The sequence below is a fragment of the Eretmochelys imbricata genome, chromosome 20, assembly GCF_965152235.1.
Source record: "Eretmochelys imbricata isolate rEreImb1 chromosome 20, rEreImb1.hap1, whole genome shotgun sequence".
In the NCBI taxonomy this organism is placed as follows: domain Eukaryota; kingdom Metazoa; phylum Chordata; order Testudines; family Cheloniidae; genus Eretmochelys; species Eretmochelys imbricata.
The window spans coordinates 14,898,218-15,040,796 of NC_135591.1; the positions used below are offsets into that span (position 1 = coordinate 14,898,218).

Sequence of the window (142,579 nt, forward strand, 5' to 3'; positions counted from 1 at the left end):
CTCTCGCTGGAGCTAGACTAAGGCCACGTCTACAGTCAAAAGTTAAGTAGACCCAGCTGTGTGGCTCCAGGATGTGAAAAGTCTACCCTCCTGAGTGATGTAGCTAAGACAACTTAACCCTTAGTGTAGACAGCACTCGGTCAACAGAAGAATTGTTCCCCCAGTCTAGCACTGTCAACCTCTCCTTGCCAGAGGGTGTGTGAAGGCCAATACTATAACGGGGTTCAAAAGGGAGCTAGATAGATTCATGGAGGATAGGTCCAATGGCTATTAGCCAGGATGGGAAGGAATGGTGTCCCTAGCTTCTGTTTGCCAGAAGCTGGGATTGGGCGACAGGGCATGGCTCACTTGATGATAACCTGTCTGTTCGTTCCCTTTGGGGCACCTGCCATTGGCCACTGTCAGGACAGGATGCTGGGCTTAATGGACCTTTGGTCTGACCCAGTATGGCCGTTCTTATGTTTTTATGAGGAAGTGGATTAACTGTGGTGATGGGAGAACCCTTCCTGTGTCTGTAGTGAGTGTCTACACTGAAGCACTATAGACCTCTAGCGTTTCAAGTGTAAACAAGCTAACTCAAGTTAACCATGGAGGGAAGACACAACTGAAGGAAGGAAGTATTGTGCCCCATCTGGTGTCCTATCCCTTAGACTACAGCGCCTCTGTAAGGATATGTTTACCCTAAAATTGGGGTGTGACTACAGTATGTGTAGACATAACCGAGATAGCTGTGATATAGGTAGTGCAGGTACCAAAAGCCGTGAAGTCACCGTAGCTATGCCTGCAAAACTTCATAGAGTAGATGCAGCCTAAAGTGATGGAAGGCGTTTTTCTGTGGGCGTCGGAATGCCATGTACCTGAACGACAGTGGCTTCATTGACGAAAGGGTTTAGCTTCATCTATGTTGAGAGTTAGGTCTGCATAACTATGGTGCGAGGGGGGTCTTGATTTTTCACACCCCTAACCAATGTAGCTATGTCAGTCTAACTTTTAAGTGTAGGCCAGGCCTACATGTGGGATTTGCTGCTTTAACTAAATCAGTCTAGTTGAAACACACTGTTTTTCCTGGTGGGAGAAGTGGAGGGGACTCATTTACAGAGGGGTAGAGTTTGTCAGTGAAAGCAGCCAATGTGATGTGTGGGAATTAAGCTTTATTAAAAACTACCTGAACTGTTCTCGTTGCTGATTATTTGCATTGGGCAGCAGATCCCAATTGAGACCAGGGCCCCATTGCGCTAGGCGCTGCACAGACACATAAGCCTCATCCACATAGGATCTAAATTGGGATGTTAGTACATTTTAACTTAGCCCTGGTTTAGGCACAAGTTTTATACCGGTATGACTATGTTGGTTCAGGGTGTGATTTTGTTACTGATATAGTTAAACCAGTACAACCCTTAGTGGGGCCACATTTATACCAGTATAAAGGGGCCTTAAACTGGTGTAGCTTATTTTGCTTCCCACACCGGAATGAGCTACACATGAGCTATACGCATCTTATACCAATATAGTTAAAGCAGCTAACTTTCTAGTGTCAATGAGCCCTTTAAAATCAGCTGTCTCTTAACTGGATCGTTCTCTGATTTTAGGGTGTGTGTGGGCACGTGATGCCTTTAAGCCAGCTAAACTGGTTTTTAACTGGTTTTCTGCAAGGAGAATTTCCTTGGTTTTTGAAGCTGTATGTAGGTGTTAGGTGGAAAACAAGATACCTAAACTCTTCCTTGCCTTCCAGTTTTAATAGAATCCAGAAATGTAGATCTGCTTTTAAAAGCCTCCAATGTTGGGGATTCCACAACCTCCCTTGGAAGTCTGTTCCAGAGTTTAATTATCCTTATAGGTAGAAAGTGTTTCCTAGTATCTAACCTAAATCTCCCTCAATCCAGATTAAGCTGATTACTTCTTGTCCTAACATCAGTGGCCATCCAACAATTGAGTACCATCCTATAACAGCCCTAACGCATGTGAAAACTGTTATCAGGTCCCCTGTCAGTCTTCTCTTCTCAAGACAAAACATCTCCACAGTTTTTAATCTGTCCTCATACATTTTCTAAACCTTTGAGCATTTTTGTTGCTTTCCCCATCCACATCTTTTTTAAGATGTGTCACCCACAGTTGGACACAGTTCTCCAGCTGAGGCCTCACCAGTGCTAAGCAGAGTGGCACAATTACCTCCCATGTCTTAGATATGACCCTCCTGTTAATACACCCCAGAATATTAGCCTTTCTCGCAACTGCATCATATTGTTGACTCATATTCAATTTGTGATCCACTATAACCCCTAGATCCTTTTCAGCAGTACAGCCAGTCACTCCCCATTTTGTAGCTATGCATTTGATTTTTCCTTCCTAAGTGTTGTACTTTGCACTTGTCTTAAATAAATTTCGTTTTGTTGATTTCAGACCAGTTCTCCAATTTGTCAAGGCCATTTTGAATTCTAATTGTGCCCTCCAAAGTTGCTGGTAACCTCTCCTGCCTTGATGTCATCTGCAGATTTTGTAAGCCTACTCTCCGCTCCATTAGCCAAGGCATTAGTGAAAATACTGAATAGTGCTGAACCCAGGACAGACCCCTACATGATGACCCCTTTAGATATGTCCCTCCAGTTTAACAGTGAACCATTGATAACAATTCTTTGAGGGCACTCTTTCAACCAGTTTTGCACCTCCCTCCTTGTAATTTAATCTAGACCACACTCTCTAGTTTATTTATGAGACTATAATGTGAGACTGTGTCAAAAGCCTTCCTAAAATCAAGCTATATCATATCTACAGCTTCCCCACTACCCATTAGGCAAGTAGCTGTGTCAAGATAGGAAATTAGGCTGGTTTCACACGATTTTTTTCTTGCCAAATCCATGTTGGTTATTATATCATTATAATCTCCTCTAGGTGTTAAAAATTGATTTTTAATCATTGGTTCTAATATCTTTCCAGGCATCAGAGTCAGGCTGACTGGCCTGTAATTCCCCAGGTTCCCTTTGTTCTCATTTTTAAAGATAGGTACTGTGTTTACTCTTCTCCAGTTCTCTGGGGCATCACCTGTCCTCCACGGGTTCTCAAAGACAATCGTGAAAGGTTCTGAGGTTGCTTCAGCTGGCTCTTTAAATGTCCTAGGATGAATTTCATCAAGCCCTGCTCAATTAAATCAATTTAATTTATCTAAATATTCTTAGCTAGTGTACACTTGCCTGCATGTGCATTACCTTTGAAGACACAGAGACGTGGATAGAAGGTCAGATCAACAGTATTTTGTAATCTAAAGAGTAGACACTGTTTCATTATATTCTCTTGGGAGAATGGAAGAATGCCATGCAGAAGAAGAAAAGATCAGCCTCAGAAAGATTAAAAGTGTAGCCTCAGAAAGATTAAAAGTGTAGCTTTGAAAATGTGGGAAGAAAGAACTGAAAGGCAGTTCCATTCCATCATGCATTATTACAGCATAATTGTCAACATGCTAATTATTGTGTATCTTGTGGTTCATTTTTCTACTTATTTATTTCCATTTAAGATTTGTTTCTAACATTCTAATCAGTGTAAAATAGTGCTGTGCGGGAAGGTATTCACACTAACGCCTCACCATTAGGCCATCAGGAAGAAGCCCTGGAATGTGTTCACAGCTGCCATCAAGTGGGTCTTTGATCCACAGACAATCATAGATCTCATTAAAGCTAATGGGTGCTCTAACCGCTCTTCTTTCTGCCTAAACAGAAGGAGCACTTAAGCCCCTTTATGGAGCAAAGTAGCTGGAGATGATTGAAGCTACTGCCCAAGGCAATCAGCCTCAAGGCAAAGTCTGAGCAGGACTAAGTTGGTATTCCATCAGTTCCCCAACTAGCTGTAAATGAGCAATTCTGAGTGTGTGCTTTTTAAGATGGGTGGCAGTTTTATATAGCTGCAGCCTGCAATTCTTTTCCTCTTGCCTCTGGCCACGTATTTTTGCTTGGACTATAACCTGTGGCCAATGCAATGGTGTTTTGGTTCAAACTCCCCACAATGTGATGACATTTTGCCTCAAACCCCACCCAGCCTCATGATGCACAGATGCAAATTCCCTCCACTATTTTGAGGTGGTCCGGGTAGGTTTTTTGACCAATCAGGCTGGTTTGGGGCAGTTTCCTGGCAACAAACTGTTCCACTCAGAATTGCAAAGCCTAAGAGACAGATTTTTAAAGGTATTTAGGCACCTAGTGGGATTTTCAAAGGCACCCATATGGTGTTGGTGGCCTAGGTGCTTTTGAAAATCCCAGGACGCATCTGAATGCCTTTAAAGATCTGGCCTTACGTGACTTACATGGCCAAGTCCCATCTTCAGAAGAGTCTGAGGAGACTAAATCTCACTGAAAGATGAGGTATTTAGGTACCTAATTCCCCTGCCTGAACACCTTTAAGGCCAAAGGTCCTGTGTCACTTTGAAAAATGGGATTTAGCCACCCACGTCACTTAGGCCTTGGAATGCTGCGCAAAGCAATGCCTAAATCCCGAGCTCCTTGGGGCACAGGCCCAGCTGGAGCAGCAGGCTTGGAAGGAGCTGTGAGCAAGGAACCTGCCTGCTGCTGTTTGTTTCTATGGAGTCCAGGGGAAAAGAATGCCGTGTGCATTCTTTGTAAACAAGTAGGACTGCATCGAAGAATGGATCTGACTCAGACCTCCAAATGGAAAGGACCCAGTCAGGCCCCCAACTAGTAGCTAACTGCTCAGGCCAAAGGGACAAGGGAGTTCCTCTTTAACATGACATCAGCTCACCCATTCCCTACTGTGGGTACATCATGGCTTCCCAGAGCAGCTGGATTTATACAAAGCATCCAACTCCCCCACCCCCTTTCCACGTTACAGCTCACTCTAGTTTTTACAGGCCCGGCCTTGGGCTGTCCTTCGAGCTGTTAGTTGTTTTGTATTGCATTAACTCCTAGAAGCTGCAGCAGCAATCAGAGCCCCATCCTGCTAAGTGCTGTCCAGACACGGGGCTTGACACCATGGGGCAATTGACCAGCGTAGCTACAGCAGACTAATAATGAGGCTGATATAACTTCCCCGCGGTTGACACCACTCCAGAATATGAGAGAATGTCCACGTGAGGTGACACACAGTCCCTGCCTCAAAAGGCTTCCAATCTAAATAGACAAGGGCAACCCAGAAGGCAATAGGAAGCGTTATCATCTCTAGTTTATAGATAGGGAAGCTGAGACATCCAGAAATTTGCACAAAGTCACACAAGGAAGAACTAGAAATTGAAGCCAGATCTCCTCTGTTGCAGGCCAGTGTTGCAGCCACACGACCATCTCTCTTCTCCCCAACCATCTCCCCTCCGTGGTTAGGGTTCCTGCAAGCAGCCCTCTGCCATCATGTTCCATTAGTCAGCACTAAATTTTTACAGGCTGTGAGAAAGCCTGGCCCTTGCTTCTGCAGCTGGGCGGAAGGGCTTGCACCACCCCAACTCCCAGAACAGCTAGATGTACCTGCTAAAATAAATTAGCAGGGAAAGAGCAACTGTTGAGGGTGAAACTGGCACAATCGTTCATCAGTGTTAGCAGCCCAGTAAAAGTACAGGGGGCTGTTCACACCTGGCTTCTTTGGCTTGGGGCTCTGGTTTGACACCACAATCACTCCCTTGACTTCAGTGCAGTCACTCCCCATTTACACCAGTGGGGGCTGAGATCAGAAGCAGGGCCGACCTCACAGCACTTGAGGTTTGTCTCCCAATCTAGGTTTCTCCCATCTGGCCAAGCCCACTCTGGCTAGCTGCCCAGATTTCACAGGAGAAGCCAGGTTACTCAGCCGCTCAGAGAAGAGCCCAGCCATCACAAAAATCTTTATTATTAGTATCAGCAGCACCATGACAGTGTCTGTGACCTTAAACAAATCCTGTGTCACCTGGTCCTCAGGCCTGGCCTACACTGAGAAGTTAGATCTGAACCTTATAGTTAAGTTGACCTAAGCCCTGCTGTAGACACGGGTAGGTTGAAAGAGGAATGCTGTTATGGACCTAGCTACCGCCGCACAGGGAGGTGAGTAACCTCCGTCAATGGGAAACCCCCTTCCATCCACATAGGAAGCATCTACACTCTGGCCCTACAGCAGTGCAGTGCAGACGTGGCCTCAGGGGGGCCAATCCGCCACGTGCGCAGGCAGGGCTGGCCTCACCTCCCCCTGAGGCGAACTGAGGTGGCCACCTCAGGTGCCAGACACCAGGCCCCAGAGTTTCAAAGTTTTGGCCCAAGCGAGGGGGCATGGGGGTGTCGTTGGAGCTCTCCGCCTCAGGTGCCAAAAGGTTGTGAGCCAGCCCGGTGCGCGGGCATCTACCCCACCGGAGCATGCGAAACACCCTCAGTCTCACTTGGTGGCACAGCTTAAGCGACTGCGTGATGTGCCAGGATAAAACCCAGGTCTGCCGGGATCCAGCCCCGTGCTGAGCCGGAGGGGCGATGAGACGGACACAGGCAGGGAGATCGAGAACCCGTCTATACCAGGGATGCCGCAGGGGCACCGTGAAGTGCTGTAGCGTAGACGCTTCTTACATCCACCGAAAGGGTTTTCTAGGAAATCCACTTCCCCGAGCAGCGGAGAATTTTTCTGTCAACCTAGCTGCATCTAGCCTGGGGGTTAGGTCGGCTTAACTAGGGTGCTTGGGGTGTGAGTTTCCCCATGGCCTGGAGCGACACAGCTAGGTTGATCTAAATTTTAAGCATAGACCAGAGCACAGACAGAGGCAGCCAGAGACCAGTTTTGTTGTTTGTTTTTTATCTGGAGCAGGATTTAATACTTAGAGGCCTGCGCGGATACAAATTTATATCCGCAGATAAAAATCGGTATCCGCTGAACCACAGGGCCCTCCCGGGAACCGCAGCAGCAAAAGGAGCGAGCCATAGGGGTGCAGCTCCCAAGAACCTGCCGGCAGCTCAGCCCTGTCCTCTGACATGGCTGTACAGACCCCAGACAGGAGCAACAGTCATGGAGAGAGCTGCATGGCAGGGACAGGGGTGGTACAATTGTATGGGAGGAGCTGTCAGTGTGGGGCACTGGCTCCTGGGAGTGGCAGCCCCCACGGTTCACTCCTTTGGCTGCTGCGGTTCCTGGGAGGGCCTGTGCGGTTCAGTGGATACTGATTTCTATCTGTGTATTTAAATTTGTATTCACGCAGGGCTCTGTTAATATTCAGCAACACATGGGATCGATGAGGACCATTCACTGGCCATGCTGTACTTCAAGGCCTCCTGCAATCACTGTAAAAAGTCAAGAGATTTGCTTAACCCATGAGATTTCCAAAAGATTGGGGGGAGGGGGTGGTGGTGTTATTTGCCATCTAATTACTAAATCTCAGCCCATGGCTCTCAACCTTTCGAGACTACTGTACCCCTTTCAGGAGTTGGATTGGTCTTGCGTACCCCCAACATTCACCTCACTTAAAAAAGGACTTGCTTACAAAAATTAGGCATAAAAATATAAAAAAGTGTCCCAGTCACACCAGTACTGAAAAACTGCTTCCTTTCTCATTTTTACCATATAATTATAAAATAAAATCAATCAATTGGAATATAAACATTGTACTTACATTTCAGTGTATAGTATGTAGAGCAGTGGAAAAGTTATTGTCCGTATGAAATATTAATTTGTACTGACTTTGCTAGTGTTTTTGACGTAGCCTGTTGTAAAACTAGGCAGCTATCTAGAGGAGTTGCTGTACCCCCTGGCAGACCTCTGCGTACCCCCAGAGGTACGTGTACCCCTGGATTGAGAACCATTAGTCTAAGTCACTAGGACAGGGACCATCTTTTTGTTCTGCACCTAGCACAGTGGGGTCCTGGTCCAGGACCCTGGCTCACCACAACACAAAGAAAAATAGCAACAAGAAGTCATTTTTAAAGCTTTTAGTTTTCTCTGCGCCCCTGAAGGCTTTTAAAATGGAAGTTGAAATTCTCACCTAATCATGCCAAATTATTCAGAACCTGATTCCCTGTTGGAATAGATGACTTCTGGAGCTAGGGCTTTAAGAAAAAAACAAACAAACAAAAAAAAACCCAACACCCACACCAAACACTGGGAGATTTACCAACACTGGGAGGAGGGAGCAGATCCCAAACCAGAAGCTGCAGCCCATGGGAACATAGCATAAGCCCATAGAAGGGGGCGCAAGCCCTGAGGGCAGGCTGGGGTCTCACTCGCTTACAGCTCAGCCCAGAATAATAGCTTCAGCCTGGCACATTGACCAAGACTCGGGAAGCAACCAGAGACATGGTGGGAGGTGGCAGGAAGTTTAATCTGATGCTTGGGTGACGGTTGCCATATTGGCTAACGGTGGGGATTGAACTGGGGCTCTCCAGAGCTGAAAGCACAAGCAGCTACAGGTTGAACTAAAGAGTCAAGGCTCCTTAGGTAGGGCTGCAACCGTCCTTTGCAGATGGGGAACCTGGGAACACGCGCTGCCCAGCTGGTTAAATCTGCAATTAAAAGCAGGTGCCCCCCTGTGGGGAAGGGTGCAGCAGATTCTGGGAAGCCACCAGCACCTTTGATACACTGACTGCAGTTCAGTATTAAAACCAAAAAACTTTATTGGAGAAGCGATGAGTGGATACAAGTACAGAGCAGGTAGAGGAGAGGCAACTTCCACAGCCAGAGGGATTAAAATAAAGTATGCACAGGAGCACCATGCCACAAGCCGTCATGGTTAGTCCAGATCTGTCTTGGTCCCCTCTGTGCCCATGTGCAGAGCTCGGGCTCCAAAACCATCTCAAAGATAGCCCTGAGCCATGGTCACACAGCTCCACCTTGCAGCGCTGAGTCACCTTCTTCAGCATGAAGCGGCAGCCTGCAGATACTACAGATCCCAGCAGCCCATGCTCCAGCCCAGCAATTGGGATCAGTGGGGAGCAGAGCATGCTGGGACTTGTTGTCTTCTAAGGCTATACGTTCGGGTTAGCAAGGAGATATGGCTGCATTCTGTTCTGTTTTATAAAGTGTCAGCCAGGCTATATTTGGGTAGCCCCTACACCTCCCACCAAGGGGAGCTCTTGGAATACTGGCCCCGACTTCCAACCCTTTCTTTCCAAGACCCTTGTCAAGGAGGAGGGGGAAGGGAAGAAAACTCACACTAAAATCAAGTTTAAAACTCTTATAAAGTTATCCCTGATCGTGTACATTCATTTATGACATGAGACATTCAGAATTTTAATTCAGAGCTATTATTTCAAGCACTTCTGTGATTGGTTTTTAAATAGACTATGTAGACTTTTTGTGATTAGTTTCTATATAGACTACCTCCTCCCTCAGCCCCAAAAGGAACATCCCACCAGAAAATGGACAACTGGGGCATCTAAATGACTTTGGAGAAATCTACCCCAACTTCCTTATGCCTTTGAAAACAAACCTGCCTCCCAGCCAGTCAGCAACATCCCCAGATTTCTGCAGGCCAGAACAAGCCAGGAGATCAAGGATTGAAGGGAGCGGCTGGAGCAGATGCCTTGATTTGCAAGGGCTTATTCTGCCATTGCATCATGAACAGGGCACAGGCTGAGAGTTGGGAGACTCCAGTTTTTAAGTCCAGAAGGGACTTCTCATGAAAGGTAAGAAAGCTCAGAGTCCCACCTGCAATATTGCTCCAGGCCTCCTGCATTTTAACACCTGGCCCCCAATGTACGGGCTTTTAATGATAAGGTTACACCTCAGATTACATCAGTGCCCTCCATCACCGGATCAGTGACATCTAGATTAGCGTATGGCTCACTGGGGCTCTCTGGTCTGTGCCACTGTCTTTCCTGGGGATTTTAGCCTCTGTCCCTAGCCCTGTTATACAGGCTGTTAGGGAGGTGGCTGGCACCAGTCCACTCAGCCAGTGGCTTGGTTGTAGCAGGGGAAGATCACGGTCTGGTCGACAGGAAGCATGCGTGGCTGGAAGGTGGAGGGAAGCCTCAGTCAGTCGCTGCTGCTGGAGGATGAGGAGGAGGAGGACGACGAGGAATGCTGCAGGAAAGGGGAGAGAAATCATGAGGCTTAGACCTCAGCCCAGGGAGTTGACATGCTGTTGGCAGGTGGATGGCTGGGAGTAGAAAAGAAGAGGGCACCCTGCTAACAGAGTCCTGAGCTGCTGCCCATGGAAGCAGGGCTCAGCGCACACAGGGGACCCCCTACCCATCCCACCAACCACTGCCACCTCCCCCATGTCACAGGATTTGTGCAGTTGGCGGGGCGGGGGGGGGTCTTGGGTCTACTGCCAACCCTGTGCACCGACACCCACCCCTGCCACACACTCGTAGCACAGGGGCTCCCCTGCCATGCCCAGAGGAGTTCCCCTAATTGCATTGCCCCCTCCCCACACTGTAAAGTGGGGGGTTGTCTTAACCCTGGAGACTAGGAACTAAACCAAGATCCTCCAGGCTAGGGTGACCAGATGTCCCATTTTTAAAGGGACAGTCCCATTTTGGGGGACTTTTTCTTATATAGGCGCCTATTACCCCCCACCCCATCCCGCTTTTTCAGTTGCTATCTGGTCACCCTACTCCAGACTCATGCACTCAAACCACCATCCAGGAGGGGGAAGCGTCCCCGTCCCAAGCCCTGAGCGAGCCAGCTGCCCTCCCTGGCATGGTTCAGTGACAGCACTAATTGCTGAACAGATGGAGGGCAGGGGAGACCCATGCACAGGTGCTGAGAAAAACCCCAACACACAAGCCTTCTCCTTTCCCTCCCCCAACCCAGCATGTACCTCTTGTTGTGATCTGTATGCTATGTATAACTTGTTACTCAAAAGGTCTGTCTCCCCCCCCCCCCCCACCATTTTGTCTCCTCTCCCTCTTTGAATACCTTTCCCCCACCCCGCCCTCCTGGAATGCTTGTGGGATGAATGGGCTGCTCAGACAGCTGGAAGATCAGAAGAGCTCCCAGGTAGACAAGGTGTCTGGGACTCTGATTAGGCAGGGATCATACACCCAATGCATGGACACTGCCCGAGGCGGAGTGTGACCAACCAGATGGGGCCAAGTCATCTCTAGTCGCAGGCCATGAGGAGCTGGTCCTTAAAAGGGGAAGGGGCCAGTGCTCGGGAGTGCACTCACAAGATTGTACCTCCCGGGAAGTCCCTTCCCGGGGACTGCCTGGCCAGTGGGCCGCTGCGTTGCATTCCATCGTGCCTCGGGAAGACTGACCTTCATTGCACCATCCATGGCTGCGCTGTGGGACACTTCCCTTGAAGGATCCTGACCTCTCCAGCGCTGTGCCTGTCCTGGGAGCGTGAGTATGCGAGGCTCTTTTGAGCTTAGCTATCTGTATAATAAACGTACTGCTTTCTGCCAAACTCTGGTGGGTCATTAGTCCTCCCTAGGCTTCCTAGCTGGCCCAACTTTGGATAACACCTCTGACCACCGTGCCAGAATGCGCCCCCGCCCACCTCGCACCCACTGACCTTTCCATGCTTGTGCACCTTGTGTGGCTTGTGCACCTTGTGAGCCTTCTTCATCTTCTTCCTCATCTTCTTTGCTGCCTTCTTGTCCAGCACTTGGGTCCCAATGGCGACAGTCCCAGGCATCAGGGGGTTAATACCCATCCCCCCGGGCATGCCAGGAGCAGGTGGTGGATAGGGACCCAGAGGGCAGCCAGGCTGCTGGCTGGGGAAAGGGGGTTGAATGGGGTGGCCGGGGGGGTATGCGGGCTGCCCTGGAACCCCTGCTGGAGGGATGGGATAGGAGCCAGGGGGCACTGTGCCTGGGGGGAAGGCAGGGTTCTCAGCAGGAGGGTAGGCAGGATTGGAACCAGGTGGGTACATGGGGTTGGGAGGGAAGGCTGCTCCGGGGTAGGCACCAGGCTGTCCTGGAAGGAGAATAAACCAGTGTCACAGCCAGCAAGAGAAGAGAGACACCCTGTGGAGCAATATCCCCCCCTCTGCCCTGCTCCCAGCCCCACCCTGCAGTATCACTGGGGCTTCCCCACCTCACTGCCCCCCCCGCCCCCGGCCCCTCCTGTGACAGTGCAGGGGAGCCACACCAAGTGTTACAGGCTTGGCTGCTGCTCCCTAGCTTTGCCTCCCTGCTTTGGGGGTGGGGAGGGGGGGAGTCCCCTGGTTCCTGCAGGTGCAGTCGCCCCCTCTGGACTGCAGTGATGCCCCCCAGTGGGTTGCCAGCAGGGGTAATTGACCAGGTCCTGGGGATCTAAGAGCACCAGCTGCAATTGCTTGAGCTAAAGGAACAGCGCCATTGGCTTAGCTGACTCCAACCTCTGTACACATTTCCGCCACTAGTAGGGTACGGCCATAAGAACGGCCATAGTGGCTCAGACCACTGGTCCCGCTAGCCCAGTATCCTGTCGTCAGCGGCCAATCCCAGGTGCTCCAGAGGGAATGAACAGAACAGGGCAATTTAGCCAGTGATCTATCCCCGTCATCCAGTCCTAGCTTCTGGCAGTCAGAGGCTAGGGACACACAGATCATGGGGCGCGTCCCTGACCATCTTGGCTAATAGCCATCCATGGACCTATCCTCCATGAACGTTTCATTCTTTTTCGAACCCACTTATACTTTTGGCCTTCACAACATCCCCTGGCAATGAATTCCACAGGCTGACTGCGTGTTGTGTGAAGCAGTACTTTCTTTTGTTCGTTTTTAAACCTGCTGCCTAGTAATCTCATTGAGTGACCCCTGGTTCGTGTGTTATGGGACGGGATAAATAACACTTCCGTATTCACTTTCTCCACACCAGTCATGACTTTATAGCCCTCTATCATATCCCTCCTTAGTCATCTTAGTTTTTTGAATCTCTTCTCATATGGAAGCTGTTCCATCCCCCTAAACATTTTTGTTGCCCTTCTCTGTACTTTTTCGACGTCTGATGTATCGGTTTTGAGATGGGGTGACCAGAATTACACACAGTATTCCAGGAGTGGGTGTACCACGGGTTTATCATAATGCCAATATGATATTTTCTGTCTCATTATGTATCCCTTGCCTAATGGGTCCTAATATTCAACTGGCTTTTTTGGCTGCTGCTGCTGCACATTGAGCAGATGTTTTCAGAGAACTATCTGCAAGGACTTCCAGATCGCTTTCTTGAGTGGTAGCAGCTACTTTAAACCCCATCACTTTGCAGGTATAACTGGGGTTTTTTGTTTTCCAGCGTGCATTGCTTTGCATTTACCACCACTGAATTTCATGGGCCCAGTCACCCAGTTTCGTGAGATCCCTTTATAACTCTTTGCAGTCAGTTTTGAACTTACCTATTGTGAGTAATTTTGGATCGTCTGCAAATTTGCCACTTCACTATTTACCCCTTTTTCCAGATCATTTATGAATACGTTGAACAGCACTGGTCCCAGCACAGATCCTTGGGGGACCCTGCTATTTACCTCTCCCCACAGTAAAAACTGACCATTTATTCCTCCCCTTTCTTTCCTATCTTTTAACCAGTTACTGATCTATGAGAGGATCTGTCCCTTTATCCCATGACTGCCTACTTTGCTTAAGAGCCTTTGGTGAAGGACCTTGTCAAAGGCTTTCTGAAAGTCCAGGTACACTACAGCCACTGGATCACCCTTGGCCACATATTTGTTGATCCCCTCAAAGAATTCTAATAGATTGGTGAGGCATGATTTTTCTTGACAAAAGCCACTTTGACTCTTCCCCAACATATCATGATTATCTATGTGTCTAACAATTCTGTTCTTTTCTATAGTTCCAAACAATCTGCCTACTATGAAGTTAGGCTCACCAGCCTGTAATTACCAGGATTGCCTCTGGAGCCTTTTTAAAAAAATAGTTACATTAGTTACCCTCTAGTCACTTTGTACAGAGGCTGATTTAAGCAATAAGTTACATAGTACAACTGGTAGTTCTGCAATTTCATATTTGAGTTCCTTCAGAACTCTTGGGTGAATCCCAGCTGGTCCTGTTGATTTATTACTGTTTAATTCCATAACGTCCTCTGTTGACACCACTATATGGGACAGTTTCTCAGCTCTGTCACCAAAAAAGACTAGCTCAGGCATGGGAATCTCCCTCTCGTGCTCTGCAGTGGAAGACCGATGCAGAGTTAGCATGGGGCACATGCTGTGTCTGCGTCCCACAGAACCTGCCACCAAAACCTCCAGCTCATTTCACGTGGACCACCCAAGCTGGGCTAGATTTGAACCTGCCGCTTTAGAGGCAAGAGGGAGCCCCGTATCCCTTCTTTCCCCTGCTGAGGCAAAGAACAGGGAAGCACCAGAGGGAAAGCCAGAGGAGCAGCTGAGAAACCTGCTAGACTTGCCATCACTCCTGTTGTCCCTCACCTGCGTTGGGATTCCACATGGTTAGAGAGGAGAAGTGTCCTGTCACCTGGAGGGAAAGACACACTGTTAGACAAAGCGAGTAAGTTTCACAGGGGAAGCATGGAGAAGAGAACACCAGACGGGGACAGCTTGCTGTTTGCATCCCTAACAGAGATCAGGGCCTGCCCTAGAGAGCCTACCTAGAGAGTCTAACTAGACAAAGGATGGAAGAGGAGATCGGAGAGGGGCAGTGCTTTGCCCTAAGCCACCTTCGCAGAGCCAGGAGCAAAACCCAGGTCTCCTGGCTGCCAGCCCAATGCTCTAGCCACCAGGCCTCATGTCCTCATCAAGAGGCAGCTCAGGCTGGTGACTGATTTTCCATCCCTCCTGGGAGGAGAAGTCCCCAGCCCCCACCCTCCCAGTCTCCTCTCCTGCTGGTCCTGCAGCGTGTGTACCCAAGCAGATGAGCAGAGGAACAAAGAGGATCACAGGAGGAAGCAGCTGCCGTAACTATCTAGCCAAGCAGGTGTGGCTTGGAGCAACGCATGCAGCCCAAGCTCCGCCGACTCTGGTTCTGGGGACTCGGAGCCAATGTAACCCTCCCACCAGTGCACACCCCCTCACAGACAATGGCACTGAGACGCCTACACGGGAGAGGCCGCTGGGTTAATTCAGAGCTCCCCCGCCCTGAGCTGCTTGACAGGCACCCCCACATCTTCCTGCTTCCACTGCTTCAGCCCCATCACCTCCCCGGCTTCCTCTGCTGTCCCCCAACACTGCACCCCACATGCCCTCCAAGCTCCTCCACCGCCCTCTGCAAACTCCACTTAATCTCTGCTTCAGGCCATCAGCTCCCCTCCCCACCCCTTTGCGCTAGGTGCTGTCCACCCCCAGACAGCCCCCTGCCCCAAAGACCTTACAATCAAGGCCACAGCTCCAATAGTGTTAAACCAGCTCTGGGCAAGGAAAACCCGCCACATGCAGTATCTGAAACTCAAACCTCTGGTGTTCTTTTCCTCTCTCCCCAGACACTGCTCGGCAACAGTCACCGTGAAACAAGAATTTACAGCTGGATTGAGATGGGGGAAGGGGTCCCCTATGCAGACTCCTCAGTGTCAAACTAACTCCAGACTTCCTTTGGCACCACCGCCATTCCTTGGAGGAGCATGGGAAAGCAGATGCTCCAGCCACCCTTAGCCCTCCCACATGAGAGGGGCAATTATACGTCAGTCCTCAGCTCTGTATCTGCACCTGGTGCATTGTGTGTGTGCGTGTGTGCAGAGGGGGGATGGGGGTTTGGTGTAGAAGACACATTCAGGGGACAGTGCTTTGCTACAAGAAATGAGCCTAATGCAGCCCCAGCTCCCATTCCAACACCGTCCCTCTCGCCCCCGCAACACACAAATACACATACAGATCTGTACAGAAAGAACAACAACTCAGGCTCGTCAAATCGATTCAGAGCAAAGTGAAACCGACCCAGCCCATCCCAGTCCACCCTCCCAGGCAGAGCTGGGTCCAAGGCCAGGCAGCACAAAGTGACTCAGCTAGATTAAAAACTGATGAGATCTCAAGGGTGGAGCAAAGTTCAGGAGCAGGGAGCAGCTCAGGGACACCCCACCCCACGCCCTGCAGCACAGGACAGCCAGCCAGTGCTTAATTTGTGCTGACAGAGGTTCTGGGCTACAAACCGTCAAGCCATTTTTTTACATTCATAACTGATGCAGCAAACTCAGAGGTGCCAGGGCTACAAACTGCGAAGCCCAGAGATGCCAGGGCTCAGCCCTGGCACAAATTAAGCACTGGACACAGCTGTGTTGCCGCCCAGAAGGGACCAGCTCTCTCTCTCATGAAGGTTGGCAGCTCAGCCAAAGAGCTGATGGGGGAGGCAGAAGGTCAGTCACCCATACAGGCTGCAACATATTGAGGACCCACAGAGTTACGACACCCGAAGCCAAGCCTCACAACCGAAAATTCAGGGGGTAGTGGGAAAGCAGCCCCCAAGAGGTCTGTAGCCAGAGCAGAAGTAGTCTAGCTACCAACAACGGATGAGAATAAGATTTGCGGTATGCAAATTACAGGGACAAAAGAGGGGTGTGCATGGGATGGGGGGCAAACAGAGGGGTATGCATGGGGGTTGCGCAGCAGATCATGCGCCAGAGGTGGATAGACAGACAGAAGGGTGTGCAGGGTGGATGCAGAGGGGGATGGACTGACAGCTGTGTGTGGGGAGGATACACAAACAGAGGGACGGATAAACAGAGGGGTGTGCAGGGGGATATATAGAGGGGCATGCATGGGGGAAGGACAGACAGAGGGGTGTGCGGGGGGATGCACAGAGGGACGGAGAGACTGACAGCTGTGTGGGGGAGGACACAAGGAGGGGCACACATGGGGCAGGGATGGACAGGCAGAGGGGCATGCGGGGGGATACACGGCTGGGAGGAACAGACAGACTGACAGGGATGTACGGGGTGGGATACATAGGGAGAGACGGATGGACAGAGGGATGTGCACAGACAGGAGTGTGCAGGAGGGATGCACAGACAGAGGGACAGTGGGATGGACAGACAGACAGCTGTGCAGGGGGGGACATGCGAGGGGAGGGAGGGACAGACACACAGAGGGGTGTGCACAGGGGACGCACAGGGAAGAGGGACGGGGGTGTGTGTGTGGGGGATACACAGACAGGGAGAGGGACGGACAGACTGACAGCTGTGGGAGGGACGCGCGGGGGGAGGGAAGGACGGGGGGACGGACGGGGTGGACAGACAGAGGGGTGTGCAGGCGGATACACGGGGGAGAGGGAGGTACAGACAGAGGGACGGGGGGACAGAGGGGTGTGCAGGGGGGAGAGGGAGGGACAGACAGACAGACAGGGGTGTGCAAGAGGGATGCACAGACAGCGGGATGGGGGAGAGGAACAGGGGGACAGCGGTGTGCGAGGGAGGGAGGGAGGGACGGACAGACAGACAGACAGACAGACAAAGCCCCCCCGCCGCCATCACCTTGGCACCAGGCGGCTCCGCTCCCGAGCTCCCCAGCTGTGCCCCGCCGGCTTCCTGGAAGCGCTGGTGTCCCCGGCCCGCCGGGCCCCCATTGGCTGGCGCCGGCCCGGGGCGGCCCGCACTGGCTGGCCCCGCTGTCCGTCACCCCCGGGCCGCGCTGGCGGGAGGGGGGCGCTGGCCCCGCTTACAAGGGGCCGCGGCCGCCTCCGCCCCGGGCGTGGGGGGAGGGGCAGGTTCGTACCTGGCCCCGCCGGGAGCAGGGACCCGCTACACGTGGGGGCGGGGACTCCGGACTCCTGGGTTCTCTCCCCAGGTCCGGGAGGGCGGTGGGGTCTGCTGGGTTAAAGCGGGGGGGGCTGTGACTCCGGACTCCTGGGTTCTCTCCCCAGCTCCGGGAGGGGGGTGGGGTCTGCTGGGTTAAAGCGGGGGGGCTGTGACTCCGGACTCCTGGGTTCTCTCCCCAGCTCCGGGAGGGGGGTGGGGTCTCGTGGGTTAAAGCGAGGGGGGCTGTGACTCCGGACTCCTGGGTTCTCTCCCCAGCTCCGGGAGGGGGGTGGGGTCTCGTGAGTTAAAGCGGGGGACTCCGGACTCCTGGGTTCTCTCCCCAGCTCCGGGAGGGGGGTGGGGTCTCGTGGGTTAAAGCGGGGGACTCCGGACTCCTGGGTTCTCTCCCCAGCTCCGGGAGGGGGGTGGGGTCTCGTGGGTTAAAGCAGGTGGGGGCTGGGAATCCGGACTCCTCCAGCCTGGCCCCAGTTGCAGGAGGGAAGTGTGGCATAGTGGTCAGGGATGGGGATTGGGCATCAGGACTGCTGGGTTCTCTTCCTGGCTCTAGGAGGAGCGTGGTCTCGTATTTGGAGCAGGAGCCTGGGGGGTGCCAGACCCCTATGTTCGATTCTGGGCTTTATACAGGAGTGTGGTTCCCAGGTCAGACTCAAGGGAGCAGAATCCAGAACTCCTGATTAGCTGTGTCACTTGGCTCTGTGTCTTCAGCTAACTGTGCCTCAGTTTCTCCACCTGGGAAACAGTGATAACAACTCCAACGCACAATGGGGGCATCGGGGGGAGGAGATGGATTGTGAGGTTTAATTCACTAATGCTTGGGAAGTGCTTTGAGATCCTCAGATGAGGTGGCAAAGAAACATGCTGGCTGTCCAGTCTCGCGCCATTGAAACCCATGGCACTGAGTGCTCTTTTGAGAGGCAGAGAAAGCACTAGGAAGGATGGTCCACTGAGTAGGGCACCAGGCTGGACACCTGGGATAGATTCTTTCCTCATCCACATTTGTCCTGGGTGACCTAGGGAAAGTCATATAGTCTATCCGGTGCCTCAGTTTCCCCACCTGTAAATGGGGATCATACCCCACGGGTATGTGAGGATAAAATCTGCTAATAAGTGTAAAGCACCCAGGTATTATGGTGATGGGCACCGTATAAGCGCTGGCTAGAGGAAACAAAAGTGATCAGGCAGCAAGGCAATGACCTTTCCTAGCTAGATACTCAATCATCAGATCTAAAGTGCCCAAAGGCTGCCTGGTGGCTCTCTAAGATGCAGGAGTGACTTCAGAGGGGATCAAGCAGCGCTTCAAGTGGCCTGAAAAAAGTGGGAGTCTATCATCTGGGAGCAAGAGCTTTTGTAAGACAGACCTTGGGGTGCACCCTTCAGAGACAGCCCCCCCACCTCCAAACACACATGCTTTAAGCAGTGGGATCAGGGCCTGTTCCTGAGAGATTAATCAGGGCCAAGCTGGTGCACGGGGTGTGGGTGTCTGAATGCGCCCGGTCCTGGAGCCCAGCCAAGTTTACACACAGCTCTGATGACACTGCATGAAAGCAAAGCTCACCTGACAACAGCGCCAAGGTCAGTGAGATCCTGGCTGCACTCAAAGGACAGTGTCCCTGTGGAGCGCTGCCCAGTGCATTAGGCAATGTGGGGGGATCTGCTGGAACTAAATGTGGAGAAAGGGGCTTGGGCTGGGGGAAGCTCTTGGGAAAACTGGCAACGTTTTATTGTGTTGTTTTCTAGTCTGTCTAGTGGTTACAGCAGAAGATTGGGAGCTAGGACTCCTCGGTTCTAGCCCTGGCTCTGGGCGGGGAATGGGCTCAAGCACGTGGGGATGGGAGGCAGGACACAGCTATAATGACTAGACTGGCTCTTTTATTGAGGCTGCTGGACACAGACTGACCCTGAGGTTCCCTCTGGTTAGTGCCAAGGTGGGGGGAGGGATAGCTCAGTGGTTTGAGCATTGGCCTGCTAAACCCAGGGTTGTGAGTTCAATCCTTGAGGGGGCCAATGGGATCTGGGGCAAAAATTGGGGATTGGTCCCACTTTGAGCAGTGGACCTCCTGAGGTCCCTTCCAACCCTGATATTCAATGATTCTATATGGGGCCATCCTAAATCCTGGCCTGGATTCAGCTGCTGTGGAAGGGAATGCTGAGTACACAATGGGCTCTGTTTGTAGCTCTGGCACGCCTGGTAACACTTGGGCATATACCTTGCTTACCCTGTGACTTAGTTGACTTCCCTGTGAAAATGGGGACAACACCCTGACCTGGGACAAAGGGGGGGATGCCTGAGATGTGCAAATATTAGTGACAGATAAAAGTCCTGCCCCAGAGTCCTCCCAAGTCAGGAGCATGTTCAGAATCCCAAGGCCTGGAGAAATCACCGGCTGGATTCCTCCTGGGATGAGGAAGCCCCAGGGTTTAAGAATCCCTGTGCAGGTTAGAATGGGCCTTGGACCAGTCTTGCCCAGCAATAAGAATTGTGTGTCCCCCCCTCCCCATACTTTTCAGAGAGAAATCTCTGGAGTCCTTTGTGCTGAAGGGACGTGTTGTTAAGTGGTATTATTCTGGGCTGCTGCTAAGGGCAAGAATCTGAGGCCTTATTGCACCAGATCACAGACCAATGGCTAGAGGAGGATACTGGGCACCAGGACTTGGGGGGGTCTATTCCCTGCTCTGGGAGGCATATAAAGCACCAGACTGGGCCTTGGGAGACCTGAGTGCTAGTCTTGGCTCTACTGGGCAACTCACTTCGCCACTCTGTGCCTCAGTTTCCCTGTATGTGAAATGGGGCTAATGACCTCCTTTGTAAAACGCTTGGAGATCTCTGGGAGAAAAGCATGAGGCGGTGTGATTAGCGAGTGCTGGCTCCTCTCTGCCCTGTTTAACACTGGCTCCCAGTGGCCCATCCAGCGTAGAATCCTCCATCAGACCATTGGCTTGTCTTGCCCAGAATCCTCAGTTCCCTGTGGGCTCAAACCCAGAGGCCTATTGCCTATAAACCCAGTGTATATTTAAACCAAGACCCTACCAAAACAAAACCCTCCGCTGCCCACCCAGTTCTCCCCCTTTGGGGTGGGGGGAATGAGCCACGTGTGACGGGTGGGAGTTGGACTGGAAGGTGCTTGGATACTCTGGGGGAGCAGGATAAGAACCTGGGTGTTGCACAGGGATAGATGCCTGGGTGTTTTTCTCCGGCCACACTGGATCTGTCAAGCCCCACACCTCTTGCTGTAGCAGCACCTTGGTCTCAGAGAGGGTGCAGAGAAGAGCCACAAGAACGCAACAGGGTTGGGAGACCTGCCTTACAGTGAGAGACTCCAGGAGCTCGGTCTGTTTAGCTCAACAAAAAGAAAGCTAAGGGGTGACTTGATCACAGTCTGTAAGTACCTGCATGTGCTCGCGGGCTGGTCAGGCGAGCAGACAAAGGTCGAACAAGGTCCAAGGGTCGTCCGGGATTCTCCACCACGGGCAAGTTCTAAATCAAGAGTGGAGGTTTTTCTAAAAAATCCATTCTACTTCAAACAGGATATAATTCAGGGCTGTGTTATGCAGGTCAGATGAGACAATCACAGGCATCCCTTTGGGCCTTATAATCTATGCAAGAGGTCCACAACCTGTGGGGCGTGGGAGGGCCAGGGGCAGCCCCCATGGGGGCCGGGGAAGGAGTGCCACCCAGCCCCTCTTCGTCTCCAGTTCTGCTCCAGTCCTGCCCGTAGCTGCGTCCCCAGCTCCTGGCCCCGTGCCTGGTCCCCGGCTTCTGGCCCCACATCTGGCCCTGTCCCCCACCTCCTAGCGGCTCCACTCCAAGCCCCGGCGCCAGCCTCAGCCGCTGGCCGCGGCTCTGTCCCCGGCCCAGCTCCTGGCCCCAGATCCACCCCCAACTGCAGCGCCAGCCTCAGCCCCCTGACCCCCGTCCACGTCATCGTCCTGTGCAGCTGCGTCCCTGCTCCTGGACCCAGCTCTGGGGAGGCGGACAAGGGTAAGGGGGGGGCATGACCCTCAAAAGTGTGGGGACCACTGATCTATGCATATCCTGCTGCAACAAATCAAACTAGCTCTATAAACCTCATCCTTCGACACCAGGTGAGCTCACTGGCGCATCCTTAGCTCACTCGCCAATGGCCCATCTACCCCACCTCCTCCCATACCAGATCACTCAGACCAGTCTGTACTTGTGTATTACTCAGGCTTTATTTCCAGCCAGGCCCCTCGTACAAACGTTCAGTGTCAAACTACCCCAGCAAGCAGCTTGCCTGCCCCGTCTGGGGCTCGGAGACGGCCTGGGCAGGGCTGTGTTGCTCCTCACGTGTCCTTTCTGCAGGCCGAGTGCCCGCGGGATTCCCGATTCCCTCCGCACCGCGAAGCAGAATAAATGAAGGCTCTTTCACCAACCCTGGGGCATGTGCGTGTCAATATCGTTATCCCCGGATGGGGGGAGTTGGGGAACAGGGAGGCGACGGGAGATTCTCACAGTGAGTCGGGGCAGATCTGGGAATGGGACCCAGGAGTCCTGGGCACTAGCCACAAGACCATTATTTCCCCGTTTGTCCCAACCTTTCTCCCATCTATTGTATTCTCCCCTGATCCCCTCTTCCCCAAGAGCCAGGCTCCCCCTCTCTCCTTCCTCTGGACCCCGCCACCCCCAGCGGCCCTCTCCTGTCACATCCTGGGCGCCCCCTGGGGGTGGAATGGGCTGGCCCCCTCTACCCTGCAAGGCAGCAGTGGAGCTGGGGGAGCCATGGTCATCCTACATCCTTACTAGTAGCCAGGAGGAGGAGCTCAGTGGGCCTGCAGCCCAGCTCCCAGAGTCGCTGCAGCTGGCGCAGGGGCAAACATGGGACTGTCACTCCAGCTGAGTGACCCCTGGCAGGTGCCTGTGTCCCCCAGCCCCTCCCTGTCGAGAGGTGGCTGGCATAGAGCCCCGAGGGTCAGCAAAACCTGGCATTGCACCATCGGCCTGCAGACAGGCAGCGCTGCCCTGTGCTTAGCACAGAGGCCTGGGAGCTGGGTTTTATTCCTGGGTGAGTCCCCTCCCCCTCCATGCCTCAGTTTCCCCTGTTGTGAAATTAGGGAGACGGGGGATTTGTGAGTGCAGAGTATTATCGTAAACTCCAGGGTCTTGCTGAGCAAGACCCTTCCATAACCCACTCCCAGATATAAGGAGAAAGGACCAACCCTTTAGTGCCTGGTGACAGCTGGGCAGAGGGTGCTCATGGTGCCCCATGGTCTCCTAGACGAGGCACCTGACAGGTGGTACCATCGCAAGCCATCTGGTGTTCCCAGGCAGTAGCCGGTCTCAACCCACTCTAAGGTCTGCGGGGAATAGTAGAGTCTGAATCTGACATCCCAATGCCACTATTTGGCCCCTGCCCAGCTCCCAATGGCCAAGATCTGCACCCCCCATTAAGAGCTCTGAGGGACAGTGTGGGCTAGTGGTTAGTGCACTGGACTGGGACTCAGGAGACCCAGGTTCTATTCCTGGCTCTGCTGGGTGACCTTCGGCAAGTCACTTTGCCACTCAGTGCCTCAGTTTCCCCGCACACATATTGGATGTTACTGTGAGCTCTTTGGGACAGGGAGCATTTGGTCCTGCTTCCAGCGTGTAAACAACATAGCCCAGAGCCAGGCAGCTTGTGAGCAACAGCCCCTGAAATGTCACAGCCCAGGGAGGGCTAGGACAGTGTGCATGGAAGGTGTATACCTGTGTGTGTGGCTGGGGTGTATGCCCATCAGTGGCTGATGGCATACGCCCTGTGTGTGTATGTGTCTTGGAGGAGGGTGTGTGTCTGGTCTGTATGCCTGCAGGGGGAGAAGAGGTGCATGCCCATTGGGAGGGGGTAAGATATAATGGGATGCATGTCCATGAAGGGGATGGGGGTAACTTGGGGGCTGCACACCTACCCTTCCATGTGGGGCAGGCATGATCGTGGGAGGGCTGTGCTCCCAGCCTGGGGGCATGGCCAAAGCACACTGCATTATGGGTATTCCCTGCCTCCCGGGGCCCATGGGAGCAGAGTGTAAAGTTCGAATCCGGCCCAGGTGGGGGTGGTCGGCCTGGCAGCTTGAGGCCATGCAGCAGCAGGGCACAGGCCAGCCCTGTTTATATCCAGCACAGGTAATAGCTGGGGTGATACGAGCCTGGCGCCGTCCCTGCCCCCAGAGCTCCTCTCCCTCCGTCAGTGCCAACCAGAGGCCTAAGGAGCATTCCCAGGCACCGTGGCCCAGTGCCGGGCGAGGGCAGGGGGGCAGTACCCCTTGCCAGCTCAGCATACCCCCGCCGGCAACTCGGCTCCCAGGGTCTGGAGCCGCTGGTGGGCGCACTCAGCCGTCAGCCGGGCCTCGGGATCGGGGTCCCAGCAGTCCTCCAGCAGCTCCCGCAGGCAGATGAAGACCTAGGGGAGAGGGGTCTCTCAGGGTGCAGGTGGCTCCAGACCCCAGGCTGGCTGAGGTGTCGCCCTGAGAGAGAACCTACTGCAGCAGAGACAAGACCTCCACCCTCACCCTGTGCACCTGTGGGGCTCAGGCCAGGGGTGTAAAACCCCCAGGGAATATAATAAAATCTTGGGGGTCGCCAAAGGGTCTCACTACATAGATGTATTTACCGCTGGCCCTTTAAACCAGCAGCAGAGCTAGTTGCGTCCTTCCTCCCCTCCACTACTCCCTCATCCCTTCCCACTAGTGTCCCCCCTCCCCCCAAACCCCTTTACCTGGCCTGTCCCCTTCCAGGATTCGGGGATGGATGGCCTCCTCCTCTCCTCCACGGCCAGTCTCCTCAGCTCCCCATATGTGGGACTGCCGCCCAGCTCTGCCTCGTAGGCCAGCAGGAAGGGAGGGACCCCGCAGCCTGGGGGAGGAGAGAGTGGGACATGTGGGGGTCAAATGGTTGTGACTTCCATCCAGCCCAGCCCCTAAGATGACCCAGGTACCAGCGACTGGCTCTGTGTGTGGGCGTGTGTCACCCTAAAGTGGCCAGCAGAGCGGATAAAAGCCCAACTACTGCTGTTGGCTAACGGGGATTCCCCTTGGACCCAAGAGACCTGATTCCTGGCACACTCAGGCTGCACTGGCAGCACAGAGGGGCCTTCCAGTGGGGATATGTGGCCCCCTGGCGAATCCCCCCCCCATGCAGTGGGCTCCCCAGTTGGTGTGGACTTGGCATGACCACGTAAGGGCTCTGCTCCCAGCCCCAGTGCAGGGGGTGGAGTAGGGCATGGCCAAAGCACACTGCATTATGGGTATTCCCTACCTCCCGGGGCCCATGGGAGCAGAGTGTAAGTTAGAGCATCTATGGTTACCATATGTCCGTATTTTCCCGGACATGTCCAGCTTTTTGGTTTTTAAATCGCCGTCCAGGAGGAATTTTTAAATATCTAAAAACGTCTGGTTTTTTGCCATTATTATTTTTCCCCAAAGAAGAGTTGATCATTCGAGAAAGAAAGTGAATGTTGATCACTGGAGAGAATGCCTGCTTTTTCCCCCTAGCTCCCAGCGCTTGTGCTGCGAAACGGCTGTTTGGCGCGGCTGGGAGGGAGAGGGGAGGAGGGGGAACGCAGCGCGCTCAGGAGAGGAGGCGAGGCCGGGGCGGGGATTTGGGGAAGAGGTCCAATGGGGCAGGGAGGGGGTGGAGTTGGGGTGCGGACTTTGGGGAAAGGGTTGGAATGGGGGCAGGGAAGAGGCAGGGAAGGGGTGGAGTTGGGGCAGGACCAGGGCAGGGGAGCACGAGCAAATCCCCCCCCCGCCCCCGGAGTGTCCTCTTTTTTGAATGTTGAAATATGGTAACCCTAGAGCATCCCTGAGGCTGCTCCGACACCAGGAGTGTGGGACTGGGCCCAGAATACAGGAAGTACAAACTTGTTCCTGCCCAGCCCAGGAAGGGGGTAAATGAGAATCAGCCCCCTTGGATCTGGAGTGTCTCTGGCCCCAGGGCCCCCTCCCTCCTGGGCAGACTGGCTCACTGCTCCCAGAAACCAGCCTGTAAGCAATGCCCCTTTTCCCCTTCCCACCCCCTGCCGGGGGCAGGTATCCTGCCCAGGGGCTGAGCTCCCAGACACCTCCCCTGGGCAGGGACCACTGTGCAGTGCAGACACCCAGTTCCGGGTGCGGATGTGCCTGTGTGAAAATTTGGGTGATATTTCTCCAAACCTCCACCAGGTGGCAGAGTTTCCAGCACTTTATTTGTCTGTGCTGCCACCACACAGACAGGGGGAGGCTCTTGATTTGATGGTGCATGGGGGGTGGCGGGGGGGGGGGGCAGAGAAATTCTTGGTTTGAGGCTTTCTAGGGGCTGATCCTGCAGCACAGTCCACAGGGATGGGGGCTGCATACATCAGCATGGCCATGGCTGGGGGCGGGGGGGGGGGATCAGCTGAGCAATAGTTAAGCTGGGGGCCATACAGAAGTGGCATGAGGAGCCACGGGGTGCAAGAAGGGACCAGCTGGGTGGGACCTCCCAGTGCTCGGGATGTTTAAAGCCAGGCAGGACAGAGGCCTGGGGGATGGGCTCTAGGCCTGGATCCTGCCTGGCACGGCCCAGCTGGGGTCCAGGGGGTCACGCCCAGCACCGAGCCCTACAGCCGCTCACCTGGGGAGAGCATCGAGCATCTCGTCAGGATCTCCCAGAGCACCAGGGCCAGGGAGTAGATGTCGGCCTGCTTCAGCGCGCGGCCCCAATCCTGCAGGTCCAGGCTGTCGTCCAGGATCTCAGGGGCCATGTACCGCTGGGTCCCTGCCTGCGATCAGGCAGGAAGGTCAACGCCAGCTGCCGACCACCAGCCGCTCACATGCCACGTGAGGGTGAGCTTGCCCATGCTAGTGCAACCGTTTGCATGTGCCAGGGCCGAGGCTCCCAGGCATGTACCCGTGAACGGGGCTGATTCATATGGGGCTCCCAGCCTCCCCCCAAGCAGCTTCCTTTCCAGGGGCTCTCCTACCTCGCCCCCCCACCTCAATGTTCAATCACGTCCTGGCACGCTCACGTGTGATCACACACATCCCCCCCATGCGCTCATATACCGGGGAGCTCAGACTCCCCCGGCCTCCACCCTCGCCCCCTCCCCCATTAAAACTTCCCCTCTCTGCCCTAGATGTGTGTGGGGGGGGGGTTATCACAGACACCCCCCCCCCCCAGCTGGACCCACTGTCCAGTTCTCTGAGCCTTGAGCACAAGTGCTGCTGCACACACACACACACGCGTGCACACACATTTGCTACCTTCCTGATAGCAGCTTCCATGCGGCCCCCGCCCCATCGCTCCAGGTGCGCGGGCAGCGCCGTGGCCAGGCCGAAGTCCCCGATGGCGCAGCTCCGGTCCTCCCGCACCAGCACATTCTGGCTGCTCAGGTCCCGGTGCGCCACGCTGGGTTTGTGCAGGCCTGGCACCAAGGAGACACGGGTTAGGAAGGGTCCAGCTGTGTGTGTGGGCCGGGGGGGAGGAAGGGGGTGGAGGAGCCACTGTGCTTCTCAGTGCCAAAAGAGAGCAAGAAGGGTCAAATCCCGGCCCCCACCCCCGGGATAGGCATGGAGAATGGGACATTGCAGAGACCCCACCAGCCTGGCTCGTGGGCCTGGTGCAATGGACGGGCTGGTGGGGGCATGGCGGACCCTTGGCTGTGATTGGCTAGTAGAGGGAAGGGCGGCTGGGCCATGTGTCCTATCCCCACCTCCCAGCTCCTGGGCTCCCCCTTGAGGATGGGCGAACTTGTCGCGCCGAGGCGGTGGGTGGGGCTAACTCGCCACATTGCGGCCGGCTGGGCACCAGGAGTGCAGGGAAAAGGGGATCACAGCTGTGTCCACAGCCCTGGGGCTCGGGCAGGGCAAAGTGTTGCCCCAGGGGCCTGCTGCTCCCCCTGCAGGGCTCCAGGAGCCAGGGCGGCTCTCACCGTTGTGCCAGAGCTCCTCGTGCAGGAAGGCCAGCCCCCGGGCCAGCGACAGGGCCAGTCTGATGGTGCCGTCCCAGGCGCTTACATGCTGGCTCAGGAAGAGTCTTAGGGAGCCCTGAGGGCAGACAGAGCCCGGCTCAGTCGGACCCCAGGCCAGAATCACAGGGGCCCATCGGGTGCAGGCCTGGCCCCGTGCAGTCTGCTTACCAGGACCCCGTTCAGTCTGGCTGTGAAACCCCAAGTGGGGAGGCGGGTCCCCAGTACTTCCCCGGCTGGATCCATCCCCCCGTCGGGGAACGACGGGGCCTCCAGCCCTTTCCCCGGAGATGATTCCCTGCCTGGATCCATCCCCCATCAGGAAGAGTTTTCTGACTACACTAAATTCCCTCTCTCCATATCTGAGCACAAGCAGAATCCGCGAGCAAAATCCCCTCCCTGCCTGTGCACGTGCAGTCACTCAGTCCCCGTGCAGTTCTGCACATGCCCAGCAGAGGGCAGTGGCACCCACCTGCCCCCCATGCCCAGGGCTGGCCGTGGGGCGAGCACTCACCGCCGGGTAGAGCTGCAGCACCAGCAGGCTCCCCTGATCCCCACGCACCCCTCCTCGCCCAGCCGCCAGGAGTCGGGCCACGTTCTCGTGGTTCATCAGGGGCAGGCTGTGCACGGACCACTCGGCTGCAAAGTGCTGGAAGCAGGAGTCGGGGAAGGCCTTGATCGCGACGGGTGTCTGGTGCAGGGTGCCCTGCCACACCACGGAGAAGCGCCCGTCCTGGAGCACCTGCGGGGGACAAAGACAGATAGGGCGACACGCTGACCTGTCTCTCAGCTCCCTGGAATGGAGAGGGGAGCACAGAACCTAGTCTTATCCTAGGTAAGGCATTTTTGCGGGGAAGGTCACAGCACTGGTGTCCCAGCTGGGCACTGCTGCGGGGAAGCTTGCAGCATTGTGGAGTCCATGGCTGGGCACTGCTGCAGGGAAGCTCACAGCACTGGAGTCCATGGCTGGGCACTGCTGCAGAGAAGCTCGCAGCACTGGAGTCCATGGCTGGGCACTGCTGCAGAGAAGCTCGCAGCACTGGAGTCCATGGCTGGGCACTGCTGCAGAGAAGCTCGCAGCACTGGAGTCCATGGCTGGGCACTGCTGCAGAGAAGCTCGCAGCACTGGAGTCCATGGCTGGGCACTGCTGCAGAGAAGCTCGCAGCACTGGAGTCCATGGCTGGGCACTGCTGCAGGGAAGCTCGCAGCACTGGAGTCCATGGCTGGGCACTGCTGCAGAGAAGCTCGCAGCACTGGAGTCCATGGCTGGGCACTGCTGCGGGGAAGCTCGCAGCACTGGAGTCCATGGCTGGGCACTGCTGCGGGGAAGCTCGCAGCACTGGAGTCCATGGCTGGGCACTACTGCAGGGTGGATAAAATTTATTTTATTTTGTTTAACTCCCATGGGAGTTAGGTTCCTAACCTTTGAAAATACTTCTAGACACCTATTTGAATCTTTAGGTGCCTAAATACCTTTGAAAGTCTCCATAGTGACCATAAACAATCCTTCAGTTCACTAACGACAGATCATTCTCCCACTGTTGAATAAGCCAGTTAGTTTCGAATGCAAAATGTGTTTGGCTAAACTTACAGTTTTGGCCCCTTAAGTATCCAGGGCATTTAAGGAGTTTTATTTCACTAATCAAAATGTTTTAAAATGCTGGTTTTGTGCATTTTTACTGGAATGCCAATTTCCATCCAGCTGCAGCTTGAGACAAATCACAAGTAAACAATCATTTGCTAGCAAATAAGAAATGTGTCCTTGGCCTTTTCTGAACATAATCAAAAATGTCAAATTTAAGATTCTCACTAAATAAATGCTAAGCGACGTAACTGCTTAAATAAATGTGCATAGACATAATGTGTCCTCCGGTTAGCAAAGAGAAGGACCAAATTTAGAGAACAGGTTATATTTAGTAGCGAATCAACATGTTTGAATGGTTACCCACCAATGAGAACGAACTGTTAGGAAAAGAAGTAAAAAATACAAATGCAAAATGCAATTAAAATCAGTGATTTAAGTCAAGGTTTCCTGCTTGTTGATTTAAATCAAGATTAAAATCAGGGATTTAAACCAGTCCACCCTGAAGCTTGCAGCACTGGAGACCCTGCCTGGCACTGCTGCGAGGAAGCTTGCAGCGCTGGAGCCACAACCTGGCACTGCCCTGGGGAAGCTCGCAGCGCTGGAGCCCCCGCCTGGCACTGCCAGCACAAACACCTGCTTGCATGGGCCAAGACTGATCCACCTCCTCCCTAAGCTCAACAGGGACATGCCGGGCGACACGTGCTCTCCCCCTGCAGAACCAGCCTGCAACTTGCACAGACAGAGGTGAGACCGAGGCAAAGGCCAGTCCGTGCTGTCAACCCCAACGCAGCCACCAAGTGAGACCTGGAGGAACTGGAGCGCTGGCAGCTCCTGGCTGGGAGGTTCCCTCTCACGGCTGGAATGGGGGTCCATGCTGACTTTGGTCAGCTCCCTGCTCTCCTCCTGGCGCAGCAGCACTGCACAGACCTTCACCTTTCTCAGCACTGTGGAGAGAAAGTGAGAGATTTCCCCCTGCAGTAACACAGAGGCTCCTCTGGGGCGGTGACACTGGGACTGGGCCGAATGCCCAACTATGGTGCAGTGCCCTGGGACGAGCACACAGAGCTGCAGGGCCCACGGGCTGCTCAGCAGAGAGAGAGAGAGAGAGAATGTGTGTGGGTTTGAGTCACCAATCAACCCACAGCGTGTGTGTGTGTGTAGACAGACGGGGTGAGTCATATACTAACCCAGTATGTGTGTGTGTGTAGAGAGAGAGACAGACTGTGTGTGTACAGACAGACAGACAGTGTATACACAGATAGTGTGGGTGTGAATGTATGTGTGAGTCAGACACGAACACAGAGTGTGTGGAGAGAGAGAGACAGGTGGTTTGTGCATAGATAGACAGTGTGGGTGTGTATGTTTGTGTGTCATACACCAACTCAGTTTGTATGTGTGTATATAGAGAGACAAACAGACTGTGTGTTTAGAGAGAGACAGACTGTGTGTGTGTTTAGACATCCAGATGTGTGTGTGTGTGTGTGTAGAGACAGACTGTGCATACAGACCACGTGCGTGTGTGTGTGTACAGAGAGACAGACTGTCTGTGGAGACAGACCCTGTGCGTGCGTGTGAATTGTAAACCAACCCAGTGCGTGCGTGTGTCCGGCTGGGCGTGTACCTACGTGTGAAGCAGAGGCAGGGATTGAGGGGGAGGGGGAGGGAGTCTAATAAAAACTAAGAACCCCCCCAGCACCCCAAGCCCTGTGATCTTAACAGGTCGCTTGAGCTGAAGGGAGTTCCCCCCTGGGGCTGTCGGTGTTGGGCCTTGTACAGAATTCAGGCTGCGCCCACTAGGGGGCAACCTGCGTCCAGCCTGTCCATGGGCAATTAACTGGCTTTGTGTCCCTGGCCAGGGCGCTCCCTGCTGGCTGGGACCAGGGACCACAGCCGCATTACGGAGCCACTCCTTCCCTCACACCACTGGGGCCCCTGCTAATGGGGCCCAGGTTCCATGACTGGGACAACCAGGAGACCCATGATGGGAGGCAGGGGGTGGCAGGACGGCTTGATCCAGTGCATCTAAAACCCCATATTCCCCGTTGGGCCGAGGGCCTGGAGGAGCTGGGGGCGCGGGGGCCATACCCAGGAAGGCCAGACAGCCGAGGAAGAGCAGCAGAGGGCAGGCCACGGCGATCCAGATGGTGCCCGTCGGAGCAGACCCAGCCGAGGCTGCGGAAAAGGCCGAGAGAAGCAGAGGCTGAACTGAGAATCCAGCCCCAGGCACGGCCCGTGGGCAGCGGGCGACGGGGCCCGGGGTCAGATGAGGAGGATGTCTGGGATACCGCTCCTGCTGGGGCGTTGGGATCCAGCCGTCACCTGGCTGCCCCCTAGGGTGCTCCCCCCTGCACCAGGCCCACCCCTGTGCTAAACGTCCCTGGGGGCAACCGCTCCCGGCTGGATCTGTCCCAGCCTGTCCCCCTGGGGGCGATTCCTCATCCAGATGCTGCCTGTCGGGGTGCCCACCACCCCTAATGTTCAGCCTAAGTGACACTTTTCTTAATCAGCTCCCATGACCCTCCCTCCCCCACCTCCGTCTCCTCGGGGCCCAGTGGCCACCTTTCCCTTCTAGCCACTAGCCAGCCCCCTCCTGGAGCAGAGAGGCATAGACTGGACAGGGGCTGTCAGAGCCCCTCACATCTGGCCCTCGCTCCCCGACCCGCCCACGGGATGCTCCTCTGCTCGAGTTTTAATTAAACTCCAGAAGAAAGGACGGCTTCCCCCCTCTCCTCTCAGCTGCCAACATTCCTGTATCCTCCCTCTGCTGCAGCCCATCAAAGCCAGTTTTGGGGGGGGGGAGCTGGGTCGCAGCACTACAAAGCTAGGTGGGGGGGACCCAATCCAGCCCCAGGCATGCTGTTAAAGGAGCAGGGCAGTCAGATCCTGGGCCAAGCCAATTCCAGCTAGGCATCCTTACTGGCAGATGCCAAGATAGTCCTCTTGCAGGGAGTGGGGTCTAGTGGTCAGAGCAGGGGTCTGGGAGTCAGGACTCCTGGGTTCTATTGTTAGCTTGGGGAAGGCAGTTGGGTCTAGTGGTTAGTGCAGGGGAGCTGCATCTCAGGGCAAGGCACAGAGGGCTCGTCCCATCCCTTTCTCTCCTGCCCACTGAGCCTGTCTGTGGCTAAGTGCTTCCTCCTGCTGCAGGAATGAAGGAACCGGAGATGAGAGGGAAGCAGCGGGATGGAGAGGTGCAGGAAGAGCAGAGGGAATTACCCCTCCTCTGCTGCTCTGTGACACCCCTCCACTGCCACTTTGCCCCCGCTGCACCCTGCTGCCCTGTGCTGGGGCAACAGAGGTCCCCAACCCCCGTTCCCCACACAGGCCCCCTGAGATCTAATGCACTGGAATCAGACTGGCCCTGGCTACAGCATCAGGGGCCAGAGCTTGCTCCCTGGTCTCTCCCCAGCCCTGAGCGCTCTCACTGGGGAGCCAGGCAGAGGCTCAGCCAGGGGTCCAGCATGGGGCCCTCATACCTGATCAGGGCAAACCTAGGCCAGGAGCCCACACAAGAGGGTCAGGGATCGGCACCATAGGAGCAGCCCATTGGGTGCCACCCAGGGCACAGCCCCAGGGCAAAACTCCCTTCCATGTGCTGAGCCCTCTGGGTCAGCCCCCCCATCCATAGCCACCCCATCCCACAGCCCACAGCCTGGGTCCAGATAGCCAGGGATAAAGTAAGAATTAGGATGTGAACCCCCACTCCCCTCCTCTAACTATTATACACCACTTCCCCCCCCCTCAGAGCTGGGCATGGAACCCAGGAGTCCTGGCTCCCCATCCCCCGGCTCTAACTACTATACACCACTCCCCGCCCTCAGAGCTGGCCATAGAACCCAGGAGTCCTGGCTCCCCATCCCCCGGCTCTAACCCACTAAACCGCACTCCTCCCCCAAGCTGGGTACAGAACCCAGACATCCTGGCTCCCCCCACTAGACCCCACTCCCCACAGGAAGTCCAGCAGCCCCACATGGCAGCTGCTCGGTGGGACGTGTCGTGGGCAGCATTGCTGGGTTGGACTCAGTCCCGCCAGCCCAACCTGGTCCCGTGTGAGCGCCGGGTTCGCCTGCCTCCCAGCTGCTTATCAGGGTGACTCAGAGCTCTGGTGCTCGTACTCCCCTGCCTGGCTCGCCTCCCCAAGGTCTGTGGGGCAGCGTCCAGGCAAGAGCATCCAGATAGCCGGGGTCTCCCCCAGGACTGCGCACCTGCTGCGGGGCGGGGAGAGGAGAGCCCGGCCTTCATGGGTCCGGCTGGGGGGGTGGTTACACACTGACTGCCCCATGCTAAACAGGGTCCTTCTCCCAGCCTGGGGGAGGGGGGTGTTGCAGAGGGGATGGAGAGAGGAGACTGGGATGGGGGCACTTTTGGGAGGGGAGCAGGGCCAGACATGGGGGGAGGAGGGCAAAGGGGAGGCACAGAACAGACATGACAGGAAGGGAAAGGGCAATTATTTATGCTTTATCTTGTGTCCTCAATTTTTTCTCGACACGTCCCCCCCACGACCTCAGACATCTCCCTCCCCCAGCTCCGCCAGTGCCCCTCAATCCTGACCCGCAGCCCCCTGCTAACCCCAGCCTGGGGGTTCCCCAGCCCTGCCAGTGCCCCTAAATCCCAACACGCCCCCCTCCTCCCGCTACCGCAGACATCTCCCTCCCCCAGCTCCGCCAGTGCCCCTCAATCCTGACCCGCAGCCCCCTGCTAACCCCAGCCTGGGGGTTCCCCAGCCCTGCCAGTGCCCCTAAATCCCAACACGCCCCCCTCCTCCCGCTACCTCAGACATCTCCCTCCCCCAGCTCCGCCAGTGCCCCTCAATCCTGACCCGCAGCCCCCTTCTAACCCCAGCCTGGGGGTTCCCCAGCCCTGCCAGTGCCCCTAAATCCCAACACGCCCCCCTCCTCCCGCTACCTCAGACATCTCCCTCCCCCAGCTCCGCCAGTGCCCCTCAATCCTGACCCGCAGCCCCCTTCTAACCCCAGCCTGGGGGTTCCCCAGCCCTGCCAGTGCCCCTAAATCCCAACACGCCCCCCTCCTCCCGCTACCTCAGACATCTCCCTCCCCCAGCTCCGCCAGTGCCCCTCAATCCTGACCCGCAGCCCCCTGCTAACCCCAGCCTGGGGGTTCCCTGGCCCTGCCAGTGCCCCTAAATCCCAACACGCCCCCCTCCTCCCGCTACCTCAGACATCTCCCTCCCCCAGCTCCGCCAGTGCCCCTCAATCCTGACCCGCAGCCCCCTGCTAACCCCAGCCTGGGGGTTCCCCAGCCCTGCCAGTGCCCCTAAATCCCAACACACCCCCCTCCTCCCGCTACCGCAGACATCTCCCTCCCCCAGCTCCGCCAGTGCCCCTCAATCCTGACCCGCAGCCCCCTGCTAACCCCAGCCTGGGGGTTCCCCAGCCCTGCCAGTGCCCCTAAATCCCAACACGCCCCCCTCCTCCCGCTACCTCAGACATCTCCCTCCCCCAGCTCCGCCAGTGCCCCTCAATCCTGACCCGCAGCCCCCTTCTAACCCCAGCCTGGGGGTTCCCCAGCCCTGCCAGTGCCCCTAAATCCCAACACGCCCCCCTCCTCCCGCTACCTCAGACATCTCCCTCCCCCAGCTCCGCCAGTGCCCCTCAATCCTGACCCGCAGCCCCCTGCTAACCCCAGCCTGGGGGTTCCCTGGCCCTGCCAGTGCCCCTAAATCCCAACACGCCCCCCTCCTCCCGCTACCTCAGACATCTCCCTCCCCCAGCTACGCCAGTGCCCCTCAATCCTGACCCGCAGCCCCCTGCTAACCCCAGCCTGGGGGTTCCCCAGCCCTGCCAGTGCCCCTAAATCCCAACACGCCCCCCTCCTCCCGCTACCTCAGACATCTCCCTCCCCCAGCTCCGCCAGTGCCCCTCAATCCTGACCTGCAGCCCCCTGCTAACCCCAGCCTGGGGGTTCCCCAGCCCTGCCAGTGCCCCTAAATCCCAACACGCCCCCCTCCTCCCGCTACCTCAGACATCTCCCTCCCCCAGCTCCGCCAGTGCCCCTCAATCCTGACCCGCAGCCCCCTGCTAAGACCACCCTGGGCCCCCCTAGCTCTGGGGGCATGTTCCCCGGCGACACTTCCTTACCTTGCGGCGCTGCAGGGGCCCCAAGCCAGCTGACGTTGGCATTGCAGAGGTCGGAGTGGCACAGGCAGCGCTGAAGGATGGCCCCCATGGTGTGGATGGGGCTGGTTTTGCAGGCTGGGGAGTCGCAGCCATCTCGGTCGCTGCCCCAGCAACCTGGTCTCCCGCAGAGAGACAGACAGACAGACAGCCGTCAGGGAACTGAGCCCCCTCAGCCTCATCTCTTCTACCCCCCACCCCAGCACAACTCCCTCCCCATGCAGTGCCCTCAGGCATAGTGTCCGCCATGTGGGTGCCCAAGCCCTGACCCTGCAGCCACCTGGGGATGGGAGAGACCTTCCCCCTCGCTGGCCCGAGCCAGCCGCAGCCCAATTGGACATGGGGGGGGGGGTTGCTGTCGGAGCAGGGGGCAGCCACTGCATGGGTAGCAGACAGGCCTTTCCCTCCATGGGGAGTTGCAGGAGCAATAAACCCACCCGCCGCTTTTAGACTCACTTTTCACAGACACTTGGGAAATGGCTCACCCAGGAGCGCACAAAAGGTTGGTGCTAGATCCAGGGATAGAACTCAGGAGTCCTGGCTCCCAGCCCCCCCTGCTCAAACCACTAGATCCCACTTCCCTGAGAGAACCAGGGATAAAACCCAGGAGTCCAGACTCCCAGCCTCCCCTGTTCCAACCACTAGACTCTTCTCCCCTGGGAGAGCTAGGGATAGAACCCAGGAGTCCTGACTCCCAGCCCTGAGAGAGAGCCAGTCCCAACACTCTAGCCACCAGCCCCCACTCCCTTCCCAGAGCAGAAATAGAACCCAGGCATCCTGCCTTCTTAGGGTAACCAGACGTCCCAATATTAGGGGCTTTGTCTTATATAGGCAACTATCCCCACCCCCACACCAAAGTAAAAGTGTCCCCATTTTTCATACTTGCTGTCTGGTCACCCTATGCCCCACCCCCACCCCATCACTTCAGCAGCCCCTCACCTTGCATCACTGCCTGGAGCCTGCCGTGGCTTTGGTTCCAGATCCCGAAGCAGCACTGGCTGGAGTTGCAGAGGATGGTGCTGCTCTCGGCGCCCCCCAGGACATGCCCCCGGTGCCGCATGGAGCCCTGCAGGTTGTGGGGGTGCTCATAGAAGACACAGCTCCGGTTCCAGCTCAGGGTGCCTGGAGAGACACAGGAGGCTCAGCTGGGTGGGTGCAGGACATACACCCGCTCTCTCCCTCCCGCTCACCCCCCAGGGGCAGCAGCCTGGCCCTCTGCCTGTCTCCCCCCGCCTGTGCACTAGGAGAGCACGGGGAGGGGGGAGGGGGCGCCACCCTGCCCCGTACCCGGCAGCCCCAGGCTCAGCCAGAGGCACAGCCCCCGAAGCAGGCGGGGGGCCCGGGGATGCATGGTCGCCCCATCCATCCAGTGGTCCTTCTTCCAGCACCTGGAGCGTGCCTGTGAGCCCAGCCGGCCCTCCCCCAGGGCCCAGCACAGGTGGGAAGGACTTGGCTGGCTTCGCGCGTGGGATGGGGCCGAGACGCTGTCAACGGCCAGAGGAAGCAAAAGGAGCGCAGGGAAGGAGGGTGGCGCTCCCCGGTGCCCCGCTCTGATCCTGCCCCCACCCTGAGGCTCAGCCCCCATGGGCCCTGCTCCCCACCTTGGCCCCTGGCCTGCAGGCTGGTGCTCAGCCCCGAGCCCAGCGTATCCTGCTGGGTTCTGTATCAGCGACTCTTGCCTGCTCAGAGCCTGCTGGGAGCTGGGCAGCAATTTCAGTGCCCAGGGCCCCCATCTGGAAGCAAACAGCTCCAAGGCCCGTTCCCAGCCCAGAGCCTTCCTCATAAAGCCCAGTCTCCATTTATAATCAGAGTCCAGGGGTCAGGTACATACACTGGGCTCCGTGTCCCTAGCCCCAGCAGAAGGCCCTCAGATGCAGTACCAATGCCAGCTGGAGTAATTATCCTGCCTCCCTAAATACACCCCTCACCCCACTGAGCTGCAGCTGGATTGTGCTAACTACCTCCGTGGATCAGGGCCTGAACTTCTGTGTGGCTGTTAACAGCTGCCGTGCCCCACCCCAGAGGCAGCTGCAATTCAGCAATTGTTGGCAAAAGCATTTCCCAGGGAAAAGGGCTGCATCAAAGCTGCTCAAAAGAGCGACCCCCTGCTTTTTGCCAGCGTAGTAGCACCACCACCAGCCTGAGCTTCAGGGTAGTGCGGGCTCCTATGCCCACTTTCAGACAAGGAGGTAACGGTATTGCTCTCCCCAAAGGTGTAAAACTCAAGAGCCAGATCCTGTCACAGGCTGGCTGGCCTGTAGGGGGCATCAAGGTCTGGTGACAGATCAGCTACCCTCCCAGCTGATCATATGGCCCTGTTCAATTATTAGACCCAGCTGGAAAGAGATCATAAAAACATAAGAACGCCCATACTGGGTCAGACCAAAGGTCCACCTAGCCCAGTATCCTGTCTGCCAGGTGCCCCAGAGGGAATGAACAGAGCAGGTCATTGTCAAGTGATCCATCCCGTCGCCCATTCCCAGCTTCTGGCAAACAGAGGCTAGGGACACCATCCCTGCCTATCCGGACTAATAGCCATTTATTGACCTATCCTCTGTGAACTTATCTAGTTCTCTTTTGAACCCTGTTATGGTCTTGGCCTTCAGAGCATCCTCTGGCAAGGAGTTCCACAGGTTGACTATGTGTTGTGTGAAAAAATACTTCCTTTTGTTTGTTTTAAACCTGCAGCCTATTAATTTCATTTGGTGACCCCTAGTTCTTGTGTTGAGGAGTAAATAACACTTCCTTATTTACTTTCTCCTCACCAGTCATGATTTTATAGACCTCTATCCTATCCCCCCTTAGTCATCTCTTTTCCAAGCTGAAAAGTCCCAGTCTTATTCATCTCTCCTCATATGGAAGGCATTAATCATACCCTTAATCATTTTTGTTGCCCTTTTTTGAACCTTTTCCAATTCCAATATATCTCTTTTGAGATGGGGCGACCACATCTGCACACAGTATTCAAGATGTGGGCGTACCATGGATTTATATAGAGGCAACATGACATTTTCTGTCTTAATATCTATCCCTTTCTTAATGATTCCCAACATTCTGTTCGCTTTTTTGACTGTCGCTGCACATTGAGTGGATGTTTTGAGAAAACTCTCCACAATGACTCCAAGATCTCTTTCTCGAGTGGTAACAGCTAATTTAGACCCCATCATTTTATATGTATAGTTGGGATTATGCTTTGCAATGTGCATTTCTTTGCATTTATCGACATTGAATTTCATCTGCCATTTAGTTGCCCAGTCACACAGTTTTGTAAGCGCCTTTTGTAGCTCTTTGCAGCCTGCTTGGGACTTAACTATCTTGAGTAGTTTTGTATCATCTGCAAATGTTGCCCCCTGTCTACCCCTTTTTCCAGATCATTTATGAATATGTTGAATAGGACTGGTCCCAGAACAAACCCCTGGGGGATCCCACTATTTACCACTATCCATTCTGAGAATTGACCATGTATTCCTACCCTTTGTTTCCTATCTTTTAACCAGCTACCAATCCATGAGAGGACCTTCCTTCTTATCCCATGACAGCTTACTTTGCTTAAGAGCCTTTGGTGAGGGAACTTGTCAAAAGCTTTCTGAAAATCTAAATACACTATATCCACTGGATCCCCTTGTCCACATGCTTGTTGACTCACTCAAAGAATTCTAGTAGATTGGTGAGGCATGATTTTCCTTTACTAAAACCATGTTGGCTTTTCCCCAACAAATTATGTTCATCTATGTGTCCGACAATTTTGTTCGTTGCTATAGTTTCAACCAATTTGCCTGGTACTGAAATCAGGTTTATTGGCCTGTAATTGGCCTTCTGGCCCAAGGCTCTGAAGCAGGAGTGGGGCAGGGGCAGTAGCCCAGGGTGGGCCAAGGAGCTGTTTTGTGGTTGAGGTTTTGCCAGAGTTTTCTGTCTGGAGAATAAAATTGTGCTGGATGCAACAGACTCCTTCCTGCTCTAGGGAGTCAGGCCAGCAGCCTACAGGCAGCCTCCCTCCTTCTCCCTCACCCCCCAAATCATTACACTGGTGTAATTTTGAGTTCTCAGTCCCCTCCCGCATGTGTCAGGGGCAGCACACTGGTGAGAATGTTTGCTCCTTGCTGGGGACAGTGCACTCTACCACCTTCCCGCAGTGCTCCTGATTGGCCGTTCTTCCTAAAAGGCAGGCAAGTGGGGAAGGGCAGCCAATCAGAAGGGGTATCCCATCCCCCCCTCATCCACCCCAGCAAGGCTGAAATTCACAAGGGTAGCAGTGACTTGTGGAAATGTTGTGAGATTTGGCAACCCTGCAGGAGAGCTGTGTTGTGGGGCTGGTATGTACAACATGGCACCCACCACCATGGTGTCTGGGCAGCTCCCAGTCTTTAATGTTTTTAGCCTCAGCATGTCCCAGTGAGGCAGGGCAGTGCTGTTATCCCCATTGTACAGCAGGAGAATTGAGGCACAGAGAGGCTAAGTGACTGTCCCAGGGTCACACTGGAAGTCTGTGGTGGAGCAGGGAATTGAAGCTGGATCTCTTGGTACCTCAGAAGGGTTTTTACCTTCCTTTCTCTGCAGCTTAAAATGGGAATCATCCGGGCACCTGTCAGCTAATCAATTCCCTGCACTGCTCTGAGGGCCAGGTCCCTGCTCAGATCAAGAACATTTCGCCCACTCCACCCCAGAGGCAGGAGAGCCTGACAGTAACCACCAGGCAGCCCTCCCTCACCCTAGCCCTCCTCATCCACACTGGGCCCAGCATCTTTAACCCAGGGTCAGGCCTGTGGTGACCAGAGCTAGAGGCTGGAAACACCAAGGAGCCCTCAACATTTGGAACCATGTAGGGGCAGCAGAACTAAGGGGTAGCTATTCATGTGGGTCAGGCCCTAAGAGTTAGTGCTAGCTAGTGGTCAGTACAAGCCCCATGGGAAATGAGGCTTGCTTGAGCAGGGAATATAGAAATCAGGACTCCTGGGTTCTGTTCCCAACTGCCCTTTCCTTGCTGAGTAAGCTCAAGGCAACCGCCTCTGTCTCTATTTCCACAACTAGACAAAGACGGATATTATTGACTCAGCTCTCAGCAAGAGGTTTCAGGAGGGATAATCAACCTAAAGCCCCCGCCTCTTTGAGCAGAAACTTGCTGTAACTAAAAGTAGCATAGAAGGAAGGTTGCAGGAAGGGGCAGTTTTTGTTTTCCCCACATTGTTTACTTCACACATTTCATATTACTTGGTTCACCGTCCCTTTCCTCTGTGTGATTCCTTGGTAACAATACTATGGAGAGGTTCTTCAGAATGGTGTGACTTAAGTTGTTGGTGCCCCTTTAAAAAGTAGCAATGCGTAGCTCTTACATATTGTAATCAGTAGATCTCATGGAAGGAAGTTAATGAATGTTTGTAAAAGAGATCACAATCAATGAGCTTGGAGATCATGGCATGAAATTTTCAAAAGAACTTAAGGGTACACATACCTAGAGATAAAAGCCCCACAACTCAGCCACGGCTGGCCCGGGTCAGCCGCCTCAGGCTCACGGGGTCTGTGGCTACAAGGCTAAAAATTGCTGTGTAGGCATTTGGGCTCGAGCCAGAGCTCTGGGACTCTCCTCCCTCAAAGGGTCCCAAAGCTGGGGCTCGAGGCTGGATGTCTTACACTGTAATTTTTCAACCCCCTGAGTCCAAGCCCTGTGAGCCTGAGCCAGCTATGGCTTCTTTATCCCTGTCTAGACATACCCTAAGTGACTTAGGTGCTGTGGGACATTCTATCCCATGGCCAAGAGACATTACAGAGGGTCAAAACATTAGTACATTGGATGGAGAGGGGGCAGCTTAGACTGGGACTCAGGAGACCTGGGTCTATTCCCAGCTCTGCCACTGGCTTGATGGGCAAGTCACTATCTGTATAGATTCCCCTTTGCCAAGTGCTTTAACAGATAGCAGGCCCACGCTGCAGTCTCTGGGATAAAACCTCCAAGGAAATCTCCAGTAGGCAGTATGAGCAAATAACCGCATGAATACTGTGTCTGGTTCTGGTCGCCCATCTCACCAAAGAATATAGTGGAACTGGAAAAGGTTCAGAGAAGGGGAACAAAGACCATCAAGGGTATGGAATGGCTTCTGTATGAGAGACAAAAGATCAGAGCTGTTCAGCTTAGAGAAGAGACGACCAAGGAGTGATATAATAGAGGTCTATAAAATCATGAATGGAGTGTTATTTACCCTTCCCCACAACACAAAAATCAGGGGTCACCCAATGCAATTAATAGGTAGCAGGTTTTATACAAAACAACAGGAAGTACTTTTTCACGCCACACTCAATTAACCTGTGGAACTCATTGCCATGGGATATTGTGATGGCCAAAAGTATAACAGGGTTCAGAAAAGAACTAGGTAAGTTCATGGAAGATAGATCCAACAATGGCTATCAGCCAAGATGGTCAGGGACTGGAACTTCATGCTCAGGGTGATGCTAAACCTCTTGACTGCCAGAAAACAGCACTGGAAGACAGGGGTGGATCACTCCAAAATTGCCCTGTTCTGTACTCTCCCCCTGAAGCTCTGGTACCGGCCACTATTGGAAGACCGAATACTGGGCTAGATGGTCCACCGGTCTGACCTAGCATGGCAGTTCTTATGAACAATAAAGTTCAAGACAGATGGACACATGAGTTGGGTTTGTCTCTTCATCTGTGATAAAGATTCTCTCCACCAGATTTCAACAGGGCGTGATCCACAGCCCGATGAAGTCCACGGAAAGATAGCCTACAGCCATCCAGTGACATTTGCTTTCTCATTTGCGACAGGGCTGTAGGAACAAAAATACATTTACAAACTGCAGTCACCAAGAAGCAAGGCAACAGGGATTGGGCAAAGGCGCTTGAGCGCAAGGTGAATGCTGACGGGCACGGAAATATTCTTTACTCTTTAAAGCACAAACGTCACCATGCCGTCCGTAGACGCTTGTTTATTTACCTTAAAAAAAAAAAAAAAAGTTGTAATCGGTTTACAAAGGAGCCAAACTACATTTTAATCTAATCTTTGTACAAAAAAAAAAAAAAAAAAAACACTTTTAAAATGTGTTTCTGACATCATTACATCGGCAATTGGATTAAAAAAAAGCACAAAGACATTATTACAGGATAAAACAGTCTTTACACAGCGAAAGAATTATTGCCAGTGTTACAGGTTGCGCGAAGCGTGTGCTGTCAGCACCCAAAAGGTGAATCGAATTGAGGCTCCTCTTTGGAATGATGGGGGAGGCGGTCGGAGGAGGGACCAGGGAGCTACAGGAAGTGCTGGTGAAATGGTTTCACTAACCCTCGGGGCAGGGGGGGGGGGGGGTATTGGCGCACGTTAGCTCACAAAAGCAACGGGCATTGGCTTGAACTAGCCAGGCCGATGCACACAACCCCACTGTAATGCATAGAGTAGTGGACACGTGTTATTTCCCCAGCAGGCGGGGTGGGGGAAGTGAATTGCTAATCAAGTTTGAGGAAAAACAGGGCTGGGTAGATTAAAGCGGGAAGAGACCATTTTGAGCCATCGTGGGGTAAAAAAAAAAAAAAAAAAAGGGTAAAAACAGCCCAGTACAATCCTGCCTGCAAACGGTTTGGCCACTTGGAACCCCTGTATAAAAAGGCACAGTTAATTCCACAGGGAACTGCAGATCTCAAAGTTATACAGGTGCTCCCCGTCGCACCTGAGAGCCTGACACAGAAGCAGCCAGTCATGTGCTTGGGTGAACAGTGCAATTCATTTAACGGAAGCAACAGACACAGGGGTGACACCTAGCCCCACTGACGTCAACGGGAGCTTTGCCTTGGTTGTAAACGGGTCAAGATTTCTCCCACTGAGTTTGCAACAGGCCATCAGCATTGTGGCCCAAACCACCATAAACCAACCCAAACCTGTTACCGTAGGATACAAAGCAAGTATACCAGGCCCAGTATGGCACATGGAACTTGGCACAGCACGGGATATAGTCTGCTGCGAGCCAGCTACAGGCCCTCAACTGCGGTTGGTAAACAGGGCAAGCCGAATGAGCAGAGGAGGGTGATGGGTATTAACAAGCGACTGTCTAATGAGACTGGAGAGGCTAATGCATGCCAAAGTGAGCTGAGCAATAGCAATGAGGCTCCCGGTGAAGTCCGTGAAAGCTGTGGCTGGTCAGCAGGGACGGAGAAATCTCATTTCTAAACCTCAAGGCAAAATTTTCTTTTGCAAATGGAGAGGCTGTTCAGATCCCCAAGAGCTGCAGCAGCCCAAGAGTACATTCTCCCTCTGCCACCTCTTCTTCCCACTGCCCCCAAAGAGCTGGGCTTATCTAAGACACAAAAGCCCAGATCCACAAAGGTATTTAGGGTTCTAACTTCCACTGAAATCAATGAAAGTTAGAAGCCAAAAACCTTTGTGGATCTGGGCCAGAGAGGCTATGGGGTTGTACCAAGGTTCTCAGATACTTTATGTTCTTTGTATTAGCTGGTCCATCATGTACGTTAACAGGACCGGGATGGGGACGGGACATTGGGAATTAGCCTTTAGCAAACATCTACCCTACAGTTTGCCTGGATTTGGGCAAGAACTGCATTGCCCTTGCAGCTAGGACCAGCCACTTCACCTAGGTTCAAGGCACAGTCCATACCCGTGGTCTTCTGCTTGATTTCCACCTCCAATCTGTAAAAAGTTGTCCTGATGCCTACGTTGGTGCTGCTGCTCTTGGATCTGACACACGGTGTAACCATGTCTACAAGCTGTGCCGAAGCGTCCATGTTTCCTATGTAGACAGGAAAACTCCTTCTGCCAATGGAGCTAATTCACCTCTCAGAGGCAGTAGCCAGGTCAACAGAAGATCCCATTGACCTCGCTCCATCTACACCGGGAGTTAGGATGACCTATCTACAGCACTCAGGGCTCACAATCTTTCACAGCCCTGAGTGTAATGGGTCTGATTTTTAAGATTTTAAATCACTGAGGAGCGGAGACACATGCAGGGCCATTTGTTTCCACAGGAAACTACAGATTAATTCTGATTCCCTAATGGGTGGAAAAAAAGCACCATTCCTCTGTGGTGAACTTTCCATTGCTGGGACCTGTTCAACAATGTCACAGTGAAACCTGTAGAAACCTCAGTCCAAAGAATATTCCTCAAAGACGGCGCTTTAGAAACAAGACAATACCGTCCAGGCTGACCACCACTTTCCCTTCTAGTTAGGTTACACAGCCCCACAAGGACAAGGAAATTACAATTAGGGATCCTTTCGAACCCTTCTCAGGTTATACTAGGCTTCTTAAGTGACAATCCTGAATTAGTGGACAGCTATGTGGACGGAAGATGAAAGTACATTATGTTCTCAGTGGAGAAACGTGCTCCCCCAGCATTCTGCTGCATTTGACATACTGGATAACTACTGACAATGTGGTCACCAAGTGATGTAACCTGGGTAGTTTCCAGAACTTCTCTAAATCTACCTTGGACCTCAATACATTAAAGAATGCAAGTGACAAGGAGGAATTGGCAATGTTCTCAGGTAGCTGTTCTAGCAATGGGCACCCGAATAGCCTAATGAGTCAGTTACTGAAATGTGTGTTTTTTTTTTTAAACACTGCTTTCTACTAACCATCCGTAGCTTCCAGTATTCACAAGATGCGGAAGATATTGACATTTGACACAACTGGAATTCATAGTGCTTCACAGATTGTTAAAAAAATACAAATGTTTAAAGTTTCCTATATAAAAATATACAAGTCCAAAAATAGAGATAGAGAGAAGAAAGAAATCAGCCAGAGGAATTTACAGTGATAGCTAAGATTCCTCCCTCCCTGTATTTATTTTTTTTAAAAGGTAAAAATGTGTTCACACTTCACAGTTTGGCAGGACTTTGCCTCCTGCCAGCATGCACCGATTTCTGCTTTGAAGACAAGGAGGCATTTTGCAGGTGCAAAGGGGGAGGTACTGCTGTTTGAAACTGACAAAGCATGCTGATGATCTGAAAACAGACACAGAGTCTGGTGAGGGAAGGTCACCGCGCAGTCATGAATTGGTAAAGGTACAAAACTCTCACATCCCGCTGTGGAAGAAATCTCTCTCCAAACCTAAGTGAGCGAGCCACACCCAGAATGAAGACAAGGGAACTGGCTGACAGACAGACCTTGCCAAAAATTTAACTCAGATCTGAGAAAGGAACCTGTAATATCCCCCAGTTGCAGGGAATTTTCATACAGAGTTAAAAAAACAACAGGATTTTAAAGCGAACAAGACAATTGGGGATTAGTGCTGAGGTTTGCATTACGCTAAAAAAAAAAAGTTATTTCTGAGTGATCGGCTCTTCAGAGCCCAGCTACCTTAGCAACCATGGTCAGCCTGTGTGTCTTAATGGCAGCTTGATTAGAAATACTGGTTCCTGGTGTTCTGGGTTGCATCACATCCCATGACGAGGGGAAAGAATTTGGCTCTCGTGGAAGAGAAAAGGGAATTCAGAGAGAAGTTGCCCGTCTGTGGTATTGTAAGCTAGCAGCACAGAAGCCCCTGGTCGTTTTAGAATGATCTGTTACTGCTATCCCATGATACTAGTCTGACTAACACATCTGTTTCCCCACCTCGCCAAGAATTCAGTTCTCTAGAACTCAGCTGGTTTGACGCAGGAAGGATGCTTAGATCCCAGAACTGCACAGTGTCCAAGCAATAATCTTCCGAGAGGCACACTGTTAGCTTCTGTTTGATTGGAACACCATGGTCTCATTTGCTATTCCTGACCCAAAAGCCTTGATGCATCATCTCCCTCACTTTCCAAGCAACACTAGAATAGAGAAGAAACCTGCTGTACTAGACTCAGCAAAAACCACCTCTCAGTGTCGGTGCCAATGAGTGGCTTTCTTATCAAAACTGCCTCTGTGCTCTCAGCAACTGGTTTGGGGGAGAGCTAATGAAATAATTAAGAACATCCACCATTCCTGAACTTTCTTATAAAGCCCCTAAGCACACGGCATTTGCCTCATTTCAAGTGTATTTTCCTTAGGTAGAACAGGTGAAAAGAAGTGTTTATATGCAAGGTGTATATAAAATATACAGCAGAATCACACTTGCTTTTAGTTAGAGAGAAAGTAAGCACCATTTACAGGTGTGATTCAGGTTCATATAAAGTTTTATTTCACCCCAACGTTGTTTGGGGTTTCTCCCTACCAAACAGGATGCCTTCCTGCAATTCCATGCACATGCATAAAAAACTCCCTAGAAGCCTCCCAGCAAAAAGCATGAAAAGGGAATGGAAGAGAGTCCAATACCTCCATGTGTGCTGAAAATCAGCAAGAACCATGGGACCAAAATGTGGAGAGAGACACTGATTCCACTGTAATACCTGCCCTCCCACCTGCTACTTACCTCTTTCCTTCCTCTTTTTGAGAGGAACAATTAACACTGGCCTAACAATCCTCTGCACCCTACACCAGATTTGTTTTACATGGTTTGATATTATATATAGTTACATAATCAACAGCAACCCATACGAAGGGATTTTAATTTTTAACTTCCAAAGCTGCTGCATTTTCCAAGAGTTCCAAATATAAAAACCTTTCCACACATCAGACACAGACCTTTGCCTCCTGCTCTTCCAGACAAGGGCTCCATTGCAGCTCAGCCTTGATTCTGGTTAATGCAAACCCCAATGTTTCTACCTTCCCTAGCAAAGGGATTCAACAGAAGATCCAGCTTACAAATTAAAACCACCATCACCTGCCTGCACTAATAAGCTATTAAACACCAGGTTGCAGGAGTATATGGCAGTTTCCTGCATTTATTTTTATATGAAAACACACCAGAACACTGCTTATCGTCCTAATTAAATAAAATTCACCCTATTCCTAGAGGATTCTTCAAGCCCTTGTCTTTCCATCAGGTGTCTCTGAACCAAAGATTTACTAAAGAAGTCACCAAGCACTGAAATGCATGAGTTCACGAATGACACACAGCTTCATTATCAAGGATGATTTGTGGGTCAAGGGAGGGTGCGTGACACACATGAAGGTGACTGAATTCTCATCTGGAGGGATTCTAAATCCTGAAGCCCCCACATAATCTACAGTGCACGATGTCCTCTTCCTGCAATTTTATGCTGTTGTAGGGACAGCTCGCTCCGTTTCAGCTGGGCTTCACAGAAGGGCTAGGGGAAATGGACGGGCCTTAGGGAACACCCACTTTGTTGTGGCTGCAGCAGGAAGGGCGGGGGACCAAGAGTGAGTTGGACAGAGGAGTCTAGAACGATTCAAAACTACCAGCCTCCAGACCCACCATGGGCTTGAAAAAGACTAAGAGGAAAAGATGGCCAGGAAATTTCTTTGTTTCCAATTACTGGTTTGGAAATCTCTGAAAGAACGGGGAAGCCTTGGAGACAGAAAAGCAATGTAGTGTTGGAAGAAAAAAAATCCGGCAAGATGATGTGATGATTTAATCTGAATAAGAGACCTGCGTCCCATTAACAAACAGCCCCAGCACGGGGCTGCGTAACATGTCCACTAAGCACCCGATGCCTGATGTCCATGTCTGGCAGACAAACTCCCTGCCATTTACAAATGTACCAGCAGCCTGCCAGTCTGACCAACAGTGTATTTCTACTCACCCTCTGCACTAGCATCAGCAGCTGCTCTGCAGTAACCCTCAGATTAGGGATGCAAACAGGCATCCCCTCATGCTACATTTTAATCAGACTAGGCACGATACTCTGGATAGACACAGTGTTATCGGTGGCCTCTTCTCCACTGCATTTTCAGCTAATTCATTGGTTTTTGCCACTCGACACTTGAGGTGTCTTCATCTCACCAGCCCTGGACGCACTGACATTGGCGTTTTGTTTTTAAGACCGATTGCAGAAAAATAAATTTGCCCAAGACTCCCCTTCCCTCCCCTGCAAAAAACTCAGACTGCATTATGGGTCCCGGACCCTCTTCTGGTAAATAGCTCGAGTGAACCCGCACAAAAACCTTTACAATCAATTTTACATGTACACTTATGCTCCGAATGAAACAGCAAGGGTTAAAATAACTTGGATAAGAGAATCTCTGCAGCAAATACAATTTAAAATAAAGCAATGAAGGGAATAAGGCGGGGAAGGAAGAGGGTGACTGTTTTATATGAAGAAAACCTCACCCAAATAATTAAAAAAATTAAGGAAAAAAAGAAACCTAAAAGCAGAGCATACAAAAGGCTAATTTTCTTAAGGTTACAATGTAAAATGTAATATAGCATCTGAACAACAGCTTGGGTATTGTCTCATTAACTACCCACGGGGTCATCTGTTCAAAGATAAGGCATCAAAATAGACCAAACACTTTGGTCGCAGCAATTTTTTTCCCTTGCTCAAATGAACACGTTTTATATTTTTATATATATAATAATAATATAGAATCTTTTTTTTTTTTGCGCTAAAAAGTATTTCAATGATCATATACATTTACCAAGGCATGTTGGCATCAGGGGTACCTACTGAGGGAAAGACAGGGGAGAAGTTATGGGGGAGAGGGGAAAGTCGAGTCAAAAAAAGCTCTGGCATCCCCATGTAGTCACTGGGCCTCAGAGGTCTGAGCCGATCGCCGGGCCTTGTTTTCAAGTAGCATTCCTGGCAGAGAGGAACTGGGCTCTCGTGCTAGAAGGTGTGACTGACCCTACCATCTCAGCACACTAGCAACGAAATATTTATCTTCTCCCTCTCCAGTCGGCTCTTAGACCCATGCTACCTTGAACCCCAGATTTGGACACTGTCCATGACTTGTGGTTCACAGAGTCTCAAAATCCATTCCCGCTGATGTTGATGGACTGGAGATCTGCCACTTGCATGACATTGATGCCGCTGCTTGCAAGGCGTGCGATGCCCTCGGGACAAATGGCTTCCATGGCCACCATGTTGGTTGCGATGAGGGCCGATGGGGTTGGCCCACTGTTTCCCTCTGAAGTCCCTGTGTCCATGGAGACCGCAGAGACGTTCATGGCCACATTGTTGGCTGTGCCTCCCTTCTTGTTTTGGTGGGTCTTGATGTGCTTGGACAGGTGGTCGCTCCTCATGAAGCGTTTTGGGCACTCCGGGCAGGCAAATTTCTTCTCACCTGTAAACAGCAACGGGAGAGAAGAACCGCTCAGCCATTGCAACAATGCGCTTGCTTAACGTCCTTATGGGAAGCCAAACCTTTCCACCAGGAAGAGCCACATTGTAACAAACAAACAAGGGTTCAACATACAAACAGAACTCTGAATAAGCAGCAATTTTCGGCTACTGCCTGGATGAAGCTCACAGAGCAATCTCGACAGATATTAAGGGACAGAGAGGGGGCGCAGCACTTTTCAACTGCCCTTCAGTGAAAGATAGCTTATTTCTGAGGGGCGGAGCCCTGCTCTCACAAGACCTGCAGTCAGTGCCTTCCGCCAGCTGCTAACATCCAAGTGTCTTCATATTCTCCTCTCACCGGCTTTCTCTTTCACTTTATACAACTTCTGACCAAAGCAGATTTACTGGTGATGAAAACATACCAGGTGTCAAAAGCAATTTAGTTACAGCACTAGAACCAAAGTCTCAGAATTATGTGGGATGTAGCAAAGAAGAATTCATCCACCCACTTGCCAAACTGAATTTATTATGTGGAGTAAAACACACCCTCTCCCCCATAACATTGTAGGCCCTAACCCTGAACTGTGAATCATGCACTCACAAAGAGCTCCCCCGGATTTCAACAGGGCTCTGCTCAGTGTGGATGCTCTCAAGAGTGAGATCGGGCTCAGATGTGTTATTTCTTTGGCTCTGTCTCCATGATGGCCTCTCAGACTCTCTCACATTTATCTCCCCCTACTCTGAATGTTACTTCCCCCTGCGGGCGGCTTTCTGAACAGTTCTAGCTGTTCCTTGTTTCGGGGCTCCTAAGGCGAGGAAAACTTCTCAGCTGAAAGTACTGCAGAGGATTCACTTAATGCAGCTGCGAATGAACAGAAGAGTCATGGTTTTGTACAGCTCGTGACAGAACCTGTAAATATACTTGTACTGCAGAAACCCAAAGCAACAGATGATGAACACTGGGCAACACCAGGCATATAGTGGAGAGCGCTGGCAATCACAAGGATCTTGGAAACCCTTGCAACATACATACAAGGCTAGAGAAAATGTGAAGGCTCCCCCAGCCCCGGCTTTAAGTGCACCTTTGCTCCCTTCGCAGCCAGGGCAGGTTCCCGGGCTTACCTGTGTGCGTGCGCTTATGCCGCTGCAGCTCGTCACTGCGCGTGAAGCGCTTCCCGCAGAACATCCAGCTGCAGACGAAAGGTCTCTCCCCAGTATGCCACCGGAGGTGAGCCCGCAGGTGGGACGTCTTGCCATACACCTTCCCGCAGCCTGGGATGTGGCAGATGTGCTGCTTCTTCTTACCGGGATCCCCAGAACCCCTGGAAGAATCCAGATCAATCAAGACATTAATTTACAGAGCCTCTCAACTCTCGCTAACAGGGAGGTGAAACATCAGCTTCCTAAACGTGGCATCCGGCGTGGCTGCTGAGCTCACACAATGGAAACCCCAGGTTACCAGTCACTGATCAGAGCACTGACTAGACATGCCTACTTACTGCTCAGATGCTGGGCTGACATTAGAAACACAGGGAAGTGGGCAGGACGGTCTCCTGGCTAGAGGAATCAGGGCTCTCTAGTCTTGGCTCTGCTCTATGACCACCAGCAAGTCAGCTCCCACTCGATGCTTCAGTCTAACCCTCTGTCAAACGAAGAGGACGTCCGCGTCCTTGGGGATTGGTGGCTACAAGGTACTCCAGAGATAAAAGATGCTGAGCGCTATTGGGTTGGTAACTGTATCCACACCTTTGGATGACAGGTTCTTATAAAGAGCGAAGTGTTATTGGGAGAGTCAAACCTGTACCACATGTGCACGAAAACACTCCCCAATTAAAGTCAGACTGGGAACTGTTACGAGCAGGTAAATTGCCAGTTTTAAAAAGTCTAAGTCGGGGGGGTGAGGGGGGACGGTGGATGTGAGGGCTTCAGAGGGGCCACAGAGGAGTCACTTAAATCCTCAGTGAAAAAACAGAAGAGGTTGCAACCAGGAGCCTCTTCAGGAGTCGTCAGAAGACATGGCCCGACAGGTGGCTCCTCAACAAACCTGTCCCTATTTTCACTGTGTGCGTAAGAAACTTTTTGTTCCATGGGGTCTCTCCCCACTCCCCTTTTCAGTACATTTTTAACTAAAAATGCTCCAGTGTAACAAAGCCACTGTGAAAGCAATGGGGCATGCGGGCCGAGCCCAGCAATGGGGCACGCGGGGTATGACACGAAGAGCAAGTCAATGGGAAAAGAGGAAGAGGCGGTGGCAGGGAGGGGACGGAGGGAACGGGAATGGCTGCGTTCACAGATTTTAAAGGGGAGCTCAAGCTGCTGTTCATTCTGAGCGACCGCTACTGGCCAGGCAGGCCCGTCACATAGCTGACAACTGAAATTCTGTCCTTAATGTACACCAATGGCCCTGCCACTGTTTGGAGATACCCCCTAAAGACCTAGGCGTGACCAGGTGCCAAAAAGGAGGGAATTACGGTCTCCGATGCACATTTCTGGCCTTGTGGGGTTTACGCTGACTCTGTATTTTGTTTCAGCCCTACTTTAGCGCCTTCTGCGATACCGCTCTCAAAGCTTTAACACGTGCTAAGGTCTCCTCACCAGCGAGGCAGGGAGCTAGCTGCATTTCTCCAATGCAGGAACCGAAGCACAGAGTAGACACTAGGAGCCTAGACTCCACTCCGCCTCACTCTGACCAGTCTCTCCCCATTTTTAAACAAACCCTGCCATTCTGGAGCACTGTTCTCTGGCAGAAGAACCCAGGCCACAGGAATATACAGGGCTCAGCCCTCAATTTCTCACAACAGGAACATGCTCATTTCAGCCATAAGGTTTAGCCCTTTTTCTGCACCCGATAATACTTTAGCAATGGAAGAGGAAGCCACTGAAGCAAACGCTTTATAACCGGATGACCACAAACGCAGTGCACGTTCAATCCAGAGACAGTAAAGATCTTTCAGTTACTCATGGCGAAGTTTTAAGGGGAAAAAACAAAACAAAAGACTCTGAACAGCTTCCATGTGTAAGTTTAGTTTCAGGAGCACCCAGGAACTATAACACTAGCTGTAACCAAAGCAGAACGTTAGTAGATTTAGTGCAAGTTTCCCTCCTCCTCTCATGCAACTGAGCTGATGCCAACCCAGTCTGACATCATCAGCCCCTCACTCCACTATTCCAGTTCTACAAGGATGGGAAGCGGAGAGACCAAGATTGTTCAGTTCTGACCACGTCAGTTTAAAATGAGGCACCCAGCATGTGCCCCAAAATTACTGTTACCCACCCTACACCAGACCTGGCCTAGGGCTCCCGGGAGAGAGCACTACTGCAATCATCCGACCTGTCAACCTATTTTATTAAGAGTGCGGCCTGGATTGACTTTAGTTCTTGAAGGCCAAGGCTGCTAAGTGACCTACAGTCTCCATCCCTCTGGGTTTCTGAAACTCCCTACCATCATATTGACGATCCCGCTTACAGTTTGAGGTACCCAGTTAGCAAATCCTACCGTCCTTCGCTGTCTTTGCAGTATGGGCAGGTGCAGGCTTCTCTCCGCATCCTTCGGCCTTGTGGCTGTGGGTCTGGACTAGTCTCCCCTTCTTCCACAGTAGCGTTTTCGTCTCCCATTCCGTCACCCCCTCCACCATGCAGGCCCAACTGAGCACCATGATCACCTAGAGGGAAATATCTGCATTACTTTTGGATCAGCATCTTAATCAGCAAACCCTAAGCAATGAGGAAATTAAAAAGAAGGAAAAACAACTACAATCACTAGTCTAATTGCTAGCTGGCATTTTATACATGTGATGGAGAGTCATGCCACACATCTGAAGGAGCTCCTACGAAGGGGGTGTCCTGGGTGAAGAATAGAAGTCCACAGCGATATTTGTAAAGCAGCTCCACCCTTGCCAAGGCACTTTAAATACAAGTAAATGGAGCGAAGAGCATAAATGCTCTGCTAAGTGTAGATGTAAAAATCCCGACCAAACTCTACTATTACCTATGGATGGGGATCTTGATGGCGTCAGCTGGATTCTATTGTGGACTAATCTTGGTGAATTCTCCCACTGTATTTTCTAGACAGTCATGTGGCCAGGAGTTAGCTGCCCCTCTACAGACCCTTCTGCGGTCTCACTTTAGATTTGGGAAGTTATTAATTTTGCCCCACCCCCGTTTCCTGTACAAAGCTTCCTTACACAAACCATTGTCAGGGTCAAAAAGAAACAACCTGGTCCAATCCTCCCCCACTCCCCTTAGGGAACACTGAACAAGTTACTTTTTGCCTTTATCCTCCCCCAACGAATCACTGGCATCCTTATCCAAAATGGACCCAGGAGAGGAGATCAAAACAAAACTTCCTTTCTTTACTCCATAGATTTGCCAGAGTTATCGAGGTTTAAGGCAGTTGTAAAGCATGTGTCTTTCAGGAAGATAGAATTGAGTAAGTCAATATTCTAATCTGCCAACTATTTAAACCATTTCGGTTAACCCACTCTGGAAAACAGAGACAAAATAAGCGTGCAAAACTCCACCACTGAAGTCAGTAGCAAAACTGCAATTGACTCCTCGGGGACCAGGATTTCACCCCAGATGTTCAGATTTCCAAAGAATGGGTGTCTCTTTTCTTACTTGTTTGTAAGTCTGAGACTTTATTAGCTGGGCTACATAATCATAGCTATGAAAATATGTATTTCAGTAAAACGCACTCTGGATTACTGACTGTGACTTTACTCTTCTCTTGCCCCCAGCTTCCAAAAAGTGTCTACAATTTTAAAGCTAAACCTGAGAGTACACACAAAAGTCTGCAGCCAAGTTATATTACACAGCATTTCCCTAGGCCAAGCATGTACCACTTCTGGCAAGAACTGTGAGCATAAAGTCCAGCCAGAACTTTAGTATTCTAAACGTACAGACCCCAGAGACAATCTACACAATTCTCACACTATGCAGATTTCAAGGCAACAAAACAGACCTCGGATTAATGGAAAGTTCAGTCTCAGAAGTTCTGTTGTAAGTAGAACTTTTCAGAAGTGCTTACAGTACGTTTGCAAATGTAAAAAGTTCCAACTATGTTAAATACATGTTACCAGAGTCGGCATCAGCATAAACTAAAGAACTCCTTTATTGTTACTGAATGGAAAATGTACAGTTTCCTCTGGCACAGCTCTGAAATGGGCAGATTCCTGAGTAATACACAGGGTATAACACAGAACAATATTAGAGCCAACATCCTAACATGCTGGTTACTTGTGTCTTTTGGGCAGCAGAGAGAGTTAGGGCATAGGACAGCCTGTATTTTCGCCAAGGTCACTACTTAGCTAACATTATTCCCAAGTCAAGGCAACAGTTGTAGACTGTGTCTTTGATGAGCTTACAGGCGAAGATGAAGCAGGAGCAGAAGGGCAGTTCTCACCTTGCCCAGACAGAAATGGAGTAGCCTTTCCATTGCAAGCTGGCATTTCCGTGCCCAGCGCTAGCCATACACTAAAAATGACATTCTTTCAGATCCTGGCAGCAAGCAGGAATGGAAAAAAACATAGTCAGTTTCCACTTGCAACACAAAGGCCAGATGCGTGCACATTTTAGAGGTTTTAATAATGTCTCACGGTTTATTCAAGGCAAAAAAGTTTCTCTCTTTGGTACTTTTAGACTGCTAGGCTGATCAGAATGAGGACAGTTTTCCTTTAAGTATCTGTTTAGTTTAAAATGATTAAAGCAACAATCCAGGAGCTAATCCACAAAACAGATGCAAAGCCTCCCAACAATAAAATGAGGAACAGCAATAAATAAAGCAGCCTGGGAGAGACTGTAGTTTTAGTAGCGTCTATCAACACAGATATTGTTGGCGCTTGCTAGCTGGCTAATGACTGCGAGCACAGAAAGAGATGTATAAAGTTGAAAAATCGTCTGGCACGGTTCACGCGAGGCATTCTCCATCTCAAGGAGCGATACCTAATTACAAAAACCATAGGAACTAAAGCGTGTCACCGACAAGCTTCCAAATACAGACGAACATATTAAACATTTGTAAAGGGGGGTGGGAGGGATGGCAAGCTTTTAAGCCTATCAATTTTCATTTCCATTTTATTGCTCCACGCTTATGCTGTCATCTAATTGCTTCTTCAATAACCCTAGCTACACTTCTCAAGTGTTTTACTTTCCTTCAAGCTCCACTGCGTGATTATTTTAATGCTGAAAACACAGTAAGTGGTGCAGAAACAGCAGGCTGTGTAATCTGTTTTCAGCTGCAATTAACATATGCCAATAGGTCCAACAACAGATTTAAACTCATATGTTTTCATTGGACTGATGCATGAAGCGATTATGGCATTGTAAGAGCTGTAGCATAGTTAAGGTTGCTGTTTAAAGCCAAATTTTTGATCCTTTCCTAAAATCCATACTGTGATCAGTTTGAAATTTGGAATGTCGCTTCAGGATCCCGGGTGTAGTCTGAGGTGCAAATCTGGGGGGCCATTTGGTTGATAAGATACAGGCCCTCCCCCAAAGAGTGACCTGATTTTTAAAACACAACCATCATCAGCTGCTGTTTGCACAGGTGCAGCTCACGCTGCAGGAAACTGGAATAGGCCGAGCCTGTGCAAACTGTTTTATAGCAGCTTGGGGTTTGCACTGGTGTAGTACACCAACAGCTATCACAGATGGCTTGTATCAGAGCAAATAAATGAAGACAGTAAGGCTCCAGTCAGCTTGCAATTGGTGCCACTCCATTGCAGTTTCTCCGTAGGCAAGTCTGAAGGAGATTAATGTGTTGTGAGTTTCCTTATCAGTTAGAAGCAGAAGGAAGCTTCTTGTGGCAATGTGAATTTGGGCACTAAGGTATGGTTTGGAATTCAGTGGAGTTGCCACAGTCTGCATTGATTCAAATCAAAATGACTGTTAATGTCCACGTACAAAAGTGAATCAATCCTCTGTTGTGCAATACTAATGAGCAAAATGAGAGGTTAACCCTCTCAATAACAGCCATTTAAGCTACTACTCAGGTTGCTGATAAAGTATGGAATTATTTTAGTGATATGGAGAAGGGTTATGAAGTGAAGGATCTGGGATACCACAAGTATAGCACTTATGCAGATTGTAACCAAGTGAGATGAGTAATTTGTCTTTATTAGAATCCTAAAAGATTATCTATATCCCTAAATCAGGGGTTCTCAAACTGGGGGTCGGGACCCCTCAGGGGATCATGAGGTTATTACATGGGGGGTCACAAGCTGTCAGCCTCCACCCCAAGCCCCACTTTGCCTCCAGCATTTATAACGGTATTAACTATATAAAAAAGTGTTTTTAATTTATAAGGGGGGGGGGTCACACTCAGAGGCTTGCTGTGTGAAAGGGGTCACCAGTACAAAAGTTTGAGAACCACTGCTGTAAATCAATAAACAATACCACAAGGTTAAGAAACTGTGCATTAAAAACAACTCGTAGACAGACAGGCCTACCAACTGGACACAGACAATTCACATGAATTAGTTCTGCACAATACAGACCAGTCTAGTTAAAGCTTAGCAGTTCCAAAGCTAGGCTCTCTCAGTTTAGCTAAAGCAATTCAAGTATATAGACAACAGACCTGTACAGAGCTCACAAATAAGCCTTTCAATATGGACTAGCTTAAACCCATTAGAGTGTGTGGGACCATTTAAAATTCCTGATTTAAAGTCTTCTTCAAGACACAGAAAACCAAGGAAGAGAGGTGAACCATGGGCCAGCGGACAATGTACTAGTCCAGGTCTCAGAAGACCAGAGTTCTGTTCCCAGCTCCAGTACTCATTTGCTGCGTGGCGTCGGGCAACCCCACCTCTTGATGCCTCTGTTTCCCCTCCCATCCTTTGCTGGACTCCTCTACTTAGACTGACAGCTTGCTGGGCAGGGATCGTCTCACTTCATGTTTGCAGCTGCCTTGTGCTAAGTGCTGTGCTGTCTTAGGGCTTGTCTACACTGACAATTTACAGTGCTACAACTTTCTCGGTCAGGGGTGTGAAAAAACATCCCGCTGAGCGCAGCAAGTTTTAGTGCTGTAATGTGCCCGTATAGACAGTGCCCTAGCGCTGGGAGACGTGCTATGCAGTTAGCGGAAGTGGGTTTTTGAGTGCATCAAGGTACTAGTATAACATTGCGGGGGTGGGGTGGGGTGGGGGTGTCATGGAAAAGGGGGTGTGCTTTCAAAGGCTAGTGTTTGGAGAAACCTGCCCAGAAGAGATAAACACCCAGATATCCTGGAATTACTGATATCCATTTTCAAAAGCTGCCTCAAAACCTTGCATGTGTCATTTAGACTCGGTTGAGACCCTTTGAAAATTCAATTCTTCCTCTGGGATTACGAGGTGATTATGGAGAGAAGCAGAGCTACAGATTACAAGCCTTCCGAGGCTGCAAAAGCAGCACCCACGCACATTCTTTGTCAAGCAGCTCTGCAGCCTCAACCCAGCTGTTATTTCCCATAACTCTCTCTATACATAACAACGAGAAGCTTCACTCTCCATAGTTAGAACATGCTTGTTAAAGAACACCACACCACACACACACACAAAGTGCAAAGACTTGAAAAGAAAGAATGAGACTGTTTGAGGGACTGGGTGTGAAGTGGGTGTGAAAAGGTCACCTCTATCTTTGCAAGACAGGAAAAATTATTAGATTTAAACCCAGACCACTGAAATTTTCACTCTAAGATACTTCAAACATGAAAACACCTTCACTGAGATATGAGAGGTTACAGCCACGCAGAATTTAAATGTTGAGACTCTCCAGTCAAAACACGGCACTTAACGATCAGTATTAGACTCTATTCCTGCAGCTGAAGAACAGTGTCCCATTTTGAGCAATGCTGATTGGGTAAAAGGTTCACAAGAAGTTGCCTAACCAACTACTACAACGAGGATTACAACATGGATACAGACTAACATGGCTACTACCCCTCTGAGACCTAACCAACTATTCTTAGTTGATTAATAAGTCTGCTTTCACCAGCAGGTGTCACTATAGTCCTAATCCTATAGGAATCAAGACATGGCAGAAGGCCCAAGAGTCAAGCTAAGAACAATATATAAATAAATGGCTAACTTCAGATGTCAGTGACCATCTAACATGTGTTAAGGGCTCCAGAGACCTGTGAAGTGCATGAAAAGCTACATATTTGACTGTGGGCAAGAGAATATGTATAAAATGACTATATATACTTTTAAACATTACACTTTTTCTCTTCCTCTCCCATCCCCAAAATTAGGTCTTGTCCAAGCACCGGAATTTGCCCTGCTTACAGCCATCAGAACAGCTGCATCAATACAACCCCTACCGTCTGCAGGCAAAGCCACTATTTGCACCAAGGGAGCTGACGACTGTTTGAAAGTAGGGAAAATACCACTAGTGCAATTGCTGGTTTCGCCTGCCTGCACTAAGCACTTGCACTCATGGCTGTAATCAATGAGGCCTTAGGCTGCAAGAACCAGTATATGGCCAGGAGCACCAGCCAAAACCAATGGGGGGGGGGGGGGGGAGAGAGAGAGAGAGAATCAGACTCTCTTGCCTAATGGTTTACTTTGCAGGGAAAGAGTTAATGAACACTATTTTTTGGATGAGGGAGCTCAGTCACAATTTGCAAATAAGCTCAGTGTGCACCTCAAAAGTGGGAACTTAAAATAAAAGGGCAGCAGCTCAGCATCCGATGAAGTGAGCCGTAGCTCACGAAAGCTTATGCTCAAATAAATTGGTTAGTCTCTAAGGTGCCACAAGTCCTCCTTTTCTTTCTGTGAATACAGACTAACACGGCTCCTACTCTGTAACCCAACAAAATATCAGTCCTAGAACAAGCATCCCCCATGGGAACTCTCAGAAGCAACCATGCATTGCACAACACTTCCCTCAGACATTTTTGAAGCGCAGTACAATTCATTATCTGATCTGGTCACTTGGTATCCGAACATACACAATCAACTCCAAATTCTTCAATGCTGCTAGGAACATATGTAAACAAATGGCATCATATAAACACCACTGAGAAGGATGAAGGGAAAGGAAACAATAAACACTGCAGGCTGACTGACCAGGTTAGAACCAATTGAAAAAAAACTGCAAATAAAATCCATGTGACTAGCCCATTCACACAATTAAATTTAAGTTCTTAGGACAGTTTGGCCTTCCTTTTCAGGCCCTACTAGCATTGGCTTCTCAGGTAAACACAATGTAACAATTTTTAGACACAAATGCAGTATCTTGCCCCAGAAAACACTTGCTAGATTATTTAAAACAGCTACCGCCATGAACTGAAGTATGGTTTTTTTAAGTGGCTAGTGATTCAGGACAGGTTTACACTAGAAATTTTTGCTGGCACAGTAATGTCAGTTAGAGAGTGTCATTTTTTAAATGATATTTCTCTACTGGCAAAAGCCCTATGCCTTTATACCACTGTTAAAGTGCTTTTGCTACTACAGCTTGTTTCCTTTGGGAACCAGGTATAAGACATATCAGCAAAAGCACCTACACTAGGAGAAAAGGAGGACTTGTGGCACCTTAGAGACTAACAAATTTGTTTGAGCATAAGCTTTCGTGAGCTACAGCTCACTTCATCGGATGCGTGAGTTTGCCACTATAGGCGGCTTAGCACTTTCTGTAACACCTTTAAAGAGGGCTGATGTCTCAAGATAAGCCCCCCCCCCCACCAAAAAAGGACCCCAAAACAAACAAAACCCACACAAGCTTTCTAGTCACTTTTGAAAGTCTTGGCTTGGAGCTCCTGTACTAGTCAGCAGCAGCATTCCAGGCTCCCTACAAAGTTTAGCAATTTTAGGACAGAACATTTTCATTACTCAAGTTCTTGCAACATGTTTACACTCTGACAACAGAGCGGAGGGAAACAAGGATTTTTTTTTAACTTCGTAAATTAACAACAGCCTGTATAGCACTGTGCATACACTCTATCATTTGTGTGCCGTCTTTGAGGAACTGCTGTTACATGAGTAAAAATGTGCACAAGAGATATGTACAAACACAACAATGGGCCTGAAAAACCCCAGCTTCCTGTCATTACTGACTCCTAGCCTCATTCCAATCTTCAAACATGCAAAAAACTACATTTCTACGCCATCTTCTGTTGGCATTTCATAAACAGAAGAAAAAAAAGGGTTCATTCTGGCAAGCAATTATTTGATTCTAATCATGGCATAAACAAATTATTGCAAGAGGGGGAAAAAAGACCACTAAAAAAAAGGGAAGGCATGCACTCTTCATTCTTCACATAGCAGAATGCTCTGAAGTCACCAGAATACAGCGGTATTTTATGAGAAGGAACAAAGCCTGACAATTTACTTTTATCATCTTCATTAATATAGACTGCTTGTCAAATCATTCTGCCCAGATCACAGACCATTCCCAGGTTACAGAAGCATTGAATGTACATCAGTGGTTCTCAACCCACGGCAGGATCAGCATACAGCTGCAGCCCATGTGACATCCTCAGGGTCATACAAGTAGTATATATATTGTGTGAATGCGGCCCACATAACACAGAGAACTGCATATGTGGCCTACCATGGTAAATATGTTGAGACCTACTGATGTATATTAATAGCTATGCAAGTATATTTTTCAATGCTCTGGGTTCCAAACAATAAGGAATATTTTTTCAGATAAGACTGATGAGAGAGTTGCCATGGACGTACAGCTCCAGCATCTTCAAAATGAAGCTGACCCAATTCTAATACGGTCCCTTTAATTTTGAAGCAGTTTCACCCCTGCTTTGGCCATATGTATCTGTTGCTCCTTCACCTGACATGGCAAAAGCCGGCGTGAAACAAGATTGCCTATCATGGACATAATCCTGTTGTATGAACACAGTTTGAACATGCCGAGCACAGACATACCTCCTCCCTTCCTCCCAGACATACCTGCAGACAAAGTACACCCACCCCTTTCTGGTGCTGAAATACCAAACAGGTGCCAGTACATTGACAGAGACACTGGAGCACCTTAATTTTAAGTGTCAAAGGGGAACCCCGGTGCAAAGCAGGCATTAAAGGGTAACCAAATGTGCCACTGCATTAAGGTAAAGGTTTCACAATTTAGGTGGCCATTACTAATCCAACTGGATGAAGTAAGACGAGCGAGGATAACACAAATGCAGCAAAACAGGAGCCCTTTCACTGACCACAGTCAGGAGGAAACAGACAAACTACATCCTGTAGGTAACGGTGTATGAAGATGGACGGGGGCCTATGATTGCCTCTGGAGTGGGGTTCAAAATGCTGTAAGCACTATGCTAATTCTGCATCAGTCTCACACTAAAGACGGAAGACCCAAAAACGAGAGAGTCTTGGCAGACGGTTTTTACAGACAAAGTGGTTTCTTGTTTTTCAAGCCACTGGTCTGAGAAAAATGATAGGTTGGTTTTTTTTTTTTTTTTATGTTCTAAAACTGGGTGAGGAATGCCCTCTGGATTCTAGACAGAATATTTTTAGATCCGCCACTGTTGACCTTGAAAAAAATGCCCACAATATTCACCTTTATGTAGGATCCGAACACAACCGTGTCTTATACAAACTCTGCAATGTTTGCAACGGTTAAACCCATCCTGGATAAAGAGGAAAGCAAAATAAATAAATAAATCACTAAATGAGAAAATAAATTTTAACTCTGAAATGTAACGGATACTACAAAGAGACAAAAAAAGCCACAAGATTTTTTTTAATTAAAGCGACACTGCCAAGTACAAATAAAGCAAAGAGGAACTAACGTGACCAATCCAAACGCACCCAAAATATTTCTTATACATGCAATAGTTCTGTGTACGAAAGTTTATTTTTGGTCTGTGGTAGTTGGTAGCTTCAGAAAAACATTAAAAGAAGCTTTCTAGCTCACAAATCCAATAATTCTCCCAAGACCCCATTCTCTTCCCATTTCTCAGGAGATTTTATAGCCCAGAACGACAGCAAGATCCTACACTATCCAGTATTTGTAATTTCTCTAAAATATATTGCACTACAGATACTATAGCAGATCAAATAAAATTAAACTACACTAGCCACATAAAGAAGTAAAGTACACTTTGCAATGCAGTATCCTTGATTTTTATCTTGTTTGCTTAACTTGCTAATTTGCAAAATTCATTAATCTGCGATCATAGTCATTTGTGTAAATTGGAGAGGCTCTATGTTAATTCTTTTGAGTTATGGACAGCTGAGTGGGGAACACATGGTACTCCTTGGAGAAGAGTGTGCTGCTTCGAAGCTATACTAAAGCATATTGAGTAATTGTATTTTAGTTTGGTGTTTAATGACTTGAAGCTACTCAGCAAGTTCTATGATATCCTTTAATTGTTAGAGGTTTTTATGCTGCAAGTTAAATTAAATTGAATTCCTCTGGGGAAAAAAAACCTCACAAAACTTTAACCGCTTTTTCCTGACGTAAGAGAACAAGTTTGGTTTCACAGTGGCAACTGAGTAATACATAAGAATGGCCAGACTGGGTCAGATCAAAGGTCCACCTAGCCCAGTATCCTGTCTTCTGAAAGTGGCCAATGCCAGGTGCCCCAGAGGGAATGAACAGAACAGGTAATCATCAAGTGATCCATCCCCTGTCCCCCATTCTAACCCCTTTTTAACAGACGCTACTTACAGTCAGATCTGATGTAAACAATGCAGGACATTTGCACAGAATACCAAACCTGTCAAACCAGTATAGCTGCCAATACTTTCCTGAATCATAAGTTGCACAAGGCAAAGTTCTAAAGCGAGGTGCAAGCTAAGGAACAGGTCTCTGAGCAGACTAGTTTGCAGCAGCCCCGTGGTATCTGTCTGCTAAATCAACTCAGTTACAGTTCTCAGAAACTTCATTCTGGCTCCAGAAGGGAGAGTAACTTTAAAATTGGCACAACCTGAACACTGCAATGGATGGAATTAAACAGAGTGAAAATTTCCAGAACATTGTTATATGAAAGACATGGGCATTTTCACTAATTAATGGCTTTCCTTTACACTTTCCTCTGACTTAAAGACAGTATAAAAGCCTATGCAAATACAATGCTGTAATATGAGGCAAGATGTTCTGAGTATTTCCAGTACACACTTCCTATTATCAAGGGTTTGAAGCTGAACAGAGTTCAAATTTGGCTGAAGCCAGCCACGCAGTACCAAGGTTTTGTTTTGACAGTTTCAGGGGAAAAACTCCCAAACAAACCGGTTTCCTCTTATTGAATCATACAAGGTGGGGACTCGAATTCTCAGATACCAGTATTATGGATATTTCTTCAATTAAAATGAAACTATCTTTTGTGGAGAGTGAGGGGAGAGAAACAAACCATCTACAAGAAGCTGAGATACTGAAGGTTAAGTATTACACAACTGAATTATTTTCTGAAGTTGGGTAATTTGATGCGATCAATGAAACAATTACAGTAAGTTAAAAAGGGATCTTGTCAAGGCTCCTTGCCCTAAAGTGGAACCTAATTTACCCCTCTTCCCACCCCCAAGAGTACGCACCATGTGGAGGTCTCATCTCCCCCAGATACAAGGTCTCTTTAAAAAAAATATTTAAAAAATCATGTATTTGTGCCAGCAACCCAACAGCTATGGGAAACCCCACAAGAACAGAGTTATGACACACAGTTGGGCAAGTTAGGGATGCATTTGGTAACCTTAGTCTCTAAGGTGCCACAAGTCCTCCTTTTCTTTTTGCGGATACAGACTAACACGGCTGCTACTCTGAAACCTGTCACAAGGAAACATGTTTCAAAGGGTTATTTCTTTGACATGGGCCTTTAAAAACAACATTTTTGCTCTGTTCCTCTCCTACATTCAATGGCTTAGCATGCATCTATTCAAATACTTTACTGAACCCTGAAGCCAAGTTCCTTCTACCAGCATGCTTGTGCAGGTAGTGGGGAAAGGAAAGAGGAGAAGAAACTGGTTCACATTCTCAAACATGGCTGAAACATGAATGATGCACCATATTTTGATGAAGGTTATAGAGAAAGACCCAGTGTGACAGCATTATCTCTGCTAACTGCTCCACAGGAATACAAAACACTATCTGAAGCCAGAGGAAACAAACTGCTGCAAAACTAATCACAAGGGATTGAGGTACAAATAGTCCGAGAATGGCAGAGAAAACTAAAGTAGTGAAAATTTTACACCACCCTTAGCAGAAACTCACACTATAACTGATGGCATAGGCTCAAAGCTAGTATCTACAAAATGTCTCAAGACTGCGATTGAGGGGAACATGAGAAGGAGAATATCCAGTGCGGTTCATAATGCAATGGGACAGTGTGAGAGCGTAAGGGTCTGCCTGCACAGATCCCTCTACAGGATTGGGGCCCAAGTTGCCCCTGTGGTCGAATGACAGCCAAATTGAGTGTAGGAGGAGAAATTGGTGAGACAGAGTCAAGGTATTTCCTTGGTGCAGATTTTGTAAACAAACATTACAATAATTCTGTTTGACCACACAGGCTGCTGCTTCTTGCGGGACTCCCTGATTAGGAAACAAGTGCCCTGACCCAAGTAGCCGCCATTCAGAGCTTGTGCTCTCCAGCAATTCACACAGAATGCTTCCATCCAGATCACAAAGGTAAACAATGATTTGAAATTTAAAAATGCAGCCTTGTTCCAGCCACTAGCCCGCTGTGTTTGGAAGGTGGAAAACCCTGTGAGCTCCACTCTCTGCCCCCTGGCTGCATGGGCTTGGCAGGTGGCATGAATGTTAGCCTCCTCTTTTGTACTCAGCTGTTTTGCACTACAAAAAGAGCCTCAGCTGAGTACTTTCACGCATGCATTCATCAGTTAAGGTCCTGAATGCCTTGCATCAAAGACACCTAATGGGAACACATTACAGTAGCCTGTTTACCTAGCACACACTTTACCCAGGCAGTAGACGATCCCTATCTTTTGAAGGCAACCAACACCAAAAGCAAAGCAGTACCTACAGTACTATATAAAAGTGCTTTACTATTAACTAGGTGTCCAACATGCAAGCCTTGTCCATTTCACCACCGTGTGCCACAGATTTTGCAATTAATGGCCTAAAGCTAAAAGGTTGGTTTCTTAAAGTGAAGCAGAAAGGAGAAAAGAAACTACAGTGGATCGAATACTTCTGTAAGTGTCATATGCCCCAGAATGTCCACAAAGTCTTTTTTGCACATCGCAAAAAAGGTATCAACATTCAAACTGGCTTCCCTGCTCTATGTAGGCTTACATTTTTTGACACAGATGACATTTTAATGACATCTTTAGAAGACGTATAGCAGGAGTGATGTCCCCTTCACTGATCCTTAGATGAGTGGTATCTGAAGGTTTCAGAGTAGCTGCCGTGTTAGTCTGTATTCGCAAAAAGAAAAGGAGTACTTGTGGCACCTTAGAGACTAACCAATTTATTTGAGCATAAGCTTTCATGAGCTATCTGAAGGTTGCAATCCCACACTACAAACATGTAAAATTAAAACCAAATTCTGGAGTTGTCCTGGAGCTGCATGTAGGACAAAGTTTAACCACAATCTTTGTCACTTCATCGAGACAATCCTCATTCCCATTAAGAAACAGAAGCAGCCACGGTTTGAGGGTGACTATTGAGATGATAATAATATCACTGAGCTCTTACATAGCCCTTCAGACCAGGAGATCTCAAAGAACTTTACAAAGGAGATAAACATCATTATCCCCATTTTTCAGATGTGGAAACTGAGGAAGAGAGAGGTTAAGTGGCTTGTTCAAAGTCACCAGCAGGCCAGAAACAGACCCCAAGTCTCCTGAGTACCAGAGTCCAGTGTTCTATTCACCAGGCAACACTGCCTGGCACTATTACATCCTCAGCACAATAATTGAGCCTAATTTTATGTATATATTTATTACAAACAAAAAAATACATTAAAAACACCATTAAGGCTGAAAATCATCACGGGGACTTTGGGAAATGTGATAGCCTCTGAGAATTATGGGTGGATGAGATTTCCAAGGCTTCCTAGAGGATTTAGCCACCCAAGAGTTAGGGAATTCTAGAATTCAGGTAGTCTGTGCAAATTTAATTTTCCCACTTTTGAGTACACAAAAAAGTCTTACCCAATATCACACAGGGAGTCTATGACAGAGACAATCAAGAACCCAGCTCTCCTGGGTCCCAATCCAGTGCTTTTGCCACAAGAGAACATTCTCTCTCTTCTTATAACCCTCTGCCCCATTTATTATTCATCCACAACAATGAAAGCAGCAGAAGTCCTATAGAACAAGTACTACGTGACCATGCAGTTAAAAATTGCAGAACACACAGGAGCAGAATTAAGACTGCATAGGCACCCTTATTTCTGGTACCTGTACCTGCCAATTCTTTAGCACTTGACTTTGAACCTTAGTTTGTTTCATTTTTATAATTCCCTTGGATTTTAAGAGAAAATTGAAAGACAGAAAGTGTATCACATGGAGCCATACCGGTTCCCTGCATGGATGATCAGCAGGATTGGAACCCAGAACCATTAGATCCACAGTACAAACTATTATCCCTTGAGCTGAAGGAGTATAAATAATAGCAGTGGTAGACTCGGCTTTCTGCGTGGGTTAGCCATTAAAGGTACATACAACACACACCTCACCATTGGCTTACACAACTATTTGCACAAAGCAGTGAAACGAAGTGGAAGTCGGGATTCCACAGTTGTATTTCCTGGCTCTCGAGGGAATGAGATCTGGGTGGTTACAGACAGCACCAACACGCACACTCAGAATGGCTGCGGAGAAGATTTGAATCTCTAATATTAGAGACCAGGGTTCTATCCCTCAGCTCTCTATAAGTGAGCTTGTGCAACCACTCAGTTACTTCTGTTAAAGGAGAAAAACAATATTCTTACTCAATAATACAGCCAAAAGCCAGGAAGTGCACAGAGTTAATGGAAGAACCAAGCTGACAGCTCTGCTCTCTTAGCTCCCACCACTTTCCTGAGGACAGGGTGGCAGCTTCTGCTCTTCCCCATCTGTATTGCAAGCTCTGTGAGCAGGCTCTGTGTACAGGATGGGTCAGCAAGTATTCTTAGTGCGGGTGGAATGTTCAGCGATTTTAGCAGCAAACCTTGAGCAATCTCTGCGGAGCACATACAAATGATGATGCTCAGAGTCATATAATTCGGCAAGATCCGGTTAGGTTTTGATGTGGACAATAAGGGCTGGCACATTAATGATTATATACGGCTAACCCCTGACAACATTTCAATTTCACTTTTCCCTTCACCTCATTTTCTGAAGCGCATTAACTGTTTCTGCCAAAACTTAAAAAAAAACCCCCAAAACAGTCCTTATACAGAGTGCAAGCATGGAAAGTCCCAGCACAAACTGTTCAAAGTTTGGCACAGTGATAAGCAACAGGGGCTCATAATAGAAAACGTTAGGCAACTTTAACAATAGGCATCACTTCCAGCTCGGACTATAATTTATTTATATCTCACCACATGAGAGCTTGGCCAAAAACATCCAAGTAGGTTCCCATAGGTCTCTTGAAGCCTGCACCACAACATCTATCAGTCACCTGAACATCGTATCCTCCAAGTAGAGGACAAAGGCCTCTGGCCATCTCTGCTGCAGAATGCATTATGTCAGACAATTAAAATTTAAGGCAGCAAACATGTCATCACAAATGAGGGGTTTTCCACTAAGAGCAGCCCTCTTTCTACTCTAACACATGGCTCTCAGGGTTAAAAAAAAAAAAGGGAACATGGCTGCTCAGAAATAAGCCATCTGATGCAGGGGTGGGCAAACTATGGCCCGCGGCCCGGATCCAGCCCGCCAGTCATTTTAAGCGAGCTCTCGCTGGGGAGCGTGGTCTGGGGCTCCAGCTGGGGAGCAGGGTCAGGGGCCGCTCTACAAGGCTCCCAGAAGCAGCAGCATGGCCCGCCTCTGGCTCTTACGCGCTCTAATGACCCCCTCCAGCACTCCAATGGGAGCTGCAGGGCCGGTGCCTGTGGATGGTGCAGCATGCAGACCTGCCTGGCCGCGCCTCCGCGTAGGAGCCAGAGAAGGGACATGCCGCTACTTCCGGGAGCCACTTGAGGTAAGCGCCACCCGGAGCCTGCACCCCTGAGAGTCTCCCCATGCCCCAACCCCCTGCCCCAGCCCTGATCCCCCTCCTGCCCTCTGAACCCCTTGATCCCAGCCCAGAGCACTCTCCTGCACCCCAAATCCTTCATCCCCAGCCCCACCCCAGAACCTGCACCCCCAGCTGGAGCCTGCACTCCTTCCTGCACCCCAAACCCCTGCCCTGATCCCCCTCCTGCCCTCCGAACCCCTTGATCCCAGCCTAGAGCACCCTCCCACACCCCAAACTCCTCATCCCCAGCCCCATCCCAGAGCTCCCTCCCACACCCTGAACTCCTCATTTCTGGCCCCACGCTGGACACCGCCCCCGCAATCAGAGCCCTCATCCCCTCCTGCCCCCCCAACCCCAATTCTGTGAGCGCTCATGGCCCTCCATACAATTTCTATTCCCTCGGGCCAAAAAGTTTTCCCACCCCTGATCTGATGGGTAGTCTCCAAGACAGTTCCTCCCTGATCCACCCATCCAGGGCAAAGCCATCTCACAAATACAGGAACTAGGAGTTGCCTATATGCTTCAAGCAAGCTGAATAGGCTCAGAGCAGGCAGCACAGGATGTACTTGGGAGGATCACGATGTTAGAATACTAGACAATACTAGTGAATCCACTGAACACAGAAATCAGACAAATGAAATGACAAAAACAGGCTCTATACGACGCACACACAACGCTTATGAGAAAGATCCACGTTATTTCATTGACTTCATACAGTGGAAAACCAATAATTACAGTTAATCAGATATGAAAACAGCTTGTAGACATACAAAACCCAAATCAATTTAACAGCAGTTCAACAGGTCATAAAACACTGCAAAACAATTCCAAGGAAGTGGCTTTATTCTCTTTCATGAAGGAAACAGAAGTTGAATTGCACAACATTTAAACTGCTTCTAAATTACGTGACTCACTTGAGTGGTTGCATTTTTAAGTAAGATACAAAATGATGTGACATGCACCATCCTAAGAAGCTATTACCAAGTACAGGCAATAGTTTAAAAATATTACCCTTCAGCATTAAGTTCACTCAGTGAAAGAAATTAAGAAATGCTCTGTCTCAAAAGTAGGAACAAAATTTCCGAGTGTCAAGACTAGCAAGACCATAAATGCTCATTGCACTATGACACCATAAGGCTGTACCAACTACAGTATCGATTGTTGAGAGGGACCACTTGTGAGACGACAGTATTGATTCAACGGAAACAATCAGGATGCTTTGTGCCAGTCTCAATGTTTGAACATCTCCAAGAATGAGATCATAGCATCTTATACCCACCCCTACTTTCTTCCGGCCACACACTTCAAGTCACTGTATGGAAATTCCTAATTTAAGATGAGGAAGAATTATTATAAATGTTCCCCCAATTTGACTCTTTTGCCTTGTAGAGTTTGCAACCCTGTCTGGCTTATCCCTTGGGTCAGGGGAGTCAAACTCATACTGAATTCCACTTTTAAGGATGGTCCATATACATTTAGGCCTCAATAATAACCACATACTTCCTCCAACGTACAATGGATCTTTTACTCATGTCAATAAGGGGTTTGGATAAAGATCAGGAGGAGAATATAGGCTTTATTTAGAAACTGAATTTTAGTTGTTCGTAATTTGTTCAGGGCTTCATTGTTGCACTCAGCATTACATAGTGGGAGAACATGTTCTCTTTTAGAATCACTGCTATTTCTGCCTTTTGTTTCTCTTCTTTCCTCATCCTCCTTTCTGTCTATCTCCCTCTTCCCTGTCTGGCTCAGGTCTCTCCCAATTCCCTCCTTCCCTGGGCTTCACTCCCACACTTCACAAAGTCATAGAGTTTAAGGCCAGAAGAGATCACAGATCATCTAGTCTGACCTCCTGACTATCGCAGGCCACTAACACCACCCGCACACCTAACTCAACAACGGATGTGAGACCAAAATATATGAGACCAACAGATTAGACAACCATATGGTACAGGCAGAGGGACCGAGGTGCACCAGTGCTTGCAGCTCCTGCAGTGACACGGAAAGGATTAAATGAGGTATACCCAGATAATCCCAGCAAGTGATCCACACACTGCAGAGGAAGGTGAAAAACCTCCAAGGTTGCTGCCAATTTGACCTGAGAAAAACTCCTTCCCGACCCCACATGTGGTAATCAGCTAGACCCTGAGCATGTGAGCAAGAACCAGCCAGCCAAGCACCTGAGAGAGACAGGATGCTTGGTGCCACCCAGCCCTGGCCCACCCTGCCCCATGTCCCATCCCCAGCCATGGCCATACCGGATGCTTCCGAAGGAGGAGATTAAAATGACACCTCCCAGAAATGCATTTGGGGAGTGGGAATCCCCTTCTATCCTAACCCCTGTGGATGACTGGTTGAAACCCCAAAGCTGGAACACAAGACCTGCCTGCCACAATCACTTCCCTCCATCTCATTTGTTAAAATGATCAGCAATGAAGGAGTTAACCTTCATAATTGGGTTTAGGTGTGAATTCCATGATTTAGGAAGGGTGGGCAGTTAGTTCACACCCCTTCAGAGTTCATTTTAGGTTGTCTGAAGATTCAGGGTGCCAACATTGCCTCTGTAATACTTTGTTCCTATTGCAGGACTTTATCTTCACAACTATGAAGGGTAGAAACTTTTTAAAATGGAAGCTTAGATTCTGCTGAATCTGAACCTGTCACATGGCCCACATAAACGAAAAAGGTCAGATCTGGCTTGCAGACTGGGTGTTTGACACCTCTCCCACAGCTGGCTGTGTTGTCTGGAAACTTCATGTCTTTGGGTTCCTCCCCTGTTAGCAGTGTTTATCAATCTGCGGGGTCATGACCCCAAGGGGGTCATGGGACAAGTTTGGGTGGGGGTCACAAGCAAGCTCAGTGTTAGGGGGTAGGAAGCAGGGCAATTGCCTAGGGGGCCTGCAAAGCTAATGCACAGAACGGTTGAGATACTGCTTTACAGGAAGCGAGATCAGAAACAAAAAGAAAAATTCAGAAGCCATTTCAACAAAACGTCCAACTTACCAGTAGCGTTTGCTATAGCCAACGGCAGCCCTTGTAGCTGGTGTACTTGGATTCCAGACGCTCCCAAGGCACTGAGGTTAATGGTCTGAAGGCCTGGCATAGAAGACAGCTGAGCGGCATTTACAGTGACAGTGCCGCTGGGGAGTGAGGCAGATGCTATTGGTGTGAGCGTGTTGGTATGCCCCGTCTGCCCCAGAGAGACTCCCTGCATTGGGGCCAAGGTAATTGTCTGAGCTTGGGGGTTCTGCACCTGAAGATTCTGCAGCTGAATAGTCTGCCAGCTGACCTGCCCGTTTGGCCCCACAGTAGGTGTTCGAATAATGATTGGCCCAGAGTTGGAGACTGCTTGAAGCTGAAGGTTCTGCAAAGCATCTTGGGAGATGGCTTGGGTGGTAAAGGTCTGGCCAGAGAGTGGAGCAGCTTGGAGGGCCTGAATGGTTTGCCCTCCCTGGACAAGCTGAGGCTGCACTAGGATCTGCTGCTGAGACTGCTGATTTTGATCAGCATCCTTCTGCTGACCTTGCTGAAGTCCCATGCCAGAAACCTGGTTCTGCAGAGAGTCCGAATTCTGAATGCCGCTAACCCTCTGGGGTGTCTGGACCTGAACATTTGTTCCCATGGTCCCACTGCTGGAAAAATTCATGACACCCATGTTACTGCTTGTGGTCGTGGTAGAGTAGCTGTTGGCATTCGTGAAAAAAGCACCAGAGGTGGCAAGGGATGTCACTATGTTGGAAGAGCTGATTGCAGCACCAGAAGTCACTATTTGAGAGCTGCTGTCTTGAGAGCCAGAGCTACTTAAAGTGACGGTCTGAGAAGTGGGCGCCAAACTCGTGGCAACACTGCTGACAGGCAGCAACGTGATATTACCATTTAAAGCCACTGGGACATTTGCCACATATTGAGTTTGTCCCGAGAGGGCGTTATTGCCCAATCCTACCCCCTGGATTGGGACAGCCTGCTGCAGCAGATTTGGCATGGCGGCTATGATATTGCCTGTCCCACCTCTGTTTGTAATGAGCTGCTGATTTGTCCCGGGGATGATCTGAAGTTGGCCAGAGGCATCCTGCTGGACGTTAACTTGGGCTGGGGTGGTGGCAAACTGCAGCTGCTGCCCATCAACTGTTTGAAACTGTGGGATCACCTGGTACTGAATGTTTGGTAGGACACCAGGCAAACTGGTCAGCACCTGCTGATTCTGCAAATTGGGGGCAGCAGCAACCACATACTGCCCAGCTGTCACAGGTCGGTTTTTTGGTGAGGACTCGCTGCCGTTGCTCCCTTGCTCCTTGGAGGAGGTGGATGTCCCAGGGACAGTGGAAATGATTTGCCAACCATTTGTAGTCTGGGCAAGCTGAGCGGCAGCAGCTGTGAGGTCCAGCTCACCTGAGCCCCCCTGCTGGCTCTGGGAGCTGTTGGAGTTCTCATTGGGAGACTCAATCCTGCTGCACGTGGCTGCCAGCAGAGCCAGGGGGGAAGGCTGGGATTCCTAAAGACAAACGAGGAGAAGGAGTTAAGTATCGCCAGCCTCGTGCAAACTAAGCAAAAACAAGGAGGAGTGTTCAGCTAAAGACTAGGGAAACAGCCCTTAGTGACACACACAGCTGGAAAATACAGCTAGCAAACATAGGGCTGTCAGGCATGAGCACGTGGAGGAACATCAAAGGAGGAAGGATTTCTATGAACACAAGGAGAGACGGTAGAAACTGCCTTCATGGTTCAGCCCAAGACCAGGAAGTTTCCCTTTGCCGTGATATTTGGCACATCTCCAGAGGAGAGATCCTAAGAGGCAGTACTATTGCTACTAGGCACCTATGGACCCTGAGACCGTGCATCCCCTAGAAAGAAAAGAGGATTAAAGAAAGGGCTAACACCACTATTTCTTGGAGGAGATGCAGAAATGTTAACATTGGCAGAGGTTTTGTATATGATCTCGGGGGACAACCATATTCCATTCTCTATAGGGTCTCATACTGTACTCATCAGCACAGCAGCTGAGCACCTTCTAGGTGTGCATCAAGCAATATGACTAACACATCACATGCTTGTTCTCTCCTCCTTCCACCAGGGGAAGACATGTGTGCAGTGGAGCGTTTGTTTTGAAATTATATGCATGAACGCACTTTATATGTTATACAAGGTCAAAGAAGTGACTGATTTCCCCAGTCTTAAAACTCTCCTCTCTCTACCCCAAAGCTAGCCCCTACCCTTTACTATTGGGGCCATCACAGGGAACCTCGCCACACAGAAGTCATAGGTTTTTGCAGTCTCACAGTGTGCATGAGGACTGCCAGGGTCCCATTCAAATCCCATTCCCCACCGACACCATACACCATCTTCTCTTGGACTCCACTCACCTGACCCTCCCCATTGCCTCCAATACTACTGCTTCTGCTACAAGCACTTTCTTCTTCCTTCTCCGACTTCACAACAGCCATGTCTTCTGGGCTCTCTTGGTCTGCATGGGGAGGAAAATGATAAACTCTGTTACAATTAAACTGCAATAAGTTTACAAGAAGCAGAGTACAGGGAAGGGTTGAGAAGGGTGATGAGAGCAGTTTAAAAACAGGAAAGTTAAGGGAAAAGAGAACACCCAGGAAGGTAAAAACAGAAAGAAGGGAGGTGGGACTAGAAAGGTGAAGGAGGTTCTTTCTAAGTATTTAAAGGGCACCAACCACCCCTAGTATCTAGGCACTCAGCTGGACAGAGAGAGGTAAAGGGAAGGCTTGAGAGGATGGTGAAGGGGGAGATGGTGAACGAGACAGAAAGGAAAAGCAGAAGAGGGGAGGGGGGCTGTCAAGCTGTAGAGGAGAGAGACTGGGGAAGAAACTGACAAATGGGGGTTAGCATAGAAACTCAGTGAGGAGGAAACGGGAGGAATGCGCTCTCTTCCTCTCTCAGGTTCCTCCCCATTCCACTCTTGCAAGTCCCTTCTTCTGCTCCCCTCTCCACCCCCTGGGTTCTCCCCTCTATCCCCATGCCCTCCCTTCCTCAGGGCCCCATTGCACCTGCTCCCTCCCTCCCCTGAGTGTTCCCCCTCCCACGGACCTTCCCAACCTCCCTCCACCCAGATTCCACTTCTGCAAAGGTTCCCCCTACACCCTAGGACAGTGATTCTCACCCAGGGATACATGTACCCCCTGGAAGACGTCTGAGTACCCCCAAGGATACATCAACTCATCCAGATATTTGCCTAGTTTTACAACAGGCTACACAAAAAGCACTAGCAAAGTCAGTACAAACTAAAATTTCATACAGTCAATGACTTGTTTCTACTGCTCTATATAAGATACACTGAAAGGTAAGTATAATATTTATATTCCAATTGATTTTATAAATATGGTAAAAATGAAAACAAGCAATTTTTCAGTAATAGCGTGCTGTGCCATTTTTTGTATTTTTATGTCTGATTTTGTAAGCAAGTGGTTTTTAAATGACGTGAACTTGTGGGTATGCAAGACAAATCAGATGCCTGAAAGGGGTACAGTAGTCTGGAAAGGTTGAGAACCACTGCCCTAGGATCCTGCACCACTAGGCCTCTCTCTCCCCAAGTTCCTCCCCCCCCCCATCCATCCGTCCCACAATAGTTCTCCCCTCCCCCTGGATCCTCCACAAGGGCTACCCCTCCTGCCAGGACTAAACCATGAGAGTTCCCCAGTTCCCCCCTCCCCCACCCCAAGGAACAGGATCCCAGCCCCTTTTCTCATAGGATCCATCACACAAGGGATTCCCCCTCCCCAAAAATCCTGCCCCCTCCCCCCCCCGTTTGTTCCACAAAGGCTCCATGAAAGATTCACACTCAGGAAGGTTCCACTCCCTGCCCTCACATCCGCCCTCCCCACTTCCAGGTGCCTTCCCCCGGGATTATTCCTACCAGGATCCTGGCCACCCCTCCGCACGACGGATCCCCCTCCCGCTGGGATCCTATCCCCCACCCCGTCCAAGAGCCCTCTCCCATAACAGCTCCCCCCCCCCGCCAATCCTTACACCGTCCCCCAAGGAGACCCCACCTCACGAGAGTCCCGTCCCCCCCCCCCACCGGATCCTTACCTCCTCTCCCAGGGATTCCCCCCTTAAAGGTTCCGCTTCCCCTGAGGTCCACCCCCACGAGGGGTGCCCCTCCCCCCGGATCCTCCCCCACAAGGGCTCCCAGTCCCTGCGAGATCCACCCTCACGAAGGATGCCCCCCCCACGGGATCTTTGCCCCCCTCCCCCCGTGACCCACCCCACGAAGGTACAAAGGTCCCCCGGGATCCTCCCCCATCTCGAGCCCCCTCCCCTCGTGACCTCCCCCACGAGGTTTCTCCCCTCCCCCGGGCTCAGGTACCAATCCCTCCCAGGACCGCCCCCACGAGAGTTCCCCTCCCTCCGGGGATCCTGGCCCTCCCCGGCCCCCTCCCCCGGGATCCTCCCCCGTCTCGAGCCCCCTCCCCCCGGGTCCCACCCCCCGAGGGTTCCCCCCTCCCCCGGGTCCCTCCCCTCCCAGGTCCCCTCGGCCCGGGGGTGGGGGCTGGCCGGGGCGGGGCCGGCCCGTCGGAGTCGGCCGGATTCGCGTCCCCCGGGGCCGGGGTGGTGCCGTCCTTACCGCTCATGGTCGCTGCGGGGGGCGAGCCCAAGTCGCTCTCGGGGCGGGGGGAGGGGCGGGGGAGTCCGACTCGCTGACGAGGCAGCCTAACCCCGCCGGTGACCGCCAAAGGGCTGGCGAGGGAGGGACTGGGGGAGCTGTGCGACACGGCCCCAGCCCTGAGACACGCCTCCCGACTCGGCTCCGCCCAATCAGGAGGCAAGGAGGCACCCTGTGGGCGGGACTAATGGCGGATGACAGGTTGCATGGCTAATTGGAAACCAGGCGGATTCTAAGAGGGAGTGGTAGCAGTCCACGAAAAGCCCCGGCCCTAGGATACGCCCCCTTCGCGGCTCCGCCCAATGAGGGAGGGCAGCGGGAGGAACTGACGGAAGCTGTGGCCAATAGAAAATCAGAAGGCCCTTTCGGGGAAGGGTGGGAAGAAGGGATGAGGCGAAAGAACAACTGACGTGACAGATGGCCAATCAGCGATCATGTGGTCTCCTCAGGAAACCCCGTACGGGAGAGGCTTGGAGAGCATGGAGCGAAGTTGTGATTGACGTGAAAATTGACCAATCGGCCGTTAGGCGGGCTTCTAAGACGCTAGCTATGTAGGGAAGGCGGGACTAAAATTCAATTGACGCGAGACAACACCAATGAGCTATCAATAATGTGAAAGACGGGAGAAGACGGGATTAGAGTCTGACATGTAGAGCGGCCAATCAGCGATCGGGCGGGATCCCGACCAAGGGATCAGACCCAATGAGGATGGCGAGCAGACCGAAATCGACCTATGGGAACTGGGTGCAGGCGGCTGTAAAAGGTTCGGTTGAAGCCTTGGAGGGTTGGGTTGGCCGGCGCTGGGGAATGTGGGCGAAGAGGCGCCATTTTATGTCGAGCTCCGAGCGCCTGTCCCCGCCCCCATTTAGTAGAGGAGGCGCCCTGCTCGCTCTCGTAGTTGCACCAGCGGCGTGTGGCACGGCGCTCCCCGCTCAGCCCACCGCGCTCACAGACACTGTCCCCACCACGGACACGTGTTCCCAGCGCGTCCCCCAGACCAAGCACGACAGCCTCCCTACCCTGCCACGACAGCGAGCTCAGGACTCAGGCCCTGTCAGCAGCCCGTTCCCCTGAGACTTCCTCAGGATGGCAACTGTGTCGTCCCCCCCCCGACCCTGTCGTGACAGCATCCCCGGGACCCATCAGAACAACACGTGTCCCCCTGAGATCCTGTCATGTCAGCACCTCCCCCATAACACCCTGTCATAGCCACACATCTCCCAGAGTTCCTGTCAGCCCGTGCCTCCACCATGTCAGTATGTCCGTCCCCAGGATACAGACACGTCACTCCAGTCGTGTCACAGTCTGGCCTGCAGAGACTCTGGTCACCCCCAAATATCACAGCATCCCACGAGTGTGTAGCCCTCCATATCCCACTGGGACGAGTACACCCGTCTCCTCAAAACTCACACATGTCATCCCAAGACATTGTTAATGTTATGGGACATTGTAGTTGGGGTGACCAGATAACAAGGGTGAAAAATCAGGACAGGGTGTGGGGGGTAATAAGCACCTGTATAAGAAAAAGCCCCAAATATCGGGACTGTCCCTATAAAATCAGGACATCTGGTCACCTAATTCTAGTGTCCTTGAGAGCCCTTCCATGTCCCCCCAGGACGTAGACAAGTTATTCTGAGATGTCACATCGCATGCCTCCCATCAAGATACTGACACAACACGCTGAGACCCTGTCATGTCAACATGAACGTCTGAGACACAGACGTCCCCCCAAGACATCCACTCCATGTTCTCCGAAGATGCTCATGTGTTTCCCCTAGATGCATGTGCATCCCCCTGAAATTCTCCCTGCACCACTCCCTGCCGCCCCGAAACACCGTGGTGTTTCCTAAGTTGTCACCACATCTCCTGTGTCCCCTAAAACGCTGCCACTGAGAGTGCTCTGAGGGTCTGGGCTTACCTTAATGTTGACAATGTTCTCCCTGCCTGGCCTCACTGGAAGGCCAGGCCCAGCGCTGTTCGAGAATGGATGCCATGTTCTTTCCCACCCAGCTTCCCATGAGCCATTCAAAAATCATGACTCAGGCTCCCAAAAATCATGCAATGGCTTCAAAATAACAAAAGTTGTCTTCTTTTTCTTTGCCTCTTGTTTTTTGAGTCTTTAAGTGATATTCACTTCATATTTCCAAGCTTTTCTTTGCAATGATGATGGCTACAAATTGATCTATTATTTTTTTAAATGAAAGCTGAGATTGATTCTCATGTAATTAGGAGACTTCAGGAGCTGGAGCTTTAAGAAAAACTCAAAATATCATCAACAAGAACAAGGATTTCTTGTGGCACCTTCGAGACTTTTGCTGATTCAGACTAACATGGCTATCACTCTGAAACCTGTCAAAATATCATGAGTATATTTTATAAATAAGATCACATTTTCTCATCCTGGGGAACATAAGAACATAAGAATGACCGTACTGGGTCAGACCAAGGGTCCAACTAGCCCAGTATCTTCCAACAGTGGCCAGTGCCAGGTGCCCCAGAGGGAATTAACAGAACCGGTAATCATCAAGCGATCCATCCCCTGTCGCTCATTCCCAGCTTCTGGCAAACAGAGGCTAGGGACACCATTCCTGCCCATCCTAGCTAATAGCCATTGATGGACCTATCCTCCATGAATTTATCTAGTTCTTTTTTTAACCCTGTTATGGTCTTGGCCTTTACAACATCCTCTGGCAAGGAGTTCCACAGGTTGACTGTGTGTTGTGTGAAGAAATATTTTCTTTTTTTGTTTTAAACCTGCTGCCTATTCATTGCATTTGGTGATCCCTAGTTCTTGTGTTATGAGAAGTAGTAAATAACACTTCCTTATCTACTTTGTCTACACCAGTCATGATTTTATCTCCACTTAGCCGTCTCTTTTCCAAGCTGAAAATCATATCTCCACTTAGCCGTCTCTTTTCCAAGCTGAAAAGTCCCAGTCTTATTCATCTCTCTTCATACAGAAGCCGTTCAATACCCCTAATAATTTTTTGTTGCTCTCTTCTGAACCTTTTCCAATTCCAATATATCTTTTTTGAGATGGTGCGACCACATCTGCACACAGTATTCATGATGTGGGTGTACCATGGATTTATATAGAGGCAACATGATATTTTCTGTCCTATTACATATCCCTTTCTTAATTATTCCAAGCATTCTGTTCACTTTTTTGACTGCCGCTGCACATCGAGTGGATGTTTCAAAGAACTATCCATAATGACTCCAAGATCTCTTTCTTGAGTGGAAACAGCTAAATTAGACCCCATTATTTTATATGTATAGTTGGGATTATGCTTTCCAATGTGCATTACTTTGCATTTATCAACATTAAATTTCATCTGCCATTTTGTTGCCCAGCACCCACTTCTGAGAGATCTTTTTGTAGCTCTTCACAGTCTGCCTGGGTCTTAACTATCTTTAGTAATTTTGTATCATCTGCAAATTTTGCCACCTCACTATTTACCCCTTTTTCCAAATCATTTATGAATATGTTGAATAGGACTGCCTGCCCTTTGTTTCCTATCTCGTAACCAGTTACCAGTCCATGAGAGTACCTTCCCTCTTATCCCGTGGCAGCTTCCTTTGCGTAAGAGCCTTTGGTTAGGGACCTTGTTAAAGGCTTTCTGAAAATCTAAGTACACTATATCCACTGGATCCCCTTCATCCACATGCTTGTTGACCCCCTCAAAGAATTCTAGTAGACTGGTGAGGCATGATTTCCCTTTACTAAAACCATGTTAACTCTTCCTTAACAAATTATGTTCATATATATCTCTGACAATATTGTTCTTTATTATAGTTTCAACCAGTTTGCCCGGTACTGAAGTCAGGTTTACTGGCCTGTAATTGCTGGGATTACCTCTGGAGCCCTTTTTAAAAATTGGCGTCACATTAGCTATCCTCAGTCATCTGGTACAGAAGCTGATTTAAATGATAGGTTACAGACTACAATTAGTAGTTCTGCAATTTCACATTTGAGCTCCTTCAGAACTCTTGAGTGAATACCATCTGGTCCTGGTGACTTATTGCTGTTTAATTTATCAATTTGTTCCAAAACCTCCTCTAATGATACCTCAATCTGGGACAGTTCCTCAGATTTGTCACCTGAAAAGAATGGCTCAGGTTTGGGAATCTCCCTCACATCCTCAGCCATTTGGGAATCTCTTTCATATCCAGCAATGAAGCTGGAGTTCCACCAGGGATGAATTACTGCACTGCCTTCCCAATTGTATGTTGTTTCTTGATTTATCCTAATATTGTGGCAGTCAATAGGGCCAACAGAGGTGAAATTGACACCTTTTTGAACGAATGAGGTGCTGAATGGGTAGAGTTCACACCTAGCTGAGATGAATGGGCCCAAGGCAGAGGCATAAAGACACTTTTGCTGTTGCTGTTGTTTGGCTGGCAGCAGCTTTCTGCAGTTGTTCTTTCACAATTCTTCTTATTCTGTGCTGCCTACAGACACCAGTCATAAACTAGAACGCTACTGCACTTGTGTCTAGTGGCAATGCAATACACCAACATAAAAAATGGAGATAACTGAAAATGGCAAGGTTTGCAGACAATTTGATGTATTTTATTGTTCGTGCCATGATGACAAATACAAATAAGTCTGGTGGACTCAGCCAGTGGCCACAGCATGAGTACAATCCCTTTAAATGAGGGGAACAGTTCTGCAGCAGTTCATGATAGGCTTTCCTGATGCTGATGGGATGAAGTGAAACATTCTCTTCTTGTTGATTTTGGAGGCTTCATTGAGACCAAGAGGTCAGAGGTCAAAATCTTGGTCTGATCCCTCTCTGTGTTCCTCGACTGACTCTCTTAAGAGTAAAAAGAAAAGGAGTACTTGTGGCACCTTAGAGACTAACCAATTTATTTTAGCATGAGCTTTCGTGAGCTACAGCTCACTTCATCAGATACATATCTGATGAAGTGAGCTGTAGCTCACGAAAGCTCATGCTAAAATAAATTGGTTAGTCTCTAAGGTGCCACAAGTACTCCTTTTCTTTTTGCGAATACAGACTAACACGGCTGTTACTCTGAAACCTCTCTTAAGAGTGACTGCTGTTTGCCTTTTTTTTCTTTCTCTCAGCAGCTGGAAAATTCTGCCATCACTAAATATGACCTCACTCTACCTCCAACAGAACTGTTTTTTGTTTTTTTCACTCCTGGAGATCAGAGAGCAGCAAAAGACCAATAACAGTGTGTCCCAGCCAACAGATTGCAACAGCTTTAGTGATTAAAATAACGCAGACGGGTTTTTAAAATATAAGGATCCAGTACAAGCAAAAATTCAAACTGGTTCTTATTATTTGTATTACTGTGGTGGCAAGAGGCCCCAATCAGGGATCGGGCCTCTGTTGTGCTAGGCACTGTACATACCCATAACAAAAACATGGTGCCTGCCCCAAAGAGCTTACAATATAAGATGAGAGACAACAGGTGAATACAACAAACAAGTGGGAAGTGTCAAGGTAATTTTAATAAGCAGTGGTCAGAGCACACCAGACATCTAGCTGTTGTGTTCTGGAGGGTTCACAGTAGAGGGAAGTTTTAAGGAGAGCTTTGAATGTATTAAAGGAGACTGGGGAAGATGCTTAAGGAAATGGAGGCTAAGGTGATCTTCAGTGGGATTCCGCCTGTCCCTACAAGACAAGAACAAAGGGAAGACATTGAAGGACATGATCAACAGATAGCCCAGGGAATGGTGCTATAAGGAGGGCTTTGGCGGGATGTTTGATCACTGGGAGGCATTCATGGACAGAGGACTGTTCTCATCAGATGGACTCCACTTGAAGGAAATAGGCTTCTGGGATGGAGGCCAGCACAACTGATTAAGAGAGATTTAAGATAGAAATTCTGGGAAGACGGCTGGGAGATGCTCAGGTAATCTCTACGCTTGATTTGAACACTGAGAGGGAGCAAAATACAGTAAGAAAGGATACAGCAACGGAGAAGGGAACAGCAGTGGACAATGCGAATGGACATGAAGAGGAAGGATAGTGCTGATACCAGTCAGATAGGCAGTAGAATGACTGTACCCAATTAGGCGAGGAATGTGGGTGAAGCCAATTAGCAACAATTAAGATGTTTGTACACCTATGCAAGGAGTCTGGGTAACAAAATGGAGGAACTAGAACTACTGGTGCAGGAAGTGAAACCAGATATTATAGGGAAAACAGAAACCTGGTGGAATAGCAGCCCATGAGCCATTGGGATGACTAGCTATTTATTACAACGCAGCTTCGTTCTGCAGAGCATCTGTCATACCAACCATATCCCAAGAGGGTTTGCAGAGTTAAATAACATCCCTCTCCTCACATTAGATCATTATCACAGAGAGAAGGAAGGATGTGGTTAAAGAACAGAACTGGGAGTCAGGAAACCCACATCCTCTCCGCAGCTCCACCATTGACTTGCTGGATAAGTCATGGTCGGTCTATGCCTCAGTTTCCCCCCTCTATAGAACAGAGAGACAATTTGCCTCCAGGCAGCAAGGGCTAGGTGGCTTTATTTATTAAGGCTGAGATTTTCAAAGCTGCCTGAGGCCATACTGCTATAGCTACACCAGCAGACTCTCCTGTTGGAGAGACAGTTTATACCAGCAAAAAGTGCTTTTGCCGGTATAGCTTTTATACTGGTTCAGTGAGCAAAATAAGCTATACCGGCAAAAGCACTTTTATGCAGGTATAACCGTGTCTACACTAGGGCTCTTGCCAGTATCGTAATGTTGCAAAAACCCCATACCCCTAACCGACATGGTTATGCTGGCAAAAGTTTCTAGTGTAGCCATGGCCTATGGGATTTGGGCACTCTTTTCACAAGGCCTCATGTTTTTAAAGTATATTGGAGAGTCTTGGTGAAAGCTGCTGATGTGTTTGTGGATGTGCGTATATTTTACACACAACCCTCCCACACCCACTGTGAAAATTTGAAGAACTCTATGAAGCATGTCTCTTAGCAACAGAAGTTGGTCCAATAAAAAATATTACCTCACCCACCTTGTCTCATACGACAACAACAACAACAAATTTGTTCAAAAACATTATTAAGTTTGCAAAGTTAAACACTCAACAAGTAGCAAATGCCAACATTAAGGTTGTCCCTCCAACCTTAACTCTGCCCCCTTTGTGCATACCAGTTAGAATACAGGCTTTAGCAACCTGATCACATACTGTTTTTTTTTTTCCAGGGAGGTTTGGTAGATTGTTTTGATGTGGCTAAGTGCGTGAGTTTTGATTCACAGTATTAGAGGAATAGGTTCTACTCCCGGCTCTTCTATGGAGGACAAATATGGCCACTTAATTTAAGTGCCTAAACAGGAGCTGAGATCTTTTGAAAATATGGCCCCAATCTCTCTGGACCTAAATTCCCCAATTGTAAAATAGGGATAATAATACTTTTTTGAATAATGCAACCAAAAGAAGCTAATGGAGACTCAGGAGACCTGGGTTCTTTTCCTAGCTGTATCACTAACCTGCTGTATGACTCCTCTCTGTGCCTTAATTCCTCCCCTTTCCCCCCTCTCTTTGGCCTTGTACACATACAAAAGTTGCACCAATTGAACTAGATTAGCCTGTGGTTGAACAAGGAACTGAATGCAAGTCTCCTGAATCCCAGCCCATTCTCCCTTCCTGACCCCTTCTGCATCCAGTAGAAAGCTGCCCTGTAAACATGCTAGCCAACATAGCATGGGAGGCAGTGTTTACTAGTGGATAGCACACTTGACTGGGAATCAGAAGACCTGGATTGTGCTACTGGGCTGCTGGCTCACTTTGCCTCTCTGTGCCTCAGTTTCCCCTCCTGTAAAATGGGGATAACAATACCAGCCTCCTTTGTAAAGCGCTTTGAGAACAGAAGGAAAGCAACAGACCAAAGCTAGGTGTTCTTATATATTATATTACAGTTATATGAGTACAAGCACCATGAAATAACAGTAGAGGGAGAATGTAAAGGAGAAAAGAAATCAACAGGTACTTCCTAGCAGACACTCTTCATGCTTTCAGTCAAGATTGGATGTTTTTCTAAAAGATCTGTCTTAGGAATTTTCTGGGGAGGTTCTATGGCCTGTGTTTATACAGGTCAGACTAGATGACCACAGTGAAACTTTCCGAACTTGGAATCTATGAATGTTCCTAACAGCCATGACCTAGGGAGCTGACCTGTAGCAACCCTTCACCATGGTTTGAAAAGGTGGCCTGTCTCTTTAAAACCCAGTTCAATGGGTTGATCCTACTAAGCCACACACACAAAAAGACAACAAAGCCATGTGAAGCTGCCAGTTCTCATCCCTTTTCCCCTCCCGCTTGGGGCTGGACTGGCAAGCAGGGGGATGGCCCAGTGTTGGAGTCAGCTTTATAAGCAAACCTCTGTGAGGCATGCCCGAAACCCCAGCCAGCCGGGGTGTGGCTTCTAGCCTGAGCTGCTCTGACTTGCCCTCAGAGATTGCACAGACACAGACACCCAGCTGCTGGGTGGCCCCAGCTATTCTGAGCAGCTGCTAGTTAATAGTCTCTTTCTGCAAGGAGTGGTGGGGTTTTTTGCAACCCCTCCTCCTGTTCCCACTGCCACCACCAAAATCCAGGCAGGGAATGTTCCTGGGCAGCGAACCACAGTGGATGGACTCAAGGCAGCCTTGTGTTTTGCTGAGTTGAGCCCCAGCCAGTCGCAGGTCTGACCTCCAGCCTCACAGAAAGCAGGCTCCATGATAATTCTGCTCGAGTGACTCTCATCTGAGGGTCCCCTAAGCACATTACAGCCAAGATTTTGTCAAGCATCACACTTGCCTCTTAAGTATTATTTGCCCGTAGGGGAAACTGAGGCACACAGAAGGGCCACAATTTCCCACTCCAACCATTAGCCACCTCTTCCCTCCTGCAGACAGTCTCAGAACCCAGGCATTCTGATTCCCAGTCCCGGTTTAGAAGCACTAGCCCAGCCCCCACTCCCTTCCCTGAGCCTCCTCATCACACCCACATGCACTGTGTGCTGTGGATGGTGACTCACCCAGCTAGTCATCTAGATTAGCACACCACAGGGAGGGGTTAGACAGAAGCACCAGCCCTCCCCACAGGCTTATCTCCTCCCCACAGGGAGTGGGTGTGGGTGTGGGTGTGGGGGGAGGTATCTCCCCAGCCTCTAGCTGAGCATTCCTCCCATTGCGGTATGGGGACATTGCCTTAGATGGGGGCGGGGGCGGGGGGGGGGTGGATCAGAGAGCAACATCCCCCCACCCACCCGGGTCACCCTCTTTCCATGCTGGCTTTGCCACATGGGAAGCAGTGAGCCTTGCTGAATCCATTTGTCCTGTTCTCCGCAGACTTCCCGTTTCTAGGGTGACCAGATAGCAACTGTGAAAAAACGGGGCAGGGGGTGGTGGGAGGTAATAGAAAAAGTCCCCCAAAACAGGATGGTCCCTTTAAAAAACAGAAAAGGAGTACTTGTGGCACCTTAGAGACTAACCAATTTATTTGAGCAATAAGCTTTCGTGAGCTACAGCTCACTTCATCGGATGCATACTGTGGAAACTGCAGAAGACATTATATACACAGAGACCATGAAACAATACCTCCTCCCACCCCACTCTCCTGCTGCTAATAGCTTATCTAAAGTGATCACTCTCCTTACAATGTGTATGATAATCAAGTTGGGTTATTTCCAGCACAAATCCAGGTTTTCTCACCCTCCGCCCCCCCCCCCCCCAAACTCACTCTCCTGCTGATAATAGCCCATCCAAAGTGACCACGCTCTTTACAATGTGTATGAAAATCAAGGTGGGCCATTTCCAGCACAAATCCAGGTTTTCTCGCCCCCCCCCCCCAAAAAAAAAAAAAACACACACACACACAAACTCACTCTCCTGCTGGTAATGGGGCAGGGGTGAGAAAACCTGGATTTGTGCTGGAAATGGCCCACCTTTATTATCATGCACATTGTAGGGAGAGTGGGCATTTTGGATGAGCTATTACCAGCAGGAGAGTGAGTTTGTGTGTGTATGGGGGTGGGGGGATGAGAAAACCTGGATTTGTGCTGGAAATGGCCCACCTTGATTATCATGCACATTGTAGGGAGAGTGGTCACTTTGGATAAGCTATTACCAGCAGGAGAGTGAGTTTGTGTGTGTGTGTTTTTTGGGGGGGGTGAGAAAACCTGGATTTGTGCTGGAAATGGCCCACCTTGATTATCATGCACATTGTAGGGAGAGTGGTCACTTTGGATGGGCTATTACCAGCAGGAGAGTGAGTTTGTGTGTGTGGGGGGGGGGGGGGGGGCGCGGAGGGTGAGAAAACCTGGATTTGTGCTGGAAATGGCCAAACTTGATTATCATGCACATTGTAAGGAGAGTGATCACTTTGGATAAGCTATTACCAGCAGGAGAGTGGGGTGGGAGGAGGTATTGTTTCATGGTCTCTGTGTATATAATGTCTTCTGCAGTTTCCACAGTATGCATCCGATGAAGTGAGCTGTAGCTCAAATAAATGCTCAGATAAATTGGTTAGTCTCTAAGGTGCCACAAGTACTCCTTTTCTTTTTGCAAATACAGACTAACACGGCTGTTACTCTGAAACCTTTAGAAAACAGGACACCTGGTCACCCTACCCCTTTCTCCTGCACCCCAACTGTCCCTCTCTCACTTTGCCCACCTTGAAAGTAAGGCGCACCTCCCCCTCCACAGCCTTTGTGCCCTGAGTCAGCAACAGGAGGGCCGATCCAGTGCCCTGTCTCTTAGGAGGCACAGCACAGGAGTGGAGCCAAAGGTAGCTTGGAGCAAGGCAGCAGCAGAGCCAGGAATCAAACCTGGGAGTCCTGATGCCTTGTCCCAGCTACTACTAGATCTCAATCCCCATTCCAGACCTGGGAATAGAATCCAGGAGTCCTGGCGTCCATCCACCTTCCTCTAACAAGTCAGTGAAGCCTAGCGGACGACGGAGCACTAGCCTGGGGCTCGGATCTGTGGGTTCTATTTGTTGCTCTGTGGGGCCACCATAAGCAAGTCACTTCTTGGCCTCAGTTTCCTGGTTTCTGTAAAATGGGGCAAATGATACTGACCTCTGTGGTAAAGTGTTTTTATTTTTTTAGGTCTATGGATGAAAAGGGGTATATAAGAGTGAGGTATTATTAAACACTAGGCCCATTTTCCCGCCCACAACTGGGAACAGAACCCAAAAGCCCTGATCTGCAGCCACCTCACCAAACACTAGATCCCACTCCTCAGGAACAGAACCCAGGAGTCCTGATGCTTACACCCCTCTCCCCCCCCCATTCTAGACAATAGCTCCCATTTGAGAACTGGGAATAGAGCCACGAAGTCTGCCCAGCCACTCCCCTGCTCTAAGCATCAGGCAATACTTTCACACTAATAGGCTATTTCTTTGCCTGTATTTTTAAGTGCATGTCACACTTGTGAAAAGTGCCGGATTGACATCCCTGGAGTCATCCCTCCAGCCACACAGCAGATTCAGTCTGGGCGGTTCCCCCCCTACAACAAACCCCCCCCCCCCAACCACCGGTGATCCCCTCTAGACATGGGGAGAGAGTCTCTCTGGGCCTCATACACTCCTTGGCTTCTCTGCTGACTGCGGTACAGGCACCAGGCCCGGGGAACTGGCCCGAGCCACCAGACTCCTGTCAGCTGGTACAAGTCATTTTAAACCAGGGCTGGGTTCAAATGAGCAACTTAAGCATGAGGCACCCTAGACCAGCATTTCTCAAATGCTGCCACTGTGGCCGCATGCAGCCATCTGGGGCTTTTCTTGGGGCCAGAGCCTCCTGGGCTGTGATTTGGGGGAGGAGGGCAGAGGAGCAAAGCTGCAGCCCCTCCCTGGTGCTCCTGGATGCACCACCTTGGTGTTGGTTGCTGGGGTTGCCAGCAGGGGTTGGGTCCTGCCCACCTCTGGGGACACCTGGGGCACAATGCTGGAGGAGCAGGCAGCCAGTCAGTTCCCTGCCTTCCCATGGGCAATGGGGCTCAGGCTTTGGACTTCAGCCCTGGGGCAGTGGGGCGGCAGGCTCTGGCCACAGGGCTTTAGGCTTCAGCCCCGGGCTCTGGCTGCGCGGTGGTGGGCCCCAGGCTTTAGCTCTGTCCTCCGGCCACTGGGCTTCAGGCTCCAGCCCCCTACTGCCTCCCCCAGCCACCCACCCACATCACCTCTGGCCCCCACTGCCTCCCCCGACTCCCCAACCAGAGCTTAATTTGCCCAAGACTTGCCAGGGCTGAGTAATTCTGCTGTGAAAAATTATAGTTGTACGTTTGTTAATATCGCTTTTCACAACAGACTTATTAACGCAAATAATAAATGACAATGATTTGGACGTTTCTATGTGCATATATATTTGTTTTTCCTAAAGCTAATTAAATATTTTAGGGAAAAGTGTGAGAGTTGGTGGCCGCACTCTGAGGCCACCAAATAATTTCTCTTCAGAACCCCTGCCCTAGACCACTCTGCAGCCACTGAGCCATTCAACACCTCTGAAAGGGGCTTCCATGAACAGTACAGTCACTGGCCTCCCTTTTAGTGCCTTTAAAATGCAGGCACAGACCATTGCAAACGCTTCTGCACTTAGGCTGTTTGGACATCCAAGTACCTAGCTGCATCCACAGCTGCAGCAACTTGACATTGAAATGGACTCAAAGAAGCCTGTGATGCTGTGAATTAAACTGCTGAGAGGCAGTGTACTCGGGAGGAGTATGCCCTTGGATGGGGAGTCAGGAGATCTTGGTGCTTTTCCTTGTTCATTTTCCCTCCTCCCACTCTTTATCTGTCTTGCCTACAAGCGCTTTGGGGGCAGGGAGTATCACTGGGCAGCCCCCAGCACAATGGGGTGCCTTTTGTGTTGCCGGATGCTAGAGGGGACCCATAATCAAAATCCTAACAGTAGCTTGTGGGGGCAGAAAAAGGAGGCCAATTTCTGGTGAGGGCGTGAATGAGAAGCGCAATCTGCTCAGGAGAGTTTGGCTCTGAAGCTTTTCAGTTCCCCTCTAAAATCCTGTGTCTGTTCTGAGTGGGTTTGAATATGGTTTTGCATTGCCCCTTTAAACCAGAGAAAACATCCCTTTGGCCCTTCCTTGAGCCTCTCTCTGGATTTTAGGCTGCTATCTCTCCATCCTTTGATCTCTAGAGTTGTCTATTTCATCTCCCTCCTGCCCCAGTCCCCTTTGGCCTTATCTTAGGATCAGACAGTGCACTTCAAAAGCTAGAGCATCCTGGAGCGCTCATCTGACACTCCCTAGAGGTGGAATCGATGGCAGCGCCTGGCCTCTGCTAGATAGATAGAGACACTCGTGTGTTGTGGCCGAAACAGAGATTCTTAATTTACAGTTTCCATGCTGAGACTACAATGGCGCCAAGGGCTGGATCCTCCTCCAGACCAGGACTTCGTGCCAATATTTAACAAAGGGGGGGGGGGAAATAGCCCCAATCTGCTTTATGTTTTTAAAATGAATTTAGCATTGGTGCAACGTGCCAGACTGGAGAACAAAAGACATCTGATTCCGCCAGTGTGGGCAGATGTCCCACAAACTTCCTTCCCACCGCCAGACACACGCCTCCTCCTGTCTGTGACCTTTGTCCCTGACCTAATGGAGTCCAGTCTCCATGATCCGTTCAGCTCTTGGCCTGATCATTCAGTAGAGGGTTACATAGTGATCACTGGGCTAGTGGCTAATGCACTATGGATACCTGTGCCTCTAGCAAATGAGAATCCCCCTGCTACACACACACAAATTCCTTTCCCATAAGCTACCTGACAGCCTTCAGATGGCAACAACCTTCATCTACCTGGGGTAGATGTCAATGAACAGCCTAGAGATGGAAGCCAGTGATTTTAGGAGCCCAGCATGAGTCACCTGAAAGGGGCCTGATTTTCAAAGGGCGGGTACCCAGTAATTCTTGAGAATCAGCTCCTTTAAGTTGGGCCCCACTGAATACCAGCCCCCTCCCCCAATCAAGTCACTGCTGGAAATCTTATCCAGAAGGTTTATCCCATTTCCAACCCCCTAAACCATCCAATTCTCATCTGCATCCTTAAGTAACCCCTTGTGCTATTGTTGAACATAATGGTCTTCAGTAATAACTTCTGTAGACCTTGGACCAGGCCAAGAGAGCTGGGGGCAGGGCGAGGTGGAGACAATCAGTATATAATATGGGAACAATCTGCACAGGTTGCAAGATTTTTGGAACAAGATTCATAAATTTCAAGCCCAGAAGAGACCATTGCGATCACCTAGTCTGACCTCCTGTATAGCACAGGCCAGAGACCTGCTCCAAAATAATTCCCAGAGCAGATCTTTTAGAAAAACATCCAATCTTGATTTTAAAATTGCCAGTGCTGGAGAATCTACAACGCTTGGTAAATTATTCCATAGGTTAAATACCCTCATTGTTAAAAATGTGCATCTTATTTCAATATGAATTTGTCTCGCTCCAACTTGGATCTTGTTAGACCTTTGTCTCATAGATTGCCACCCCCATTATCAAATATTTGTTACTCATGTAAGTACCCCTTAATCTTCTCTCTGTTAAACTAAATAGACTGAGCTCCTTGAGTCTATCACTATAAGGCAAGTTTTCTAATCCTTTAATAATTCGCATGGCTCTTCTCGGAACCCTCTCCAATATATCAACATCCTTCTTGAACAGTGGATGCTAGCAGTGGACACAGGATTGCAACAGCGGTTGCACAAGTTCCAAATACAGAGGTAAAATAACCTTTCTACTCCTTCCTGTTCAAGATGCCCCTATTTATGCACCCCAGGATCGCATTAGCCCTTTTGGCTAACAGTGTCGCGCTGAGAACTCATGCTCAGCTGATGAGCCACCATGACCTCCAAATCTTTTTCAATCACTGCTTCCCAGGATAGAGTCCCCATCCTCTAAGCAAGGATTACATTATTTGATCCAAGATGGATAACTTTACATTTATCCGTATTAAAATGAATATTGTTTGCTTGTCCTCAGCTTACCAAGTGATCCAGCTGCCTCTGTATTGGTGACCTGTCCTCTTCGTTATTTATCATTCCCCCAGTTTTTGTGTCAGCTGCGAACTTTATCAGCGATGATTTTATGTTTTCTTCCAGGTCATTGTTAAAAATGTTTAATAGTATAGGGCCCTAAAGTAATCTCCACGGGACCCCACAAGAAACACAACCACTCAATGACAAGTGCCTCTCTACGCTGATTTAATAACACCACTTCCCTGATTGGTACAGAGTCACGGTCGAAGTAATTAGGTCAGCGCAGTGTCAGTGACAGACACTGCATTGCTAACATAGACTGTTACTGGCTTTCAGGAGGTGTCCCACAATGCCGTGTACCGACAATGCAACCGATACAAACGCTCCTGGTGAAGATGTGCACAGCCGACACCAGGAGCCAAGTGTGCCTACACAAGTGATTTAGTAACTGCAGTGGCTGGATTCCAACATAAATTAGGATGACATAATTCTGTCCTGTAGACATGGCTTTATTCTGGAATAAGAGTGTCCATAAGGGGAGTTATATCAGTATAATGATAGTACTTAACATTCACACCCTACCTTACAGTTGGATAACTTTCTGTGTGGACAAGCCCTTTAAGGCCATGTTTTTACCAAGAGGAAAAAAAGGTGTGATCTTAATGTAACCCACACACCTTCTGAGTGAGGTGTTCTGTACCATCTAGTGACGCTGAGACCACTTAGAGAGAGCTAAAGGAGTCTGCTCTATAGCCTTAGCTAACAGCCAGTTGGCTTTTATGCAGTAGAGGCTCATGCACTAAACTCTAGAGGTCCCAGGTTCGATCCTGCTCATGTTACATTAACTCAAGGTAAAACCCTAGTGAAGACAAGGCAGTTTGTCGTTGTCACAAGTTAGCAGGCTAAATTAAAGATTAGGCTCCCCCATAGTCTTTACTTGTGTGATAGGTAGATAGAGGAGGTGTATGGGGATAGATAGTGAATCAGGGCCATCAGGTATTGTAATAACACTTTAGATTATTGCCACACAAAGAATAGCTGCACTTCACCTATTCTGAGAGAGCAAAACAGGCTAGTCAGTTTCATTTCCTCCAGCATTTCAAGTCAGTTTCACTTCCTCTTTCTGGGGCCTGGTAGCAGACTATGGCTAAGGTGTTGGAAGTGACCCCTCATAGCTGCCTGGTCTACACCTAAACCTTAGCTTCACCTAGCTACATCGCTCAGAGGTGTGAAAAATTCATGCCACTGAGGGTATGTCTACACTTACAGATGCTGTAGGGCTGGAATATTCTAGACTCTTGCTACAATGAGAGAAAGTTTTTTTTTCACACCCTAGGGTAATATAGCTAAGTCGACCTAAGGTTTAGGTGTAGACCAGGCCAGATAGTTAAGCCCATATAAGCTCCGGTGCAGACACCATCATGTTGATGGAAGAATTCTTCCATCAACCTAGTTACTGCCTCTTGAGGATACAGCTTTATTACAGCGAAGAAAACAGCCCTTCCATCGCTGTAGCAAATGTCTGCATTACAGTGGCATAGCTCCAGCGCTGTAGCTGTGTCGTTGTGTGCGTGTAGCATAGACACCGCATAACGTTGGTAAAACTGTGTTGCTCAGGGGCGTGAAAGATCCGCACCGCTGAGCGACGCAGTTCAACCGACCTAAGCCCTGGTGTAGACAGCGCTAGGTGGACAGGAGAATCTCCCGTCAGCGTAGCTACTGCCTCTCCGGGCGGTGGATTATCTACACAGACAGGCGAACACCTCCTGTTGGCATAGGTAGTGTCTACATTGACGCACTACAGCGGGGCAGCTGCACCGCGGCAGCGTTTCAGGTGTAGACAAGCCCGAAGTGGTCAGTGGCGTAGCAGACAGAATTACAGAATAACAGGGAGCAATTAACGTGATTAGAACAGTGTCTTTTCTCCCAGCCTTGAAAAGGCCTTGGTGAATTCAACGCGCGGAGGGCTCAGCATCTTTAAGGCGATATCTAGACTAGGGTAAACTGTGTTTTTAAAACCTTAGTGCGGGTGGAGCAGGACAGTGCTGCCAATTCACATGATTTCCCTATGAGACACGGAATAGTTGGTATTTTTTTAAAAGGGAAGCGGCATGGCCTAGTGGTGGGAGCAGTGCCTTGGGCCTAAAAAGGCGTCAGTTCTGATCCCAGCTCTGCTGCCCCTTAGGGAAATCACTTCTCTGTGCCCTGGTTTTCCTAGCTCTAAAATGGGAATGATGATACTGTTACCCCTTTTTGACCTGAGCGGGTAGCCAAGTCCTGCCCGTTGTTTCTATGAGGAGGAGAAATGGATGATGGATCCCAGTGTCTTTTGATGCAATCCTGTTGCTTTACAGAGAACGTACAAAGTCTGTTTCCCTGAACCACAGAGGAGGAATCAGACAACAAAACAGACAATTTCTGTGCTCACAATTCCAAGCCCCTTTAAGCCAGCACCCAGCCCAAAAAGCTCTCTCTCTAGGCTTTTCTCAGGCCACACTCCCAGTGTTTGCTCATGCTGTGGGCTTGGCTTCCTGCTCCTTCTCTGTGGCTGTGGTGTTTTCTTGCTGCTTCTCTTTTACACATACCCCTGTACTAAAATGATACTCAGCGAAACCCCACCAGCCACATCTGCCTTACATGTGCCTGTGATATGGGTGGAGGCTGCTCTTGTTTCACCTTTCTGGTTCCATAAGGGAGCTTAATTGTTTCTTACATTTTTCTCTAATGAAGGGCAGCTGTTACACCCACCGATTTAATGGCTTTAACCCAACCCATAACAATACTGACCTCCTTAGAAATCCATGGATAGAAGGTGCTTATATAAGAGCTAGATGATGAGGTTTAAAGCCCCAGCTCCTGGAGTCATGTGATTACATGAGAATTTCAGCTTTCATTAAAAAAAATATAACAAGTTAGTTTCTAGCCCTCTTGGCTTTGTAGCAAAGCTTGAAAACATAACCCCTACAGGCTCAAAATCCAGAAGACCAACAGAAAGAACCCCAAATGTATTTGTTTTTAAACTATCACTCTTTCTAAGACAATCTCATAATTTTGTCAGGGCCTGACTCATGCTTTTGAATACCTGGCTGCTAACCCATGTTAAACTACCACTTGCCATGCCTGCCCTGAGGTTTTCAAACATATGTATTTTAAAGCCACACTTTTTGTCCCCATCTAGGCATTCTCCAAAAGAATTAGGCCCCGACTCACCCTTGCGTCAATCTTTGGTTCCAGTGCGAAAGTGGCTGTTGAATGCTATTGAATCAGGTTAGCAGCAGTTTCGCATGGGTGTAACAGACACGCAGGGTGTAGGGCAGTGGGAAAACAAGCCCTTGTACTCTGGAGTGCTGAATTTTGGACGTAGAACAAACCTTAGTGCTCAGAGCTAAGAGTCACCTAAACCTGCCAACTTTGCATGGTGCAAAATGGGATACGTTGCAGAGAGAGGGTTCTCAGGGGACTGTAGAATGAACTCCCCGAGGAACTAAAGACTATCCCAAACCTCCCCACCTCCCACTCCGTCCATTTATGCGGCAAGCGAACGTCTGATTGTAGCACGGGCTGGCATGCCTGGGCTAGCTTTAATCTAGCTCATGGGTGGGTAACGGTAGCAGGGTAGACATGATGGTTTGGGCTTCAGCATGTGCTTGCCACCTGAATACAAACCTGCCAGGGATGCTGCATTTGTATTCAGGTCGCTAGCCCGTGCTGGAGCCAATACCATCACCTATAGTCTCTGCTCTTGTTACCTGTGCCGGTTAGATTAAAGGGAACAAACACATGACAGCTGTCACTCCTGTTGCGTAATGCAGCACTGGAAGGCTCTCAGATACTCACTCCCACGATGAGCGTGGTATAAACACCCGTAGAGAATAGACTAGGGTTCTCTGGAATCTGTTTGCCAGAGAACCAAGGGCCAGGCCCAGCCATGAACATAGGCCCTCTGAGCTCCCCAGATATACAGGTCTGGGCTTGATTGAAACCTGCAGGGCCTCAGGATCACTTGAAATGCAGGCCAGTTTGCAGGCCAAATTTGCTGGAAAGGTTGGTCAATCTCAGCATGCTCCCGCAATGACTCTGGGCCAAGCCCAGAAGACAGGTGAGTTTGGGGTGCCGAGTCACTGCAGGGGGAGATCTTCAAGATCCTAGTCTGCATTCATGGATTTAAAAAACCGAGGGAGAACATTTCTCCTGACGCTGCAGTCTGCAAAGGCCTCTCTGCTTTAATGATAGGATGGGAGAACAGCTTCCACATGAATGCTCTGGATGAAGCGACACCTGCAGGAGGAGAGAGCTGAACAGAATTTGGAGATTGGCCTAGATCTGGGGTTGCTGCTTCCCTGTGGCACATAGTTACCAAAGCCCTCAATCTGTTCTCTGTGACTCAGGCAACTGAGAAGGAAATTACAGAGAAAAAGGCTTCCTCTGGTGCAGGAGCAGAAAACGGGCCATTGCTGCCATCTAGTGGACGACATCTGCAAAACCATGTTCTTTAACCATCTAGCGATGCTTACTGCTGCAAATATACTTGCTCCATCTAATCACAAAGTCCGGGATATTAATAAATAATAATACTCTGTCCTTCAGCAGCACCTTCCTTCACAATATCTAGGGCAGTTTCATTATGGGAAAACTGAGGCACAGGGAGGGGCTGTAAAGTTCAAAGTCACGCAGTAAGTCAGGGACAGAATAGAACCCTGACTTCCTGACCTGTCCTCTGATGATCACCGAAACTTAGCTACAACAGCGATAGGTGTCTTAGAAATACCAGATCGACAGATCATTTCTCTGTTGAACCAATAGTGCTTCCTTTCTGTTCCCCCATGTTCCAGCCGGAGGTTTCCGAATGCTGCAGCCGCCACAAGAGCAAAAACCGGGTCCAAGGAGATGTCGGGAGCCAGATCCTTGAAATCCAATAATGCACTTTGCACAGTGTCTTCTCCCATGCGTGGAGAAGGGTGCAGGGGGGCTGGAACAATTTGTATAGTGGGGGTGCTGAGAGCCATTGAACCAAACTGTAAACCCTGTGTATAATGGAAACCATTTCAAGCCGGGGGTGCACCAGCACCCCCAGTTCCAGCACCTATGGCAGGAGAGCTGAGGAGGCGGCGGGATTCGGAGTGGTGGATCTAAAGAGGGGGAGCGGCACAGGGGAAGGACCTCGCACCTGGGGCAGGGAGGGAGCCAGTGGGAGGGAAGAGGGAAGTAGAGGGTGATCCAAGGAGGCTGTGCCAGATGGCAGGAACTGCTCTGGCACCCACATTGGAGTGTTTCATGGGGCAGGCCTGAAAGCCCTCAACCTGAAGCCTTTGGCAAAGCCCAGATGTAGACGTGGACAGGCCCAACTGACACAGAGAGGACACAGGAGTTTGCTCCCCAAGCTGTAGCGAGATGTTACGACACAACACTCATTGCTCGTTTCTGCTCCCTCCGCTAAGCTAATGAGCTGGCTGGTCCCAAGTGGTGTGAGGCTCCAGACTGTGCTGGCAGAGGGCAGGGCCCGGCGCAAGAGGCTGAGGTTTGCTGAGGAAGCAGAGAAGACCTAAAGAAAACCACCAGCAACGTGGGGCTGCGTCACTGCGGAAAAATGGCAGAAATGCCTGCCCTGAGCCAGGGCCCAGGCTGGGGGAGTTGGGGGGAAGCCGCTGGCCAGGGAAAGACCTGACCGAGCAGCAGCCAGTCGGCAAGGAGCTGCCCTCAGAGCGGAAAATGTGACTCCAAAGGAGGAATATGAGTGATACCGTCCCTGGGCCCAGCACTCTGTGTGTGTGTGTGTGTGTGTGTAGGATGGGCTGGGATGTCAGGCGTGGACTCTCTCTTGGTCTGTGTGTGTACAGCCCCTAGTCTAGTGAGGCCCAGAGGTTTGGGGCCTCTGGGTGCTACCACAATAATAAAATATTATTATGCCCATTTGGCCAGTGCAGCTGTTTACCAGCCCACAGCACCCAGCAGTGTAAGACAGGCAGTGAAGAAGGATCATGCGTCCAGCTGAAAGCCCAAGGAGGATTTAGGGAGGCAGAAATTAGCCATGTATGAATTTCGCTAGGACTTCTCGCCTCGCACCCGGATTTTTGCTGTCAGGGTTGTGTGATCTTTAATGGCCACAAGTAGGGTGACCAGATGTCCCGATTTTATAGGGACAGTCCCAATATTTGGGGCTTTTTCTTATACAGGTGCCTATTACCCCCCACCCCCTTTCCCGATTTTTCACACTTTCTATCTGGTCACCCTAAAGCAGCCAGGACCTTGGTTTGAGATCTCGTCTGAAAGACAGTGTCCTCTAGTGCCAGGCTCGGGCATTAGCTCTGCACTCAGCAGAGAGAAGAGCACCCCCTAGTGAATCACCCACCCCACTCCCTATTACATAGTGCCCCCTAGCACCAGCCTGGCGTATTAGCTCAGTGCCCGACTGATTCACCCACTGTGCCCGACAACACAGCGCCCCCTAGCAACCCACTCGGGCGTTAGCACGGGACTGACTCAGAGGAGACAGCATCCATGCTGCAACACTTGGCTGCTCTTTTGCAGTCTCCCATCCAAGAACAGAACAAGGCCTCCTGCTGCTTAGACGTCCCCAAGAGAGCAGCCCAGTACATACCCCTCCCCGAGGATGGAGGAGTCTCAGAGACCTCGCCACAGGGCTGCTGCCCTCTACATCTCGAGCTGGGAGCGTTTTGCTGGAGATCAGGCAGCCGGAGCAATCACAGGCTGAGGTCTGAGCAGCCTGCAGACCACCCACAGCAGCCATCTGCCTGGCCAGCATGGGCTGCGAAAATGGCTGATAGAGGTTTGCTTGGCACAGCCTCCACCCGACGGGAGCTTGGCTGATTCTTCCGCCTAGTGTCACGGCCACACCCAGCACTTCACGATGAGTCCCAGGGAGCAGTCCCTGCAGTACCCTCTAGCACAGCCCCATCGCCTCATAGGGAATAGCACTGGGGTGAGCTAGTCTGCTGCCCGGGGCCTCTCTGGGACCGTCAAGGTCTGCACAATTTGCTCAGACACTGCAGCAGGGCAGCCCCAGGGAGCAATGCAAACTCAGAAATGACGCAAAAAGAAAAGGAGGACTAGTGGCACCTTAGAGACTAACCAATTTATTTGAGCATAAGCTTTCGTGAGCTACAGCTCACTTCATTGGATGCATCTGTAGCCCACGAAAGCTTATGCTCAAATAAATTGGTTAGTCTCTAAGGTGCCACTAGTACTCCTTTTCTTTTTGTGAATAGAGACTAACATGGCTGCTACTCTGAAACCTCTCAGAAATGACTGCAGCCCATGGCCCCTGGCAGATGGGTGTCATCACCCCCTTTCTACATGTGACTTGCTCAAGGCAACGTAGCAAATCACTGACAAAGGCAAGGATAGAACCCAGGAGTCCTGACTCCCATTTGACTTGGACAACTAGAGCCCATCCCCCTGACTGTGCTGGGAAGAGAACCCAGGAGTCCTGACACCCAGTCATTCCTGCTTTAACCCAGTAGACCCCCCCTCTTCTCCCAGAGCTGAGAACAGAACTCCGGAGTCCTGACTTCCAGCCCACCCCTGCTCTGACCACTAGGCCCCTCTCCTCTCCAGGAACTGAGAACAGAACCCAGTCATCTTGATTCCAATTCCTCTGCTCTAACCACTAGAGTCAGAGCTGTTCAACTGTGTGTCATAGGCTCTATGATGCTAACACCTAATGGGGATTCTCCACTGGCCCAGGAGGAAGAAGCCCATGTAACGGAACAGGTATCTGAGTTGTAGCCTTATTGTTGAAGTGGAGCTCCACATGGCCAATGGTTGCAGCACAGAAACACTGAGAAGCCCCATGTGGACATGAATCAAATGGGCCTATTGCCATAGGAACAGCCATCTAGGCTGCCTCCTGGCACCAGCCATTCACATTACTGGGAAGCACAGAACGAGGCAAAAGGCATGAATTTCTGAATTTCAACGAATCTCACTGAGAAGCTGGAAGGCCTGGTCTATGGGGCGGGAATTCTCTATTTCCTCTGTTTCAGATTGGCCTGGATTAGTGCACGGGAAGAGGAAAGTGAAACCGCCTGTGTGAGTGTGTGTCCCCTCTGTGTGTGTGTTTGTCTGTGTCGTCTCTGGATTCACACCAGGCTGGCTCCAGCGAAGTCTGTGGGAGTTTTGCCGTGACTTCAACGGAGTGGAGCCAAGGATCTGCACCTTGGTTTATACTGTGTAAAAGCAGAATCAGGACCCAGGAGTGAAACTGACTAGGCTGGTTTCACCATCTCCCCTCTCCCTCTCCCTCTCCCTCCCCATCCAGAACCTCCTCCTGCCCCGGTAAGAGGCAAAACCTAGAACAAACTGTGTCCATAGCAAGAAACGCCAATGATGGGCCAGATCCTCTGTGTGTTGGATCATTGTCCACGTGCACCACCATGTGTGAATGTGTGCGACAGACTCTGTGTGTGTGCTACAAGAGGGGGAACGTATCTCTCTTTGTGTGTATGTGGCTGGATATGAGCATGTGGGAGTGTCTGCACATGGGTGTCTCTGTTTGTATGTGTGTGTGTTTGTGTGAGCGTGTGTGTTTGTGCATGTGAACGCCTGTGATGTGGGGGGAGGGGGTGTGTGTGTATGTGTGCACGCCTCTGGGAGTGGGGTGAGTGGGTGTGTAGCTCCCTCCTCCCTGCCCCGGTCCCCATCTGGGTTTGATCACATTCTCGCTCCCTTTGGCGACGGGGTCCCTCTCCTGTGGTTTCGGATACAGGAGAACGTTCCAGGAAGTGGCCACTCTTGGTGGATTTACTCAAGCAACCCAATCGGAAATTGTTCCAGGAGCGAGGGGCGCGGCCGGGGCCTGGCCTGCTCTGGAGCCCCAAGCACCACACGCTGCCGTCAGCCTGCGGCCTGGGAACCCTGGCCTTCCCCGCTTGCTGGGGGACCGCAGTGCTGGAAAAAGCCGAGCCTCCGGCGTCAGCACAAGAGCAGCGACAACCAAAAGAGGAGGAGGCCGGGCAAGGGTTTGGCTGATGTTCCCAAGCCAAGCATGGGACGGATGAGCCGGGGAGCCGGCAGCCCGCGCGGAGCCAAGCTCTGGGCGTTTCAGAACTTCCTTGGCCTTGTGCTGACTCTGAGCCCGCCCAGAGCTGACATCGTGGGTCATCTGTGTCTCTCTACCCCGCAGTCAGGAGGTGGGCTTGCTGCACACGTAGCCCATAACGCTAACCTGGGACCCTGGGTGCAGACTTGAGTGGGCACCAGCTGGGCTGCTGCAGCTTCGCCGCTCTTCTTACAGGAGTCGGCTTAGACCAAAGCTAGCTGGGGTACATCTCCACATGGGCTGCAATCATGCCCCCGATCGCACTGTACCCCGAGTGAGACCCCTGGACGGCAGCTGGGTTGCAAACAGCAGCAGCATCTGCATTGCTAAATGGCAGGGCGGGGGGGTCCCCAAGGGGAGGATGTTAAGCATCACTGGGTTATCTCCTTCTTGGGAGGAAGAGAAGTGGAGATACACCCCAGCTAGCTACTGTCCCCTGACCCTTGGTCTCTCTTGGGAGGGATGCTACGGGCAGGGCCCTGAGACTCTGACCGACACAAAGGGTGATTTTCATTCACACCCTGGTATCACTTAGCCCAGGGGGGGAGATCTTACAAACCCACCAACTGAAGGCCCAGTGTCGGAGCCCTAGTGTAAGGGAGACTTTGGGCTGCTATTTATTTAGCATTTGCAGTAGCGACCTCAGTAGCCAAGTGTTGCTGTCGGAGGCCGCCGCGGAATTTGGTTAGTGGTGTGGGCCCGTCTCGACAACGCGGAACATTGTTTGATCGGCGCCGCAGCTGCAGCTTGGACTGTCTCAGGGCAGGTTGGCTGCGCAGAGGCCTGGCCCACTCCGGAGTCGGTTGAGAAGGGCCCACTGCCGCCGGGGCAGGTCGAAGCCGGGCGGGCGGGCGAGCGGGAGGGTCTGTGACGAGGAACTGGTTGGGCTTGAGCCCCAGATTTCCCGCCACAGGGACTCTGCTGTCCCGTCCTGGAATGGCAGCCCCAGTCACAGTGGGTGTCATGAGGAAACAGGTGTGGCTGGTGGGCTAAAAACCAGGTGGTTGAACAAGGGCAAGCCTGGGTTGGCCCATACCTCCGCAAGCGGCTTGCCAGCTCCCATCGGCGTCCTGAGGTAAGGGGGAGCACTGTGGCTCAGAACTGGAAGACCTGGCAGACGAGTCGGGTCGGTCAGGCCTCTGAGCACCGATGTCAGACAGCCACAGCAGAGCAGGCTGGTCCCCAGAGGCACGGCTGGAGCGCCAGCCCCACTCCGCCCCCAGGCAGGCTCCTGAAGATCCGGCCCGCCTCCAGCAGGATTCGGTGCGCTGGGCTCTGGTCTCACACTGGTGCTGACTGGGAGGAGCTCTGTTAAAGGAATCACATGGTGTAAAGCCTGCAGGAGGGAGCCCCAGGTCCGATTCACCAATTGGCCTTTCTGCAGCCCCTAGGCAGCAGCTCTGAGCACTCCCTTCATTGCTGGGGGTCTCCTATGCCAGGCACAGAGCCAGCTCTCGGCCCCAGATGGCTAGTCTAGGGCCTGTTTGGGGGTCCCAGGGGCGGCTGGTGGGGGGGCGAGATGCCTCTCTCAGGCAACCGGATCACAAACCATTCAGGGGGGGTTTATACAGGAATCAGCGCCAGAGAGTCATAGCCACTGGAGGAGCAGCCGATGCCAAGGAAATAGGAGAGAGACATGGACAGACTGATAGCCCCAGTCCTGCCCACAAAGCCATGGTGATGGTGACAGGCTGCTCTCAAGCCTAGAGAAGCACACACCCATCCCCCAGCCCTGGCGCTGGCCCCAACCCCACCAGCCCAAACCTCCCTCCCAGACTTCCTCTCTCTCCTCCCTTCCCTCCCTGCCCCTCCACACAACCCTCTTGCCCCCACCCCGGCACAGGAGCCTTCTCCTCTGCAGCCGGCCCGAATCTCTCCAATCTCTGTCCTCCTTTCGCCCTTGAAGTTCCCTCCCCTTCTCCTGCTGCTCATCACCTGACGCTGCGCGGGTGGAGTCGGGCTCTCAGTCTACAGGGTCCTTACGCTCATCAGGGTTGGGGGCTGAGGGGAGGGCTGCCGCTAGGCTGGGAGTCTCCCAAGGAATAGGGAGGTGCTGCAGGGAGCTCAGTAGGGGGCGCTCTCCCCTCTGTCAGTGCCAGCTCCAGGGCAGCTCTAGGGGGCGCTGTGGGGGGGGGCAGCAGAGGGTGCTCTCCTCTCTGAGTCCGGACTATGCCCAAGACGCAATGTGGAGGCTCAGGATCATTAATGGCCAGTGGGCACCTTCTGCAAGGACAGGGCAGGGGATCCAAGGGCCCAGACCCAGGGCCAGCCTGGGTAACGCCTTCCTCCTCCATAAGAGAGAGCTGGCCTAAGTCACTGTCGCCCTAGAGGAAGGATGGGGGGCCCTAGGGGACCTGTGCCCCTGCAAGTCACCATGGGGGCTGCTCTTCCAGGTTGGGGCCCAACTGCCCCTGAGTACCAGTCTGAACGGCCTCCCAGTTGCCCCAGGAGGGAGGACTCTGCCCCTGAAGTCTTCGTCACCTCCTACTGAAAAGTCTTGTGTATGCTGGTGTGAAGCAACTGCTGTGCCCCACCCTAGAGGTGGTGGCATGTCAGTGGTGGGTGCAGCCCAGTGGTCCCGTATGTGCGGTCTGGAAAGCAGCTCGGGGTCGGCAGTGATTGTGCCAGGCGGGGCTTTTATCTCCACCCCCTCCTGACTCCCTGCTTCCCATCTGCTGCTCTTCTTGGGCTGCTGTGCTCTCTTCTGCCACTCCGCCAGAGCGGGCACTGCCAATCCCTACTGGATCCCAGTAATGCAGGGCAACTGCCCACCTGGGACCTCAGTGCTGTGAGCTTCCCCCAGCAGTGTCCTGCCAGTGCCTACCTGGACCTTGAGTGCTGTGAGCTTCCCACCACCAGCAGTTGCCATTTTTCTCAGTGGGGGTGGGTGTGGGGAGTCTCCATCGCTCCCCAGGGAGCTGTTGAGTGCTGGGTGCTTAGCACCCCGCCCAGAGAGAGTGTCTGGCTGCCATGGTCTGGCAGGGAGAGGGGCTTAGCCTGGGGGCAGCCGAGCCTGGGGGTGGCGGGTTGCTGCCCCAGATCTGTGCTGCCCAGGCCAATGGAGCCGGCCACACTGGAATAGCAGCGGGCAGAGCGAGCGCCGCCGGGCTGCCCACGGGGCTCCCTGCCATGGCGGTTGGGAACCACAGAAATGCAGCTCCAGGGTGTGCCAGAGCCGCCCCCGCCCCGCGTGGGGAAACAGCCCCCCCAGCCCCTGCGTCGCCCCCCCAACACAACACATCGCCTGTATCACACACCCTGCAACACGACACAGCTCACTGCCTGCAACACACACCCTGCAACACGACACAACACACTGCCTGCAACACGACACAGCTCACTGCCTGCAACCCCCCCCACCTGAATCACAACCCCACGACATAACACAATTCACTGCCTGCAACACACACCCCACGACCTCTGTATAACCCCCACAACACAATACACTGGCTTCAAACCCCTGCCCCCACTATCCCTGTATCACACTCCCACAACATAACACAACTCACGGCCTGCAACACACACACCATGATCCCTCTATTGCCCCCGACAACACAACTCACTGCCTGCACACACCCCATGACCCCTGCATCACACCCCCGCCACACAACACCCCCACCACACACCCACACCGTCTACAACACACCCCACAACACAACACCCCTGCAATATGCACCCCACATCCCCTGCATCACACCCCCACATCACAACACAACACCCCCTCTGCAACATCCACACTTCACCTGCATTACACCCCCACCACAACACACCTCCTGCAACAACCCCACACCTCACAACCCCTGCATCACCCTCCCACAACACAACATTCCCTGGAGCATACTTCCCACACACATACCCAACATCCCCTACATCACACATACCCCACAACACACCATGCATTACACCCCACACCCCCGCATCACACACACACACCAAAACAAAACAACCCCTGCAACACACTTCCCCTCCCTACACCCCACAATCCCTACATCACGCACGCACCACAACACAATGCCCTGCAGCTCACTTCCCCCACACACCGCACCACATCCCCTGCAATATATCCCCTGCAATCCCTGCATCATACACACCACAACACAAAACAGCACACCATGCCACATGTATCACACTCCACATCCCCTGCATTACACTCACACGCACCACACAACAGACACTCACACAACTGCAACAGACTTTCCACACACACACCACACCCCTGCAACATACCACTCCAGACCCCCAGCCTCTGTGTCACACACTTACCACAACTTGCGACACAACATACCCCCTGAAACACTCCTATGCACACCCTCAACCTCTGCAGCAAACACACCACAACACACAACTCCTGTAAAACACTTCTCCCCCACAAAACATCACAACCCCTGCATCACACACTCCATAACAAAACATCACAACCCCTGCATCACACACTCCATAACCTCTACTTCACACACACACTAAAGCACCCAACAACCCCTGCAACACCCTTGCCACACAAACACCTCACAACCTCTGCATCACACACACAACACACAGCATATCATAACCCCTGCATCACACAAACACCACAACTCCTGCAACACACTTCCCCCAGCCCCCACAACTCCTGCATCATACAAACACCACAACACACAACATACCATAGCCCCCCCATCACCTTCCCACACACCACAACCCCTGCATCACACACCACAATGCACAACACACCATAACTCCTGGATCACACACCCCTACACCTCTCCCCACATCCCCTGTGTCATAAATACACAACATACCATAACCCCAGCATTATACCCCCCTGGAACCCCTGCATCACACAAACATACCACAACACATAGATATCCCACAACACCTACAACACTCCCACAGCCCCCCAACACAGACCCATGTGGCCCCACTCATGATCCCACCAACAGCCCTGATGCCAGTTCATTTACACAAACTCTACCAGACATGCCTGGACACACAGAGCGGCACACGGCCCCCACAATCCGTACACGTCCTTTCCTGCACAAACGCCCAGTGCTGGGGTGGGGATTCTGCAAGGGGAGGACAGAGGGGGCCAAACCCTGAGGAATACCCAGGTCCTCCGGCAAGCGGATGCAGCCACCTCTGGGGCGGAACGGGGCAGCCGTCCATGGTGATGCTGAGTAATAGCTGGAAGTCAGCTAGACGCAAAGAGGAAGCCTGTCTCCAGCTGCCACTGCTGGGATACTTCGGGCTTACCCGCCAGTTCATCCCAGAGCTGGGGCGAGGTCCAGGCCCAAGAACAGGGCTTGCCTCACCTGTCCCCACAGCCTGGGCTAGATCTACCAACAGCGCAAGTTGGGGCAGTCCTGGAGGCAGTCAGCAGGCCACGCAGCAGCCATGGAATAGTATGGGGGGGCTGGAGTACCAAAATGCCCCCTGTGCTGTGGGCTGGGAGGCCATGGATCTGGCCTGTGGGCAGCTCAGGAAATGTGGGAGCCTCTTTAGCTTTGGCACAGAGTCATAGAAGATCAGGGTTGGAAGAGACCTCAGGGGGTCATCTAGTCCAAATCCCCTGCTCCAAGCAGGACCGACCCCAACAGAGCTCACCTATAGCCTCAGGTTTTTAACCCCTGATGTGCCCTGGCCCAGGAAATCCAGATCCAGCCCCTGGAAGAGGAGGGATCGGAGCATTTCTAGCTCCCCCCACCTCTGGGGCAGTACTTTCAGACTCAGGATGAGGGGGCCCGACAGCCACAGTGCTCTGCCCCCACCCCATCTGCCCCACAGTGACTTTCTGGGGTGGGCATCCTGATCCTGACCTCCACTGAATTCCCTGAAAATTCCCTCTTCCCCTGGATGGCTGGGTCTGTGCCCCGCTGCACTGCCGTCCTATGGTGAGGCGCTGACACCTAGTGGTCCATCTGGGGCTGTGTATTAGTCAAGGCCTCCTTTGTGCTGGGTGCTGGGAGCTGTACGTACAGACAGGCCTTGCCTTAAAGAGCTCCCTGTCTAACTAGGCAAAGGGTGGGAGGGGAGACAGGGCGAGAGAGAGGAAGGGACCTGCCCAGAGTCACTCAGAGCTGGGAATAGAGCCCAGAGGTCCTGAACTGCCCTGCTTCCTGATGGGATCGTATTTCCACTGGCACCAAAGGGTCAGGGGTTTTATAGGTAACCTGTTAGGTTCTCTCTCCTCTGCCCCCCTCTGAATCCGACCTTCTGGATTCCCGGCTGAGTCCTCCACAGCATCGTCATCCCAGAGCTGGGGTGAGAGGCTGATAGCTCCCAGTTGCTCTCCCACATCCCGGGGGGCTCTGTGGAACCAGGAGTTAGGAAATCATCTTGGGACTCGTGTAAACTGTGAATATTTCGTTTGGGCTCCCTGCCTTGGTACTGCGAGGGCGTTGCTGCAGAGATGCTAACAGTGCAGGAGTCATGCCTGGACGCCTGCAGGGAGGGCACTGCTGGGGGGAAGCTCACAGCACTGGAGTGCTGGCCGGATAGTATCAGGGCACTGCTAGGATGAAGCTCGTAGCACTGGGATCCTGGCTGGGTACTGACAGGACACTCCTGGGGGAAGCTCACAGCACTGGAATGCTGACTGGGCACTATCAGGGCATTGCTTTGGGGAAGCTTACAGTGCCAGGGTCCCAGCTGGGCATGGACAGGGCACTGCTGCATGGAAGCGCACAGCACTGAAATGCTTGCTGGGCACTATCAGGGCACTGCTGTGAGGAAGCTCGCAGCACTGGGGCCCCAGCTGTCACTGCCAGGGAGCTGCTGAGAGGAAGCTCACAGCAGCTGGGCACTGCTGAGATGGCACTCCCAGAGCCAATCAGAGGTGGGGCGAAATGCCAAGGGAGCGACATCCGAAAAGGAATTAATGCCCAAGCCAAGTGCGAGCCGGAGTCATTGCCTGTCTTCCCCTGCCTCTGACACCAGCTACAATATCAGCAAAGCCCATCAAACCCAGACACCCCCTGGCATGTGCTGAACACCAACACTGCCCGGGGTGAGCAGGAAGGGGGGGGATCTTGGCCGGGGGGGAGGCTGATGGGGTGACTCACACTCGGCTCCGAGGGGGGCGGGGGGGGTTGGTTCCCAATGACATGAGCAGCCCCGTGGGCAGGGGGGGGGGGCTGCTCTGACATATGGGGAAATCCCCATTAACCGCTGGCTAGCAAGCGTGCACTGCTGCCCTCTCCTGGGCGGGGATCAGACCTGCCCAACTGTGTGTCAAGCCCCAGCTGGCTTGCGAATGGGGAGTCGTCTCTTGCTCAGATTGCAGGAGGCGCCGGAGGGGCTGAGTTCTGCCCAGTGATGGCCCAGCCCAGTGGCATGGGGAGCAGCCCCGGGGTAGCCACAAAGGCCACCAGCAGGCGGGTCTGTGTATTGCCCGGCGAGGGTCCAGCGTGGGGGGCAGCAGGGAGGGCTGTGCACACGCATCCCCGTGTGACAGTGTCGATTTACACGCTTGAGGTGCAGGGCCGGCCCCGCAGCGGGTGACGATCTGAGTAGCCGTGTGGCCGTCAGGGGATCTACGCCCATTTCCCCCGGCTGAGCCGCAGGCTCCCAGCGCTCGCCCGTGCGTGAGCGTGTGTGGTCGGGGTGTGTAGTGCACGTGTGTGCGAGCGTGGTCTGGGCAGGTGTGCGATGGCAGCGGTGCAGCGTGATCACGGGTGTGCAGCGTGTGTTGCACGTTGTCTCACCTCCCTTCTCCCTCGCCCCTCGTGAGCCAGGGCACCGGCAAGCAGCCGGGCCGGGGCTGGTGAAGCCCAGCCGCCAGCTCACAGCCCGAGGCCGATTCCTGCCTTGAGGCCTGTCCTCAGCTCCTTCTGCTCCCCTGGCCAGGGAAGTCCCTCGGCTGAAGTCCCTTCACCCCCAGCCCCCCCGACTGGAGCCACAGGGCTGCTGGTGGTGAGGGGGCAGCATTCCCCAAGGGGGCTGCAGATGGACGAGGGGGGGTGAGGTGCGAGGTGGAGTTGGGGAGGGTGCTGGGGATAGAGGAGGGGGATGGGGTGCTAGGGATGGGTATTGGGGGTGGGGGCACAGCGTGCTGGGAGGCCACCTTGGGTTGATTCCCAGCACGGCTGCCTCTCCGGCTACACCACGCTGAATCCAGGACCCATGGTGAAACCGATGGCGCCCCTGCCGGCTCTCTCCTCTCCCACCCCCTAATAGCTTTGGGGGCTGGCGGATCCCCACCCAGGGCCCCCACCCTGCCGCTGGCAGGGCTGGGGGGCTCAGGAGACCCCAGGGCCGGCTGAACCCCCCGCCCCATTCAGCGCCGGCTCCTGGGGCGGTCGCCCTGTGCTGGGCCCGCCCGGGGTGCCTGTGGCCTGCCCCCCACCGGGAGCCGCGGGCCCTTGGATGCCCGGGGCCAGGCAGACGCCTGCCCCTCACAGCCCGGGGCCCCCCGAGTGCAGCCAGGCCTCCTGCGGCCTGTGCGCTGCTAGCCAAGGCTTTGATGAGGGCTCCCACCACAAGCTCAATCGCTGCCACATGACGGCTGCGAGGGGCTGGGCTGGCGCGGGGGGGCTGGCCCAGCCCACGGAGCCTCCGCGAAGCCTGGTGCCGTCTCTCATGTGGCTTTCGGCAGCCTGGTCTGATGGGAGCAATTCCCAGCGTGCGGTCGGGTCGGGACCGGGCAGGAGGAATGCGACACGGGGCCGTTCCGGGGGTGGGAGTGAGGGGTGCTGGCCCTTGACCGCCCCCCAACCTCCATGCCGCAAACAGAGAACTCCCCTGCTTCCCTGGGAATGTGGGGGATCCGGCTGGAGAACCCCCTCTCCCTGCCCCCGTCCTGGGGTTGAGGAGGTGCCAGGCTGAAGAATGTCCCCATCCCCTCCTGCCCTGTAGAGCGAGGGGGCACCAGGCTGGAGAACCCCACATCCCCTCCCTCTCCCTCTGTCCTCTAATTCTCCACTCCCTCCTTCCCCCCACTCCTATCTCTCTAGCCTCTCTTTCCCCAGGCTGATTTCCATCCCCTTTCATCCCCCTCTCTGCCCAGCCTGGTCCCTGGCACCTGGGAGCCAAGTGGCTTTTCTCTCGCTCTCACTCAGGGGATGGAAGCTCTGATGCTAATGGGGAGAATGGCTGGCAGGGTTATCAGGTGCCATGGGGAAAACAGGCTCCCTGCAACCCAGCCCAGTGGGCCCCTCCAGCCTGGTATCTCCTCTCCCTTCTATTTCAGATCTGACCCTTGAGGCCCGAGTAGCCCTGCGTGCTTTGCTTTGCTTTCTTGCCGCACTGGATCAGAACCCTCTAGCCCGCCCATGGGCTGTCAGCTCAGAAGTAGCATCTGGGAGGAGCATTTGCTTCTCCCTGTGATGCACCCAATAATAAAATTACACGCAGCCTCCCTCCTCTGTGTTGGAGTCTGGGGAGGAAGGGGGTTGCTTGGCTCCGGTTTGGTGTGTGGACTGGGGCTGCGCATATGTCAAAAAGCTCCAGCCTCCACAGAGCCAAAAGAGCCTCCCGCTCCATTGCAGAACGACCTCTCTGTGTTTGACCGCTGGGGCAAGTGACTTCTCAGCCTCAGTTTACCCATCTGTAAAGTTGGGATAAGGATGCTGCCCTTCGTGGGAAAGTGCTTTGAGATCTATTGAGGAAAACGGCGAGATAAGACCAAGGTATTATTAGTATTTATTATTAATTATCGACTATAACCATGTGTCAGTTCATAGATTTATGGATTTGAAGGCCAGAAGTGACCATTAGCTCCTCTACACAGGCCAGAGAATTTCACTCGTCTACAAGGGAGCCCAATAACTTGTGTCTGAATAAACCGTCTTCCGCAAAGGCAGCCAGTCTGGATTTGACACCTCCAAGTGATGGAGGATCCACCACTTCCCTCAGGAACAGGGGGTTCCAATGGTTAATCGCCTTCCCTGTTTAAAATTGGGGCCTGTTTTTTAACTGGAGTTTATCTCCTGTCATGTCTGAGTCCTTCGAATAAAGACCGGGAGAATCTATGGAACCGTTCCCTGGAACCCCCAATTCCCCAGTGCAAATCAAAGCTGGGTGTCCAGCCTACCAGAGCTAGGACAGCTGTGACCCCCACCCGCCCTGGGACTGATACTCAGATGCCCTAACCTTTTCCCTGTCATTTACACTGGTGCAAAGTGCAACTGAGCCTTGGGTCACTTGTCCGTTAGACATGAGTTTAATCAATGGTTAATAGATAAATGGTCAATCAGTTTGTTATCGGGGCCAACCCAGCCACGTACAGCACCTTCTGCAGCTGTGCGAAGAGCCGCTGCTGGCACACGGTCCCTCTAAGAGAGGAAGGATGGGCCAGTGCTTAGCACACTCGTGGTACTCAGGAGACCTGACTTTGCACTGCCACCAACCTTCGGAGTGACCTTAGGCAAGTCCTTTAGGGCACAATATTCAAAAGTACCTAAGCAATTTAGGGGCCCAAGTCCCATCAGAAAAAACAAGTCTCTCTGGGCCTCAGTTTCCCCAACTATACAAGGGATAATAGCCCTGCCCTGCTTCCCTGAGAGTTCGGAAGGGTAAATCCATTTAGGGTTTGAAGCTGTCAGATACTAAGGTGATGGGGATACCTAGGATAGATCTAGGAATCATATATTAACCCTTTCTGAACTATTTATAAACATGGTCTTAGTACTAAGAACAGGAGTACTTGTGGCACCTAATAAATTTGTTAGTCTCTAAGGTGCCACAAGTACTCCTGTTCTTTTTGTGGATACAGACTAACACGGCTGCTACTCTGAAACCAGTCTTAGTACTGGATGTGATCCCCCGGACTCTGACTCTCTGGGCTGCAGGGGCATTCATGTGTTTTCCAGGTGATCTGTCCATCAAGTGAATTGAGGTCTCAGCGCAGGGAGGGGAAAATATTTCTTACTAATTTTGACATTGTAATAGCTTCTTTACAAAGGCAAAACTTCCAGAATCAATGCCCGTGTCTGGGTTTTGGCCATTCACAATCAAGTTTCTCTCTCTTCTGAGTTCAGAAACTACTGCCACTGAGGCAGGGTCGGGGCCTTCTAATGGCCTCGTGTATATACACAAATTGTACTGCTTTGTTCTGGGATAGCGAAAGAGGCACCAACTCCCTGGATACACTTATACGAGTATAAATGGACTTCTATCAGTACAGGAACGCCTCACTTAAAGTTGTCCCAGTTAACGTTGTTACATTGCTGATCAATTAGGGAACAGGCTTGTTTAAAGTTGCACAATGCTCCCTTCTAACGTCTTTGGCAGCCACCAGCTTTGTCCACTGCTTGCAGGAAGAGCGGCCCATTGCAGCAGGCTGGTGGGGGCTTGGAACCAGGGTGGACCGGCAGCCCCCCATCAGCTCCCCGCTCCCCTAAGTTCCCCGTGCAGCAGCCACCCAGCAGGCTACCAATTGCCAGGCAGTTCAGCTGCTCCTGCCCTCACTGCCACGTGCTGCTCCTGCCCTCTGCCTTGGAGCTGCTCCCTGAGCCTCCTGCTTGCTGTGGCTGGGGGGTGGGGGGGCTAATGTCAGGGTGTCCCCCTCCCCCTTGCTCTTGCACCCCGCTTACCCCATCTCCATAGAGCAGGGGGACACACGACAGGGCTCAGGATGGAGGGAGCTTCCTGGCAGCAGCTACCATCTCAGCTTGCTGATTAACTTAACAAGGCAGCGTACTTAAAAGTGGGTCAGCGTACTTAAAGGGGAAATGTGCATCTCTCTCTCTCTCTCTCTTTCACACACACACACACACACACACACACACACACACACACGGTGTGTGTCTCTGTCTGCCATGCTGTCTCCCCTCCCTCCATTCCTCCCTCCTGTGTGAGGCTACATTAACAATGAGTTGACCCCTGAGGGCTCAGCCAGTTGCTAGTTCCCTCATTTACATTAATTCTTATGGGGAAATTGGATTCGCTTAACATTGTTTGGCTTAAAGTTGCATTTTTCAGGAACAGAACTACAACGTTAAGTGAGGAGTTACTGTACAGCTATTCCCCTACAGGAAGATGACTAAGCTATACTGGTGTCAGGCACCTTTAAATTGGTATAACTGCGTCCACACATGGGGTTGTACTGGCATAACTGTATTGGTAAAAAAATCCCACCCCTAAGTGACAGTTTTACTGATAGAAACACTGTGTGTAGAGGTTTGCCAAGTGTAGGGAAAACGGTGGAGTTTAGCTTATCTAAGCCTGATCTAAACTCAACCTTGTTCCTAGTCAAGACAAGACCCAAGGGCTCGTCTACACACAGAAGCCGCTCTGGTTTAATTTAAATCGGTGTAGTTAAACTGGTGCAATTTTCTTTGTATAGACTCTCCCATATTGGTCTCAACCTGGTTATATTGTTTTAGCCTGGGCCTGTAATTGATTTCCTAAACTGATACAAAGTAGGTTGAAAGCAGTTTAACTGTCCACACATGTAAAGCTGAAGAGGTTTCGTTATCAAACCTTTAGTTATATTGGCACCACGGGAGGGCCATGTTTACACCAGTGAAATTACAGTGGCACAGCTGGACCAATGCACCTGCACCACTGTAAAACCACTCGTGAAGCTGCTCGATGCCGACGGGAGAGAGCTCTCCTGGCAACATAATAAAACCACCTAAACCAGCAGCAATGGGTATGTTGGCGGGAGAAGCTGTCCTGCCGACATAGGGCTGTGTACACAAGCGCTTATGCCTGTAAAACTTATGTCGATCAGGAGTGTGTTTTTTCACACCCCAGACATGGCCTAGGTCTAAGGTACTCTGAATCTGAAACAAGGGCTTGTCTACATTTGAAAGTAAATTCGGATTAAGGGAGGGTGTGAATTTAAAACCCAATAGCTATTCAGGAATAACTCCATGTGTGGACACACTCTTGTTCCGGAATAAGAGTGCCTTGTTCCACTGTCGCTTAGTCCCTCCTGCAGTGAAATACCAAAACGGTTTGAATTAAACCCAGCATGGTTATGTCAGTGCCGGACTGCGTGAGACTAACCCTGCTCAGAGATCAGTTGCATTCCCGTTGAAAGGGAAGACGTTTGCAAATATCTTCACCAAAGTGTTGCTCGCTTTCATGGCTCCGGTGCGTCCATCTGAAAATCCACAAACTCTTTCCACACTTTGTCCTAGCTCGCTAGGATTGGGCCTCTGCACTTCTGGGTAGACACATGCAGTGTCCCTCAGATGGCATTGTGCCCACCTAGCGTGGTAGCCCCCCGCCTCTTGGCTGTGCTGGGTCAATTTAACCCAACAGCCCCTGGATGGGCAGGGATGGTGTCCCTAGCCTCTGTGTGCCAGAAGCTGGGAATGAGCGACAGGGGATGGATCACTTGATAATTACTTGTTCTGTTCATTCCCTCTGGGGCACCTGGCATGGGCCATTGTCAGAAGACAGGATACGGGGCTACATGGACCTTTGGTCTGACCCAGTCTGGCCATTCTCATGTTCTTATGATGTTAATTTGGGTTGCCTGGGGGGGGTGGAGCTGAGGACTGCACCAGGAGGCGTGAAGAGCCTGGGATAGTGGAAAGGGATCGATAGACAAAACCCCAGCAACAGAGCTGCATAAAACAAGGGAAGTGCCAGTGAGGTTATGATTAAGGAACCAGCAGGGGGCGTCATTCCTGATGGGGCAGGGAATCCATATCTTGGCGGGCAGAGGGCATACTTGGACAGCTGCAGTGCCCTTAATTTTCCTGACGTATCTGATCAGACTTGAGGATTGCCTCCCTGCAGTTGTGGACCAGACCCATGCTCCCCCGACCTCAAGCCGCTTGGCTCCAGGGAAGGATCCTGCAGGATGCTGAGCAGTGCTTTGAGTCTGGCCAGGTGTGATTAGAACTGGGGGGCCCCTCGGTCCTAATCCCAGTTTTACAACTGATGCCAGGTGGTTGATTGCCTCTCTGTGACTCGGTTTTCCCATCCGTAGCATGCGGAGAAGGAGAGTGGGCTGGAGGGGGGTTGGAGCTGCAGGGGTGAGTTCACGAGTGTCTGCAAAGGGAGGAGACACGGCATGGGGTGTGCGTGTCAGGAGCAGCGTTTCCAGCTGCCTGAGCCGCTCCTGACGGGGACTTTGTTCTTGCGTCACCCCCCACCCCATTGTGTTAACGGCACCAGGGCGCAGCAGAGAGCGGCCCTGTGACACGGCCAGTCACAGGGGCGAGATCGCGTCACTGCGGCGTGGCCTTGTTTCACCAGAGACCATGGTGAAAGACCATCCAGCAGATCGGAACGCGGGGACTGCCCGGGTCTCCAGTAGCCTGACGCCGCCCTGGACAGGGCCTGGGTTGGTCTCAGGGTTAATCACTTGACGCTGCTCTTCCCCCTGCGTGGCTGGGTTCCCACAGGGGGAGAATTGCTGCTTCTGTTCTCTGTGGCACCCTCCGGACAGGGCTGGGAGATGAGTTGTCTTGTCTATCTCGCGAAGAGCGAGGTTCCAACCGTGCCCTCCCACCCCCCCAACACACAATGGCTTTGCAGAGCAATTCTCCCCCCCACTCCCCACCTCCAGGCCTCCACAACCCATAAATCTCCCTGGACTTTATTTAAATAACTGGAATGTGAGGCTCTTTGTTCAGAAAATAGCTCTGCGGAGCTGCCCGGGTGCAGATAATGAGCCGGGAAGCTATATCGGTCGGTAACATTAGCGTAACTTTCCATATTTATATTCCAAACCTAATTATGGTTTGTGTGTTCACTTGAAATGATGATTCATCTAAACCAAGCCCGGGCCACAGAGTGGTGGCAGGGCCAGCGTGGTGGGGGCCGGCCCAGCTGCTCGACTGAAACAGCAACGTGCCCCCGGTAGGTCGGCCCAGCCCTCCGCTCCCTGCTGCGCAGGCTCCTACCAGCTGGGGGAACCGATGGAAGGCTCCTGTTGGCTTTGGTGGGCACTGAGTCAGGCCCAGAGATACCAGGGTGATGGGCACATTGTAAATGGAGGGAGAGATGTTCACTAGAGAGAGAGAGATGGAGGGTGTATATGGACGTAGAGGATGTGTATGGAGATAGATAGATAGATAGATAGATAGATAGATAGATAGATAGATGGGGTGGATGGGGATAGATAGATAGATAGATAGATAGATAGATAGATAGATTGTATGGAGAGAGAGAGAGAGAGAGATGGAGGGAGGGAGGGTGTATCTGGACATAGAGGGTGTGGAGAGAGATGGATGGAGCGGGGGAACATGTGCGAAGATAGATAGATAGATAGAAAAGCAGAGCCCATTTCTGTTCTGATCTTTGAGCTCAGCCTGAACTTCAATCTCTAGAGACGCCCCCAGCTCCCCTCCCACAATTGAGGTCCCTCCTGAAAATTAGGGGTCCACTTTCAAAATGCTCCACATCCGGCACCTCCCAGTTGCTCTCAGTGGCCTGGGGATTCTCTGTTGTTCCCAGCTGGGGGGAAGAGTCTCCTGTTCCCAGTGGCTGTTGAGCTCCATTGCCGACCCGGCAGAGTGCCCAGCGCTCTCCAGGATAGTGCCAGTTGGAGCAGGGGCAACAGGGAGGGCTGCCCAGCGCAGGGGCCATGCTTGGGCTTGCCGCTGGGGAGCGAGCCCAACGAGCTGGGCTTCAGGGGCAGCAATAGCCCCGTGAGGCCTCTCCTTTGGCTGGCTGGGTTCACGTGGCACGACCAGGCGGGGTTTGCCCATTCCACGTGGTAACCGCACAGCCTGAAAAACAAGACAGGGGTGGAGAGGCGCCCTGCCCTGCGCTTTTAGCCAAAGGCCCCGGGTAATGAGGTAATTAGACAGTCGGTCAGAGGGGAGCAGGGGTGGCCTGGCAGGGAGGCTGCCTCCAAAGCAAAGTCTGCCAGGACTCAGCGGGCACTCGCCCAGCTAACGATGGGCAGGCTGAATAGCCTGGCAGGAGGATCGGTGAGCCAAGAAACCCCAAAGCCAGCTGCCCACAGGCCTGTGTTGGTGCCTGCAGTTAAGAAGGAACATGGCAGCGCCCAGCCTGTGGTAGTACCCATAAGCTGCATGTGAACGGCGCCCGGCAGATGGCAGCACCTAGGAGCCTGTGTGTGTACGCGGGCCGGTCTGCCTGGATGGCTGGCAAGCATCTCTGCGCACTGCGGCATGTTCGCATGTTGCTGTACGTGCGTGCGCTTTCGGCCACGCGTCCCTGTGAATGTCGGTACCCAGCTGCCTCTGCCTGGAGGCCAAGACTCTCAGTCCCCTGGGCCTTCCGCTTGTGATTTCTGTGGCATTCCGCCGAGCGTCCCCAGTCGGGGGGTGCCTGGGTGGTGGGTGGGAAGTTTTCTGATAGAAAACCAGCGTGGCCCAAAGGACAGGGCACTAGATGGGACTCAGGACACCTGGGTTCTATGCCTGGCTCTGCCACTGAACTCCTGGCTGACCTTGGGCAAGTCTTCCTCTGTTTCTGCTCCCACCCTTTGTCTATTTGGACTGTGAGCTCTTCAGGACAGGGACTGTGTGTTTGTGCAGCGCCTGGCACAATGGCGCCCCAATCTCAGCTGGGGCAGGGACTGTCTCTCACTGTGTCTGTGCAGCGCCTGGCACCACAGGGCCCCGATCTCAGCTGGGGCAGGGACTATCTCTCACTGTGAGTCTGTGCTGCACGTGGCATCATGGGGACTCAAAGAGTCCCTCTGCTACTCATATCCCCCGGCCCTCTCCTCCCGTGCTCCCTAGGGCCCTGCTGTTACCTTCCGGTGTGAATTCCCCCTAATCCCAAGCCCGCTGTCTCAGGCTCGGAACTGCAACTTCCTGCCTCCTTTGCCCGGAGGCTGCAGCAGGAGCTGAGGATTCCCAGGGCCCAATCCGTTATCTGCCCTGCGAAGGGAAGTCTCTGTGCCGGGCACGTTGGTACTGATGTAGCACCCCCGCAGCGCGGCTGCTCTGTTCTGGGGCTGCACAGAGTTTGCAGCTTACCCCAGTGAACCGTGAGTTCCACCGGCACATCGGCTTCCAAATCCCATTTGTTCCCCACCCAGGTGACTGCAGGCCTCTTGCTCAGCTGGGACCGGGACCCAAGCTGGGTCAGTTTCAAATTCCAGTCCCTTCTGCTGCTGATCTGAGTCTCTCCAGGAGACGTGATCCCTGCCCCACCACCCCGTCTCCCCCCGGGGCTAGGAGCAGGCTCCCAGTGGCACACTGGGCTGAGGCACTTTCCGTCCATGTTGAATTGGCAACCAGGATCTTAGCTGAGAATAATCCAGGCTGGCGCGGGCTGCCAAAGGTAGCGGTTGGGATTGGCGGCTCATATCACATGGTATTGGCTCCTGTCCCTACCCCCCAGCTGGACTCACCGCGAACACCCCCAGTTCCATGTAGGAAATTCCAGTATTGGGTGACAGGCCAGTGCTCCCAGTGCTCCTCTTACCCCATTTCTCTCCCACCCCAGCCTGGCCCATCCAGCTGTTGTGCCTGACGCCTCTTTAGGGCATGGACCGTATCTTTGTACAGGGCCTAGCGTGGTATGTGCTTTGCCCTTCTCAACCAATTACCGAGGCAGCATGGTCCACTGGGTAGAGCAGCCTCCTAGCACTAAGGAGACGTGTGTGCGATCCCTGGCTCTGCCACTGACCTGCTGGGTGGCCTTGGGCAAGTCCCTGCCTTGCGCCTCAGTTTCCCCTCCCACCCTTTGTTTAGCCTGTCTCTCACTCTGTGTCCGTGCAACAGCTGGTGCCCCGATCTCGCTTGGGGCCTCTGTGCAGCACAACTTATTGTAATTTACTAGACAAATGACCCACACCCCTCGGGCGCTGGAATCCAACTCTTTGCCCCTTTGCCCCCTTCCTTTGAGCCAAAGGACAGTTGCGAAGAGCATGGGCGAGTTGTAGCGTGTCTTCACCTCTAAGTGCCCAGCCACTAGGGGGCGACAGTCCTGCATACAAAGTAGCTCCTGGGGCCTCTTCAGAGCAGGGGGGGGCGCTGTATGTCGGGGGAGGCACTGGTGGTATTTCGGGGAGGAATCTCGGGTCTCTGCTGCTCATATTTTTAGCATTTGCATGGATGAAGGGAAGAAAAAAACCCCCCAAAACTAGGACAGCTAAAAAAATATATATAGCTGTCTCTGTCTCCTAATTAGAAAGCGGAAGGGAGGCAGCTGGGCCAGAGGTTTTAGAACAGGAGCTGAGCCAAGGCTGGCTAAACTGTCCTTGAAAGGGCCAGAGAGTGCATAGGCCAGCAGAAAGGCAGCGTGGGCTAGTGGTGAGGTCTCTGGCCTATGCTTTGGAAGAGGCGGGTTTTGTTCCTTTTTCCACTGTTGGCCTTGCACACAGTGGTTCCCCTCCTGTCCTTTTAGGCAGCAAGCGGTTAGAGTAGGGCCTGTCCCTCTTCATGTGTATGTACAGCACCTAGCGCAATGGGGCCCTGATGCAACTGGGGAAAGGGGAGGGCAAGAGAGCTGGGCCTGCATTGCTATGAGTGATCGAAAGGGCCAGAGGTGGCTTTAGACTCCGGCTCAGCCTTAGGGGTCGTAATAAAGACTATTCCTTATAGTGCTTTTTCATCAATAGATCTCAAAGTGCTTCATAAGCTTGTAATGCATTTATCCTCGCCACACGAGAGAGGAGGAAGCTTCATTATACCCATTTTACAGATAGGGACCTCAGACACAGAGAGGCCGAGTGACTTGCGCCAACGAAGCCCATGGGAGAGCGGAGAATTGATCTTGGTTCTCCCATGGCCTGTGCTAGTGCCCCAAATCATGGGGCTATCCTTCCCCTCTGGTCTGGGTCCCATCCCCAAAGGGCAACTAGAGCCTTGGCTTTTATTTCAGACCAAGGTGAAAGGACTTCAGGAGAGAGCATGGCATGTGCCTCTCCTCTGGGATAGGAGGCTTCCCCCTGCAAGCTGGCAGGGCTCTTGGAAATGGAAAGGCACAGGGCTTAGAGCAGCCAGAAGGGATCACAGTCCTGGCACGACAGGGTGAATGTTTCTGGGCAGGACGGGAGGGGCTGGGGGCTCTGGAAAGATTTGCCAGTGAAAAGAGAGACGGGGGGCCCAGATATGAGGGTGATGGGCGTGTCCCATCAGGAGTCACCAGGTGACGCCATAACACAAATCTTTTTCTTAGCAGCGTTCAGTCTTGGAAGAAATGCTGTCATTGTTTGTGATGTAGTTTCTTTATGAGGTACTCTAGCAAGTAGCAGGAGAGTTTGCTCCCTGCCTTAGTTGTATCAACCTGCCTGGAACTCAGAGGGAGCAGCCCAGTTTGCAGGAGGGAAGGGTTTAGAGGTGGCACCCGGAAGCTAGTCTGTGTGCACATGGCTGGAATGCACCCTCTGTAGATTGCTCTGTTAATAAAGAGCTGGTTTAGTTTTAGAAACATGGAGTCCTCTCCTGTTATGATGCAGCACATGGTCCATGAAACGAAAGCCAATTTTGCAGGCTGAGATGCTCGCTGGGACCCGGGCGCTGGTGTTTGGGCCAAGATGCCAGGCAGAAAGAGGTTGCCTGCATGCCATTTGTAACCACCTCTGCTCCAGGACTGATGGAGAAAGTGTCAATAAACCAGCTGCAGTAGGAAAACACCCCGACGCTGTGCCACTTTCTCCTCCAACAGGCGGCAGAGCTGCAGGACACCGGCATCGGCAGAGCATACCCTAGATACACCCCCTGGCAGAGCAGCCCGGATGAGATTTTAGATTAAAAGGATCGATGTACCCAAGGCCTCTAAAAGAGCAAGGGTATAGGAACACCCCAGCCACATCCCCTTCTGCCTCTGGGGTGCCTGTAGGGGAACCCCACTGCACCCCGATATTCTCAGGGAGGGGGCCCTTTATGCTGGCTGCATATCCATGAATCCCTCCCCCTGGGGTGAAGGGAGGGTGGCTCACACATTCCCCCCCACCCACCCAGCATGCTTGTGGTGTCCCCTCTGCTGCTCGCCGCTGAGCTGTCTGGAGCCCCGTGGCAGCTGGCACAGGGCGAGACGGGCTTCGGGAGGAGCTAGCGAGAGCCGCAGTGCCGCACCCACACACCCATTAAGGGAGGGTTATTTCAGTCCCTCCGACCACAAAGGAAGCATCCGGGGCCGAGGCTTGAGACAGGCGGTGGGGGGAAGGGAGGGAGCAACAAGCAGGGTCTGTGAGAGAAAGGAAGGAAGCAAGAAAGGGAGGGAAAAGATCAAGCTGGATTCTCCCAGGATCTTCCCCCCTTGACAGTCCCATTTTCTGGGCGTAATATACCAGGCATTGGGCAGGCAACGAGCCAAGCTCCCGGCAACAGAGATTAAAACAAGACCCCAATGCATCCAGCTGCAGAGCCAGGAGCCCCCAGCAGCATTACTGGGGGGGGGGGGGCAGCGGGGCAGTCACTGTGGTGTTTGCCACCCAGCATGCCCCCCCGCCCTGGGGCAGCCCTGTGCTGTGCCTACGGCAGCGGGGGGCTGCTCCCCTGGGTCCTTGCTGCACAGATCTGACCCCGGGAGTGGGTCAGGGGGAGGGAACCAGGCCGTCCGTCTGTAGGGCCTTGCACTGGGAAATGCATCCAGTGAGGAAAGGTGTTAGCCAGCCCCACCTTAAACACGCCTCTGGCCCAAGCGGGACCTGGACCAGTCGGGGTTAACACGCTGCCTGGGGGCCGATCCAGGTTAAGCTGGCACCGGGGGGAGGGGTTTTCCTTCCCCAAGGGAAGAGAAAGGGGAGCAGAGAGGGTTAATGCTGGGGGCTCTGTGCTGGGCGAGGGGCCCTGGGGAGCAGAGTGGGTAAGTCTGAGTCATGGTGGTTGGCGAACTATTAATAACAGGGGAAAGTTTAGCAGGAAAAGCTTTCGGAAGCCGACATGGGGGACGGGGGATGGGCGGGGGGGGGATGGAGGATACAGGATAAGGATGGGGAGGGGGGTGCTGTTAATCCCCATTGTGCGGGTAGGGGGACCGAGGAAGGGAGGGGGGCTGGCTCAGGCTGAATTGCCTCTGCGTGTCCTTCCTGGAATCGGATGCTGACAGCAGTTCAGGCCGTGGGGGCCTGATCCCAGTGGAGTTTGGGCTGGGGACGGTGCCCCTGTAATGAAGTGGGGGGCAGGCCGGTGCCTGGAGAGGGGGGAGGGGGAGTGCAGGGAATCGCTGCCATCACCATTCCCAGCCTGTGGTTTAGCAGGCGATGAGTCAAAAGGATCCCTGGGAGAGGTGGCTTTCCTGTGCAACATGGCTCCCTCCTCCCACGCTGGAGAGCCAGGGGGAGCCGCTGGAGCAGAGCAGACAATGCCCCCCCCCCCCCGCCTCCGTTGTGGCCTATTTACAGAGAAAGAGGGAAGGGCATTGAGGGGTATAGCTCAGGACACTGCTGTGGGGAAGCTCTCAGCAAGGAAGTCCTGCCGTGTCACTGCTGCAGGGAAGCTCGCAGCCCTGCAGTCTTGCCAGGGCACTGCGGCAGGGAAGCTCACGCCAATGGAGTCTGAAGTGGCATTCACGGGGCACAAACGTCTCCGTCATGGCAGAGATAACGAGGCGATGCATCTCTGTGCTGTGAGGAAACACACTCGTTAGCAGAGCGGGCGGGAAACGATTCCCTCATCCTGTGAAAACCTGGGAGATTTCAAACCAGGACAAACCAGAGACAGAGAGAGACCCCCGAATGGCCATCGGGGCTGCGGGAGACCCGGGTTCAAGACTCTCCAGGTTGGGCCAAGCTGGGCTACCCTGGCTCCGCAATTGCTTCTGGTCCCTGGGACCACATGGCGGCTCTGAGTGTAAAGCGGGACTTTGCTGCAAGAAAAGACATGCAGCCCAAGCTCCCCCCACCCCCCACACACACATCAGACCCTCTTCCCCCACAAATCCTGCAGCCCCCTACAAACCTTCCGGCCCTCCACAGGTCCTGCAGCCGCTACAAACCCTCCAGCCCCCACAGATCCTGGAGTGCCCTACAAATCCTCCAGCCCCCACAGATCCTGGAGCCCCTTGCATGCCCTGCAACCCTGTCCCCTCAGATCACACAGCCCCCAACAAACCCTACAGCCCCCACAGATCCTGCGCAGCTCCCCCCGCCCCCCCACAGATCCTGCAGCCCCCTTCCAACCCCTCAGTCCCTGCAAACCCCCATCAGCAGCTTCCCCCACCACAGAACTTGCAGCCCCCTGGATTTTTCATTGCACTTTCTGTTTTCCTTGCCCTTTTTTCTCTCCATGCTGAAAGCTCCCCTGGTCCCTGGGCGAAACGTTCCCTGTCAGACCCATCACTTCTTCAATGCTTCCCCCCCAGCCCCGCTACCCTACATTTACAGTGATTGTCTAACCAGTGCCCCCCCCTCCCCCCGCACAGAGCCCGGCTCCTACACATGGAAATGATTCCATGGTTTATTTTATTTTCCCCTTTGAAGGGGAAGAGCGTGTGCCGGCAAGAAGCTCTGTCAGATCTTCATTTCCCCAAGGGGGGTAGTGGTCTGGGGGTTACACCCAAGGGAGTATGGGGTAGGGGTGGGAACTCTGTGGCTGCCTTAGATTAGATTTTCTAGATTTCGCAGGAGTCCTGGGGTCTGTTCCTGGATCTTGGCGGGTGTGTGGTCTAATGGCCAGGGATGGTGCACCAGGACTCCTCGGTTCCAATCCCAGATTTAGAAGGGTGTGCGGGCTAGTGGTTAGAGCAGGAGATGGTGCACCAGGACTCCTGGGTTCTATTCCCAGATTTAGGCGGGTGTGTTGTCTAGTGATTAGAGCAGGACATGGTGCGCCAGGACTCCTGGGTTCTATCCCCAGCTCTTAGAGGGGAGTGGTGGGGACTAATGAGTTAGAGCTGAGAGCCAGGACTCTGGGGCTCTATTTCAAACTCAAGGAGGGGAGCATGGCCTAGCGGTTAGAACAAGAGCTATTCCAGGCACTAACAGTGGCCCCAGCACTAGAAAGCGGCAGGTTTTGATCATGAATTCTTGTGACAAGCCGCCTGGACTGGACCTGGACCCCTGACATCGGCCTGGGGCAATAAAAACCGGCTGTTCCTGGGCAGGGAACCAGGTCTCATCCAGGTCCAGGAAACCCACAGCATGAAGAGCAGAGCGGCTCAATGCTCAGCACAGCCTTACCGCAGCAAAGCCGACGGTGCGCGAATCCCGTTGGTCCCAAGGTTGAAATTTCAAAAAAACCCAAACCCCGCCATGCGAGGAACAGGCGGAAAACATCACCCTTAGCGAGACGTTTCGGTTTGCTATGGCTGGAGTGCTTTGTGCTGCCGTCTTCTAGTCATCTTATTTTCATTTGGCCATGATCTGGAAGCCAGGCGGATGCGCTTTGATCTTGTCTGAATGATAACTTGCCATCGAAACGTGGACAAAGCGAGGACCTTCTGGATTTAGCTGAATCAGCATTTTCTGATGGCAAACGGGGCACTGAGCTGGCTAGCGTGCGGGCCTCCTCCTGCCCCGTCACAACTGCGTATTCCGCTCCTCAGGATGGCAAGTCTCCTTGAGCTCATGGGTGTTTGGAGGGTCTGAGGTGCAGCCCGGCTGGTCAGTTTGGAGCAGCTGTGATGTTCAACACAGTGACACGGAGGAGAGTTTTGTGAGGAAGACACTAAGCGGGGAAACTGAGGCACGGAGACTTACCCAGCAGGAGAGTGGGAGAGCCAGGAATAGAACCTGGGTCCCACAAATCCCATTCTAGTGCCTTACCCACTAGACCACTCTACCTCTTATAAGTACACTCTGTTAAAGAGACCAGCATTCACCCAGCTGTCACTTCTTGACCATCCAGCACCAGGTATAGAACCCAGGAGTCCTGGTCTCCCTCCCGCTACCATACGCCATGGCAACACGGAAGACCTAGATACTACAGCTGGATCTGTGGGGCTCTGGGCAGGGTTAGCCCTCTACAGGAACTAGCCCAGGGGATCTAATGGTCACTCCTGGCTCCCCCTGAGTCTATGAAAGTCTCACCCCAGCTATGTGTGTTGTGTTAGGTGAATAAACAAGCCAAAAACGAACAGCCTCCAGTCTGGCACGGGGAGCAGGGGCCTGATCCTTCTCGTCTCGGGAAACGGAGGGAAGGCAGGTGGAAAAGGAAAAGGAAACAGAAGACAAAAATTAACACACACACCCTTATTTCAGAAGCACAGGCCCCTGCAATTGGTTAATTACAGGCTCGGGGTTGGCGGAAGCCACCAACATTTCAGTAAGTGGGAAAGAAATTGTAATAAAACAAACAAAAAAATGTGATCAGTAAATCAGATTTATCTAGAGGGGAAAGGCCCCATATCCCATTCCCCCCTGCCCCACCCCCCAAGCCTGCCAGTCCCCTTGCCCTGGGGCCGGATCTGAGTCAATACTCCCTAGAGGGGAAAGGCCCCATAGCCTATTCTCCACCCCCAACATCCAGCCAGTGCCCCCACTTTGGGGCCAGGTCAGAGTTGGCACTTCCTAGAGAGGAAAGTCCCCATATCCCATTCCCTGTCCCCTTGAGCCCAGTGGCGGATTAGCCGCTGGGCTGACGGGGCTCGTGCCCAGGGGCCCTGGCCAATTGGGGGGCCCCAGAAAAAATCCACCTGGAGCCCTGGTAGAACCACTGGGCTGTGGGGGAAGCCCCAGCACCTGGTGCTCTTGCTCCCCGCGGCAGCCCCAGTGGAATGGGGCGGGACCAGAGGCGGAAGGGGTGGGGAGGGGCCCCCCCACTTGCTCTGGACCAGGGCCCCAAGAAATCTTAATACACCTCTGCTTGAGCCACTGGGGCCAGATCGGAGCCAGTTTTCCCTGGAGGGGAAAGGCCCCGTGTCCCATTCCCTGCACCCCTGAGCCAGCCAGTCCCTGCGATCTGGGGCCACACTGGACCCAAGTGCCCACTAGAGGGGAAAAGCCCAAATCCCAGGCTGCCTTGCCACTGAATTAGCCAGTCCCCCAGACTCACATACACCATCTGGGCTCATTTTTCTCATCCTTAGAAAGCCCGGGTTCTTTGCAGACTCGTGAGAGGGGCCGAGTCAGCACGTCCTGCTGCCAAAGGCTACAGAGCTCCGGCCCTTGCGGGCTGTGTGTGGTTGCAGGTCCCGGCTCTGTGGGTGCTCCAGGTGGGGCACCCAGAGCGCTGTGTGGGTCGATGAGATCCAGATGTCCTGCTGAACCGACAGCATCCTCCTCACTCCCCGCCCCCCTCCCCCCCCGTCAGGCTTCAAACAGCGCCCCGAGAAATCCCTAACCTGGGCTGCCCGGGCTCTTGAGTGGGAGGGTGTGGGGGGACGTAGTTGGGGGACAGGCAGAGGAGTTGCCTCCAAGAAAAAGCTATGGGATTCCACGTAGGTGTGGAGAATGGAGTGGGGGTGTGTGTCCTTCTCTTCCTGCCTGGGGCGACGTACCAGCAGCTCACCCAGTTGAGGGAAGGGTGACTGTCCTCCAGGCCCTCTCTTTCATATGAATTGGTGGGGTGACCCAGTCCAGAGCTTCTAAAGCAGCTCAGTCTGGTCCAGCCACCTGTCCGCTAACTCGTCAATGCCAGGTTCCGCTGCACCTTCCCATGCCCACCGCGGGGACAGGCGGTCTGGCGCTTTGCAGCGCAGGAGCACCAGCTGAGACCCCATTGTGCCAGGCGCTGTACATGTATACACAGTGACAGTCCCTGCCCCACAAAGCTCACACTGGAAACAGACAAGAGTGGGTGGGGAAACTGAGGCACAGGGCGGGGAAGTGACCTGCTTATGCTTGCCCAGCAGGTGCGTGGTAGAGCCAGGAAGAGATCATGTGCATTTTTTTCCGATGGCTTCCCGTTTGCCCTTCCTTTGTGTTCACCTTGCTGGGGTGAGGAATATATCCCTAGACTTCCCTGCAAAGAACCATAGTTAGTAGCAGAGTCAGAAATAGAACCCAGGAGTCCTGGCTCCCCAATCCCTGGCTGTCTGTGTAGGTAAGATACATATCTGGCCACCATCACTGCAGTATCCAAGCGCAGGGCAGGGCAATAATCCTTGTTGTACTGGGAAATAATAATAGATAATAATAATCCTGGGAAACTGAGGCACAGAGCGGTTAAGTGACTTGCCCAAGGTCACACAAGGAGTCTGTGATGGGTCAGGGAAATGAACCCCGATATCCTGAGTCCACGGCTAGCACCCTAACCATTGGGCCAGCCCAACTGCTGGCCGGCATCATAGTGGGACAAGCTACCTGTTAAGTGACTGTTCCACTGTTTCCAGCTGATACTTTTGATTGACGAAGACAGGAACCAGTCACGGCCCGTGCACAGGAAAAGGCCATGGCTGGGCTGAATCACCATGAGACAGGCCCACGGCGAGCTAGTGAGCAGCCAGCCAAGGCGCGTAGCTGAATGAAATCCATACGCCTGGAAGGAAGGCCAAGCAGCCGAGGCTGGGCCATCCCGCAGGGACTCCCCGAGATGCACACTGGAAGGTGCAGGTAATCACGGCCCCGTCAGGCTGCTCCAAATTGGATTACACAAGAAATCTAATTTGCCAAGTATACCTGGCGCAGCCCTCTCTGTCCAGTCGTGACCCTCGGGGCCGTGTCCTCAGCTCCCACCCCCAAGCCAGGCGAGTGGATGGGGCCACTGGCAAGTGGGGAAGAAATTCACCAGGGACAGAAGGTTCCTCCTTTTGTTTTGTAACTTTTAAAGCTACAGAAACACTGTAATAGAGAGACAATGAGAGGAACTGGAAGCTGCTGGGTCACAGCAGCAAAGTTTAAGGAGACTATCTCACTATCCTCTTGCACATCTATCTATCTATCTATCTATCTATCTATCTATCTATGCTCTTATCCAATCCAAGCATCAGTTGGTCCAGCTATTTTATTTGCCCATCAATGTCATTTCTCCCATGAACTATCCCCAAAATATTTAGCTTCCAATCATGGTCAACCAACAACCAACACGATTAGCTCTGTGTAGCATGAAAGCTCGTCTCTTTCATCAGCAGAGGTTGGTCCAATAAAGATACTGCCCCATGGAACCAAGTCATCTTCATTGACCGAGCAGGGCAGACATAACTGAGCAGCTGGTGATGCCCTGGGTGTTTATAACGTCTACACCAGAGGGGTTCACCACACTCCATCAGTGTCACAGATTGGAGGGGCTCCTAATTCCAGAGCCAAAAAGAAATGAAGGTGCATCCCATAATGCACCTGGCCATGCGGGATGGGACCAGCTGTCCCCCAACGTTGGCTCCCTGGCTCAGCATGCGCACGCCATGGCAGCAGGTCGATGGGTTTCCAAATTCTGACACCATTGCGATGGTTTTAAATTTCAAAATTTTGTGTGGGGGGGACCTGATGACAAAATCCTCCCCCGCCCCAACCAACTCCAGAACGGGTCAAAATCTTGAAATGGAGGGGGTGGGGACTGGGGTGTGTGTGACATGTTCCCATCGTTTTTTTCAAGCCACGTCTAGTGCTTGGCCCCAGTAAGTGCAACAGCCTGCTACTGAGCTAGCAAACGGCGTTAACTTAGCTCCGCAGCGTGGGGCTTTTGTGGGGGGTGTAAAACTCTGGGGGTTTGATCCTCCGCTGGTGCCTTAGGAGATCGGCTGGCATCATTGGCCTCTTCACTAATATTGCTGCAAAGGCTCCACCTCCCCATCTCAGCTCCTGTCCTCTTTCTGCACCGGTCCCATTCTGTGGCTGGCAGTTTGGTGCTGCACGCCAGGGTATTTCCACTGATCAGCAGCAGTGGTGTTTACTAGGGGGCTGCACACCGCGTTGCTTCGGTCGATAGCATGCACCACCTTGCCTCCCTCCATTTCTGCCCCGCCCCCCAACTCCCTGGGTGCCACCCTCCCACGGGTGTTGTGCTGGAAGGATTTTAACAGCTGCCATCAACCGGTTCTTTGATCTGCAGCTGATTTCAGAGGTGCCTGAAGCTGATGGCTGTGCGAATCTCATGCCAGGGGCTCTGTGTGTCCCCTCTATGTGTTTGTGAGGCAAACCCACAGCCAGACCAGGGCTGCTCACTCTGCTGCCACGACTCATCCCTCCCACAGAGCCCCCCCCAGGACTCGGCCCTCAGGCACCATGCAGCAGCCGATGGGGCCTGGGTCAGGTGATCCCCAAGCACAGGTACTTCACTGACCCTGCCAGCGTGGTAAGTCAGTCTGGGCAACAGCACAACCTGTCCAGAAATCTCTCTGCTGCCCTGTAGTGTAACAGATCCCCAGGCTTCTGGTTCCTGTTCCCGCCCCAGCCTTGCTCCAGCCTGGTCCATGCCCTGCTCTGATCTTGCTCCAGCCCTGCATCCACCTCTTGACCCCCGGCCCCTCTGATCACCCGGCCCCAACCCTTGGCCTGCACCTAGACTGCGATCCGGACTTGACTTGCCAGTGGATTCTGTCCTTGATTCTGACCCAGAGTCCGACCCCAGACCCTGGTTTCAGTGCTGCCCTCGGCCTGCTCCCAACCCTACATCTAGCTTTGACCACTGCTCCAACCACCAGACCTGACTGCCCGGAACCAGAATCTGGCACCATTTTATCCCCCTCTGGTTTCCTGATTCCCACCCTGGCCCATCAACAGTGTTCTTCTGCCAGGTGACGCCTAGAACTTCCCCAGAAATTCTGGAATTGATCAGATGTGGCATTCAAGAGTTGCCACATTACAGGCAGATGGACAAATACATGCCACCAAGCTGAGTGTCTGTTTGTTGGGGGGGGGCGGCTGCGCCTGGTAGTGCCAGTCGCCGACCAAGCCAAGCGCTGTACAAACACAGACCAAAAAGTCCCTGCCCCAAAGAGCTCACCAATTGCTTTAAAACGAAGCTCCCAGGTTGAACTTGGCCCACCATTTAAAACAAGCTTTTAGCTCCTGTCATATAGCTCCCGAAGGGACGTGCGCACTGGGGATCCCTGAGCTAGAACCCGCCAGGCAAGGATTCTTAAAATCAAAGAATTTTATGAGTGAAATCTCACAAGCCCCCCCGGGAAGCAGCGGGATGAGACTAACCCCATTGCATCTCAGGGAGTGACTTGTCTATAGAACCCAGGTGTCCTGGCCCTTAGCACCCCACTCTGCCGCTGGCTGCACCCCTCTCTGAGTGCTCGGAACAGGCCCCAAGCACCCAAACTCCTGGTGCTTCTTTCTGAGTCGTCAACTCAGGTTCTGCCAGGGCTGCGGGGGCGGGTGAATCGCTCAGGCAAACCTTCTGCCTGTGCTTCTCAACCAGGGCCGCGGCGGTGCGTCAGCTCCCCGGGCGAATTCCGCGGCTCCATTCCCAAAGCCTGGCCAACCAGGAAGCGCGGAGCGAAGACCACCCATCCCGCCCAGCGGAGCCACCCAGCCTCGGCTCTGCCCCCATCAGGAGGCCCGGTGGGTCTGGGAAGGGCTCAGCCTCCTCCCTGTCCCTAATACAAGCTGCCATGGAGCGTGTGCCCACACCAGGAGGCTGAGTCATCGCTCCTCGCCTGCCTGCACCACTCATTTGCTGCTGGTTGGCAGAGAGCCCACTGGACACGCTGCAGAACTCATTGCCAGGGGATGTTGTTGTGAAGGCCAAAGCTATAACGGGGTTCAAAAAAGAATGAGATAAGTTGATGGAGGACAGCTCTGGGTATCCTTAAACCTCCAACGGGCAGAAGCTGGGAGCGGAGGACAGGGAGTGGATCACTCAGGGATTGCCTGTTCTGATCATTCCCTCTGAAGCACCTGGCACTGCCCATTGTCAGAAGACATGATACTGGGTTGATGGACCATTGGTCTGACCCACTATGGCCGTTCTTATGGACTGAGGGAGGGGCGAGGTGCTGTGATCTCCCAAAGGGCAGCATTCAAAGAAGCAGAGTTAAGGTTATGCAGCTAATGTCCCCTTAACGCTGCATTTCCAACCCTTGCGCGTGGGGAATTAAACTCTCCTGTTCTGGAAGGACCCGAGTTGCGTCTGCAACTTCCACAAACAGGTTGCAAGGCAGGGGCGGCCTTTTGTACAGAGCCTAGCACAGCAACACCCTGGCCTCAGAGCTGTGCGTGCCACAGACACTAATTAAAGAACCCCTACAGCCCGGTAGGGAGGTGAGTCCAGGGCTCTGGGGGAGGAATTCGCCCTCTCTGATGCACCCAGGGTCACTAATCAGAGGCAGGGAACAGAACCCAGGGCCCCTAGCTCACTGCCTAGCGTGATGGGCCACAGATCCAGGGGCAGGTGGCTGGATTCCCCAGTCTGAGCCGGCTGTCTGGGCTCGCAGGGTCTCTCTCGCTTCCTTTGCACTTTCACCCTCAGTTTCATCAGCTTCAAAGGCCCCCCCTTGGAGCCCCGCCCTTTGCAACGCAATATAAATACACCAATAACTGTGATCGGCTTCAATCGTGGCCCGGCAGCCGGGTCACCCAGAACGCAAGCTACTAAAATAAGAGAGCGAGTTTCCTGCACAGCCAGCCTCCGGCTCTGCCCTGTAATCAGCTGAGGCCTAAATGGCGTGTTTATTTATAACCCTTTCATTTCTCCCTCGCGCGCGCTCTTTGGTCGGGCGACCGCAAAGCCTTCGAATGGGCCGAAGGCAGGCGCTGCCTTGGACCCGGAATCCGGGCGGGCTCCCAGGTTAACCCTTTGGCGTGCGTGACAGGGACGAGAGATGCTACTGGGCTAGTGAGTGGCACCCTGGCTGCCCGGAATGGGCTGCCCCCTGCTGATCCTGCTGCCCGGCTGCCCCCTGCCCCCCAGGATGTTCCTCTTCTGGGGGCTCTGCCAACTAATGACCCCCAGGTCTTACTGCTCCCAGCAATCCAAAGGGGTCTGCATGTAGCTGCCCGGTACCTCAGGAGGGGAGGCGACCGTGGGGAAAGCAGCTGGCAAACAGCAGCCAGGTCACTGTGGCGACCAGGTGATTGATTGTACAAAGCCCAGGGGTGAAGCCTGGCCACGGTTACCCAGGCAGGGGATGAGGCAGGTGCTTCCAGCTGTGTAATGGGACACTGGGTCTCTCATAAGCTAAGTAGGACTGGCCTGTGGCAGGTGTTGGTTGGGAGACCCGTAAGGATTGGCAGGGGTTTAATGTACCTTGTGCGCCCATAGATTACCTCCCACTACTCTTACCTGGCCTCCCATAACAGCAGCGGGAGTCCAGTCTGTTCAGCAGCCACGTGGCTGTGTTCTGCTGCTGATTTGACTACAGCAGAAGGCACTGCTTCCGTGCTGGACCCCCCAGCCTCAGCCGCGTAAGGTGCTGTCTCTTAGACAGAAGACGTGGCCAAATCCCCTGGCACTTTCTGCTGTAGCTGGCCTGGGTATCCTGAACAAATTGCCCTTTGGTGAATAATATTCTGCCTCCCTATGAGCCTTGCTCACTTCCTGTCTGAAACACAGAGTAGTGAGGCTTATGTGCTGCTGTTCAACACTTGCCCTGCCCCAGAGGTGGCTGCATTTCAGAGGTGGTGGTGGGGGGAGATCCCGCTATAAATTCAGCAGAGCAAATCGTCCCCAGCCAACCTCTGCAAAGGCTGCCTGCCTTGTTGGCAGGTCCATGCCCTCCTTGATGGAAGTGTCTCTAACTGAGGAGTAGACGCATCCAAACCTTTATGAGCCTGTTGGGCAGGGTCCAGCTGTTCCCCAGATCCTCCCCCTCGTTAGGCAGGAATGCATTCTTTTCAGGCCCCTTCTGTCCTGGCCTGTCTCACCTGCAGAGCCTTTGTCTTCACCCGCAACAATAGCAGCCCGAGGGTGCAGGATTCTCCCATCCTATCCTCAGGAGTGGATTATCGTACCTTCCAGAACAGCATGGGGCATTGCTGCAGAGACAGGGCAGGCCATACCTCTGGAAAGCCAAGTGCCAGGTTGATCTGCCCCTGTGATGCTGCTCAGCTCTTAACTTGGGCTTTTCAGCCAAGCACTGGGTAAATACACAAGGCTCCTTCTTCAGAGGGGGAAAGTGAGGCACAGAGAGGGGGGACTTGCCCACGTTCACACAGCAAGTCACAACATCCAGGCTTCCCAGAGCAATCACTACCATTCTGATAGCACCTCCAGGCAGCTAACCAATATCAGGGCCCCAGGTGCTGCACAGACACAGAGCAAGAGACAGCCCCTGCCTAAAGAGCTTACAATGGAGGGAAGGCCCAGAGTCATGCGGCTGGCCAGTGACAAAACCAGGAATAGAACCCAGGTGTCCTGATTAGAGCCGGGTGACATTTTTTTGATGGAAAATAGATTTTGGGGGCTCCGAAATTATTGGCAAATTCAGGTCAAATCTGATAACTTGTTGTGGTTGAAAAAGAAAAACTGAATTTCCCCCCCAAAATAATGGAGATGTTTTATTTCCACTTTTTACTTCCAAACGGCATTTTGTTGTCAGTCTAAAAATATCCCCCGCAAAAGGGTGCAAAACATCCCCAACCGGCCGAATCAAAACAAAATACAAAATACAAAATACAAAATTTCATTTAAACATTTCGGTTGACTCGAAACGAAACGAAAAAACGACAAAAATGTCGAGTTGCCTGGAAACATTGCAGCTGATTCAGAACGAAATGGTTTTGATTTTTTGATTCAACAAAAAACTGGTGAAAAACTTAGTTTTGGTTTGAATCATCAAGCTGATTTCTTTTTAAAATTTTTCATTTTGGCTCCTGACCTGAAAACCCCCATTATTTTCCATCCTGATTCTCAAACCACTGGCCCACACCGTGTGTGCTTGCACCCTGCGACATGTATTACCCATGTAACCCCTTATGCCTTGCTCCTTTGCATTGAAGTGAAACAGCCTTCACGCACTGCAGACAAATCAGTTCTCAGCGGCTTGCTCACCCCAAGAAACCGCCTTTATATTCTCTGCATTTTCAGTTAGATGGGCATCTGCATTCTGCTCTTTCCCTGCTCACGCGCACTTTCGTATGGGAGGCAGTTTTCACTAGCCCTGAAATAGGCCCGTTTTCTTTGCAAAACTGAGTCTGTTTCTCTCCACGACCTTGCTTTGACTTGGTTCTCAGTTCTGCTGCAAATAATTTGGTCTATAATGAATTCATAGATCATAGAATCACAGAATATTAGGGTTGGAAGAGACCTCAGGAGGTCATCTAGTCCCACCCCCTGCTCAAAGAAAGACCAACACCAACTAAATCATCCCAGCCAAGGCTTTGTTAAGCCAGGCCTTAAAAACTTCTAAGAATGGAGATCACCACCTCCCTAGGTAATCCATTTCAGTGCTTCACCACCCTCCTAGTGAAATAGTCTTTCCTACCTGTTCATCTTCATGTTCATATGAATAGATTTTAAGGTCAGATCCTTACCAGTGCTTAAGTCCTAAAAAGAAAGAAGTGCCGGAATGCTTGGTTTCAACAAAAATAAAACTTTAAAAGGACTCTTATGAAAATCCCAATTATCACTGTTCCAGCACAACTGTTCCACCCCCACCACCCCAAAAGTGCCCGAATGGAAAGGTGCTGAATCAAGCATCCAATCTGACTCTCTTCGATAACACAGGCCATAGAATTTCACTCCGTGATCCCTTCAGCTACCCCAATAGCCTGTGGCTGAAGTGGCACTTTTAAAAAGCCAGCCAGCCCTGATTTAAAAAAGGCCAGCTGATGGGGAATCCACCGTATCCCTCAGGAAGCTCTGCCCTCCCTGTTAACAATTTACAGCTGATTTCCAGTGTGAATTTTTCTAGCTTCAACTTCCAGTCCTTGGGCCTTGCTGATGTACACCCTTATCTTCTGCATTCTCGGGGTTTGCTTTCCCTGAAGGTTTGGATTGCTTTAGATCAGCCTAGTTAAAGTGGGACTGCCCCTCCAGCGTAGACACAGTTATACCAGTATAAATGTGCTCATACCAGTAGCTATAATTCCTATAAAGAAAGGGGAATAAGCTATACCACTATAAGACATCTTTATACCAGTATGGCTGTGTCCACACTAGGGGTTGTACTGGTAAAACCATATTGATAAAAATCATGCCCCGAGCTGACACAGTTATAGCAGTACAAAACCAGATGTCTGTGAAACCAGCCCTTGGGTCTGATTCCAGGGCCTGCAGCTCCAACCCCCAGTCCATCCCGGTGCAGGTACAATCGTTTTGCAAATCTCCCAAGCAGAAAAGCTGGGCTAACGCTGAGTGGATCCAAACGACAGGATCCAGCGCAGCGACAGGCGTACGGGCCTGACCGGGGTACACGCCCATGAGGGGACGAGGCCGTGCGCTGCACAAGGAGGAAGGAAGGTGCGTGGTAAATTGTTAAATCGAGCTCAGCGCTCAGGCCCTGCCCTGCCCCTCCCCCAGGGCTGCCTCTGGGAGCCAGGAGAGGGAGGATCAAATTGATTAGCAGATAAGCCCTCAGAGGAACCTGTTTGCTGGGTGTCCTGCCATCAGCAGGTGGGGAAGGAGGAGGAGAGTCGAAAGAACCTGCTACCTGCTTTGTCCTTTGTTTACAAGTTGTCGCTTGACCTTTGCCCAGCATCTTGCCAATGGGACAGATCTGGGGAGAATCTCAGGCCAAGCCTCACAGTTTGGATCCAGACTTGCCCATGGTGCATTATCCAGAGTCCAGGCCAGGGGCTGGCTTAAGGGATACCCACTGGATCCTGGCCTCTTAACATTTATTAGGTATATTACGGTAGTGCTTAAGTGCCCTGATCACGGATCAGGACCTCATTACGCTGTACATTATGTATTAATATGTACAGCCTGTAAATGATGTATCAGGTGTCTTACGGTAGCACCTAGGAACCCCAGTCATGGACCAGTTGCGCTAGGTGCTGTACATTATTTATTAGGCATATTACGATGGTGCCTAGGAGCCCCATTGTGCTAGGCGCTGTACATTATTTATTAGGTGTATTATGGTAGCGCCTGGGACCCCCACTGTGCAGCACACACACAAAATAAAAACATGGTTCCTGCTCCAAAAAGCTTCCAATCTATTAGGGCATGTCTACATTTAAAATGCCATGGTGTAGACACTCCCTGCAGCAGCGGGAGTGTAGTTAATCCCCCTCCCCAGAAGATGGTATTTGGGGGCGGAGGGATAGCTCAGTGGTTTGAGCATTGGCCTGCTAAACCCAGGGTTGTGAGTTCAATCCTTGAGGGGGCCATTTAGGGATCTGAGGCAAAAAAATATTGGGGATTGGTCCTGCTTTGAGCAGGGGGTTGGACTAGATGATCTCCTGAGGTCCCTTCCAACCCTGATAGTCTATGAGTCAGTCTATGAGCTGGGCTGACAGAAGAATTCTTCCATTGACCCAGGACTGTCTACACCGGGGGTTAGGTCGGCTTAGCGGTGTCTCGCAGGGAGGTGGATTTTTCACTGTCCTGAGAGGAGTATAGATGCCGATGTAAGTGCTGCTGAGGTCAATGGAGTTGCTCCAGAAATGCACTGGTGTTGGGGCAATCAGAACCCAGATCCCAGTTTACCCACAGCCGAAGGCGGGGAGTATTTGGATCTGGGACAATTGGAGAGAGGGGGATCAGCTAGGGAGTGTGTCATTTGTTGGACTCTGATTCTGCATCTGTTTTACTCACCAACCCCAAATGTTCAAAAATGATGAGTCAGGTCCCCCAAAAGTCACGAGATTGCCTTTACGAATCATGAGATCAGCTTCAAATTCATGAGATTTTAACAATAATACATTTGAAGGGGTTTTTCATTTGCCTACTGGCTCTTAGCGCTGTCTGGTATCGTATTTTCCAGTTTTCCTCTGCGGCCATGAGACCTAAAAACATCCATTTTCTTTAAAACACAAGCTGAAATTCTCACATAGTCACAAGACTCCAGGACCTGGGTCTTTCAGGGAAACACCAAATATCGTGAATGTCAGGCAGTGTTGATTTCAACACCCTATTGTGTTTTCACTGCCACATCAGGCAGTGAGTGAGAGGTTTTTATGGAAACGCCTGGAGAGAGCCATATTACGGTAAAGCTTGTTTCCAAGTTTCCCAGCAGGCGTCAATGTGGCATGGGCTAGGCTGACCCACAGCGACAAAGGGACCAAGCTTCTACCCTTTGCATGTCTGGCTGGGCTGCGTGCTGCATCAGCAAGAGAATGGCTTCAACTATTTCATTCAAAAACATTTCCCAGTGGAAAATCAGCTGTTTTCCTGATAGCATCAATGTTCATTCTGTTCAAAATTTTCTCATTGTTTTTGGTCAAAAAACCAAAAATCAAAAACGTTTTAGTTTTTTGGGGTTCCCCCTTCTCCTTTGCCCATTTTGCTGCTGGAAAAGAGGGGGGAGAAACCCCAAATGGTGCCTTTGTGGAGGGGGGTCAAAACTGTCAAAATGTTAGCTGGAAAGTTTCATTTTGTTCTGCAAAAACAGTGACCATTTTCTGTTCTTTAATCAGAACCATGGGGCCTTAAGAAACATCCCTGAACCCATCAGAGTTGGCAACACCATTGCTTGCAAGCTCAGAAAATGAGGAATTCTCCCTCTGAATCCCCAGCACAACAGAGGCCCCAGAAGCACTGACATGGTCCGGGGGGAGGTTTTGCATAGCCGGGCACACGGGGTGTTCCATCATAGTGTAAGTCTTGGGACCTCCAAGCCTGAAAGTGCAAGCCTGAGCTAAAGAGCCACCGCTACTCAGCTGGGGTGTCATTTCAGAAAGATTGGGGGAGGCAGGATTGGGGCAAGGTTGTGTCAGCACAGAGACCATTGTACGTTATATCCAGCAAAGTCAGGGGGAGAACAAGTGGAGTGTATAGACCTATGCAAAGTCTGGGGGGCAAACCCAGGTCTGGGGGATAAACCTAGGACATATCCCCCGGCTATAGGAGACATCTTCTCTGCGGACTAGGCTCAGAGAGGGCTCTGTAGCACATTCTCCCCAGTGGGTTAGACATGCTTTTTCCCTCACTCCTTTGGGCTGCACAAGGGTCTTCTCTGTTGCATTTTTCTTCCTTAGGGCCTTGCAAAACCCCCTCCCCCCACCCCTGATTTCAGGCCGAAGCTCGCTTTAAACCATCGGCTTTTATGTGATTAAGGTTTTTTGTTTTTTTAAAGCTTAAATACAAGCTTCACTTGGTTTCAATGCACAGCACTAAATCAGCCCTAGGCAGGCTCCAAACAATGACACCTGGTGCTTCCTTACTGCCTTTCATCTTAGGTGTTCAAAGGCAGGCTCGCCATCCCCTATTGTAGGGATGGGGAAACTGAGGCACGAGGCAGGGCCGTGACTCCACCCAGGTTCACACAGCACATCAGTGTCAGAAACAGGCAGTCCTGACTCCCAGACACCCCTCTGCTCTGGCGTCTAGATCATGCTTTGTCCCTTTGGAGTGGGCAATAGAACCCAACAGGCCTGACTCCCAGACACCCCCGTGACTGCCTCTCCCCTCCCAGAGCTGGGAATAGAACCCAGGAATCCCTGCAGCCCACCCCCTTCTCTAATCAAAAGACCAGGCTGCCTCCCGTAGCAGGCCCATCTCAGTTTCTAACATGCCCTATAACAGACTCTATTGTGCACTCCTCACACAGCCCAACCTCCCAGCGAGCACGCCAAGATCTCTGAGCGCTGACCCTCCGTCACACACTTGCAAGAAGCAAAGGCTGGAAACGGGGGAGAATAATTTATTTCCACCCCAGCTGCTGGCGTCTCTGTTGACGAGTTCCCCCGACTTTGCCATTCTGGCTACGTTCATTTTAAAAAGGTCTTTAATGTCATGTTGGAAAATCAATCTGAGGTCGGGAGCGCATGCCATTGCAGCCTTTGATTCCCCCCTCCCCTTTCCACCAATTGCTGATTCCTCCTCCCTCCCCCCCCCCCATTGACTTCAGATGCACAAAAAATAAATACTTCCAAATGTGGCCGCCAAATGGGCAGTGAGCTGCTGTATCTTTAATTAGTGGCTTCCCCCCTGCTAACTAAAAAGGAAAATCCAGTCAAAGAAAGGTCTAAACAGACCCAATGCAAGGCCTATCCTTGTAGGGAGGAGGGTAGGAAGGGATCTCAGCAGATGAAAGACTGTCTGATTTTATTAGTGAAGCGGTTGTGATACTTGCATTGCGCCATCGCGGGGCCTCTGTGAGCGTAGTGCAGAGACAGGGCGCTAGGCTGGGGCCCTGGTTTTTGATTCCTGGCTCTGCCACTGGCCGGCTGGGTGTCCATGCGCAAATCACATCCCTGCTCTGTGCCTCAGTTTCCCCTCCCACCCTTTGTCCGTTTAAACTGCAAGCTCTCCAGGGCAGGGCAGGGCTTGTGGCCCACTCTGTGTTCGTTCCTCACCCGGGACGATGGGCTCTTAGGGGCTACTTGGATGTGAAGCATAATCAACGGTCTCAAAGCCTCCCACCTTTCAAAGGCAAGTGCAAGGAGTTGTGGGGTAACGCTGGAGATGGAGCCCATCAGTGTGGAGCGTTTTATTTGATAGAAGCAGGCAAATTACCATCGAATCCTATGTGCCAAATGCCACACAGAGCAATCGCTGGGCCATCTGAGCGAGCTAGATTTTGCTCTCATTTATACCTGAGTAAAAGCACAGCAAGGCTGCTCGCTACAGATTTATCCCAGCGTCAAGGCAGGGCACCGCGGCTCACTCCAGATTCACACCAGTGTAAACGCACAGCCGTGCCGCTTAGTCCAGATTTACGCCTGTCTAAATGCAGGGCAAGGCTGCTGACTCCATGTTTACACCAGTGTGAATGCAGATCAGACTCTGGCTCTACACGAGAACACATCGGCGCAATTTACACCTCCCTTCGGCCTGTCAGTTAGAGCCACCCCCAGGGCCTCTGTTCTGGTCCCACTCTCTGTCTCTTTCACATTCTCTCCTTTTCCTTTGTGACTTTTCTCTTTGCTGACCTGGCCTGTCTGCCCTTCTCTTTTCTTTTATACCGTCATTGCTTTCTCTCTCCTCTCAGCTCTCTCCCTTCCTATCCTCTTTTCTTCCCCGCTCCTCCTCACTCCTTGATCCTCTGGCTGACAGCCAGACAGCTAGACGGACTCTCCCACCCCTCATCCTTGTCCCACCTGCACTCAGGGGCCCTCTGCTCCATGGCCCTGTGGCTTGTGCCCCCAGTGCAAAATGTGGGGGCGAACTGGCCACCGCATTGATCCGGGTAGCACTTTGGGCCAGTGTAAACGTCTGCCCAGAGGGCGGCAGGAGGCTGAACCACCCCCCCCAGTAGGAAGCAGATCAGACCTCTAGCGAGCGTGGAAGAGGAGTCGGATTGAATCTGAGCTGCGAGTCTCTTTCCACGTGCGGGCCCGATCCTGCTCTTTTTGACGTCGATGGCAAAACTCCTAGGGACCTAAACAGGGTCAGGATCGGTGTTGAACCATTTGGGCCTGATCCTTCCATCCGTTTACAGACTACCCCACCCCCACCCCCTCGGCCTGAGTGGGAAAGGAGAGTGTGTGAGGACTGCAGGGTCAGCCTTCATCCATCCCTCAGGCGCAGCCTCCCCCAAGCCCCCCAGCATTGCCTTGTGCCCTGGCGGAGAGTCCCAGCCCCAGCCTCCCAAGGGGTCATCCGGCTCCCTATTCCTAGCTCCCCACTTCTTCTTTCCTCCTTTTCCATTCTTTTTTCTGTTCTTTCCCCATCCTTTCCCCCGCCTCTGTTTCTTTCTTTTCTTTCCCTCGTCCTTCCCCCTCCATTTGTTCTTTTCCATTCTTTTTTTCCCTTTTCTGTCCCTCCTCCTTTCCCCTCCCTCTCTTTCCTTTCCTCTTTTTCATTCTTCTCTCCTCTTCTTTCCCTCCATCCTCTCCACCCCCATTTCTTTCTTTTCTAACCTCTGAGGAAACAAGGATCAATCCGAAAATGTTGACTTCTTCCCCCCCTCCACCCCCTTCCCTCCTCCTTTATTGGATACTAGCGGGTGCTCAAAGGCTCCTAGGCTGTAATTAGAGGGTGGATCCTAGTGCAAAGGGAAGGAGCTCCCCCCCAGTCCCTTCTAACTACGGATCAACTAGTTCCCTCTCCTTGTCTCTCCTCAAAATCTGCTGCAATCGCCCCAGGCTGGGACACACAGAGAGATGGCATCTCCAGCGCTCGAGGTAATCTCCCCACTGCATGCATTCAGGGGCCTTAGAGAGTCCTGACTTAGCAGCAATTGGGTTTTCTCAAGCCAGGTGGAAACTAAACCCCAAGGAGCTGAAAAAAGTAAGAAGCTCTTTTTTTTCTCTCTCTCTCTCTCCCTTTCTTTCTTTCTTTGCATTTTCTTTTTATTTTGGGGTGGGGTGGGGGTTGTCCTAAAATCAAATCCATGGTGAAGCTATAAGGACTGGGTGCAGGGGGTGCTGGGCAGCCTATCTTAAGAGGGGGTGAAATATACCAAGAGGAAGGAGAAGCGATAGAGATCAAGGATGTTTCCTCTAAACTCTGGAGTGGGAGCGCCTGGGTACTGATTGTGGGTGCCCTGGATTTCAGTGTCATCTGTGTTTAGTTTGTGTGAGTTTGTGTGTGTAGACTTTTGCAAAACCAACCCAGGGCTGTGCCCCATTTAACAGGGTATGGTTTTTAAACCTGAGGGGGTGTTTTCCTTGTTTAGATGAAAGGCAAAACGTGGAAGAGGGGAATCAAGTTAAAGAGGGGAATCAAGTTAAACTTTTTCTAGCCTCCCCACCCTTCACAAGCAGCAATTGCCTTCAGAGCAAAGGTTGGGAAAGATTCAGAAACCCAACTGCCCGGCTGCTATAGTCACAAATATTTAGGTTTCGGTTGAGGACAAACTCCCAGTTCAGGGCTATTTTCAGATTTTATTGGCTACAGAAATTTCACCGGCTGGAGTTGCTATTTAAAGGGTTGTTTTTAAGATTTTTTTTTTTTAGAAAAAAGAAAAATCCTTTTTAATGATCCTACGTGATCGTACAGCGAAAAAATGTCTTTTTTTTTCTTAAAGAGGGGGATTGGGTAGGTTTAGAAGTTGGCTTTTAATTTTTTGAATAAGGGGGAAGAAGATAACGAGGGGTTTTAATTAAAAGAAAAGGAAATAACGATCAGAGATGGAAAATAAAAGTGGCCCAGAGCTTGAACGTTTCCAAAAACCCACAACCCAAGACATCGTTTGAAGTTGAAATTTCAGCAGTGGCGAGAGATTTGAGGCTGGTGATAGGTGTGTTAATAAGGTCATGTTCCACATTAACACGCCCCAGCTCCCAGCTAACCCCCCTTCCATTCTCCGCTTCTCCATCTCAGGAAAAAAGAAGAAGGTAGGGGGAATGGATCTTGTTAAAGCAATGTTGCTTTCAGCTTCCTGGAACCCGGCTACTGGCATCAGGCACTTGGCACTTCAGGCAGTTGGCTTAGCTAAGCGTAGGATTCAAGCAGTCCTTTGAGGCCCCGAGGCAGGCACCTGGGCTGGTGTAAATCAAAGTCAATCTGTTGAGGGCAATGGAGCAAATTCTCCCCAATGGGTGTATATCGTCTGTCGCTCCCTTGGAGTCAATGGGGCCAGACCCCCAGTTGGCATCATTCCATTGGCGTCGATGTCTCTATGCGGAGCGACGGCGATCTGCTCCCCCTGGGGATCTGGCAATGCGGATGCACGGCACCGTCTGAGAGGGTGCTCACAGCTTCCCAAGGTCGAGCCCATGGTGCGCTGATGGGACTATTGCAAACCTAGCTATGGTCTCTCCCAAGAGGCTAGCTGGTGGTGGCGAGGGGGTCATCCCAGCAAGTGGCCTAGAGACAAATGTCTTTGCCCAGATGGCCACTGTTTCCAAGGAGATACAAGCTGCCCAGTCTCCCTCTGGGCCCCATCCCTGCGGTGCCGCTCGCCCTTAGCTCTCTCGGCTTTGCTGCAAGTTGAGGGCGCTTGGGGACAGTTTTGAAAGGTATTAGCTGCCTCACGCCCAAGAAATCTGGCCCTTGGTCTCTAAGCTCATCCCATTGCTGGGCCCGGAGCTGGTTCAAAAGGGGTTGCCACATTCCTGAGTCTTCAGGATGTTTTGCTGACACCGTCTGTTCTGTCTGTGGCCAGTCCCGTGTCTGTCCGCCTGGGGCTGGTTAACCCGGCTGCTCCCTGCTCTGTCTCGCAAAGGTTTGATTTGATCGGTATATATTTCCTATGGAGAGGAGGGATTCAATCAGGATGGACTCACTGGGGTAAGAGGGGGAGGAAATGGTTGACCAAAGGGGCTGCCTCTAATTTGGCCCAGTCAATTCCACCCCCCAGTGTCAGTTCCATCCCACCCCTGTCAAAACAGCCCTGGGCTGAGGAAAGTTACAGCTGGAAAAAAACAAGAGCTGCCTTCCCTTACAATGGCATGTGCTGGTCACCTAGGCCGACTTGGCTGCCGTCCATGCATGGGGAGCCAGGGGTGGCAGGTGGAAGGGGGTGCATGAGAAAGGCTCGCTCCTAGATCCTGGCACAGGGGGGCTTGGGATTGCAGCTGTGCAGTGGGTGTCCCGTTGGGCAGTAGGAGCCAGGACTCCTGGGTTCTATTCGGGGAGGGAGTTGAGTGGCTAGAGCAGTGGCCTGGGTCCCCTGAGTTCTCTCCCAGCACTGGGAGGGAATTGGATGGTTGGACTGGGACAACTGCGTTCTATTCTTTGAGTGTGGTCAAGCCAGGGGAGGGAATATTGTCTACTGCTTAGTGTACGGGGCTAGGTTCTGCCATTGACCTGCTGGGTGACCTTGGGCAGATGCCTTCCTCTCCCCCTGCCTCCATTTACCCACCTGTAGAACAGAGTTCATAACCCTTTCACATCTCCCCGCAGTGCCCGGCGGGGAGTTTAAACAAGGCCTGTAAAATTCAGAGGCACTGCGGGTGTGCACAGCCTTGCTGCCAGCCTTGCCGAGGCGCGCCACGCTGGGAGGGAGCAGAGCGTGTGCGTGCCAGGAGCCGAGACGCAGCAGGTCCCACCTGGGCCAGCTGCTCATTGGATGCTGATGGAGCAGATCTGTATATCTGCTGGGCGGAGGATGGGACTGACCCTTCCAGGAACACAGCTTGAACCATCTGAGATTCCAGGTGGGGGGTAAATCTGCT

At 51.7% G+C, this 142,579-nt stretch overlaps 3 protein-coding genes across 3 annotated transcripts; all 3 read right to left on the minus strand.

Moving 5' to 3' along the window:
- Positions 1-8,521: 8,521 nt before the first annotated feature.
- On the minus strand, positions 8,522-17,426 carry PRR13 (proline rich 13). The gene is made up of 4 exons (XM_077838702.1): positions 17,232-17,426; positions 14,245-14,290; positions 11,393-11,796; positions 8,522-9,954 (listed from the first exon to the last, which is right to left on the minus strand). The coding sequence occupies exons 2-4, from the start codon at positions 14,261-14,263 to the stop codon at positions 9,907-9,909; spliced, it is 471 nt and encodes a 156-aa protein (XP_077694828.1). The 5' UTR covers positions 14,264-14,290; positions 17,232-17,426; the 3' UTR covers positions 8,522-9,906.
- Positions 17,427-21,664: 4,238 nt separating this feature from the next.
- Positions 21,665-36,732, minus strand: AMHR2 (anti-Mullerian hormone receptor type 2). The gene is made up of 11 exons (XM_077838820.1): positions 36,435-36,732; positions 36,087-36,269; positions 35,112-35,264; positions 31,102-31,188; positions 29,821-29,960; positions 27,945-28,172; positions 27,395-27,509; positions 26,727-26,887; positions 26,098-26,245; positions 24,224-24,360; positions 21,665-23,908 (listed from the first exon to the last, which is right to left on the minus strand). Exons 1-11 carry the CDS (start codon positions 36,730-36,732, stop codon positions 23,780-23,782), a joined length of 1,779 nt encoding a protein of 592 aa, XP_077694946.1. The 3' UTR covers positions 21,665-23,779.
- Positions 36,733-42,071: 5,339 nt separating this feature from the next.
- SP1 (Sp1 transcription factor) lies at positions 42,072-75,965 on the minus strand. Its single transcript, XM_077839001.1, has 6 exons — positions 75,854-75,965; positions 73,626-73,726; positions 71,269-72,757; positions 52,709-52,874; positions 50,335-50,534; positions 42,072-49,213 (listed from the first exon to the last, which is right to left on the minus strand). Exons 1-6 carry the CDS (start codon positions 75,858-75,860, stop codon positions 48,897-48,899), a joined length of 2,280 nt encoding a protein of 759 aa, XP_077695127.1. The 5' UTR covers positions 75,861-75,965; the 3' UTR covers positions 42,072-48,896.
- Positions 75,966-142,579: the final 66,614 nt, after the last annotated feature.

Bases quoted from the DNA above. Each gene is read 5' to 3' on its own strand.
- PRR13 (XM_077838702.1), bottom strand. The intron at 9,955-11,392 runs GTCAGTGGGTGC...CCTTTCCTGCAG, and splicing joins AGGTGCACAAGCATGGAAAG to CATTCCTCGTCGTCCTCCTC.
- AMHR2 (XM_077838820.1), bottom strand. From the start codon at position 36,732: ATGGGGGCTGAGCCTCAGGGTGGGGGCAGGATCAGAGCGGGGCACCGG. The intron at 35,265-36,086 runs GTGAGGGGCTGC...GCGGGAGACCAG, and splicing joins GCTCCAGGCAGTGATGCAAG to GTTGCTGGGGCAGCGACCGA. The intron at 23,909-24,223 runs GTAAAGGGGTTT...CCTCTCCCCTAG, and splicing joins CCTGGAAGGGGACAGGCCAG to GTCTTCATCTGCCTGCGGGA.
- SP1 (XM_077839001.1), bottom strand. The intron at 52,875-71,268 runs GTAAGTTGGACG...ATTTCCCTCTAG, and splicing joins GGCTATAGCAAACGCTACTG to GTGATCATGGTGCTCAGTTG. The intron at 50,535-52,708 runs GTAGGATTTGCT...GGATTCTTCCAG, and splicing joins TGCAAAGACAGCGAAGGACG to GGGTTCTGGGGATCCCGGTA.